The sequence below is a fragment of the Pogoniulus pusillus genome, chromosome 27, assembly GCF_015220805.1.
Source record: "Pogoniulus pusillus isolate bPogPus1 chromosome 27, bPogPus1.pri, whole genome shotgun sequence".
Lineage (NCBI taxonomy): Eukaryota > Metazoa > Chordata > Aves > Piciformes > Lybiidae > Pogoniulus > Pogoniulus pusillus.
The window spans coordinates 3,499,190-3,601,570 of record NC_087290.1 but is presented as its reverse complement, the minus strand read 5'-3'; the positions used below and the strand labels follow the sequence as shown (position 1 = coordinate 3,601,570).

The 102,381-nt window shown below is 53.9% G+C and overlaps 2 protein-coding genes across 2 annotated transcripts; both read left to right on the top strand.

Annotated features, from left to right (window-relative positions):
• Window positions 1-399: 399 nt before the first annotated feature.
• Window positions 400-92,670, top strand: RNF43 (ring finger protein 43). Its single transcript, XM_064166361.1, has 9 exons — window positions 400-636; window positions 70,427-70,549; window positions 75,223-75,297; window positions 77,103-77,234; window positions 77,754-77,855; window positions 79,322-79,477; window positions 80,011-80,113; window positions 80,523-82,052; window positions 91,536-92,670. Exons 1-9 carry the CDS (start codon window positions 400-402, stop codon window positions 91,577-91,579), a joined length of 2,502 nt encoding a protein of 833 aa, XP_064022431.1. The 3' UTR covers window positions 91,580-92,670.
• A 4,074-nt stretch (window positions 92,671-96,744) lies between these two features.
• SUPT4H1 (SPT4 homolog, DSIF elongation factor subunit) lies at window positions 96,745-99,953 on the top strand. Its single transcript, XM_064166374.1, has 5 exons — window positions 96,745-96,915; window positions 97,229-97,335; window positions 97,450-97,505; window positions 98,461-98,514; window positions 99,630-99,953. Exons 1-5 carry the CDS (start codon window positions 96,847-96,849, stop codon window positions 99,695-99,697), a joined length of 354 nt encoding a protein of 117 aa, XP_064022444.1. The 5' UTR covers window positions 96,745-96,846; the 3' UTR covers window positions 99,698-99,953.
• Window positions 99,954-102,381: the final 2,428 nt, after the last annotated feature.

Here is a 102,381-nt window from a genome sequence, read left to right as displayed (position 1 = left end):
AATGCTCCCCGGTGTTCCCGCATACCCGAACTGACTTCTGGCTTGCAACCTGTTTCGCTGATCTTTCCGGATTTATCTGCTGGAGGAGGGACTCGTAACTGAGGATATTTCTTTCTTCTCTCGGTTGTTTGTTTAAAATATGCCTTTGAGCTCCCGGCGGCCCTCGAGCACGTGGCACCGAGGAAGCGAACCGGCGATGGCGAGGAGCGGAGGCGCTGGGCGCTGAGCAGCGCTGGCGGCCGCCGAGCGCCTTTCCCTCGTCTCTCTCCCTGCTCCCCGTCGCTGGTACCGCTCGCTCCGAGCCCTGCCGAGCTTTGCCGCCGGCTGGAGCCCGCCGCGGGGTGAGGACGCGTTCCCGAGCGGTATGTGTGGCCGGAGCCCGCTGCTGCAGCTGGTAGCATGAGTGCTGGCCCCCAGCTGCAGCTGGCTGTCCTCTGGCCTTGGCTGCTCATGGCGACCCTGCAGGCAGGACTTGGCCATACGGGGCTGGTGCTGGCGGCGGCGGTCGAGTCGGAGAGGGCGGCGGCGCAGAAAGCCATCATTAGGGTCATCCCCCTCAAAGTGGAGCCCATCATATTGGAAGGGGAGTTCGCCAACGTCGCCGAGGTGACGCCGGCCGAAGGGAAGCTGCTGCAGGTAAGAGCAGCTCTGTTGGGTCCAGCTCCACCTGCCCTACCTTCTGCACCCGTCCTCTCCTTTCTCTCCTTGCTGCTTCAGCTGCCGGCGCAGTGCTTTTGGGTTTGATCTCCTGGCTGCAGATCTATAAGCAGAGCCAAGGAGGTGGTTTTTATGTCACCTGTCCGCCCGTGTGGGTCGTTCCTTTGTGTTCCTGACCCCTCGATCCCCCTCACGCCGTCCTGGGGCAGAAGGGAGAGGGCAGGCGCTTGAGTCTCCTCCACTCGGTCGCGATCCGGCGCTGTTGTTCGTGTTGAATTTCGGATGTGGTCGGTTGATCCCATGAAGATTAGCGCCTATCTTAATTGGTGTTGTAAAAGCTGAGTGTGTCGAGTCACATGCTGGGACGCCAAACATCTGACAAAGCCCAGGATTTCTTCATTTCTCTCTCTCTTTCTCGTGGTGAGGTCCGTGAAGCTTTGTACACGCTTCTGCTGACAGCTGGGGTTCTGTTCCAGCTGGAAAAAACCATCCACACTTCACCCCATCAGAACTCCTCACCCTCTTAGTTGTTGTCTTATGTGTTGCCTGCACCTGAAAGCTGAATTTTACCCATACAATGGTGTCCCCACCCATCTGTAAGTGAAATCAGTGCTGCCTTCTGACCTTCCCTAAAGAGAGAGCATTTGAACATCTTAACCGTGATGCTTCCAAGTGGCAGAACTTGAGCTATTTGGTGAACAGACCCAGGTTTTGAGCTGGGTTTCCTGAGCCCTGGTGCTTACTCTGTCGTTTGCTTTCTTGAAAGCACCAAACTGCCCAACTCACCTGCATTAATAGTCAATCTCCCAGTTCTGGATGGCTTTTTCCAAGCTTTGACTTTCTAAAGGTGGGCTGTTGTAAATGGGAATTAAATTGGTAGCTTGGAAATTGAAAGGAAAGCCATAAAACTAGGTGGGGGTTGGGCTCTGCTGCCAGGCAAGCAGCAACAGCCTCAAGTTGTGCCAGGGAAGGTCTAGGCTGGATGTTAGGAGGAAGTTGTTGGCAGAGAGAGTGATTGGCATTGGAATGGGCTGCCCAGGGAGGTGGTGGCATCGCCGTGCCTGGAGGTGTTGAAGCCAAGCCTGGCTGGGGCACTTAGTGCCATGGTCTGGTTGAGGCAAGAAGAGAGATTACTGCTTGGAGTTACCTTCTGAACATACATGGCATTGCCACTGGAAGAAGAAGATAAGGTGATGGTAACTGGGCTGTCAGGAGATGTGTGGTACAAATCCACAAGGACTGCTCTGTCTACTCCCTCTGTGTTAGGGAGGAGTTGTGGGCAGGGGATGAAGATGAGCCAGCATGTCCCCATGTGGCCAAGAAGTCCACCAGCATCCTGGCATGGATCAGCAGTAGTGTGGCCAGCAGGACCAGGACAGGGATTGTGCCCCTGTATTCAGCACAGTCAAGCAAAGCCTGGCTGAGGCACTTAGTGCCATGGTCTGGTTGGTTGGTTGGGGCTGGGTGCTAGGTTGGGCTGGCTGAGCTTGGAGCTCTCTTCCAACCTGCTTGATTCTACGAAAACGCTGTGAAGAGAAGAAAAAGAAGAGCTTGAGCCAGTTTTAGAACCTGGGCACCTGTTTGATGATGGAAATGGGCAGCTTGGGCCATTTCTCAAGCCTGGATTTCCACACCTCCTGAGCTGCTCAGAACCAAAGCTGTGCTGTAAAATTACATGACTAGGTTAAAAAGAAACCACCCAAACCCCTCAGACAAACGCACTGAAGGTCCTGTTCTGGCCTGAGGCAATGTCCAGGAAAGTCAATATTTATTCCTTCCAAAAAACTACAGTGGTGTTGCAACTGAGCACAAAGTATAGAGCATGGACCTCTGGGGAAGGGGAAGGTGATAACCTCTGCTGGGTGAGGTGTGGATGTCTTTAGACCCAGTGCAGCCATCAAAGTGGGGTTTGGATGTCGCCTGCTGTCACGGCAGCACAGAGGGGACGTTTTGACCACGAAGCCATGAGGAGTGTTGGGTTTACAGCTGGACTTCAGCCCTTCCAGATCATCTGGAACTGGACACAGTACTCAAGGTGTGGCCTGAGCAGTGCTGAGTACAGGGGAAGAATAACCTCCCTTGTCCTACTGGCCACACTGCACCTGAGCCAGCCCAGGATGCCACTGGCTCTCTTGGCCACCTGGGCACACTGCTGGCTCATCTTCAGCTTACTGTCTATCAGTACCCCCAGGTCCCTTTCCTCCTGGCTGCTCTCAGCCACTCTGGCCCCAGCCTGTAGTGCTGCTTGGGGTTGTTGTGGCCAAAGTGCAGAACCCTGCACTTGGCCTTGTTAAATCTCATCCCATTGGCCTCTGCCCACCCATGCAGCCTGTGCAGGTCCCTCTGCAGGGCTCTCCTACCTTCCAACAGCTCCACACCTGCTCCTAGCTTGGTGTCATCTGCAAACTTACTGATGCTGGGCTCAATCCCCTCATCCAGGTCATCAATAAAGATATTGAACAGGACTGGGCCCAGCACTGATCCCTGGGGAACACCACTAGTGACAGCTTCCAACTGGATGTGGCACCATTCACCACCACTCTCTGGGCTATGATTCTATGATCCTCAAAGTGGGGAGAGGGCTGGGGAACCTCTAATCTAATCTGTGCAGTTAGTGTACACAGATACTGACCTGCACTGTATATGTTTTGAGGCCTTGATTCTGCCCCTCTCTCTGTGGGTCCTGTTCCCCATCCCACTGAATCCAGCGTGGAAAATCATCCAGCTCTGCTTCCAGATGGCAGTGTTGGGCTCGGGGAGGGGGGGGGTCAGGCTGTGCCTTCTGCAGCAGGATGTTTGCCCGGTGCCAGGCGCTGTGCTCTGGGAAAGCTTAGTCAAGTGTCCCTGTGACCTCTGGTGTGTGTCTTACGGTGTAGTTTCCAGCTCTGCCACTACAGATTGAGACTGGGACTGCAAAATGCCATTTAGCATCGCATGGGTCCCAATCCTGCAATGTGTCCTTGCTTCTGGAATGGGAAAATGGGAAACAGCTGTGACTGCTAAGGTACAAAATGGGTAAGAAATGAATGGGAGGAACTCTTTTTAGTTTGCATTTAGACAGCTGCTTATTAAACACACCTGGATTAGGCTTTATTGGGCCATCTCCTTTTACATGTGGTTGCCAACATCCCAGGCCTGCTAAAATGTGTGGTCACCTGCTTAACTTTGGTGTCATTGGGGCTGTTGTTAAATAAGCCTGTTACATACCCTGCACAATTGGCCTTTATGTGTAATTTGCCCATGTAACATCATTATCTTTCCAGCTAATGAGTTGTCTTATGTTTTCCACCCCTTTTGGATAGCTCTTCTTGGTTGTGCCAGACCCTGTAAGGTGGAGCCAGCCCATGAAGGGATGGTCCCATCCTGTTCCCAAAGCAATTATCTCATGGTTCTGTGGTGTCAGAAGACTTCTTGTAAGGACAGGATGAGGGGTAATGGGTTTAAACTGGAAGAGGGAAGATATAGACTGGATGTTAGGAGGAAGTTCTTTACAGGGAAGGTGGTGAGACACTGGAATGGGTTGCCCAGGGAGGTTGTGGCTGCTTCCTTCCTGGAAGTGGATGTGAGGAAGTTCTTTCCAGTAAGGGTGGTGAGACACTGGCACAGGGTGAGGGTAGTGAGACACTGGCACAGGTTGAGGATGCTGAGACACTGGCACAGGTTGCCCAGGGAGGTTGTGGAGCACAGAATCACCCAATGTGATCAAAGATCACATTGGGTGATTCTGTGCTCCACAACCTCCCTGGAGGTGTTCAAGGCCAGGTTGGATGAGTCCTTGAGCAACCTGCTGTACTGGGTGGTGTCCCTGCCTTTGGTGGGGGGTTGTAGCTGGATGATCCTTGAGCTCCCTTCCAACCTAGACCATTCTATGATTCTATGAAGACTGCTTGAGGATAAGGGGTGCAGAGTTAGCCTTGTGCTCAGGTGAAGTTCTCTTTAACTTCCTATCTTCATAGTGTGCAGCTCAATATGCTGTTAGAAATGCTTTCTGAGCTGAGTATAGAAACCTCTGCACCTGAATGATGGAGCCTCACCAAATGCACTCCTACCAGAGCATGTTCTTGGTTTCACTTCTCCCTGCCATGTTCTCCAGGGTCACAGAAAGGAGTGGCCTTTGATCACAGTGTGTAGAAGCTAGCTTCAGAAATGTCTTCTTTACCTGTAATAAGACAACCCCAGTGTGGAATCCTCCTCGCACCTTGGCCCCATTCTTCTGGGCCATTCTTCTGGGACCCATTCATCTGGGAAATCTCTGGCTTTTGAGTTTTGCAGGTCACTGAATGGCAGTGGGTGAGGGGGTAGATGCCAGGCAGCTGCCCAGGATTTGCCTGCCATCCTCCCCTTTCACTTAAACCCAACCAGTGTTACCTCTGGCGCTCGGCACAATGCAGCATGATGCAAAGGGAGAGGAATTTCTCAAGTGGGCAGAGCCACTTAAGACTTTATAGGTCAAAAAACCAACACCTTAGACTTCTTACAGAAAGCATCTTCGAGCTTGTTCAGAGCTCCAGCTTGTCCATGGCTCTGAGCATTAGCTATTGCTCAACACAGCAGAAGCAGTGCTGTGAACTACTTAGCAGCGTCCAAATGGCTGGAGGAGCCTTTAGATCTGTTGAGCTTATTGCAGCAGCCTGTGAAAAACTCCCAGGGCAGACAGAAAATGGCCTTGTGTAAAGGATGGCAGAAGTAAAGCTTTTGCACAAGGAAGCTGGAAAGAGCATGGTTGGATCTTGCTGACCGTGAGCATGGCCTGCAAAGTTCAGCTCCTCTCCCCAGTCGCCTCTCAGTTCCCTTCCGTGTGATTGCTAACATCACTTCACAGCCTCTGATCCTGAGAGTTCTGCTCTTCTGTCAGCTGATTTGTTCATGAATCAGTCTTGGTTTCCTTCTTACCCATGCTTCAGTCTCCACTTGGTATGGAGAGAGTTGACAATGTTGTTTTGAAGATAGGGAAATAAGGAATGTCTTGGAAAGCAGAGAGCCACTGTAGAGAACTGAGAGAAGGAGATTTGGATGACAGCAGAATTCATGAGCAAATCTGCTTTTGGAAGGATAAAACCCAACCCCCAGCAACGTTTTAGTTGACAAATAGGTCAGCAGTTGCAGGTTGGTTTTGTGCACACAGAATGAGCACTGACAGCATCTTTTTATGGCATAGATTCATAGAGTGGTTTGGGTTGGAAAGGATGTTAAAGATCGTCCAGTTCCAACCCCCTGCCATGGGCAGGGACACCTTCCACTAGCCCAGGTTGCTCAAGGCTTGGTCCAACCTGGCTTTGAACACCTCTAGGGAAGAGGCATCCACACCCTCTCTGGGCAGCCTGTGCCAGTGTCTCACCACCCTCACTGTGTTTGAGTGTGTGTAGCCTCAGTGTGGTTTCCAAGAAGGAGGAGGATGCTGATGGGATGTGTGGATGGTTAGTCTCAAGATCTGGGTCTGCTATTTTGGGAATAATGGTCCAAAATGGGGAAAAATCCCCCACAATGATAGTTAAAAAGGGGAAGATGAAGTCAAACTACTGTGTTTACTGTGGAGAAGGCCAAGTAATCACATGCCCACGTGTAGAAATAACCATGTAGGTCTGTGGAGCAGTGGAACAGGCTCCCTCTGTAGCAGCCAAAAGCACACAGTCACTTTTCCCTACAGGAATTATTTTATCTCAGGTCTCACAATACTTTGGTTCATGTCCATCTATCTTAGCAGGTCATAGCTGATTGTAGGAGAAAGTCTACTTTCACTTGCCTGCTGACCACGTTGCTTTTCCTGCAGCTGGAAGTTAAAACAGTCCTTGAGAACAGTCTTGAGAACCTGGCCAGGCTGCATGGGTGGGCAGAGGCCACTGGGATCAGATTGAACAAGGCCAAGTGCAGGGTTCTACACTTTGGTCACAACTACCCCAAGCAGTGCTACAGGCTGGGGCCAGAGTGGCTGAGAGCAGCCAGGCAGAGAGGGCCCTGGAGGTGCTGGGAGAGAGGAGCTGAAGAGGAGGCAGCAGTGCCCAGGTGGGCAGCAGAGACAATGGCATCCTGGGCTGGCTCAGGAGCAGTGTGGGCAGCAGGACAAGGAAGGTTCTTGTGCCCCTGTGCTCAGCACTGCTCAGGCCACCCCTGGAGAACTGTGTCCAGTTCTGGGCTCCTCCATTGCAGAGAGCTGCTGAGGTGCTGGAAGGTGTTTGGAGAAGGGCAGCAAGGCTGGGGAGGGGCCTGGAGCACAGCCCTGTGAGGAGAGGCTGAGGGAGCTGGGGGGGTGCAGCCTGCAGCAGAGGAGACTCAGGGCAGAGCTCATTGCTGCCTGCAGCTGCCTGCAGGGAGGCTGTAGCCAGGTGGGGTTGTCAGGCAGCCAGGGACAGAAGAAGGGGACACAGCCTGTGTCAGGGCAGGTCTAGGCTGGATGTTGTTAGGAAGTTGTTGTCCATGAAGACTCTGTGCCCCTTTAGGCTCTTTACTTGACCTCTCCCCCAAGAAATAAATTATTTAAACCCCATGATTTTTAAAGTCAGCCTTCTCTTTAGGGTGACAATTAGGAGAGGGTCCCAAATCACCATTTTTCAGCTGCTGTGTTCAGTTCAGAGGCTGGCTGAGCTTGGAACTGTCTTCCAACCAGGTTGATTCTATGATTCCATGATCCTCCACCAACCCTACCTGCCTAACCTTTACTGACTCTGTTTGCACTCTCTGGCTCCTGGCACACCACCCATGCTGTCTGGATGGGGCACTACTACCTTTTTGATTCAACTCTGTGTGCTCCCCAGACTGCTTCGACTCCAAGCTGCATCTCTGTCCCATCGAGAGCCCTTCCTGAGGCTCTAAGAGTCCATCTGTCTCCCTGTTTCACTTCAGCACAACTTCCCACCCTAACAAGTTCTTTTTTTGGTCCTCAGACAGTGAGTTTCATTATGCTGCAGCCCATACAAAGTGACTCAATGACTGCCAGCTTTTGAGTCACTTCTTGCCCATTACTTAACACTAAGTCAAGACTCTCTCTCTCTGTGTACTCTAGTACGAGCTGTTCCAAGAGGCAGAAATTGCTGCTTTGAACCGACTCTCATTGTGCTATCTGACCAGTTTATTCACAGGTAATTTAAGTCCCCATTATCATTTGGTTAGACTTTCCCACTTCTTTGATCTCTGTCAACATCATGCACTCAACATCCTTTTGTTGATCCAGGAGCTAGTAGTATAGAAGACTATTAATCTATTTGCTTTCTGATGGGCTGGGAGTGGAACCCTCTATAAGCAGTTAAGTAGGTGATTGTAACTCTCCAGTGGCACTGGGAGATGCAGGGTGGCAAACACTCTCCATTTCCAGCCCCCCTCATGGTGGGTTCACAGGATGCCAGCTTGGAAGGGACCCCAAGGATCATCTGGTTCAACCTTTGCTGGAGCAATTTTAAGGGTTAATTAGCAGTGCTGCTATCAACAGGCTGGAGAACAGAAGGTTCAGGGGGGTCCTAATAGCAGCCTCACAGTACCTGCAGGGGCTACAAGGCTGCAGGGGTACTGTCTGCAAAGGCCAGCAGGGGTAGGATGAGGGGCAATGGTCTGAGAACAGAGGGGATTTAGACTGGATTCAAGCTTTGCACCATGAGGATGGTGGAAGACTGCAACAGGTTGTCCATGGGAGGTAGTTGAGATAGTCAAGGTCAGGCTCAACAAGGCTCTGAGCAACCTGCTCCAGTGGAGGATGTCCCTGGTGACCGCAGGGGGGTTGGACTGGAGGTCACTTCCAACCCAAAGCACTCCATGATTCTGAACACATTTCCGTTAGGTTTTCAGCCTCTGAACTCAACACAGCAGCTGAAAAATGGTGATTTAGGACCCTCCTCTAATTGTCACCCTAAAGAGAAGGCTGACTTTAAAAATCATGGGGTTTAAATAATTTGTTTCTTGAGGGAGAGGTCAAGTAAAGAGCCTAGAGGGGCACAGAGTCTTCAGGGAACTTGTCCTATGTTCACAGAATCAAAGAATCAGGTTGGAAGAGAGCTCCAAGCTCAGCCAGCCCAACCTAGCACCCAGCCCCAACCAACCAACCAGACCATGGCACTAAGTGCCCCAGCCAGGCTTGGCTTCAACACCTCCAGCCACAGCCACTCCACCACCTCCCTGGGCAGCCCATTCCAATGCCAATCACTCTCTCTGACAACAACTTCCACCTAACATCCAGCCTAGATCTGCCCTGGCACAGCTCCAGGCTGTGTCCCCTTCTTCTGTTGCTGCTTGCCTGGCAGCAGAGCCCAACCCCACCTTTTTTGGAGGATCATCCATCCCTTTTCTGGAAGACCTTCCATCCCTTTCTGGAGGATCATCCATCCCTTTTCTGGAAGACCTTCCATCCCTTTCTGGAGGACCTCCCATCCCTTCCTGGAGGACCTCCCATTCCTTCCTGGAGGACCTTCCATCCCTTCCTGGAGGACCTCCCATTCCTTTCTGGAGGATCTTCCATCCCTTTCTGGAGGCTCTTCCATCCCTTTTCTGGAGGCTCTTCCATCCCTTTTCTGGAGGCTCTACCATCCCTTTTCTGGAGGCTCTACCATCCCTTTTCTGGAGGATCATCCATCCCTTTCTGGAGGATCATCCATCCCTTTTCTGGAGGATCATCCATCCCTTTTCTGGAGGATCATCCATCCCTTTCTGGAGGATCATCCATCCCTTCTGGAAGACCTGCACAGTAGCATTTAGAGCTGTGTTTAGTGTTTTCTCTTTTTCTGATCTAGGAAACCTGCTCTCTGTTTAAGGAGGAGTTTGAAGATCCTTAAAGCTGAACCTCCCATCTCCCCAGTGCACCATCTGCTGCTGGTGGTTGGCCCAGTAGAGTTATTTGTGCCATGTCTAGGCATAGACCCACCCTGAACTGAAGGTTTTCAGTGCTGAAAAGGTCACAGGTCTGGAGGCCCAAGTAATTAAATGGAGCAGGCATAGAGAGGAGGAACAAACCCAACTGCCAGAGGGCAAAGATAGATGGTCAGAAGGCTAAATCAACAGGGCTGGGGTGAGTGACAGTCAAGAGAGGACTTCTAGCCAGGCACACCCATCCTGGAATATATCCAAGGAGCAAGTGGACATTTCCCAAAGATAAGCTGGCAGAGGGATGAGATTACAGGAGGAGGGAAACAGGCCTCAGTTGTTCCTGTTGGCTGTGGGCAGGCTGCATTTGGGGGTGAAATGGTTTGGAGCCATTGGAGGCTCTGCTGCTGTTCTGTGCCTCCACACCATGAGTGGTTTGGTCAGATTGTAGAGGAGCTGTTGGGAGTTGAGTGGGGTTGGGTTAATGACTGTTAAATGACAGCTTTCAGAGTGGTCCCAGGAATGCAGAGACCATAAACCTTGTACCATCCAAGAGAGCTCCTTCATGTTAGGCTTTCACTTTGGCTGCAGGTGGACCTGGGGTTTAGTGGATTGTAACTCTGGAATTTGCTGGGCATGGAGTTCTCAGACATAGATTCATAGAGTTAGAGAATGGTCTGGGATGGAAGGGACCTTAAAAGTCATCCAGTTCCAACCTCCTGCCTTGGGCAGGGACAGCTCCTGCTAGATCAGGTTGCTCAAGGCCTTACCCACCCTGGCCATAAACACCTCCAGGAAGGGACATCCACAACCTCCCTGGCAACCTGGAACCAGTCCATAGAACAGAGTCACAGAACCAGTCAGGGTTGGAAGGGAGCACAAGGAGCAGCCAGCTCCAAGCCCCCTGCCATGCCCAGGGACACCCTACCCTAGAGCAGGCTGCACACAGCCTCAGCCAGCCTGGCCTCAAACACCTCCAGCCATGGGGCCTCAACCACCTCCCTGGGCAACCCAGTCCAGCCTCTCACCACTCTCCTGCTCAACAACTTCCTCCTCACCTCCAGCCTCACTCTCCCCACCTCCACCTTTGCTCCATTCCCCCCACTCCTGCCACTCCCTCACACCCTCAAAAGTCCCTCCCCAGCTTTCTCGGAGCCCCCTTCATACCCTGGCAGGCCACAAGAAGGTCCCCTGGGAGCCTCCTCTGCTCCAGCCTGCACAGCCCCAACTCTTTCAGTCTGTGCTCACAGCAGAGCTGCTGCAGCCTCTGAGCATCCTCCTGGCCCTGCTCTGGACACTCTCCAGCATCTCCACAGCCCTCTTGTCCCAGGGGCTCCAGAGCTGGATGCAGTACTCCAGGTGGGGTCTCAGCAGAGCAGAGCACAGCAGAGGGGGAGAATCTCCTCCCTGGCCCTGCTGGCCACACTGCTGCTGCTGCAGCCCAGGCTCTGCTTGGCTTTCTGGGCTGCAAGTGCACACTGCTGGCTCCTGCTGAGCTTCTCCTCCAGCAGCAGCCCCAAGTCCCTCTGCTCAGGGCTGCTCTCCAGCCACTCACTGCCCAGCCTGCAGTTGTGCTTGGCATTGCCCTGACCCAGCTGCAGAACCTTGCACTTGGTCTTGTGAGGCAGGAGGACAGGGTAATAAAGCAGGCTTCAGTAATGTGGACAGCCCTGGTGGTATCTCCTGCCTTTGAGGTCTGTGGTGGTTATGTTATTGTTGTTATTTTTGCCAGTGCTGTTTGTTTTTCCCCTTCCTTTCAGCAGCTCTGCAGAAGAGGAAGCTTTGTGCTGCCTTTCATTTGCCCACACCACTTTCAGTCTGCATTAAGGAACCATAATCACATCTCATGCTTCAGAGCTTTGGGCGTGCTGCCAGCACGGGGCAGGCAGGAGTTGGCCAAGAGATGTCTTGAGACCTTTTCACCTTTTTTTTTCTCCCCCCTTCAAGAGGATCAGGGATTGGCCTCACCTCCAAACAAGGCATTAAGCCTCTTGGTCATTGTTCAAAGGTAGCAGAGAGGGTGTATTTTCTTTCAGATGTGCTGTGTAAGTTCCTCCTGTGCAGCTTGCCAGATCTAAGTGGAAGACTCTTTCTCCCTGCAGCCACCCCGCTCAAAGATCTGAAGTTTTGGGTGTGTATCCTCTCCCTCTGCAGCTTGAGACATGAATCATCTGCCTAGATCAACCCAGGGATTCTCACCTCATCACTTCCCTAACCCTAAAGGGGCTAGTTAAGGGCATTAGTGGCCCTTTGATCTCTCTTTTGTTCTCCATCCCAGTAATTTGGTCTCCAGTGATCAAAAGGGTTCATCTCATGTGTGCTGTAGGACAGTGGCAGAAATGTGATGGATTGGCAGACACAGAAATTCAGGCAGCTGAATTCATTCCTCTGGCCAGAGACTCTGTGGAACACGTTCTAAGGTTTTCACCCAGCTGAGCTGTGACATCTTCCTCTGGAATGTGAGCAAAGCACTTTGGGGAGTGCATTTACTGCTGTGTGAATTCTAGAGCAGAATTGCTTGCAAGGGCAGAATTTGGACTTTCTACTTCTGAAGTGCTTCAGCAGCTGATGTTTTGTGGGGGGTCACAGGTTCACAGCTTGTGTTGGGTTGGAAGGACAGACTGAAAGAGTTGGGGCTGTGCAGGCTGCAGCAGAGGAGGCTCCCAGGTGACCTTCCTGTGGCCTGCCAGCATCTGAAGGGGGCTCCAAAAAAGCTGAAGAGGGACATTTTAGGCTATGAGGGAGTGTCAGGAGTGGGGGGAATGGAGCAAAGGTGGAGGTGGGCAGAGTGAGGCTGGAGGTGAGGAGGAAGTTGTTGAGCAGGAGAGTGGTGAGAGGCTGGAATGGGTTGCCCAGGGAGGTGGTTGAGGCCCCATGGCTGGAGGTGTTTGAGGCCAGGCTGGCTGAGGCTGTGTGCAGCCTGCTCTAGGGTAGGGTGTCCCTGGGCATGGCAGGGGGGTTGGCACTGGCTGCTCCTTGTGCTCCCTTCCAACCCTGCCTGATTCTGTGATTCTAAGGGACCCTCCTAAGGGCATCTTGACCAGCTGTGCTGCAGTCAGCAGGGACATCTCCAACTAGATCAGGCTGCACAGGGCCACATCAAGTCTGAGCTTGAATGTCTGCAAGCATGGAGCCTCCACCACCTCCCTGGGCAACCTGTTCCAGTGTCTCACCACTTCCTCCTGATTTCCACCCTGAATCTCCCCTGCTCCCGTGTCAAACCATTGCCCCTCAGCCTTTCTAAACAGTCCCTCCTCAGCCTTCCTGTAGGTCCCCTTCAGATGTTGAAATGCAGCTCTAAAGTCTCCCTGGAGCCTTCTCTTCTCCAGGCTGCACAGCCCCAGTTCTTCCAGCCTTCATGGGAGAGGTGCTGCAGGCCTCTGATCACCTTTGCTTCGCTGGGGCTGCGTTCAGCAGCGCAGCGCTGCGGGAGCCATCCGCACCCTGCACAGGCTGGCAGGCACAGACCGTGGGGCTGGGGTGGGTCAGGCTAGGAGAGATGAGCAGCATTCCAGTCCTGCTATAGGCATGAAGCACTGCTCCTTAGAAAGGCCAATCATAGACCAGAGCAGGGGCAGTGAAGACACTGAGAAGGGATTTGAGGTGGTGGCTTTGTTGTAGAGTAGAAGAGACAACTCAGAGGATGTCAGGAGTTGGAAGAGACCTAAAGAGATCTGCCCCTCTGCCACAGCAGGACCACAGATCATAGAGGAACACATCCAGACAGGCCTGGAAAGGCTCCAGAGAAGGAGACTCCACAACCTCTCTGGGCAGCCTGTGCCAGGGCTCTGGGACCCTTCCAGCAAAGAAGTTCCCCCTTGTGCTGAGCTGGAACCTCTTTTGCTGCAGCTTCCATGCATTGCTGCTTGTCCTATCCCAGGGGACAGTGAGCAGAGCCTGTCCTGACCCCCAGCCCTCAGATGTTTAGAGACATTTATCAGATGTCCTCTCAGTCTTCGCCAGACTAAGCAGCCCCAAGATCTCAAGGACACCTAGGGAGGGAATGAAGAATGTTGGTTCTTCAGTTACAGAACCATAGAACCTCAGAATGCCAGGTTGGAAGGGACCCCAAGGATCATCTGATCCAACCTTTCTAGCTCATGGTGTAGCTGAAATGAGCTGGCTCAGCACCCTGCCAAACTGAGTCTTAAAGCTGTCCCACACAGGGGAATCCACTGCTTACCCTGGGAGATGATTCCAGTGTCTGTTCTCAGGGGGAAACATTTCCTTCTGGACTCCAATCAGAATCTCCTCAGCAGTGGTTTGTGCCCATTGCCCCTTGTCCTTTCCATGGGATTCCTTGGATAAAGGAAGGCTCCATCCTCCTGGGAGCCACCCTGTGTGTACTAGTCTATGGCAATAAGGTCTCCCCTAAGCCTTCTCTTCTCAAGGCTGAACAAACTCAGCTCTCTGAGCCTTTCCTCACGTGGGGTTGTTCACTGGTTGAATGTTGTGCAGGATCCTGCACAGAAATGTTGCTTTCAGCTTGTATAAATACAGAGAAGGTCTCTAAGGCTATGGAAGTCAAACAACAAAGTGTACTGCAGCATTTCCTCTTCACTTCCTGGAGGTGAGTTTGGATCAGAGGTTAATGCTTTGCAATTTGGTCTCTTCAGACCAAACTTCTATTTATGGCAACAGTTTTGTTCCAAAGTAAGTGGAACCTCACTAAGATCCCAAAGAGACAAAAGAGTTCCCCCTCTTCCACTTGTCATGCTCTGCCTCAGTTACTCATTTGGTCCTGGAGTGGTAGCTGCTTCTTTGCAGCCATGCTGTGGGGGCACTTTTGTTTTGGAATGTCAGGGCCAGAGGCTTATGTCCAAACATGTCCCTGAGGCCACAGAATGTCTCCATCCTCCCTATTACCCTCCTGTTCATCATCTCTCATTCATACAAGCATAAGATGCCCCAGGTCACATAGTTTCATTCAACTCTTTCTTTCTCCTCATCCTCAGAAATGTGTTTTATTTTTTATAGCATTTTCACAGCATCCCAGCATGGAAGGGTTGGAAGGGACCTCTGCACATCAGCTGTTCCAATCCTCTTGCTATAAGCAGGGGCACCCACAGCAGCTTGCCCAGGATCACAGTGTCAGGGTTGGAAGGGACCTCTGCACATCAGCTGCTCCAATGCTCATACTCTAAGCAGAGGCACCCACAGCAGGTTGCCCAGGATCACAGTGTCAGGGTTGGAAGGGACCTCTGCTGCACATCAGCTGCTCCAGTCCTCCTGCTATAAGTGGGGACAGCCACAACAGCTTGCCCAGGGTCACAATGTCCAGGAGGGTTTGGAACTTCTCCAAAGGAGACTCCACAGCCTCTCTGGGCAGCCTGCTCTTAGTGCTTTGCAACCATCAAAAGATTGCCAGCTTCCTTTTAGCTCAGAATGATGTTTGGTTTCTTAGTACTTCTCTGTATCTGCTCTTCTCAATCACTTCTCTTGCACAGACTTGTTTAGGCAATGGCCTGGTACCATTTGCCTCCAGCTCTTTGCTCTCCTCCATTCTGCTCTGTGATCATCTGGTCCTTCAGAACCCCTCTGGTCTCTGTTTTGTCTCTCAGGAGGAAGATTTGTGTTACAAAATCTGTTGTTTGTTAAGCTTGGTACAGAGTATAAAGCTGCAGGAGAGGTGCAGAGTGATGGCAGAACCCCAGTGCTTGTACAACACAGCTCCTGCAGGAGAGGTGCAGAGTGATGGCAGAACCCCAGTGCTTGTACAACACAGCTCCTGCAGGAGAGGTGCAGAGTGATGGCAGAACCCCAGTGCTTGTACAACACAGCTCCTGCACGGGAGGTGCAGAGTGATGGCTGAACCCCAGTGCTTGTACAACACAGCTCCTGCAGGAGAGGTGCAGACCTCTGGTGTGAGTGATGGCTGAACCCCAGTGCTTGTACAACACAGCTCCTGCAGGAGAGGTGCAGACCTCTGGAGTGAGTGATGGCTGAACCCCAGTGCTTGTACAACACAGCTCCTGCAGGAGAGGTGCAGAGTGATGGCAGAACCCCAGTGCTTGTACAACACAGCTCCTGCAGGAGAGGTGCAGAGTGATGGCAGAACCCCAGTGCTTGTACAACACAGCTCCTGCAGGAGAGAGTCAGAGTGATGGCAGAACCCCAGTGCTTGTACAACACAGCTCCTGCAGGAGAGAGTCAGAGTGATGGCAGAACCCCAGTGCTTGTACAACACAGCTGCAGGAGAGATTCAGAGTGATGGCTGAACCCCAGTGCTTGTACAACACAGCTCCTGCAGGAGAGGTGCAGACCTCTGGTGTGAGTGATGGCTGAACCCCAGTGCTTGTACAACACAGCTCCTGCAGGAGAGGTGCAGACCTCTGGTGTGAGTGATGGCTGAACCCCAGTGCTTGTACAAAACAGCTCCTGCAAACCTCATGTTAAAAGGAAAAAGCTCTTCAGATCCATTTGTGGAGATGCTTGGTTGTGAAATCACCACATGCTGCTTTTGACAGCTGAACCTAGTTGTGGTCTGAGTTGGTGCCAGTCCATGTCTTCATGCTCCATCCCTGACAGGAGAGGAGGAGGCTCCCAGGTGACCTTCTTGTGGCCTTCCAGGATCTGAAGGGGGCCTAAAAAAAGCTGGGGAGGGACTTTTGAAGCTGTCAGGGAGTGGCAGGAGTGGGGGGAATGGAGCAAAGGTGGAGGTGGGGAGAGTGAGGCTGGAGGTGAGGAGGAAGTTGTTGAGCAGGAGAGTGGTGAGAGGCTGGAATGGGTTGCCCAGGGAGGTGGTTGAGGCCCCATGGCTGGAGGTGTTTGAGGCCAGGCTGGCTGAGGCTGTGTGCAGCCTGCTCTAGGGTAGGGTGTCCCTGGGCATGGCAGGGGGTTGGCACTGGCTGCTCCTTGTGCTCCCTTCCAACCCTGCCTGATTCTATGATGAAATCCCAATATCCCCTAACACAAGACAGTATGGATGTGGTTATGATCACTGCTTCTCCTGCAGACCCTTCCAACCCTGACTGCTTCTATGATTCTACATCAGAAGCAGGGAGCTTGCCTGATGGTCTGTAGGTCCTGTAAAGACTTGAAGTCTAAAAGATGCACTCAGGGCAGCTAAACTCAGAGCAGAAAAATGAATGCAATTCTTTATTGGGCCTTGCTGTGTCTCAAGCTTGAGATGTCTGTAGATAAGGTGCTGATGGGGGCAGACAAAATGAACATTATCAGTCACTGGGACCAGATGGTATTCACCCAAGAGGTGTGGAGGATGAAAGTGTTGAACTATTAACTATGAAGCTGAGCTCTTGTTTAAGATCCCTGGAAGGCAGCTGATGTGTGCCAGTTTTGCTCTGGGCTGCAAGTCATGCACAGAAGGCCAGAGCAGTGTGCTGTGAAATCTGTGTGGAGTGAGTTGGTGGAAACCATAATTAAGAGTTTAATGAGTGGATGTGGATTGAGGGAGGCAAAGATAGATCAGTTCATAGAATCATGGAGTTGTTTTGGTTGGAAAAGCCCTTTAAGATCCTCCAATCCAACCATTCTCTGACTCTGCCAAGGCTGGGGCTAAACCATGGCCCTCAGCACCACATCTCTGCCTCTCTGAAACACCTCCAGGGATGGAGATTCAACCACCTCCCTGGGCAGCCTGTGCCAGCTTTGAGAAGTTTCTTCTGATGTCCAACCTAAACCTCCCCTGGGACAACTTGAGGCCATTTTCTCTCATCCTGTCAGCTGCTGTTAGGCAAAAGAGACCAACCCCCAGCTGCCTCCAGCCTCCTTCCTGGGAGTTGGAGAGAGCAGAAGGTCTCCCCTCAGCCTCCTCCAGGCTGAACACCCCAAGGTCCCTCAGCAGCCCCTCCCCAGCCCTGTTCTCCAGACCCTTCACCAGCTTCCTTGGCCTCCTCTGGACCTGCTCCAGCCTCTCAATGTCCTTCTTGGAATGAGGGCCCCAAAAGTGACCTCAGTCCTCAAGATGTAGCCTGACCAGTGCTGAATACCAGAGTACAATCCCTGCCCCACTCCTGCTGGCCACCCATCCATGCTGGGATGCTGGTGTGCAGGTGAACACAAGAAACACAAGGAAGAAATGCCATGCAGTGAGGGTGGCTGTGCTAGTTTGAAGCTAGCTGGAATGTTTTGGTGAGAAGAACTAGATGACAGGCTGTGAAAAGGAAACAGTGGTGATGTCTGCTGCACTCCTAGGCTTGCTGAGACAGATATGAACAAGAACATAGATAACGGAGTTGCTCTCTGGGCTTCTTGAGCTGAACTTCTCTCTCTAACCAGTCCACTTGGTGCCATGGTCTGGTTCATTGGCTAGGGCTGGGTGCTAGGTTGAGCTGGATGAGCTTGGAGGTCTCTTCCAACCTGGTTGATTCTGTGATTCTAGGAGCATCCTTCACCATCCATTATAGGCTTGGAGCTCAGCTCTTCACTTGCTCAGAGGGCACTGCCCAGTCCCTTGGGATCCATTATTGCAAATCCCCTCAGCTTGGTGCTCTTAACCAGCGTTTGATGCTTGGTCTTTGGCCTTCTTGGATGCACCATTTCTGTCCCCTCTTCACCCTCACCTGTGCCACTACCTGTGCTGTGCTGATGGGATAATGACCATTATAATTTCATCATCTATGCTCCCTGCCCCTGGCTGTTCTTTCATGCAGCAGTAGTCACCTAATGAAACAGCAGCCCAAACGTTGCTGCAGGTTCCTGTTTTTCAGAGCAGCTGCTCCTGCTCCTCAGGAAGCTTCAAATGACTCTCTGATGCTTACTTGTTCATCTTTGCATCCAGCCATGGGCTGCATCCAACTCACAGATGGAATCTGGAAGAGATAGAGGAGGAAACCTGGGATTCCTTGAGAAGCAGAACAGTAGCTCTAAGCCCAGTGAGAGCAGGGAGCCCCAGCTGCAGTAGGACCAGGCTGGCTCTGTCTCATGAACACAGGAGGAGATAGGGAAGTTTTGGTTGTAAACCTTCACTCCTGATTCAGTCATAGAATTACAGAATGGCTTTGGTTGGAAGGGACCTTAGAGATCATCTCCTCCAACCTCCCTGCCACAGGCAGAAGCACCTCTCAACTAGACTTGGTTGCTCAAGGCATGGTCCAGCCTGGCCTTGAACACCCCCAAGGAGAGGGCATCTGCAGCCACTGTGAGCAAACCATTCCAGAGTCTCACCACCCTTGTACTGAAGAGCTTTTTCCTAAGATCAAGCCTAACCCTGCTCTCCCTCAGCTTCAAACCATTCCCTCTTGCCCTGTCTCTGGACACCCTTAGGAAAAGTCCCTCTGCAGCCTTCCTGTAGGCTCCCTTCAGGTACTGGCAGGCAGCTCCGAGGTGCACACTGATGGGCAGTGATGTATCCACGACAGCAGTGCAGATGCCTGAGGAGCTGCTTCTGCCCATCTGAAGGATGTGTAACTTTCTTTGGCTTTATGGTCCTAAACTTCTGTGTGGAGCTTTGGTAGAAGAGTGTTGACCTCCATCCCAGCATGAGATCTTGAGCAGGGCTCTCACCATCCTGACAGTGTGATAAGGTGAGCCTTGTGGCAGCTTGTTCCATGTTCTCATGTCTTTAATGTGACTTTCCTGGTAGCAAGGCAGAGACAGAGAGTAAGAGACCCACTGCTAGCAAACCTCTGGTGTCTTCATTCCCCCCTCCCAGGTAAGGTTTCTCAGGGGCTTTCCTGAGGTCGTGTCTGAGTTTCACTGGAGCCAGAAAATTGCCCTTCTCCTCCCCACAGCAAAGGCTTGCTGGGCACAGTGGTATGTCTCCAAAGACATTTGATGGCAAGCAGAGCATCTCCTTCCTGCCTGCACACAGCCAAACCTGTCTGGTGGCCTCTGTTCATTTGTCTCATGGACAAGGAGATAAAGAGGTGCAGTGATATGGTAATTGCATAAGGCTGCATGGGGAGATGTGCTGATACTGCCTGGCTGCTCCTGCCCCCGGCCAGCAGCTGATTCTATCGCGGGGCAGGCAGTACAGGAGCCACTCCAGAGGATGGCTCCCTCCTGGACAACTGCAGGGCTGCTGTCTGGAGTTCCATTCAGCTGGAATACTGCATCCAGCTCTGGTGGCATGAGAAGGACACAAAGCTGTTGGAGTGAATCCAAGGGAGGCCACACAGATCATCACAGTATCACAGTATCACAGCATCACAGCATCATCAGGGTTGGAAGAGACCTCACAGATCATCAAGTCCAACCCTTTAGCACAGAGCTCAAGGCCAGACCATGGCACCAAGTGCCACGTCCAGTCCTGCCTTGAACAGCTCCAGGGACGGCAACTCCACCACCTCCCCGGGCAGCCCATTCCAGTGTCCAATGACTCTCTCAGGGAAGAACTTTCTCCTCACCTCGAGCCTAAATCTCCCCTGGCGCAGCCTGAGGCTGTGTCCTCTTGTTCTGGTGCTGGCCACCTGAGAGAAGAGAGCAACCTCCTCCTGGCCACAACCTCCCCTCAGGTAGTTGTAGACAGCAATAAGGTCTGCCCTGAGCCTCCTCTTCTCCAGGCTAACCAATCCCAGCTCCCTCAGCCTCTCCTCGTAGGGCTGTGCTCAAGGCCTCTCCCCAGCCTCGTTGCCCTTCTCTGGACACGCTCAAGCATCTCAATGTCCCTCCTAAACTGGGGGGCCCAGAACTGAACACAGCACTCAAGGTGTGGTCTAACCAGTGCAGAGTACAGGGGCAGAATGACCTCCCTGCTCCTGCTGGCCACACCATTCCTGATGCAGGCCAGGATGCCACTGGCTCTCTTGGCCACCTGGGCACACTGCTGGCTCATCCAAAGGCTGGAGCCTGTGAGGACAGGCTGAGGGAGCTGGGGTTGGTCAGCCTAGAGAGGACTGCAGAGGGACCTCAGAGCTGCCTGCCAGTACTTGAAGGGAGCCTATAGAAGGCTGCAGAGGGACTTTTCCTAAGGGTGTGGAGAGGCAGGGCAAGAGGGAATGGTTTGAAGCTGAGGGAGAGTAGGGTTAGACTGGAGCTGAGGAAGAAGTTCTGCAGTACAAGGGTGGTGAGACTCTGGAACAAGTTGCCTAGAGACATTATGAATGCCTCCTTCCTGGGGGTGTTCAAGGCCAGACTGGATGAGGCCTTGAGCAGCCAAATCTACCTGAGAGATGTCCCTGCCCATAGCAGGGAGGTTGGAGGAGATGATCTCTGAGGTCCCTTCCAACCTAAGCCGTGTTAGGATTCTGTGATCCTCTACAGCACTGCAGTTGCTTCCAGAAGTGATGCCAAATCAAGCAGGTTGTGATTTGCAGACTATGAAATCTTTGAGATGCTCCTCCCCACTTGTGGACAGAGGCAAGAAGAGAGGTTACTGCTTGGAGTTACCTTCTGAACATACATGGCATTGCCACTGGAAGAAGAAGATAAGGTGATGGTAATTGGGCTGTCAGGAGATGTGTGGTACAAATCCACAAGGACTGCTCTGTCTACTCCCTCTGTGTTAGGGAGGAGTTGTGGGCAGGGGATGAAGATGAGCCAGCATGTCCCCATGTGGCCAAGAAGTCCACCAGCATCCTGGCATGGATCAGCAGTAGTGTGGCCAGCAGGACCAGGACAGGGATTGTGCCCCTGTATTCAGCACAGTCAAGCAAAGCCTGGCTGAGGCACTTAGTGCCATGGTCTGGTTGGTTGGGCAGGGCTGGGTGCTAGGTTGGACTGGATGAGCTTGGAGCTCTCTTCCAACCTGCTTGATTCAATGATGAGGTTGCACCTTGAGTACTGAGGCCACTTTTGGGGCCCTCGCTTCCAGAAGGACATTGAGGGGCTGGAGCAAGTCCAGAGAAAGGGAATGATGCTGGTGAAGGGTCTAGAGAACAGGGCTGGGGAGGGGCTGCTGAGGGACCTTGGGGTGTTCAGCCTGGGGAAGAGGAGGCTGAGGGGAGACCTCATTGCTGGAAGGAGGCTGGAGCCAGCTGGAGGTTGGTCTCTTCTGCCAAGTAACAAGTGACAGGATGGGAGGAAATGACCTCAAGTTGCCCCAGGGGAGGTTTAGGTTGGACATCAGAAGAAACTTCTTCCCTGAAAGGGTTCTCAAAGGCTGGCACAGGCTGCCCAGGGAGGTGGTTGAATCCCCATCCCTGGAGGTGTTTCAGAGAGGCAGAGATGTGATGCTGAGGGCCATGGTTTAGCCCCAGCCTTGGCAGAGTCAGAGAATGGTTGGACTGGAGGATCTTAAAGGTCTTTTCCAACCAAACTGATTCTGGGGTTCCATGATGAAGAACAGATTCACTCTTACCATCCTGAGTACATCCACACTGGCAGCTGCTCTTCTGCCACAGCAATCATCTCAGCCTTGTGCCACGATTTCTGATGTGATGGGGGGGAGGGGGGGAGGGCAAAGGTGAAGTGAAACTGGTGGCATTTATGGGTGGACATCCTGCTTTGAGTAAACAGGGGTGAACTCTGCTGCTGTTGAGGAACCTGCTGTCCCCAGGATGGCAAACTTCCTTGTGTTCACTTAATTCTGTGTGCAAAGAGCTCAGCTTATAAACTCTGGTTAAACATCTGCCTGAAGATGGCTTTAAGGAAAGGGGCTGAAGAACTGGGAATGTTCTGTGAGTGTTCCTGTGCTGCTCTTAAAGTTTAGGCAGGGCTTGAGAAGTCCTGCAGAAGCCACCAGGTGAACGTTCAAGACCTTTGGGGGGCTCTGGGGGGGGATGGGTTTGTGTTAGCAGAGATTTGAAGGAGGTTTAAGATGATTTTGATGTTGAGTTGTAGCTTTTTTTTCGTGTCCTGAGGCAGATAGCAGAGTCTGGAGAGGTTAGGGACAGTCTGGCTGCCTCTTGGCTGTGCAGCCCAGTCTGTGGTTTGGCCATGTGTGGTGTTCCCTTTGAGCTGGTATGGTGATTCCTGTCACCTCCAGCCTCCTGAGTCTACACTGGAGACAGGCTGAGGGAATTGGGGCTGTTCAGCCTGGAAATCCCAGGCTGAGCAACCCACCCCTCATACCCAGCTCTGCTTATTCTTTGGGACCTACAGGAGGGCTGGGGAGGGACTGTTTAGAAGGGCCCATGGTGACAGGACGAGGGGCAGTGGTGTGAAACTGGAGTGGGGGAGCCTTGGGTGGACATCAGGAGGAAGTTCTGCACAGTGACTGTGGTGAAATACTGGAACAGGTTGCTCAGGGAGGTGGTTGAGGCCTGGAGACATTCAAGATCAGACTTGATGTGGCCCTGGGCAGCCTGATCTAGTTGAAGGTGTCTCTGCTGACCACAGGGGGGGTTTGGACAAGATGACCTTTGTGGGTCTCTTCCAACTCACTGCAATCTATGACTCTGAATCTGTAAAGTGTGCTCAGAGAATCACATCTGACCTTCTGACCACAATATGTCACTGGCACTCTGAGTTCATTTCTGTTTCATCATCCAGTTCCAACCCCTTGCCAGGGGCAGGGACACCTTCCACTAGCCCAGGTTGCTCAAGGTCTCGTTCAGCCTGGCCTTGAACACTTCCAGGGGTGAGATATCCACAGCCTCTTTGGGCAACCTGTTCCAGTATTTCCCCACCCTCACTGTCAAGAATTTCCTCCTAATCTCCAGTCTCAATCTGCCCTCTTCCAGCTCAAAGCCATTGTCCCTTGTCCTATTCTACCTGTGCTAGATTCTGTGATCCTGCTCTGGCAGTGGGGCTGGACTGGATCATGTCTTGAGATCCCTTCCAATGTCTCACATCCTATGATCCTGTCACTACAAGGATGTCCCTCTCCAGGGACATTTTATCCATTGCTCCCAATGTCCTTTGTTCCCAAGACATCAGAGCTGCTTCAAGCTTTGTTCTGGACATTATTATGGTGGTGGAGGACTTAGAATGATAGAATGATAGAATGAAGCAGGTTGGAAGAGACCTCCGAGCTCAGCCAGCCCAACCTAGCACCCAGCCCTGGCCAAGCACCCAGACCATGGCACTAAGTGCCCCAGCCAGGCTTGGCTTCAGCACCTCCAGCCACAGAGACTCCACCACCTCCCTGGGCAGCCCATTCCAATGCCAATCACTCTCTCTGCCAGCAACTTCCTCCTAACATCCAGCCTAGACCTGCCCTGGCACAGCTTCAGGCTGTGTCCCCTTCTTCTGCTGCTGGCTGCCTGGCAGCAGAGCCCAACCCCACCTGGCTACAGCCTCCCTGCAGGCAGCTGCAGGCAGCAATGAGCTCTGCCCTGAGCCTCCTCTGCTGCAGGCTGCACACCCCCAGCTCCCTCAGCCTCTCCTCACAGGGCTGTGCTCCAGGCCCCTCCCCAGCCTTGCTGCCCTTCTCCAAACACCTTCCAGCACCTCAACAGCTCTCTGCAATTGACCAGCCCAGAACTGGACACAGCACTGGAGGTGTGTCCTGAGCAGTGCTGAGCACAGGGGCAGAAGAACCTCCCTTGTCCTGCTGCCCACGCTCTTCCTGATACAACTTTGTGGTATCTACAGCAGGAAGCAATCCAAATTCTTATTTGATTGACTTTTCCAGTTAAGTAGCTCTTAATTGAAGTGATTAAACTGAAGTGATAAGAGCAGAGTGAAGAAGACAGAACCATGCTGGATGTCTTTCTGATTTATTCTTCTGTTAAGACAAAAACCATCTACTAGGAAACAAAGTTCACTTCAGCTGCTGGAAGTGCTGAGGCCCTGGCAGAGCATTGGTGGGGGGGAGTGAACTCTGAGTTTCAAAGTCATTTCTCTTTCATCTTTCAGTTTTGATTCTCAGTAGTTGTGTTTTGCCAGAGTTCAGAGGAGCTTCAGGGGCTCAGCTGCCTCTCAGATGCATTTCCAGGGAGAACAGAGCTGTCATTTCTGCTCAGGCTGCACCTGTAAGCTGATCCCTTTGGGTTTCTCTGGGTTTTGCTGGGTTGCCTTTGTTTTTTAACAGGGCAAACATCTCTCAGTGTTATTTCCTCTTGGTTTCTGTAGTTGCCTCCTCCAGTGACTGACTTCTTGTGCTCTTCTGTACTGCAAGATCTCAGTGCATAGAGCCCTCACGTGTAGAACGGTTTGGGTTGGAAGGGGCTGTAAAGATCATCTAGTTCCATCCCTACTACTGGACACCTCCTAGTAGTCCCTGCTGCTTCAGGTCCTGTCTAACTCTGTGTCCAGTTTTGGGCACCTCCTTGCAAAGTGAAAGATGTGGAGGTGCTGGAGCCAGTGCAGAGGAGGGCAAGGAAGCTGTGAAGGGCTGAAGAATAAATCTTATGAGGAGTGACTGAAGGAGCTGGGGATGGTTAGTTTAGAATCATAGAATCAACCTGGTTGGAAGAGAGCTCCAAGCTCAGCCAGCCCAACCTAGCACCCAGCCCCAACCAATCAACCAGACCATGGCACTAAGTAGCCCAGCCAGGCTTGGCTTCAACACCTGCAGCCACACAGACTCCACCACCTCCCTGGGCAGCCCATTCCAATGCCAATCACTCTCTCTGACAACAACTTCCTCCTAACATCCAGCCTAGACCTGCCCTGGCACAACTTGAGACTCTGTCCCCTTGTTCTGTTGGTGGTTGAAACAGGGGAAGCTGAGGAGAGACCTCATTGCTCTGAAAGGAGTTTGTGGAGAGGTTGGTGCTGGTCTCTTCTCACAGCTAAGCAGTGATAGAACAAGAGGGAATGGCCTCAAGCTGCCCCTAGGTAGGTTTAGACTGGATATCAGGAAAAGGATTTTCCCAGCAAAAGTTGTCAGGCATTGGAATGAGCTGCCCAGGGAGGTGGTGGAGTCACCAGCCCTGGATGTGTTTAAAGGTGGTTTGGATGTGGTGCTTGGGGCTCTGTTTTAAGGTGAACCTTGTAGAGTAGGGATGTCAGTTGGAGTTGGTGACCCTGAGGGGCTTTGCCAACCTGAATATTTCTGTGATTCTTTGAACAGGTCCAGGGTTGGAGCCTCCACAACATAATCTTATCATAGAATGATTTGGGTTGGAAGTGAGCTCCAAATGTCATCTAGTCCATTCCCCCTGCAGTCAGCAGGGACATCCTTCACTAAATCATGTTGCTTAGAGCACCGCTGAGCCTGACTTTGAGCATCTCCAGGAGTAGGAACTGAACTACCTCCCTGGGCAGCCCATCCCAGTGTTGCATGATGCAGAACTTGTTCCTAACATCCAACCTAAATCTTCTCTTCTCTACTTTCAAGCCCTTGCCCCTCTCATCTCAGTTCTTTCGTGACAAGCTCATCAGAGCATCAAATGGAAACCCAGCACTCCAACACGCCCCAGAGACACCCCCTGTGTGAACAGAGATGCCTGGAAACTCAGCATCATCAAAGGCTGAGCTGGGAACTGAGGCTCTTTCAGGGTTTTAAAGTTCTTTCACTGAAATTATTTAGCCCACCAAAAATTCCATCCAGGTGTTATAAACCTGCGTCCTGAAATTGTGCCAGGGAAGGGTTAGTTTGGAGAGCAGGAACTGCACAAGTGGTCAGGGATTGGAACAGGCTGCCCAGGGAGGTGGTGGAGTCATCCCTGGAGGTGTTCATGAAACCTGTGGACATGGCACTTGGGGCCATGGGTGGTGTTGAGTCGGTGCTTGGACTCAATGACCTTAGAGATCTTTTCCAACCAAAAGAATGATGTGATTCTGTGGAACCCACTCAGTGTTTGCCACTCCTGTGACTTGCTGCAGGGCATTGCAGAAAAAGAAATGGCTTTGGGTAGATCTCAGAATCACAGGATCACTGAATGTCAGGGGCTGGAAGGGACCTTCAGAGCTCAGGCAGTTCAACTCCCCTGCCAGAGTAGGATCACCCAGAACAGATCACACAGGAACACATCCAGGCATGTTTTGAATATCTCTAGAGAGGAAGACTCCACAGACCCCCTGGGCAGCCTGTGCCAGGCTCTGTCACCCTCACAGGGAAAAAATTTCTCCTCATGTTTCCATGGAACTTCCTCTGCCTCAGCTTCCACCACTGCCTCTTGTGCTGCCAGTGGGCATCCCCCAGCAGAGCCTGGCTCCAGCCTCCTGCCACTCACCTTTGCACCTTTATAACCATTGCTGTGGTCACCTCTCAGGCTCCTCTGCTCCCAGCAGCACAGCCCCAGCTCCCTCAGGGTCTCCTCCTAACAGAGCTGTTCCCTTCCCTTCAGCATCTTTGTGGCTCTGTGCTGGACTCTCTCAAGCAGTTCCCTGAGGTCTTTCTTGAACTAGGGGGGCCTAGAACTGGGCACAGTACTCCAGATGTGGCCTCAGCAGGGCAGAGTAAAGGGGCAGGAGAACCTCTCTCGACCCACTCAACACAGCCCTTCTAATACACCCCAGAATGGCACTGGCCCTCCTGGCCACCAGAGCATATTGGTGGCTCATGGTCAACCTCCCATCACCTGTCAGTCCCAGCCTGTACTGATCCCTGGGTTCGTTCCAACCGCACAGGACTCGATGACTTAAATACAATAATTGAAGTTCTACATGAAATAAACTAGGAAACAGTTTTGCCCCTTGGAGCCAGCTGCAATCTGCTCTCCTAAGATGACTTGAGCAAGCAGTCAGCAGTGTTCTGCATCTTCAGAGCTCCCTGAGCTGATGCTGTCTAACAAAAAGCTGCCTGGATGCCAACCACGGCCAGAAGCGAGGAGGTGGCTGCCTTGTAGCTGTAGGAATGTGATGTACTTTTGCCTGTTATCAAGTGGAAGGTCAGGATCAAATGAGAAAGCAAGGTTGGAAGTTCAGATGATTGAACAAAAGTCACATTGATAATGGCTTTTTCTCTTTCTCTTGCCTGCTGCTCCTGTTTCGCTCTTACTCGGACAGGATCTGGTCGCTGTTTACATGGGCACAGCACTGCCTGCAGCTGAGCTAATACAGATGATTGGCTTGCATCTGCATCCTTCTGTAGGGTATCCAGTGACCTCACCAGCCTGCTGGAAAGGGAAGTTAACCAGAATGAGCTAAACCAGCCTGAGGAAGGGCAGGGAAGGGGCTGCTGCACCTCTTCTGGGGCGTCCCACAGAGATACCAGTGATAGCCTCAGCATCGCTAAATGATAGAGTCACAGAATCAACCAGGTTGGAAGAGACCTCCAAGCTCATCCAGCCCAACCTAGCAGCCAGCTCTATCCAATCAACTACACCATAGAATCAGCCAGGTTGGAAGAGACCTCCAAGCTCATCCAGTCCAACCTAGCACCCAGCTCTATCCCATCAACTACACCATAGAATCAACCAGGTTGGAAGAGACCTCCAAGGTCGTCTAGTCCAACCTAGCACCCAGCTCTATCCAGTCAACTACACCATAGAATCAACCAGGTTGGAAGAGACCTCCAAGCTCATCCAGCCCAACCTAGCACCCAGCCCTCTCCAATCAACTACTGCCTGATTGGTTTCTTTCTTTGACATCAAAGCCTGGAACCAGATTTAAAGGAAGTATGAAAGCCTGAGACAAGAGTTTAATACTCTGTAGATACTTCTGCATTGTCTATGAGTAGTCCAGTCTGAGAAGACACTCACCTGGAGCACTGTGTCCAGTTCTGGAGCCCCTATTACAAGGATGTGGAGGTGCTGGAGTGTGTCCAGAGAAGGGCCCTGAGGATGATCAGAGGGCTGGAGCTGCCCTGCTATGGAGCCTTTCCAGGCCTGTCTGGATGTGTTCCTCTGTGATCTGTGTTAGATAGGATTGGCCTGCTCTGGCAGGGAGGTTGGACTGGATGATCTCTTCCAACCCCTGACATCCTGTGATCCTATGACAGGCTGAGAGAGTTGGGGCTGTTCAGTCTGGAGAAGTGAAGGCTCTGGGAAGACCTCTTGGTGGTCTTCCAGTATCTGAAGTGGGCTACAAAAAAGCTGGGGAGGGACTTTTTAGGACAATAGGTAGTGATAGAGCTGGGGGAAATGGAGCAAAGCTAGAAGTGGGTAGAATGAGGTTGGATGTTAGGAAGAAGATCTTCAGCATGAGAGTGGTGAGACACTGGAACAGGTTGCCCAGGGAGGTGGTGGAAGCTCCATCCCTGGAGGTCTTTCAGGCCAGGCTGTATGTGGCTGTGAGCAAGCTGATCTAGTGTGAGGTGTCCCTGCCCATGGCAGGGGAGTTGGAACTGGATGATCCTTAAGTTCTCTTCCAATCCAACCCAATCCATGATTCCATGATTTGGATTAGATTTCCTACTTAGGGTCAGGATTTTGGTGTAGAAGAGGCACTTGCTTTGCTGCTTTGAAAAGCATCATTGTCTTACCTTCACTGGAGAACTTGAAGGCAGAGATGTCTGTACCTGAAAGTGCAAGACAAGCTCTGCAGTGATGCTTTTGTCTTCAGGGAGTCCAGTCTCTACTATCAGGCATGGTCCCTCCTAAAGGGGGGCAGCTGTGGAGATGAGGATGCTGCTTCTATGGAGAGTCACTGGAAAGGACTGGGATTCCTTGGGGTCAACTGATCTAACCTATTGTGTGTGTCTGCCACAGGGCAGATGCACCACGAATTACAAGGGCAGAGTGTTTCGTGGGTTGCTCTCTAAAGGGAGGTGAGGCAGCCAGATCAGCATTTCCAGGGCTACATACATAGCTGTGTGTGGTGGAATCATGGAATCATATTGGTTGGAAAAGCCCTTTAAGATCTTCCAATTCAGTCATTCCCTAACTCTGGCAAGGCTGGTGCTAACCCATGGCCCTCAGCACCACATCTCTGCCTCTTTAAAACACCTCCAGGAATGAGGATTCAGCCACCACTGGTTGATGCCTGCCTTAGAATCAAAGAATCAAGCAGGTTGCAGGAGACCTCCAAGCTCACCCAGCCCAACCTAGCACCCAGCCCTGGCCAATCAACCAGACCATGGCCTTAAACACCTCCAGGGACGAGGCCTCAACCACCTCCCTGGGCAACCCAGTCCAGCCTCTCACCACTCTCCTGCTCAACAACTTCCTCCTCACCTCCAGCCTCACTCTCCCCACCTCCAGCTTAGCTCCATTCATCCCAGTCCTGGCACTCCCTCACAGCCTCAAAAGTCCTTCCCCAGCTTTTTTGTAGCCCACTTCAGATGCTGGCAGGCCACAAGAAGGTCACCTGGGAGCCTCCTCTGCTCCAGCCTGCACAGCCCCAACTCTTCCAGTCTGTGCTCACAGCAGAGCTGCTGCAGCCTCTCAGCATCCTCCTGGCCCTGCTCTGGACACTCTCCAGCATCTCCACAGCCCTCTTGAACCAGGGGCTCCAGAACTGGATGCAGTACTCCAGGTGGGGTCTCAGCAGAGCAGAGCAGAGCAGAGCAGAGCAGAGCAGAGCAGAGCAGAGCAGAGCAGAGGGGGAGAATCCCCTCCCTGGCCCTGCTGGACACACTTCTGCTGCTGCAGCCCAGGCTCTGCTTGACACTCTGGGCTGCAAGTGCACACTGCTGGCTCAGTCCTTGTGAAACCCTTTCCCAAACCTGCCCAACTCCCCAAAACTGCCCCAAATGCTGAACTTTATTTACGAGGTTCCTTTTCTGATGCTTTCACAAGCTACATGAGCTCACAGAGAAGTCAAGGGCAGGGTAAGTGGTGGGGACTGTGTGGCCAGGAGCGCGGGGAGAGGTTGGGGAGCAACTGGCATCCTGTTGCTCTTTAAACCAGATGCCAAGCAGCCTGAGATCCTCCATGCAAGTTTTCACCATCAGTTTGAGATTGGATAATTCCAACAAAATATATTTCCATGTGCAAATGTTGTCACCTCCTTAATTCTCCCCTTCTCCCAAGTAATTTATGAGCCTGCTGAAACGCTCTGCATGGGAACTTCCTGGCTCCCTCTGCCCTGAGCCATGAGGCCAACAATTCATTTGCCTTTTTGGTTTGGGGTTTTTTTTTTCCTTCTTTTGCAAATGTTTTCTGAGTGCATCTTTCATTCCCTGGGTTATTTGTTAGCCACAGAAACTCACTAATAGGCTTCCTGCTTCTGATGTGTTGAAAAAGGCTTTATTGTTTGTATGTGAGCCCCTAGCATGATTTTTCCACCAGTCTCCTTCACTTGCCAGTGTTGCAGCCTTTTCTGCTTGCCTTTGAATGCAAGTTCCACTGTTTAAAGGCTGCCTTTTCCTTCTGGGAGTCTCCTTTCCTTTATTGTTCACTGTTGGGGTTTTGGGGTTCAGCTCTGTGGGCCTTAGTTCTATGGTAAACCTACACTATGGTGTAGGTTTACTCTGAACCTCTAGCAGGAGATCTCTGAACGTTTTCTGCATGATAAATACCCTAGGAGACAGCAATCAGAGAGTCACAGAATGGTAGGGGCTGGAAAGGACCTTGAAAGATCATAGAAACATAGAATCAAGCAGGTTGGAAGAGAGCTCCAAGCTCAGCCAGCCCAACCTAGTACCCAGCCCTGCCCAACCAACCAGACCATGGCACTAAGTGCCCCAGCCAGGCTTGGCTGCAACACCTCCAGGGATGGCAAAACCACCACCTCCCTGGGCAGCCCATTCCAATGCCAATCACTCTCTCTGCCAACTACTTGCTCCTAACATCCAGCCTAGACCTGCCCTGGCACAGCTCCAGGCTGTGTCCCCTTGTTCTGTGGGTGTCTGGCAGCAGAGCCCAACCCCACCTGGCTACAGCCTCCCTTCAGGTACTTGTAGACAGCAATGAGGTCTGCCCTGATCCTCCTCTGCTGCAGGCTGCACCCCCCCAGCTCCCTCAGCCTCTCCTCACAGGGCTGTGCTCCAGGTCCCTCCCCAGCCTTGCTGCCCTTCTCCAAACACCTTCCAGCACCTCAGCATCTCTCTGCAATGGAGGAGCCCAGAACTGGACACAGCACTCAAGGGGTGTCCTGAGCAGTGCTGAGCACAGGGGCAGAAGAACCTCCCTTGTCCTGCTGCCCACACTGCTCCTGAGCCAGCCCAGGATGCCACTGGCACTGCTGCCTCCTCTGCAGCTCCTCTCTCCCAGCACCCCCAGCTCCCTCTCTGCCTGGCTGCTCTCAGCCACTAAATTATCTAAATCATCTAGTCTGTTCTCCCCTGCCAGAGCAGGACCCTGGCAGATCACCCTGGGACACCATATCACAGAATCAAAGAGGTTGTCAGAGACCTGCCCCTTTTCTGCCCTTCCCACCCCATTTTGCCCCTTTTCCAAACTCAGAGCACCTGGGCTCTGTTGCAGTCTCCTTCCACTGCAGGTGTGGTCAATTTGCTCTATCTGCCCACTCCCCTATTTAATCCTCCCCAGGAAAGGCAGGAACCTCAAACCATGCCCAGTTGGGCAGAGGGATCCTTCTCCCATCATCACTGGTGAGTCCCTGTGGTGCACACTGGGTGACTGGGAGTGGGACAAAGGCCGGGGGGCCTGGTGGCCCCCCGGTTAGGTAGGAAGAGGTTTGATGGTCACTCCAGGAGGCAGCTGTGCCCTAGGCTATGCCAAAAGCAATGAGAGCAGCAGGACAGAGAGGGGAGTCTGCCCCTCTGCTCTGCTGAGAGCCCACCTGGAGCACTGTGTCCAGTTGTGATACCTCTGGAGTAGGTCCAGGGGCCACAAAGACATACTGGTGGTCTGGGTTGAGTCGTAGGTGCCCCCTCCATGGAGGGCTTCAGGGCCAGGTTGCTCAGAAGGCTGCAGCACCTCCCCCATGGGGACAGGCTGAGTTCAGCCTAGAGAGGAGAAGGCTCCCGGGAGAACCTAAGCAGCCTTCCAGCACCTGAAGAGGGCCACAGGAAAGCCAGGAAGGGACTTCTGGCAAGGGCTTGTCATGATAGGATGAAGAGCAATGGATTGAAGCCTGAGGAGGGGAGATTGAGGCTGGAGATTGGGAAGAAATTCCTGACAGTGAGGGTGGGGAGGCACTGGAACAGGTTGCCCCAGCGAGGTGCTAGATGCCCTCTGCCTGGAGATGCTCAGTGCCAGGCTGGCTGAGGCCTCGAGCACCCTGGGCTGGTGGGAGGTATCCCTGCCCATGGCAGGATGGGGGTGAATCTGGGCAGACTTTAAGGTCCCTTCCAACCCATTCTATGAACACACAAATCACCTAGAAGCATTTTACCTTCTCATTTGCTTTCTGAAGTGTTCTTCTCACCCCTCTCCTTATTCCTTGTTTCTGGTTTGAGGATTTTCTTTTACTTATTTAGTTTTCCTTTCCTTTCCTACACGTGGGGGAATTGGAGGCTCTGATGGTCCCTATTCCAGAACAAACTTGTGTACCCTGCAGGATTATTTGTGCTTCAGGGGATTCTCCTAATGGCTCCATAAAGAAATCCATGTAGAGCCCTAAAGCTGTCTTGGTCAGACCTCAACACAGCATGTGCTCTGTCTGTCTGGTGGTGATAATTTCACCCCTGAATTCTCTCTGCTTTTCCACTTCTGTAACCTCCCTCACTTCCTTCAGCCTTTCCTGCTCTCTGGCATCACAGAGTCACAGATTGCAGTGGGTTGCAAGGGACTCCCAAAGACCTGGGCTGCAGCAGGAGAAGTGTGGCCAGCAGGTTGAGGGAGGTGATTGTCCCCCTCTGCTCGACTCTGCTGAGACCCCACCTGGAGCACTGCATCCAGTTCTGGAGTGCCTGGTGCAGGAAAGATCTGGAGGTACTGGAGTGTGTCCAGAGAAGGGCCCTGAGGATGATCAGAGGGCTGGAGCTGCCCTGCTATGGAGCCTTTCCAGGCCTGTCTGGATGTGTTCCTCTGTGATCTGTGTTAGATAGGCTTGTCCTGCTCTGGCAGGGAGGTTGGACTGGATGATCTCTTTGGGTCCCTTCCAACCCCTAACATCCTGTGATCCTATGACAGGCTGAGAGAGTTGGGTCTGTTCAGTCTGGAGAAGTGAAGGCTCTGAGAAGACCTCTTGGTGGCCTTCCAGTATCTGAAGTGGGCTACAAAAAAGCTGGGGAGGGACTTTTTAGGACAATAGGTAGTGATAGAGCTGGGGGAAATGGAGCAAAGCTAGAAGTGGGTAGAATGAGGTTGGATGTTAGGAAGAAGTTCTTCAGCATGAGAGTGGTGAGGCACTGGAACAGGTTGCCCATTGCCCAAGGGAAGTGGTGGAAGCCTCATTCCTGGAGGTCTTTATGGCCAGGCTGGATGTGAGCAAGCTGATCTAGTGTGAGGTGTCCCTGCCTATGGCAGGGGGGTTGGAGCTGCATGGTCTTTGAGGTCCCTTCAAGCCCTGACAATTCTGTGATTGCCCAGCCCCCCTGCAGTCAGCAGGGACACCTCACACTAGATCAGAGTGCCCAGTGCCACATCAAGCCTGATCACCACGGGCAGGTGGGCACTTGGTAGCTCCAATGCTTTATTGTTTCCACACAGTCATGGAATTCCAGCCTGCCTGAAGATCTTTGCAACTATTCCATACAGTCAACTGCATGATTCCTATAGCTCTGTTACTGCAGCAGCTCTCTAGAATTCACAGAATCACAGCTTGGAAGGGACCCCAAGGATCATCTGGTCCAGCCTCACCTTGAATTTCCCAGCTGTTGGCTGAAGTGAAGGGTCTCATTTACAAGCAGACCTTTTGGTCTACCCAGCTTAACTTCAGGCTTGGCTTCTGTGTTGTGCAAGCTAGACAGATATCCCCACCCCCAGATATCAGCTCCTCTCTATCTAGCTGGGTAGCTGTATCCACACAGCTCTGTGTATATGTACACACACATCTGAGAGACCTCTGCTGAGGCACACAGCGTTCGTGCCTGGTGGAGAGCAGTGCAACATCCTCGGTTTTCAGCTGCAGGAATGAAGAGACAGAGTTGATCTATTGGAGGTGTTTAAGGCCAGGCTGGATGAGGCTCTGGCCAGCCTGATCTAGGGGTAGAGTGCCCCTGCCCATGGCAGGGGATTTGGAACTGGCTGATCCTTGTGGTCCCTTCCAACGCTGACTGATTCTATATTCATAGAATCAAGCAGGTTGGAAGAGACCTCCAAGATCATCCAGTCCAGCCTAGCACCCAGCCCTGGCCAATCAACCAGACCATGGCACTAAGTGCCCCAGCCAGGCTTGGCTTCAACACCTCCAGCCACACAGACTCCACCACCTCCCTGGGCAGCCCATTCCAATGCCAATCACTCTCTCTGACAACAACTTCCTCCTCACATCCAGCCTAGACCTGCCCTGGCACAGCTTGAGGCTGTGTCCCCTTCTTCTGCTGCTGGCTGCCTGGCAGCAGAGCCCAACCCCACCTGGCTACAGCCTCCCTGCAGGTAGTTGTGGCCAGCAGTGAGCTCTGCCCTGAGCCTCCTCTGCTGCAGGCTGCACACCCCCAGCTCCCTCAGCCTCTCCTCACAGGGTTTGTGCTGGAGCTAATTCTTGCAATATCCTGCACCAAAAAGCAGGGATTAAAAGACAGATTTTTGTATCCCTCTTCCAGTGTGTGACATAGCACAGGCCTGTGGGGGGTCTGCAGGAGCAGCGAGGGGTGTCGGTGGGGCAGGGGAGCAGCGAGGGGGGTCGGTGGGGCAGGGGAGCGGCGAGGGGGGTCGGTGGAGAGGGAGAGCAGCGAGGGGGGTCGGTGGGGCAGGGGGAGCAGCGAGGGGTGTCGGTGGGGCAGGGGGAGCAGCGAGGGGGGTCGGTGGGGCAGGGGGAGCAGCGAGGGGGGTCGGTGGGGCAGGGGGAGCAGCGAGGGGTGTCGGTGGGGCAGGGAGAGCAGCGAGGGGTGTCGGTGGGGCGAGGGAGCAGCGAGGGGTGTCGGTGGGGCAGGGGGAGCAGCGAGGGGGGTCGGTGGAGAGGGAGAGCAGCGAGGGGTGTCGGTGGGGCAGGGGGAGCAGCGAGGGGTGTCGGTGGGGCAGGGGGAGCAGCGAGGGGGGTCGGTGGGGCAGGGGGAGCAGCGAGGGGGGTCGGTGGGGCAGGGGGAGCAGCGAGGGGGGTCGGTGGGGCAGGGGGAGCAGCCAGGGGGGTCGGTGGGGCAGGGGGAGCAGCCAGGGGTGTCGGTGGGGCAGGGGGAGCAGCCAGGGGTGTCGGTGGGGCAGGGGGAGCAGCCAGGGGTGTCGGTGGGGCAGGGGGAGCAGCGAGGGGTGTCAGTGGAGAGGGGGAGCAGCTCTGGCTCTGCCTTGCCTCTGGACGTGCAGTGAATTGGAAACTGCTCACTTGGGTCCCTAGCCCAGAGCGAGGCAGAGGCAGAGCTGGAGCCGGGTGCAGACGCAGGCCCCCATCGGACGTCTGCAGCACTTAATCTCTGCGAACGTTAATAAAAGTCTTAGGCAGGCAACATGTTTCCTCTTGTTTTGTTATGGTTGAATTTCATATGCAGACAGCATGCCATGAACCTCATTTTCCCTTGCCATCCCTTCACACCAGCAGCAGCTTTCCCGAGCCTCAGGCACCGCAAGCTCTGACTCATTTACTTAATATTCCTCTAATGAAACTGCCCAGAGCTCTGGACCCATTCTCCTCCAAAACAATCTTTCTCCTCCCTTTTTTTTTCTCCACACCCTGTGCTTTCTTCTCTGCTCCTGCCACATTCCTAATCAGGCTTGAGCTGCCTCTCTTACTGCTGCCCCTTCCCTGCCCGGTCCCCTCCGCCTCCTGCCAGCCCAGCCGTGGTGAATGGGCTGCAAGGACCAGGCTGGAAGGCAAGGCAAGGCAAGGCTGGTGGTGTGAGATGGCAGTGGAGGCACCACGCAGCCTTTGTAGTGAAGCCAAGAGGGTGGGAAAGAAGCAGGAGCGTTTCTCCAGCTGTGGTGTGATGAGGGAGGTGGCCATCGTGGTCTCCTCCCCACCTTGGCTTTGGAGCAGGGTAGCTTGAATCACAGAATCATTTTGCTTGGAAGAAACCTTTCAGACGGAGTCCAAGCATTAACCCAGCACTGCCAGGTCACACTGAACTGTGGCCCTCAGCACCACATCTACACAGCTTTAAAAACCCCCTGCAGGGGTGGGAACTCCACCACTGCCCTGGGCAGCCTTTTCACAGTACCACCAAGGTTGGAAGAGACCTCATAGATCATCCAGTCCAACCCTTCACCACAGAGCTCAAGGCCAGACCATGGCACCAAGTGCCACGTCCAGTCCTGCCTTGAACAGCTCCAGGGACGGCGACTCCACCACCTCCCCGGGCAGCCCATTCCAGTGCCCAATGACTCTCTCAGGGAAGAACTTTCTCCTCACCTCCAGCCTAAATCTCCCCTGGCACAGCCTGAGGCTGTGTCCTCTCATTCTGGTGCTGGCCACCTGAGAGAAGAGAGCAACCTCCTCCTGGCCACAACCACCCTTCAGGTAGTTGTGGACTTTTCCAGGCTGGACAGCCCTTTTGAGGAAGAAATTGTTCCTTGTGTCCAACTTAACTTCTTCCCTGGTGCAGTTTGAGACTGTTTCCTCTTCTCACAGGATTCCTTAGATTGGAAAAGGCCTTCAAGCTCATCAAGTCCAATCATTAGTTTCATACTGACAAGCCCTTGACTAAACCAAATCCCTCAGCACAACATCTGATCACTGTGAATCGCTATGGTCAAGTCACAAATTCAACCAGACTGGGAAAGACCTTTGAGATCATCACATCCAACCTCTTACCCAAGTCTTGCCTCTGCCTTTCCACGTCTGAAACACTACACCTTTATTCATAAGCACATGTTTGGAGTCCAATCCTCTGACCCTCATGGTCTCAGTATCACTACCAGCAGCAGTGCTAATTTATGAGCATCCTCTGCCAGAGGACAGCAGGGACTGTGGCAGGGCAGATGGGATGAGCACAGTGTTCCTTATGGAAAAGAGGGGAATGGCAGGAAAGGCTGTAACTGGCCTATAGGGAGTTCCTGCTCCTCCTGGGCCTGTTGGTAGTGCCTCAGTGGGCTGAGGAGTATTGGGATGAGCATAGCCCCAGTCCAGGAGGCTGCCACCAGAAATACTCAGCGAGCAGCTGTGCTAAGTCCTGCCCAGCATTGCTGAACACTACATTGCCTCCTGAATCCATAGGTGACAGGGAGGTGAGCAGCTGTGCTGAGTCTTGCCCAGCATTGCTGAACACCACATTGCCTCCTGAATACATAGGTGACAGGGAGGTGAGCAGCTGTGCTAAGTCCTGCCCAGCATTGCTGAACACCACATTGCCTCCTGAATCCATAGGTGACAGGGAGGTGAAGGGAACTGTTCAGCACATGATCACCCCTGCTGGGGTCCAAAAATGGGGAGTTTCAGCTCCTGCCCCAGCCCCACTGGCTTTGGCTTCTCTGTGCTCAGAGGCTGGTACTGAACAATGTGAGCAGCAGAAGACCTGGGATGACTCAAGGATCTTGGAGGTCTTTCCCAGCCTTACCAATTCAGTGGTTGGACATGATGGTCTTAGAGGTCTTTTCCACTCAAAACAATTCTGTGATGCTCTGTGTTTATATATTACATCTGTATTATGGTATTAGCTAGGGGGACTTCATGAGAGACTGCAAAACTTGATAGGGAAGCTGTGTGGTGGGGGTGGAGGGAGAATGGAAACACAGTTAGGAGCAACCAGCACACCCGTGGGTTCTCCTGGATGTAGTGGTGCTGGAATGGGTTTGGCCCTAACTGGGCTGCCCAGGCCAGTCTGGCTGTGTGGAGAGATTCATGGATTCATAGACTGGTTTAGGTTGGGAAGGACCTTAAAGATCACCCAGATCCAACCTTCCTGCTATGGGCAGGGACATGTCCCACTAGCCTAAGGGGCTCAAGGCCTCATCCATGCTGGCCTTGAACACTTCCAGGGAGGGAGCATCCACAACACCCCTGGGCAGCCTGTGCCAGTGTCTCCCCACCCTCACTGTGAAGAACTTCTTCCCAATCCCCAGCCTCAGTGTGCCCAGGTGGGCAGTCATGGATTACTCAGTGGCATCTGCAGAGTCACAGCATCACAGTATCATCAGGGTTGGAAGAGACCTCACAGATCATCAAGTCCAACTCATCCCAGGCTTGCTGCTAAGGGGCATGGTGATTTGGTGGGGTTTATAGGTGGGTAGGTATCCCTGGCCAGGCTTCGTGGTCGGTGGGTGGAGGATTTCTTCCTCCTGAGCAGCTGCAAGAGGATGCAGAGGTAGGCTCTGAGCGGCAGAAGGGTTTATTTTTGGCTGGCAGGGGAGGCTGCTTGGAGAATTTGGGTTGGGAGCTGCTGGGTTTGCCTCAGGGGAAGGGGATTAAGGAGGGGAGGAGAAGTGGATCTGCCCAGGGGCAGACGCGGGAGCTGCGAAGCCGTTTTAAGGTGCAGAGGAGGTAGAGGCTGTTGGCGAAGCTCAGCCTGCGCTGGCAGGGCAGGGGCTGGTGCGCGGCGGTGTCGGCGCTGCACACACAAAGCTCTCCTGGGCTGGCTGCTCCTGCAGCCTGTACAGACAGGCCTGAGCTCCTCAAAGATGAGGGATCGGATTCTTGCCCTCCGGGGCTTTCCAGCCAGCTCGCAGTTCAGAGGAGCCCTTTCTTTCTCCTGCTGTTCACGCCCTGCAAAGAATTTTCTATCAACAAAAGAAATTGTTTTATAATGGCCTGGATGTTCAGCCCTGCTCCTGGGCTGCCAGAGGGGCTCGGAAGGACCGAGCTGGGGAAGCAGAGGATGGCAGCATAGCCCCGCTGGGATGGGGCAGAGGAATTTTGGGGAGCATTCCAGAGTCTTGGGTGCAGCTCTGGAATCAGATGAAATGGCAGAGAAGGAACAGTCCCTAGAAAGAAAGGGTTGAGTGATCCCTGCTACTTGCTCTGGTAGACACAGCCTCAAGCTGTGCCAGGGCAGGTCTAGGCTGGATGTTGTTAGGAAGTTGTTGGCAGAGAGAGTGATTGGCATTGGAATGGGCTGCCCAGGGAGGTGGTGGAGTCTGTGTGGCTGGAGGTGTTGAAGCCAAGCCTGGCTGGGGCACTGAGTGGCATGGTCTGGTTGGTTGGGCAGGGCTGGGTGCTAGGTTGGACTGGCTGAGCTTGGAGCTCTCTTCCAACCTGCTTGGTTCTATGATTCTATTTCTACAGCTTCTGTGGCTGGACTCTGATGCCTCTGATGGGTGCTTGATCACGTGAATCATAGAATGTCAGGGGCTGGAAGGGACCTCCAAAGCTGATCCAGTCCAACCCTCCTGCCAGAGCAGGATCACCCAGAGCAGATCACACAGGAACGTATCCAGGTGGTTCTTGAGTATCTCCAGAGAGGGCAACTCCACAGCCCCCCTGGGCAGCCTGTGCCAGTGCTCTGTCACCCTCACAGGGAAAAAGTTCTTCCTCAGGTTCACATGGGACCTCCTGTGCCTCAACTTCCACCCATGGCCCCTTGTCCTGTCACTGGGCATCACCGAGAAGAGGCTGGCTCCCGCCTCCTGGCACTCACCTCTTACATATTCATAAGCATTAAAGAAGATCCTTGGAATGTTGACTATAGCTCAGCCTGCAGCTCAGAGTCAACGGGACCCTGTCAAACTCAGAAGGGTTCTCTTTGACTCCTTTTGGTCATCATGCCAGGGAAACACCAGTGTAGTTGAACCCTACTTGAGGGCAGCCCTCTAATGATGCTTCTCTTCTGTGCAGAGGTGTAGAAGTGAGGTGTTGGGAGTCCCTGGGGACATCTCAACAACAGGAAGGAAAGCAAGAAGCTTTCTCCTCAAAAGGAGAACACACACTGTGGGGTTTGCAGTGTCTGCTTGTCAGAGCTGCAGCACCTAGATGTGGGTAACCAACAGGTTTGGGGTTGTCCCAACCAGTGGAAGTACTGGAGGGTGCTCATGGCACAGAGCTGGCCCTGCAGCTGGGAAGGACAAGCACCATTCCTGTCCCCAGGGGTGTCTAACAGGTGTAGGCAGCATGCAGGCTGTCCCAGCTCTGAGGCACAGGTGCCACCAGCATCTCCTGGAGCAGTTCTCCATCAGCCATCACTGGTACAAGTGCTTTATAGTGGGAGATGGAACCACAGAATGGTAGGAGTTGGAAGGGACCTCCAGAGATCGTCGAGTCCAACCTGCCTGACAAAGCAAGGGCAGGTCACACAGGAATGCATCCAGATGGATCTTGAAAGTGTCCAGAGAAAGAGATTCCACAGCCTCTCTGGGCAGCCTGCTCCAGAGTTCCAGCACTCTCACAGCAAGAAAGCTTCTCCTCATGTTGAGGTGGAACCTCCTGTGTTCCAGCTTGTACTTGTTGTTCCTTGTCTTATGACTGGGCACCACCACAAAGAGCCTGGCACCTTCATTCTGACACCCACTCCTCAGGTATTTATAGATACTGAGCAGATCCCCTCTCAGCCTTCTCCTCTCCAAGGCTAAGCAGCCCCAGGGCTCTCTCAGTCTTCCTTCATATGAGAGATGTTGAAGTCCCCCAGTCATCCTCATAGCTCTCCACTGGACTTTCTCTAGCAGATCTCTGTCTCTTCTTGAGGAGAGTCCAAAGCTGGACACAATATTCTAGGTGTGGTCTCACCAGGGCAGAGCAGAGAATCAGGAGGGCCTCCCTAGACCTGCTGGACACCATATCCTGATGCACCCCAGGATGACATTGGCTCTCTTGGCCACAAGGTCCCATTGCTGTCTCATGGAGGTCTTAGAGAACTTGCTGGTTTTAGGACAGAGATCCTCTGCAGCTCCTCTCCAGTGATGGAAATGTGAAATGCTTCCACATTCCATTTCCACTCTTCCTGTGTACATCACAGCGTTGTGTGGCCCAGGGCTCACAGCCCTACCTTGAAGCCAAGTAACTGTTGTTCATTCCTTTGCCCTTCCAGGCTGTGGTCACAGATTTCAGCCTCTGCAAGCAAAGACTTCTCAAAGCTCAGGGAAAGCTGAAGTTCAGCCAGCACCACTGCACTTTCAGGATGAAGATGGGGCAGAGTGGTGGGCAAGTTGCTAAAGAACATCATCCAGAGGAAGAGCCTCCAGCTGGAGGCACAGCTTCCACTCTTAGCACACATGGAGTGGGGGGAGACTGACAAGCTCAGGTGGCAATAACCCTAATCTGAGTTAACCTGACACAGGCTTTTGTGAAGCAACTGTTCATGGCATCACAGGCTGGGTTGGGGTGGAAGGGTCCTTAAAGATCATCTAGTTCCAACCTCCCTGCCCCAAACTGGCAATTCCTGCTTCAGAACTTATGCTTTGACTCAGAACTGTTGCTTCCCTTTGCAGGACAAATGACCCTGCTTGGGTCTGTGGGGGTGGAAATTGTGCCAGGAGGTTTAGGTTGGCTATGAGGAAAAATTTCTTCCCCGCAAGAGTGATCAGGCATTGGAACAGGCTGCTCAGGGAGGTGGTGGAGTCCTCATCCCTGGAGGTGCTCAAGGAATGCGTGGCTGTGGCACTTGGGGGCATGGTTTAGTGGCCAGGGTGGTGTTAGGTTGATCTTAGAGGTCTGTGATTCTCTGGAGTCAGTGTTTATTAGAGGCTGGTGACAGCGTGGGCTGAGGAGCTGGCCTCAGCTCCCTGGGCTGGTGATCTTGGCCTCTGTGAGGCTGGGGAGCTTGGAAAGGATTTATTTTACTTTGGCTTACAAAAGAAGGTTTGGAAATGTCAAAGTTGAAAGTGCTTTTCCTTAGCAAAACCCCCCAAAATCCACCACCAAGGCAAACAGAACTGCCTGGGCACACTACCCTTTGCTTGGGCACACTACCCTTTGCTTGGGCACACTACCCTTTGCTTGGGCACACACCCCTCTGCCTGGCCACACTACCCTCTGCCTGGGCGCACACCCCTCTGCCTGGGCACACACCTCTCTGCCTGGGTGCAGAACCCTCTGCCTGGGCACACAACCCTCTACTTGGGCTCACACCCCCTCTGCCTGGGCGCACACCCCTCTGCCTGGGCACACACCCCTCTGCCTGGGCACACACCCCTCTGCCTGGGCACACACAACCCTCTGCCTGGGCACACACAACCCTCTGCCTGGGCACACACCCCTGTGCCTCGGCACACACACCCCTCTGCCTGGGCGCACACCCCTCTGCCTGGGCGCAGAACCCTCTGCTTGGGTGCAGAACCCTCTACTTGGGCGCACACCCCTCGGCCTGGGCACGCACAGCCCTCTGCCTGGGCACACACCCCTGTGCCTCGGCACACACCCCCTGTGCCTGGGCGCAGAACCCTCTGCCTGGGCACACAACCCTCTACTTGGGCTCACAACCCTCTGCCTGGGCACACAACCCTCTGCTTGGGCTCACACCCCTCTGCCTGACCACACAACCCTCTACTTGGGCGCACAACCCTCTGTGCAGCTGGGCTGACTCCATAGCCTTTTGTAGGAGAGTTTTAGGGCTTCAAAGGCAGCCCCAGCCTGGCCAGGAGCACAGCCTGACCAACGCAGCTCAGCCTTTGAGCTGTCTGTGTCGGATTTGTTTGCTTAGTTAATTTTGAAATGCCCACAGCCCCCAGAATCAGAGGAGTTGTCACATCACGGTGCTCTGGAAGTGTCCTTTGGTGTTTGATTTACACTACACCAGCTAAGTAGCAACGGGGTCAGTGGCCAGCTGGCCACCGAAGCAGGAAACTGAATGAGGAGGAGCATAAATAGTGTTTGATGGAGCTGGAAGCTGTGAGGATGGATCAGCCTCCAGAATATTAACCACCAGGAGGGCTCTCGCTGGTTGCTCAGCTGCCTGCCAGCAGCGATGGCCGTGGGAGCAACCAGCACATGGATTCCTATCCCGCTCCCAGCATGGACAAGTGTCCCTGCAGGAGCAGGAGCATTGTGTTGCCCACTAAGAAGCTGGGTTTTGCCAGGGCTGGAAGCAGTGATTGATACAAGTCGGGCAGCAGCGGCGTCCCTGCAGGTTCCCAAAGAATGAGAACCAGCCATCCATGGACAGATCTCTGGGAGAAGCAGCAGCATTGGGGAATTCCCCAGCCTCCTCTCTGCTAGCAGAAGTGATTGATGAGAGCTGGGAGGTTGCAGGCATGGTCAGTGAGCAGTGCTGGCTGGGCTGTCAGCTTGCCCATGCCATGAGGGGGGCTGGTGATTAACGGCGCTGTCACTTGGGGTGGGCCAGAAGAGCCACGGCTGCTTTGCAGACATAAGGACTTGATCACAGACACAGGGGAAAGCCCTGGCCAAGAAGAGTGGGAAGGAGGAAGGCAGGGGGGAGGTCTTCATGGCAGTTGGCTTCAGCAAGGAAGCCTTCCAGGATCTGAAGGGGCCTACGGGAAGGCTGGGGAGGGACTATTGACAAGGTCTTGTAATGACAGGAGGAGGAGGAATGGGTTTGAACTGGCAGAGGGGAGATTGAAAGTGGATGTGAGGAAGTTCTTTCCAGTGAGGGTGGTGAGACACTGGCACAGGTTGAGGGTGGTGAGACACTGGCACAGGTTGAGGGTGATGAGACACTGGCACAGGTTGCCCAGGGAGGTTGTGGAGCACAGAATCACCCAATGTGATCGAAGATCACATTGGGTGATTCTGTGCTCCACAACCTCCCTGGAGGTGTTCAAGGCCAGGTTGGATGAGTCCTTGAGTGGCCTGTTCTAGTGGGAGGTGTCCCTGCCTATGGCAGGGGGTTGGAACTGGCTGAGCTTTGAGGTCCCTTCCAACCTAAACCATTCTTCGATTTCCAGACTTTAATTTGAAATTAGAGGGGGATTTGAATGCTCCTCCAGGAAAGAAGCTGAAGGTGATCAGCTTCTGGAGAGCACAGCCCTATGAGGAGAGGCTGAGGGAGCTGGAGTTGTTTAGCCTGGAGAAGAGGAGGCTCAGGGCAGAGCTCATTGCTGCCTGCAGCTGCCTGCAGGGAGGCTGTAGCCAGGTGGGGTTGGGCTCTGCTGCCAGGCAAGCAGCAACAGAAGAAGGGGACACAGCCTCAAGCTGTGCCAGGGCAGGTCTAGGCTGGATGTTAGGAGGAAGTTGTTGTCAGAGAGAGTGATTTGCATTGGAATGGGCTGCCCAGGGAGGTGGTGGAGTCTGTGTGGCTGGAGGTGTTGAAGCCAAGGCTGGCTGGGGCACTTAGTGCCATGGTCTGGTTGGTTGGTTGGGGCTGGGTGCTAGGTTGGACTGGCTGAGCTTGGAGCTCTCTTCCAACCTGGTGGATTCTATGACTCTGTGGAGCAGCTGAGGTGATCTGCTTTCTGCATCACCACACTGTGGTCTGTAGAAGGTAAAAGCTCTCTCTGGAGTTCAGAAAGAACAGATTAATTCTGGCCCTTTCCCTAGCATCCCACTCATCCACCTTCCCAGCACCTCCATGGGCTCCCTAAGACTTTGTGGTCAGCAAAATTTCCTTCTCTGGAGGCTTTCAAAACCCGCTTGGACACGTTCCTGTGTGGCCTGCCTTAGGTGAACCTGCTTTGGCAAGGGGTTGGACTAAAAGATCTCCAGAGGTGCCTTCCAACCCCTACAATGCTGTGGTTCTGTGCAAGGTGCCACCCCCCACTCCCTCACAGCAGTTTGTCCACATTGACCTCGGTGGTTTCCTGCCAAAAATACCTGGGAACAACAATGACTTGTTAATGATTTATCCCGAGGTTCTCAAGTGCTGCACTGATTCCTTGTACAACAGAAACCAGAAAACAGTGCTCTGCAGGCTTTAAGGTTGTGGCCACAAAGGCTTTTTGTCCTTCCAGAGTGAACAGTGATGTGGGTTGCAGGAGGAAAGCAAGGGCTGGGCTGGGCGCTGGGCAGTGTTGCTGCTCATTGTTCGGGCTAACGTTAGGGAGTGCTGCTGGGAAAATCAACTGGATTGTGCTGGGGGAGATGGGAACTGAGCTGGAACGAAGGCTTGTCCCTTCCAACAAAGTGTGGGCAGCAGGGTGAGGGAAGTGGTCTTGGCCCTCTGCTCTGCACTGCTGAGACCCCACCTGGAGCACTGCGTCCAGTTCTGGAGCCCCTGGGACAAGAGGGCTGTGGAAGGTGTCCAGAGCAGGGCCACGAGGATGCTCAGAGGGCTGCAGCTGCTCTGCTATGGGGAGAGACTGAGGGAGTTGGGGCTGTTCAGTCTGGAGAGGAGAAGGCTCTGAGGTGACCTTATTGTGGCCTTTCAGTATCTCAAGGGGGCTACAAGAAAGCTGGGGAGGGACTTTTTAGGCTGTCAGGGAGTGATAGGACTGCAGAGAATGGAGCAAAGCTGGAAATGGGGAGATTCAGACTGGATGTTAGGAAGAAGTTGTTCAGCATGAGGGTGGTGAGAGGCTGGAATGGGTTGCCCAGGGAGGTGGTGGAAGCCCCATCCCTGGAGGTGTTTATGACCAGGCTGGATGAGGCTCTGGCCAGCTTGATCTAGTGTGAAGTGTCCCTGCCCATGGCAGGAGGGTTGGTACAGATGATCCTCCTGATCCCTTCCAATCCTGACTGATTCTATGATTCCAGAGCCTGCAGACAGTCATGGCCAGAGACTTGAGCAGTTTGTGCTTGGTCAGGGCATTGCCAGTGAGGCACAGCTGTATGGAGAGCCTGGTGTCTGCAGCGGGCATGGCTGTGGGCATGGGAGCTGTGAGAACAAGTTTGTTCGTGGACTCACAGAATGGGTTGGGTTGGAAGAGACCTTAAAGATCATCCAGTTCCAACCAACCTGCCATGGGCAGGGACATCTCTCGCTAGCCTGGATTCCCAAGGCTCCATCAGCCTGGCCTTGAACACCTCCAGGGAGGGGGCATCCACAACCTCCCTGGGCAGCCTGTTCCAGTGTCTCCCCACCCTCACTCTAATGAGTTTCTTCATAACCTCCAGTCTCAATCTCTCCTCTCCCAGCTCCAGCCGTTGTTCCTTGCCCTGTCTCTACAAGCCCTTGTCAAAAGTCCCTCCCTTGCTCTCCTGAAGCTCCCTTAAGGTACTAGAGGGCTGCTCTCAGGTCTCCCTTGAGCCTCAACTCTCTCAGCCTGTCCCCATAGGGGAGGTTCTCCAGCCCACTGATCACCTTTGTGGCCTGCTCTGGACCCTCTCCAGCAGTTCTGTGCTTCCCTGGGAGATGGGCACCTGCCACAGACCATCAGGGCAGAAGTGTGGAGTCTTGTGGCAGGAAGGGCTGAGACACCACACTGAAAGCTGTTCTGTGTGCCTCCAGTGTGGCTGTGCAACAAAGCTTAGACTCCCTGCCTAGGTGAGGGAGAGCACAGCAAGAGGAAGTTCTTCACAGAGAGAGTGATTGGCATTGGAATGGGCTGCCCAGGGAGGTGGTGGAGGCACCATCCCTGGAGGTGTTCAAGAGAGGACTGGATGGGGCACTTGGTGCCTTGGTCTGGTTGACTGGATAGGGCTGGTTGCTAGGTTGGACTGGATGATCTTGGAGGTCTCTTCCAACCTGGTTGATTCTGTGATTCTAAGATGAAAAGCAGCAGATAGAAAGGGAGAATCTGGGATTGCAGCAACCACCTCCACCCTCAGATCCAGGAGAAAAGGCAACCAGGCCTAGGTAGCTAAAGCTACCTACCAGGCCTGAGGCATCTCAAGGTGCAGCTGGTTGATGTTACACAGTGTAGTGTAGCTTTAGCACCGAGCAGCCCTATCAGAAGCTCTAGAGGGTGGTGGAGTCGTTTCTCCAGTTGGCCTTCTCTGGCAGGTACCAGCACCATTGTTCAGAGTAAAGCAGGAAAAGGGCAAGTTTGGCAAATCAGGCTGGCAGCTCTGTCCATTCTGTCTCCTGATCTGCAACAACCAGGGATGAGGGAGACCTCCCTCCTGTGAGCAGGGGGGTTTTGCTCCTTTCTGAACTCCTGTTAGTCCTAACTCCTGTGACTCCAGCTCTCCTTCTTATCCCAGCACCCATCCTGCTCACAGGATCATAGGATTTTAGTTGTTGGAAGTGACCTCTGGAGATCTTTGAGTCCAACCTCCCTGCCAGAAGAGGACCACAGAGTCTATTGCAGGTTGCACAGGAACGCATCCAGACAGGGCTCCAGAGTCTCCAGAGGAGACTCCACAACCTCTCTGAGGAGCCTGTCCCAGTGCTCTGTGACCCTTGCAGTAAAGAAGTTTTCATGGATGTGTTTCCTCTCGAGGAGATGCTGAGGGTTGGATCCTGCACTGAAAATGTCACAACTAACCTGCTTGCCGTGATTGACATCAGGGGCCTGCGAATGGCTCCCTCCCCATTCTGCAGAGCAAAAGAAGCTGTTAAAGCTCAGCCAGCCCACCTCTGGTGGAATTATTGAGTGGCCTCCAGTAAAGCCAGTGGTTAAGTAGTCCTCTCCTGGGTCACATTCCATCGAGCAGGGAAATTATTTCACTTTCAGTCCTGTTTGTCCTTGATGGCTGCTTGGTGCTGCTCTGAACACTGCAGCAGAGGTGGCTGAAAACAGAAAGGCATTCACCTTTTTGGCCTCAGCCTCTTGAGTGCTGGGCTGAGAGCTGTGTCATCCACATCCCTAAGAACCTCTGCGTGGTGGAGGTGATGCTGGAGCCTTTAGAGGCTCCCAACAGGCTGAAACTAAGGAGGAGATTTTTATGCTTACCTGTTCCCAGCTCCTTTCAGCGTGCTAGATCTTTGAGCATCTGTAGTCTCTCCCCTGGCTGGAGTCCTTACAATGCAGGCAAGGATGGTAATGCTCAAACAGCAGGAGGAACTTCTTTAAGGGTGACAGGAGCAGGCTGTCCTTAGAGGTGGTGGAGTCTCCATCTCTGAAGACATTCAACCCCCACCTGGATGTGTTCCTCTGTGACCTTCTCTAGGTGAACCTGCCTTGGTAGGGGGATTGGACTGGGTGATCTCCAGAGATCCCTTCCAACCCCTACCACTCTGTGATTCTGTATCAAAGGTGCATCTGAGAGAGGAGGGAAAGTCTCCTGTGAGAATAACTTCAGGGAAAAAAGAAGTAGTTACTGAATGACTTCAGTAACTGGAGTTGGACTTGATCTCTGGAGGTCCCTTCCAACCTACGACTTAGCTGAAATCCTTTCTGGAGTTCATTTGCAGAGGACATTGTGGAAGAAGGTATCAGTGACCCCAGAGGGAATGTTTGTGAGGTCCTTCAGGCTGTCAGCTGCCTTGTTCTGGGTCTGTCTTCCAGATCAGTAGCTCCAGTAATACTGGAAAGCTGCACAAAGGGGAAGAGCACTCTGAGTGGTCTCTGCTGGCTTGTGAGAGCTGGCTCACAGCGTTATGTCCATTTGGGGGCTGAACCTGTGCCCCTGTGCTGAAATTCACATTTCTGCCCAGCATCATCTGAAGACAGATGGTGAAATGAATTTTCAAGCCTTTCCAGCTTCACTGCTTGAACTGATTCAGCCTGGCACGACCATGTGTTGTGTGCCCTCCAAAAGAGCACCTGTCTGTGTGCATTGGAAGGGGAAGGCTGCAAAGGAGCCAGAACTGGGACCCAGGCACCCCATCTTTCCTGCCTTCTCTAGCAGCTGATGAGCTCAGCATCCCCAGAAGCCCGGAGCTGCATTCTTGGCATTCCTGCAGCTCCTTAGATGTCAGTGATGTCATCGATAGCAGGCAGGGAATTGCGGATCCCAGAGGGCCTGAACTCATGTCTTAGCAAGTAAGCGTGGGAGGAAGCCACTTCTGTAGTGCACTGCACGGTGCTAGCAAGTGTTCTGGAGTCAAATCACAGCAGAGCCCTTGGCATCTGCAGGGGTGGCTCCTGGCACCACCAGAGGAGAGAGAGCTGTGTCCTTCACCGGGCACTGGCAGCTCTGTGAACAAGCCCTACCTCTGAGCAATGAAACAATGGGAAGCCAGGATGCTGTGTGATCAAAGCAGCAAGTAATTGATTCCCTCAGCTCTTCCATTCTTGCTCTTATTCCTGAGGCCTGCTGACATACCTCATACTTCAAGCACACAGTTGGCACCGTGTGAAGGCATCAACCCTGGGTTGGAAAACAGCCCTTGGAAGTTCCCAGCTCTTCAGCCTGGGAGAGAGACACTTTGACCAAAAGGTTGTGCAGGACAAAATGGTTCATTTTGGAGTGAAAGCAGCAACATTTTCCCATAGGTTCATAGAAACAGAATCAAGCAGGTTGGAAGAGAGCTCCAAGCTCAGCCAGCCCAACCTAGCACCCAGCCCTAGACAATCAACCAGACCATGGCACTAAGTGCCTCAGCCAGGCTTGGCTGCAACACCTCCAGCCACACAGACTCCACCACCTCCCTGGGCAGCCCATTCCAATGCCAGTCACTCTCTCTGACAACAACTTCCTAACAACATCCAGCCTAGACCTGCCTTGGCACAGCTTGAGGCTGTGTCCCCTTCTTCTGGTGCTGCTTGCCTGGCAGCAGAGCCCAACCCCACCTGGCTACAGCCTCCCTGCAGGCAGCTGTAGCCAGCAATGAGCTCTGCCCTGAGCCTCCTCTGCTGCAGGCTGCACACCCCCAGCTCCCTCAGCCTCTCCTCACAGGGCTGTGCTCCAGGCCCCTCCCCAGCCTTGCTGCCCTTCTCCAAACACCTTCCAGCACCTCAACATCTCTCTTGAGAGATTGTCATGCTTTTATTATTATTATAATATTGTCATGCTGTTATTATTTGGCCTTTTCTACAAAGAGCTTTGGATGATGGCATAGAGTAGTGGTGGAATTGCAAGCTCTAGGCAAGGAATTGCTGATCTCAGAGATCCCTTCCAACCTCACCAGTTCTGTGGCTCTATGAGGGTATGGCAGCACTGCTGCAGCCTCCTGCCAGGCATGGATGCAATGTGTCCTGCTGCTGCTGCTGCAGCTGTGAGTTTTAAACCCCAAGCTGGCCTGAAGCAGAGGATTTTTCATCAGTGGTCTGCAGATGTTCTAGGGAACAGCATTAAGCAGCATTTCACAGCCTCAGGTTTGCTGATGAGGGAGACTGATGGTCCATGAGCCATGTTTCTAGCTGGATTGGAGCTGCAGTTCTACAGCCTGAAGTTTGGTGGTCAGGGGAAGTGGTGGTCCATGAGCCATGTTTCTATCTGAGATGAAGTTGCAGTTCTACAGCCTGAAGTTTGGTGGTCAAGGGAAGTGGTGGTCCATGAGCCATGTTTCTATCTGAGATGAAGTTGCAGTTCTACAGCCTGAAGTTTGGTGGTCAGGGGAAGTGGTGGTCCATGAGCCATGTTTCTAGCTGGATTGGAGCTGCAGTTCTACAGCCTGAAGTTTGGTGGTCAGGGGAAGTGGTGGTCCATGAGCCATGTTTCTATCTGAGATGAAGTTGCAGTTCTACAGCCTGAAGTTTGGTGGTCAGGGGAAGTGGTGGTCCATGAGCCATGTTTCTAGCTGGATTGGAGCTGCAGTTCTACAGCCTGAAGTTTGGTGGTCAGGGGAAGTGGTGGTCCATGAGCCATGTTTCTATCTGAGATGAAGTTGCAGTTCTACAGCCTGAAGTTTGGTGGTCAGGGGAAGTGGTGGTCCATGAGCCATGTTTCTAGCTGGATTGGAGCTGCAGTTCTACAGCCTGAAGTTTGGTGGTCAGGGGAAGTGGTGGTCCATGAGCCATGTTTCTATCTGAGATGGAGCATTTATTGTCACATATTTAGTTGTTGTGTTTAGGAAGTTGCCTCTGATGGAAGCTTCCAGGAGCAGCAGACTGTGCAGAAATGGGCTCCTGCTCTGGCTGAGCTTCTCCAGGTCCCCGTGGGTGCAGCAGAGCTGCAGCCATCCTCTGCTGCGTTATTTCCTGCCTCAGAAGCAGCTTGCTCTGGAGCCTCGGCACCGTTTGAATGTGGCTCTGTGTTACTCAGCTGTCATGAGAGCAGCTTGCCAGCCCCTGAGTTCATCCTTTCGTTTCAACAGCATTTCCAGCCTCGGTGCAGTTTGCCTCAGAGAGCTGGGACTTGTTTTCTAACCCCAATCTAGCCAGACCTTATACCTACACCTGCATTTTTCCAGCTACAAATAACAATGGAAGTGATTTTATCTAATCTCCCACCACCTGGTTTGTTCTTATCCACACTCTTAGGCATGAGGGTGTTGAAAACACTTTTGGCAGGAGTAGCTTTAAGCTGTGTAACCACCAACACTCACCCAACCACCCAGGCTACGTGGAAAGAGCGAAGTATGGGTGGCAGCAACCTCGTGCAGGGAGGGAAACCTCCAGCCAGGCTTCCTGGGCTGTGTGGTGTCCTCTAACAAGGTTTGGAAGCCAGCATGGGCAAAGCCCTGTGTGATGGCCTGCAAGGAATCACAGGAACATGCAGGTGGGCAAAGCCCCTCAGGAGCACCAAGTCCAACCTAGAACCCTACTCTGCAGGATTCACCTTAAACCACAGCCCCAAGCACCACATCCAAACCACCCTGAAACACAGCCAGGCTGGGTGACTCCTACACCTCCCTGGGCAGCTCATTCCAGTCCCTGACCACTCTCTCCAGGAAAAGCTTTGTCCTAATGTCCAATCTAACCCTCCCCAGGCTCAGCTTGAGGCCATTCCCCCTTGTTCTGTCTCCATTGACCTGTGAGCAGAGCCCAGCAGCAGCCTCTGCACAATGTCCCTTCAGGTAGCTGCAGACAGCAATGAGGTCTACCCTCAGCCTGCTCTGTTTCACACTACCCATCCCCAGCTCCCTCAGTCCCTCCTCATCAGATTGATTCTCCAGGCCCTTCACCAGCCTCGTTACCCTCCTCTGGACCTACTCCAGCATGGAAGAGCCCACCCCACATTGGTTGGGCACTGGAACAGGTTGCCCAGGCCAGTGGTAGAGTCATCACCATCCCTGGAGGTGTTTAAGAAACCTGTGGCTGTGGCACCTGGGGATGTGGTTTAGTGGCCAGGATGGTGCTGGGTTGGTGGTTGGACCAGATGATCCTAGAGGGCTTTTCATGGATTCACAGAATGGCTTATGCTGGAAGGGACCTCAAAGCTCATCCAGCTCCAACCCTCTGCCATGGGCAGGGACACCTCCCACTAGAACAGGTCACTCAAGGCCTCATCCAACCTGGCTTGGAACACCTCCAGGGAGGTTGTGGAGCACAGAAGCACCCAATGTGATCAAAGATCACATTGGGTGCTTCTGTGCTCCACAACCTCCCTGGGCAAGCTGTGCCAGTGTCTCCCCACCCTCAACCTGTTCCAGTGCCTCCCCACCCTCACTGTCAGGAGTTTCTTCCTAATCTCCAGCCTCAATCTCCCTTCCTCAGGCTTCAATCCATTGCTCTTCATCCTATCATGACAAGCCCTTGCCAGAAGTCCCTTCCTAGCTTTCCTGTGGCCCTCTTCAGGTGCTGGAAGGCTGCTTAGGTTCTCCCTGGAGCCTTCTCCTCTCTAGGCTGAACTCAGCCTGTCCCCATGGGGGAGGTGCTGCAGCCTTCTGAGCAACCTGGCCCTGAAGCCCTCCATGGAGGGGGCACCTACGACTCAACCCAGACCACCTGTATGTCTTTGTGATTCTGTGACCCAGCCTCAGGCTGTGCCAGGGGAAATTTAGGCTGGAGGTGAGGAGAAAGTTCTTCCCTGAGAGAGTCATTGGACACTGGAATGGGCTGCCCGGGGAGGTGGTGGAGTCGCCGTCCCTGGAGCTGTTCAAGGCAGGACTGGACGTGGCACTTGGTGCCATGGTCTGGCCTTGAGCTCTGTGCTAAAGGGTTGGACTTGATGCTCTGTGAGGTCTCTTCCAACCTTGGTGATAGTGGGATGCTGTGATACAAACCCTATGAGGAGAGGCTGAGGGAGCTGGGGGTGTGCAGCCTGCAGCAGAGGAGGCTCAGGGCAGAGCTCACTGCTGCCTGCAGCTGCCTGCAGGGAGGCTGTAGCCAGGTGGGGTTGGGCTCTGCTGCCAGGCAGCCAGGGACAGAACAAGGGGACACAGCCTGGAGCTGTGCCAGGGCAGGTCTAGGCTGGATGTGAGGAGGAAGTTGTTGGCAGAGAGAGTGATTGGCATTGGAATGGGCTGCCCGGGGAGGTGGTGGAGTCGCCGTCCCTGGAGCTGTTCAAGGCAGGACTGGACGTGGCACTTGGTGCCATGGTCTGGCCTTGAGCTCTGTGCTAAAGGGTTGGACTTGATGATCTGTGAGGTCTCTTCCAGCCCTGATGATACTGTGATGCTGTGACCCACGGGGCAGGAAGGGCTGGAGGAGCCTTTGTGCTGCCCCCCACACGTCTCCCCGCTGGCTGTCCCGCCCCGGGGCTGCTCGGTGCCGTTTCCCGCCCGGCTCCGCGGACGCAGCGCCCAAGGCCCCTGCTGTGGGCCGGCATGGCGGCGCTGCGCTTTGGAAGGACTCCAGGCCAGCAGTGAAGGGCTCTTTGATAATATCTGACGGGCGGGTAAGAATTTTGGGCAGCGGCCAAGGTACACAGTGCCTGTAATCGTTAACTCGGTCTGTAAACAGTTCAAACGGCACTGAAGAGGCCGTCAGTTATTAGAGGAGGGAGAAGCCTTTCATCTGCCCGCGCAGGAGCAGCCCTGCAGTGCCGGGGCCCTGCTGAGCCGACTGGAGCTGCAGGTCTGCGAGGCAGAGCTCGGGCACACAATGAGCTCCTGACCTTCAAACCTTCAAACCTTCCGTGCTGAGGCAATAACTAAATCATTGCTTTCCTTTTGTTCTGCACCTGGCCGAGGTGGTGGAGCCCAGGGAGAGTCAGAGCGGGGAGGGGGGGAGGGGATCAGGCGATGTTTCTTCCCACCCCCGCCGCCGCCGCCGCCGCCAGGCTCTCTCTGGGCAGCCTGTTCCAGGGCTTCGGCAGCCTCAAAGCAGAAGGAAAAGGGTTTTTTCCTCAGGTTCAAGTGAGTGGTTTGGGTGGGATGGGACCTTTACAGCTCATCTATGTTGTAGTCTGCAGGGTGAGCTCCAGCTCGGGCAGGTTGCTGAGAGCCCTGAACAGCCTGACCTGGAGTGGCTCCCCGGCTGCAGCATCTCCCACCTCTCTGGGCAGCCTGTTCCAGGGCTCCAGCAGCCTCAAAGCAGAAGGAAAAGGTTTTTTTTCCTCCAGTTCAAGTGAGTGGTTTGGGTGGGATGGGACCTTTGCAGCTCATCTATGTTGTAGTCTGCAGGGTGAGCTCCAGCTCGGGCAGGCTGCTGAGAGCCCCGAGCAGCCTGACCTGGAATGGTTCCCCGGCTGCAGCATCTCCCACCTCTCTGGGCAGCCTGTTCCAGGGCTCCGGCAGCCTCAAAGCAGAAGGAAAAGTTCTTTTCCTCCAGTTCAAGTGAGTGGTTTGGGTGGTATGAGACCTTTACAGCTCATCTATGTTGTAGTCTGCAGGGTGAGCTCCAGCTCAGGCAGGTTGCTGAGAGCCCTGAACAGCCTGACCTGGAGTGGTTCCCCGGCTGCAGCATCTCCCACCTTTCCGGGCAGCCTGAGCCAGGGCCCCACCACCCTCAGTGCCAGGCATTTCTGCCTTCTCTAGTCTCAGCCTCCCTCTTTTCATTCAGATCCATCACACCCTGTCCTGTCACAACAAGCCCTGCTCACAAGCCTGTCCCCAGCTCTCTGGGAGCAGCACAGGCTGGGAGGGCTCAGCAGAGTGACTTCAGCCCATGCCCAGCTTCTGCCTGCAGCTTTTCCCTGGTGAGCGTGGGGTTGGCAGCAATCATGCCCAGTGCCCATCTTTCACACCTGAGCAGATGCAGGGAGGGGATTCTGCCCCTTTGCTCTGCCGAGACCCCTCCTGCAGTGCTGGGGCCAGTGCTGGAGGCTTCAGCACAGACAGGGACCTGTTGGAGCAGGGCCAGAGGAGGCCACAGCAGTGCTGGCAGGGCTGGAAGGGCTCTGCTGTGAGGCCAGGCTGAGATAATTGGGATTGTTCAGCCTGGAGACGAGATGGCTCTGAGAGACCTTCTGGTGGCCTTTCTGGACTTAAAGGGACTGAGCAGAAAACTGGAGACAGACTTTTGAGCAGGGGCTGTTGTGATGGGACAAGGGGGGATGGTTTGAGCCAGAAGACAGGAATTCAGACTGGAGAGAAGGGAGAAATGTTTGACAACTGTGGGTGGGGAGACCCTGGGCTAGGTTGCCCAGAGAGGTGGTACATTTCCCATCCCTGGAACCATTGCAGATCAGGTTGTCTGGGGCTCTGAGCACCCTGCTCTAGTTGCAGATGTCCCTGCTGACTGCAAAGGGTTGGAGTAGATGACCTTTAAAGGTCCCTTCCAGCCTAAACCACTCACTTGAACTTAAAGAAAAGCTTCTTTACTGTGAGGGTGCTGGAGCCCTGGAGCAGGCTGTGGAATCTTCTCTGGAGACTTTCAAGATCTACTTGGGTGTGTTCCTGTGCAACCTGATCTAGATGACCCTGCTTTAGCAGGGGGCTTGGACTCCAGGATCTCCAGAGATCCCTCTGGATTCTCTGATGTGATTCTTTGAGGCTTCCCTGTGCCATTGCTGGCTTCTCCAGTAATGGCCACAATGGTGCTTTAAGTTCATGTCAGAGCCTTGCGATGGTGGAGACCACACTGCTGCTGAGCTTCATCTTCAGGAGGGTCCTAAGGGGTCCTCCAGTCCACCCCAGCCTTGGCAGAGCTCTACAGTCTCCTTGCAGGTGCAGTTCTGCATTCTTGCAGATGCTCCCCTGTGAATCTTTGCTCTTCTAGATGTTCTCTCCTTCCTAGAAGAGCGAGAATGCTCTGCTGGCTTCTACTTTCGCAGCTTTAGCTTTGAAACCCACTGCAGAAACTCGCTGCAGAATGCAGCAGAATACTCCAGTCCCTGCAGTAAAGTGTTCTGGGTTTGAGTGACTCTCTGTGTCTGGCCCATCCCTGCAAAGCTGCTTTTAGGGTTCAAGCTATATAAAGTTGCTTGACATTTGCATTGTTGAAGACCTCATTTGTCTGTGCCATCCTTAAGCCGGTGCCAAGTGACAATACAGCTTTGTGCTTTGAGTGGTAGGAAGGATGGACGCTACCAGGCTGCACAGCTTGGGTTTGCTTGGAGCTGTTGCTTGTGGGGCAAAGCTTGTGTGAGGTCTGTGGAGCAGTTGTAACCTCCAAACCACTGTCAGCACAGGGCAGAAGGTCACTGGCTAAGTGGGCCCTCAAGTGTGGAGATTGCCAGCGGTGTTGTTCCCCAGAGCGGGGAGAAGTTGAGCCCTCTGAGGTGTATGAGGTGAGCAGGTCAACGTCGTTGGATGCTCCTCATTTGGTTTTGAATCCAGACAGCTTGCAGCATGCTTGAGGGCAGCAGGAGTGTGAGCTGTGTGAGCTCTGTGAGTTGTTCTCCCAGTGCCTTGGGTCAGCTCGCCTTTGCTTTCATGGAGTGGTGTGAGTCAGGGCACTCCAGACACATCCCCTTGCCTTTGATATTGCAGAACGGATGTCTGGACCAGAGAGAGAATGTGTAAGCAGACATCATGGTGAAAGCTGGCCAGAAATGTCTGTGCTGGCTCACACTGTCATCAGGGTGTCTGCGCTGGAAGAAGTGGCTCTTGCTTCCCATCCGTTGGGCCTCTCCGTCCATAGGAGAGCAGACTTCAGCAGAGCTGTCAGTAGGACGTTGAGGTGTGCAGCAAGAGTCTTCCCCAGCATCATGGCCATGCTTATGCATTTAGAGGAAGAAGATGCAGACTTTGTGACTCACCTAAAGTATTGAATCCTGCCCCTGTGATCGCCAGAGAAACCTCTCTCTCTCGGATCAGCTTCGTGAGATGCAGCTATCGATTCACAGGTTGCATCTGGTAGGAAGGGGCCCTCAAATGTCAGCTTGGCTGACCCCCCCTGCAGTCAGCAGGGATACCTCCAGCTAGATCAGGCTGCACAGGGCCACATTGAGTCTGCTCTTGAGTGTCTCCAGGCATGAGACCTCCACCACCTCCCCAGGCAACCTGTTCCAGTGTTTCACCACTTCCATTGTGCAGAACTTCCTCCTGATGTCCAACTTAAATCTTTCCTTCTTCAGTTTCAGATCATTCCCTTTGTCCTATCCCTGTCCAAGCCCTTTTAAACAGTACTCCCCTTAGCCTTCCTGTAGGTCCCTTTCACATACTGAAATGTAGCTCTAAGGTCTCCCTGGAGTTCTCCCTTCTCCAGACTGAACAGCCACAATCCTTTCGGCCTGTCTTCATCGCAGGGATGCTGCAGCCCTCTGATCATCTTTGTGGCCCGTGGTGGCTCCAGACTAGGGACTGAGTTTGTTGTATCAAACCCTTGGACACTGCTGACCCTTGAGACAGGCCAAAAATAGCAAAGCTCCTGAGCTCCCCTAAGGCAGCAAGCATGGAAGCATGGCCCTGGCAGCTTGCAGGTCCTTTGTCTCCTCTCCCACCTCTTGCCACTCCTCCAGGGGATGCGGAGGGTTGCCAGAGGTGCTCGCAGGTCGAGGTAGGAGCTGAGTCTCTCTAAGAATAATGTGTTTGTTATCAGTGCCCTGTTTGTCTGTGACTCACACGTGGGGAAGGTGTGTTTGCTGTTACAACAGCTCTTGAAACTTTATGCAGGGAAGTGAAAAAGCCCCAGATCCTGATGGCTGAGCCTCGTGCCTGGGGGTCGTGGAAGCTGCACTTTTTTACCTTGGCCACTTTGTAACTCTCTGCCATTCTCTTCCAAACAGCCATTTGCAGCTTCTTTGTAGTTAGCATCACTTTATCTCTCTGTCCCATCCCTCTTCATTCTCTCATGTCGGTCCAGCAGCAGCCTACAGTGCTCTGCAGCTCTGCTCTGGCCTCCTGGCAACATCTCCTTTAGCTTTGGTAGCATCCCCTCACTCCTGCTGCTGTGGCTGTGAGCAGAGTGACAGCTACACAGTGCAGTGATCATAGAATCACTAAGGTTGAAGAAACCCTTTAAGATCATCGAGTCCAACCATAACCCAGCTACCATGACCACTAAACTATATCCTGATGCAGCTTCTTGAACACCTCTAGGGATGCTGACTCCACTACCTCCCTGGGCAGCCTGTTCCAATCCTTGACTGCTATTTCTATAAAGACATTTTTCCTACTATCCAACCTAAACCTCCCCTGGCACAGCTTGAGGTCATCTTGTCTCATCCTATCGCTGGATACTTGGGAGAAGAGGCCAACACCAGGCTCACTCCAGCCTCCTTTCAGGTAGCTGTAGAGATCTTGCTGTAAGAAGGATCTCTGTTGAGCTGATAGAGCTGAAGGTCTGAGGTAACTGGGAAGAGCCTCTCATGTGCAAGAAGAGAGACTTCTGGGCAGGGTGAGTGGTGGAGGAGAGCACGGGAGGAGGATCTGATGGTGAGTGTCCTGGCAGGGCAGTGCAGCTGGCAGGATTCATGGGGCTTGCCCTGCACTGTGGGAGCACAGCGCTGCTCTGCATTGCACACTGAGCCAGCTGAGGGCCATTGGTGCTTTGGAGACACAAGTGACTGAGAAGAGCAAGGAGACACTTTCCAGCCTGGCCAAGGTTTCCCAGTGGCCATGTTCTGACAGTTTTGAGCCATGGCAGGTGCACATCTGGCATTCAGAGCTGGTACATTTGTCCTGCCCCTTTCTGCAGCAGTTCTGTCACAGGTTCCCCATCTCCTGATAGACCCCAGCAGAGGATCTTGACCAAGAATTCTCACAGCAAGGTTGGTGTTGGCAGCAGAGTTGAGGAGGGAGGTAACAGTGCTTCCACTTCATGTTTTTGACGCCTGTGAAGGGATAGAATAATTTTTACGAAGGTCAGGGCCTCACTGACAGGCTTCCTGCAGGGTGCAGTGTGTGGATCAAGACCTTGCTCTCTGTGGCTATAGAAATAGCCTCAAGAGCTCCTGTGACAGTGATATGGCACAACAGGAGGTCACTGGGGAGTGGGCATCTGTGTCCAGTTCCCAACTCCTCAGTTCAAGAGAGACAGGAAACTACTGGAGAGTCCGGTGGAGGCTACAGAGATGCTGTGGACCTGAAGCAGCTCCATGAGGAGCAAAGGCTAAGAGCCCTGGGGCTGTTGAACCTGAAGAAGAGCAGCCCCAAAGGGGATCTGAGCAATGCTCAGCAAGAGCTAAAGGAGCTGTGAGGGTCAAGAGGCTGAGGGCAGACTCTTGTCAGTGGTGCCCAGAGACAGCACAAGGGGCAGTGGGCACAAACTGGAACCACAGAGGTTCCACATAAACACGAGACAAAAGCTTTTAGTTGTGAGGGTGCTGCAGGCCTGGAGCAGGCTGCCCAGAGAGGCTGTGTGGAGAGCTTCCAAAGACCCCATGGCACTGTGATTCTGGGCAACCTGCTGCAGATGCCCCTGCTTGAGCAGGGTGTTTGGACTGGGTGATTTCCATAGGTCTCTTCCAATCACTAGCATGCTGGGATCTTGGGATTCCAGGATCCTGCAACAAAAAGCAATGGCCATGCTCTGGCACCAGACTTGGTGGTGTTAATGGTTGGATTGGATGATCTTAAAGGTCTTTTCCAGCCCAAACAATTCTGTGATTCTGTGACTGCGTGCTCATTGTGTGCTGGGCTGGGGGAAGCTCTCCCTGCTCCCTGACACTGACCACCAATCTCAGCTTTATTCTGTTACTTGGTTTCTATCCCAGATCTCTGTGGGGAATCCACCTTTTCCAGCAGGAAAGGGAGCACGCAGCCTGTGGTGATGCCCAGTGAGCACCCACAATGGTGCATCAAGCCTGGGGCAGAACCTCCACGGCTGCAGTTCCCCTGCCCAACCCCAATCTGTGCAGGGAAAGGGCAAATCTGTTCCTCTTTGGCCACAACAACCCCAAGCAGCACTACAGGCTGGGGGCAGAGTGGCTGAGAGCAGCCAGGCAGAGAGAGACCTGGGGGTGATGGGAGAGAGGAGCTGAAGCTGAGGCAGCAGTGCCCAGGTGGGCAGCAGAGCCAATGGCATCCTGGGCTGGCTCAGGAGCAGTGTGGGCAGCAGGACAAGGGAGGTTCTTGTGCCCCTGTGCTCAGCACTGCTCAGGCCACAGCTTGAGTGCTGTGTCCAGTTCTGGGCTCCTCCATTCAAGAGAGATGCTGAGGTGCTAGAAGGTGTTTGGAGCAGGGCAGCAAGGCTGGGGAGGGGCCTGGAGCACAGCCCTGTGAGGAGAGGCTGAGGGAGCTGGGGGTGTGCAGCCTGCAGCAGAGGAGGCTCAGGGCAGAGCTCATTGCTGTCTGCAGCTGCCTGCAGGGAGGCTGTAGCCAGGTGGGGTTGGGCTCTGCTGCCAGGCAGCCAGGGACAGAAGAAGGGGACACAGCCTGGAGCTGTGCCAGGGCAGGTCTAGGCTGGATGTTTGGCGGAAGTTGTTGTCAGAGAGAGTGATTGGCATTGGAATGGGCTGCCAGGGAGATGGTGGAGTTGCCATCCCTGGAGATGTTTAAGCCTGTCTGGGGCACTTAGTGCCATGGTCTGGTTGGTTGGCCAGGGCTGGGTGCTAGGTTGGACTGGATGAGCTTGGAGGTCTCTTCCAAACTACTTGATTCTGTGATTCTCTGCAGCAGCCTGGCCACTAGCAGGCTGGGCTCAGAGACAGCCTGGTCTTTTCCAGCTCCTTTGCTCCCTGGGCTCTCCCTGTTTCTCATGACTCTCTCATACCTCATCTCCAGGAAGCTGAAAAATCCTTATTCATCTCTCTCCTTGCACAGAAACAGTGCCCTCTGTTTAAGATGGAGAGAGCAGGACTTGTAATATTCAAGTTGTTGACACACTGCAGCTTTATCTGGTAGATTTTCTTTCCTTTTTTTTTTTGCCTCCCTCTTTAATTTTTCCGGTAGTGCCTTAACAGTCTGTTTACCTTGTGACTGCTCTGGGTGATTCAACAACTGTTTCCATAAAACTCCTCACCCTGCCTCCAAGATCTTGCCTGGTTCTTAACAGCTAACCTGAAGTTCACCCCTGTCTAAATTAAACGGTGGTGATTTTACATGGGTGGGTTTTTTTTTCCCCTCCTTTTCATATTTTGTGTTCAGTTTTGGGCACCTCGTTACAGGAGGGATGTGGAGGTGCTGGAGTCAGTGCAGAGGAGGGCAGGGAAGCTGTGAAGGGCCTGGAGAATAAATGGGTGTTATGAGGTAGTTCTTCACAGAGAGAGTGATTGGCATTGGAATGGGCTGCCCAGGGAGGTGGTGGAGTCACCATCCCTGGAGGTGTTCGAGAAGGGAGTGGATGGGGCACATGGTGCCATGGTCTGGTTGACTGCACAGGTCTGGGTGCTGGGTTGGACTGGATGATCTTGGAGGTCTCTTCCAGCCTGGCTGATTCAATGATTTCCACATGAGAGTTCAATATGGTGTAGCTGGTATGGTGTAATGCACTTAAGCTTGATGCAAAGCTTAGCAGTATTAATCTTACTTTGGTGAGACTCTTATTTAATGAATAAACATCCAGTTAGGTTCTCTATAAGCACTACCTATTTTATGTCTGCAAGGCCAGGTCACCTTTATATGTCTTAATGACCTAAGCAAAAGAACAACTGTCATACCAGTAAGCAAGGTAGAACATAGCAAAAAGAGTAGGAAATATCACAGTATCACAGTATCACAGTATCACAGTATCATCAGAGTTGGAAGAGACCTCACAGATCATCAAGTCCAACCCTTTACCACAGAGCTCAAGGCCAGACCATGGCACCAAGTGCCACGTCCAGTCCTGCCTTGAACAGCTCCAGGGACGGCGACTCCACCACCTCCCCAGGCAGCCCATTCCAGTGTCCAATGACTCTCTCAGGGAAGAACTTTCTCCTCACCTCCAGCCTAAATTTGTTTCTCTTTTAAGCTAATAACAGGCACAACATTATCTAGCAAATACCTTTCAGTACACTTCAGTGTTTCTTAGTACCATGGTCTGGTTGACTGGATAGGGCTGGGTGATAGGTTGGACTGGATGATCTTGGAGGTCTCTTCCAACCTGGTTGATTCTATGATTCTATGATTCTAAATCTTATGGAGGGCAACTGAAGGAGCTTGGGGATGGTTAGTGTGAAACAGCAGGCTGAGGAGAGACTTCATTCAGCCACTCTACCTGAAAGGAGGTTGTGGAGAGGTTGGTGCTGGTCTCTTCTCACAGCTAAATAGTGGTACAAGAGGGAATGGCCTCAAGCTGCCACTGGGTAGGTTTAGACTGGATATTAGGATTTTTTCTTTCCCCAGCAAGAGTGGTCAGGGATTGGAATGAGCTGCCCAGGATGGTGCTGGAGTCACCAACCCTGCAAGTGTCTGGATGTGGTGCTTGGGGATATGGTTTAGGGTACACTTTGTAGAGTAGGGATGATGGTTGGATTTGGTGATCCTGAGGGGCTTTTCCAACTGGAATGTTTCTGTGATTCTGTGATTTGCATTATAAAGAGATTCTTGACAGTGAGGGTGGGAAGACACTGGCAGAGGTTGCCCAGGGAGGTTGTGGATACCCCCTCCTTGGAGGTATTCAAAGCCCAGGCTGGATGAAGCCTTGAGCAACCTGGGCTGGTCGAAGGTGTCCCTGCCCATGGAAGGTTGGTTGGAACTGAATGGTCTTTAAGGTCCTTTCCTACCCAAACCATTCTGTGACTTTATTATTAAACACCTTGGCCACTTCACCAGGCCTCCCATTTCGCAAGCCCTTTGTGACTGTTTGGACAACCCAGTTTGCTTCTGAGACCATCCCAGTGAGTTCACTTCATTGTAGAGCCTGACCTGGATTTTTTGTCCTCCTTAGTTCTGAAGACCGAATCACAGAATTTTTTGGCTGGCAAAGCCCTTTGAGCTTACCCAATCCAACCATTCCCTAACTCTGCCAGGGCTGGGGCTAACCCATGGTCCTCAGCACCTCATCTCTGCCTATTTGAAACACCTTCAGGGATGGGGATTTAGACACCTCCCTGGGCAGCCTGTGCCAGTCTTTGAGAACCCTTTCAGTGAAGAAGTCTCTTCTGATGTCCAACCTAAACCTCCCCTGGTGCAGCTTGAGGCCTGTCTCACTCTTCTCCTGTCACTTGTTCCTTGAGAGAAGAGACCAACCCCCACCCAGGTCCATCCAGGTCTCCCCTCAGCCTTCTTTTTTCCACACTAAACAACCCCAGCTCTGTTAGCAGCTCCTCACCAGCTCTGTTCTCCAGACCCTTCACCAGCTTCATTGCCCTTCTCTAGGCACACTCCATCACCTCAACATCTTTATTGTAGTGAGGACCCCAAAACTGACCCCAGTGTTTGAGGTGTGGCTCCACCAGTGCCCAGTATAGTTTGACAATCCCTGCCCTGCTCCTGCTGCCAACACCACTGCTGATCCAAGCCAGGATACTGGTGACCTTCTTGGCCACCTGGGCACACTGCTGGCTCATCTTCAGTCACTGTTCAGCAGCAGGCCCAGGTCCTTTTTCACCATGCAGCTTTCCAGCCACTCTGCCTCAAGCCTGGAGCACCCCTGGGATTGTTGTGACTGTACTGCAGGGCCTGGAACTTGGCTTTGTTGAATCTCTTACAGTTGGCTTCAGCCCATTAATCCAGCCTGGGTAGGTCACTCTGTAGAGCTTGGTGTCAGAGATGACCCTGGCTAGCACTGCATGACATTCTGTCACCCTCCTCAGCCTTGACCTTGGAGGAGAAGAGGAGATGCCAGCATATGGGCTTGTCTGAACTGCCTCTATTCCCACACTTGCTGACGGCTTTGAGGAGAACCCCTGGAAGGGTCTGTGAAGCTTCCCTCTCCTTTTCCTCAGTGCCACTAGTTCTTCCCTTCTTGTCCTCATGCCACTCAGGGTTATTCATAGAATCAGCCAGGTTGGAAGAGAGCTCCAAGCTCATCCAGCCCAACCTAGCATCCAGCCCTGGTCAACCCATCAGACCATGGCACTAAGTGCCCCAGCCAGGCTTGGCTGCAACACCTCCAGGCATGGCAACTCCACCACCTCCCTGGGCAGCCCATTCCAATGCCAATCACTCTCTCTGCCAGGAACTTCCTAACAACATCCAGCCTAGACCTGCACTGGCACAGCTTGAGACTGTGTCCCCTTCTTCTGGTGCTGGCTGCCTGGCAGCAGAGCCCAACCCCACCTGGCTACAGCCTCCCTGCAGGCAGCTGCAGACAGCAATGAGCTCTGCCCTGAGCCTCCTCTGCTGCAGGCTGCACCCCCCCAGCTCCCTCAGCCTCTCCTCACAGGGCTGTGCTCCAGGCCCCTCCCCAGCCTTGCTGCCCTTCTCCAAACACCTTCCAGCACCAAAACATCTCTCTTGAATGGAGGAGCCCAGAACTGGACACAGCACTGCAGGGGTGTCCTGAGCAGTGCTGAGCACAGGGGCACAAGAACCTCCCTTGTCCTGCTGCCCACACTGCTCCTGAGCCAGCCCAGGATGCCCTTGGCTCTGCTGCCCACCTGGGCACACTGCTGCCTCCTCTTCAGCTGCTCTCTCCCAGCACCCCCAGCTCCCTCTCTGCCTGGCTGCTCTCAGCCACTCTGCCCCCAGCCTGTAGTGCTGCCTGGGGTTGTTGTGGCCAAAGGGTAGAACCTTACATCCCCAGCACTGCTCTCAGTGTCTTCACGTTCAGCTCCCTGTTTGTTCTCCTCAGTTTCTCTGCTGGTGTGGTCAGCAGAGCAGTGAGTTACACATTGGTGTCAGCAGTTCACAGTTCAGGCCATGATTTCTCTAGAGCTCTTTGGTGAACAGTCCCTTGTCCTGTTCTCTTCCTCTCTTTTCCATGGCAACCTTACTGGTTGGTTATAAAATTTTTACTGCCACTTCAAACCACATAAATCCTTTTGCCTCATTCATCTCCCATGAAGGAATGGTGTGAAATGGTCTGGGTTCCCTTACAGAGAAAACTGAGGCTGCCAGGGACTTTGTTTCTCTGTGTCCTTTCTCAGCTCCTGTGCCTAAAGACTCTTTTGTGAACAGAAGGGGGAACTGAAATGTTGCAGTGATTCTTGTGGGGGGAATAAAGAAGTGAATAATTCCTTTTCTGTGCATTAACAGGCTTAGGCTACAGCAAACCGATTCAGATGAGGCATGTTCCTGAGGCACTTCCTCAGGGTGACCCTGCTTTAGCAGAGGGGTTGGACTAGATGGTTGTCAGGGGGTCCCTTTCAACCTCTGCCATGCTGGGATTCTGTTCATAGAATCATAGAATTATTTGGGTTGGAATGGCCCTTAGAGAATTAGTTTCAACCCCTTGCCGTGGGCAGGGACACCTTCCCCTAGCCCAGGTTGTTCAAGACCCCTTCCAGGCTGGCTTTGAACACCTCCAGGGGGGCAGCATCCACAGCTTCCCTGGGCATCCTGTTCCAGTGTCTCACCACCCTCACTGTGAATAATTTCTTCCTCATATCCAGACTAAATCTGCCCTCAAGCTTCAATCCATTCCCCTCATCCTTGTGAAGACTCTTCCCAGCTTTCTTGTGGGCTCCCTTCAGGTCTTTAGCAGTGTTGAGCAGAAGGCAGCTCTGTAGTGGGTGAGGAGTGTCCCTTTTTGAAGGTCTCAGAAACAGGTTGAGCAAGTGTCTCTGAGGAATGCTTTAGGTCTGGCTGATCCTGCCTTGGGGCAGCAAAGTGGGTAGATGACCTCTCAGGGTCATCTTGATTTTTCTGCTGTTTTATAAATGAAGCCCCCAAGTGAGAGCTAAGCACCTCTCCATGCCTGCCTTTCCCCAGCACCTTTCCATGTCCCCTGTGTTTCTGCAGGGGAGCTCCTGTGCATGGTGGGAGGGAGGGACAGCTCAGTGTGAAGGTAGCAGAGATAAAGTTGGAAAGGTGGCAGTGTTTTAGGAGAGGTGGTGTGAAGGGAAATGTAGAAAAGAAAGAATCATAGAATCAGTCAGGGTTGGAAGGGACCACAAGGATCCATCTAGTTCCAACCCCTCTGCCATGGGCGAGGACACCTCACACTATGTCAGGCTGGCCACAGCCTCATCCAGCCTGACCTTAAACATCTCCAGGGATGAGGTTTCCACCACCTCCCTGGGCAACCCCTTCCAAGGTCTCACCACCCTCATGCTTCATAACATCCAGTCTGAATCTCCCCATTTCCAGCTTTGTTCCATTCCCCCCAGTTCTGTCACTACCTGACAGCCTAAAAAGTCCCTCCCCAGCTTTCTTGTGGGTCCCCTTAAGATACTGAAAGAGAAGGCACAGGGTGAGGAAACAGGTGACAAAAGAAGTGGTAGCAAGGACACAGGGATGTGAAGGAGCACTGTGTGCTGCTGAATGGAGGGATGTAGTGACAGGGACGGATGGAGTGACACAGACAGTGAGCTTGCAGGCCTGGCTGACTGTCAGGGCCAGGGCCAAGGTATGAGCAGGGCTAAATCACCCAACAGCAAGTCCAGAGCATCCTTCAAGCAGGGAAGGCCCAGCTGGAGCAGCACTGTGGGATCCAGCATAACACCAGTAAAGACCCTTCTGCTGGCTGGGAGCTCCTGGCAGCAGGGAGTCGTGGTTCAGAACCATGGGGGGATTTAGGCAACGTCCACAAGAGCTCTTTAATTCCTGATATGAACACACCTCTGCTCTCCAGGGACTGGATTTTGCCTAGCCTTTGTCTACCAGAGGCTTTCTGTGACAAGAAATGGCTTCTTGGTTGTGGCAATTGCTGCTGCTGCTGAGGTGCCCAGCCCAGCACAGTGGCTGCAGGGACCCTTCACTCTTGCCATCAGTGAGCCTGTCTGCAGCTGTGGGTCTGGTTTCAGAGGGAGTCAGAGATCTTGATAGGATGAGGGGCAGTGGGCATAAACTGGAGCACAGGAGGAAAAAAACTTTACTCTGAGGGTACTGGAGCCCTGGAGCAGGCTGCCCAGAGAGATTTTGGAATCTCCTTCTCTGGACACTTTCAAGACCCATCTGGATGTGTTCCTGTGTGACCTGCCCTACGTGACCCTGCTTTGGCAGGGGGTTGGACTCAGTGATCTCTGGAGATCCCTTCCAACCTCAGCCATTCTGTGATGCTGTGATTCTGTGATTATGTGGTTCAGTTAGGACCCTGACCCTGCAGCCAGGGCCACCTCCTGGGGCATGAGTCCTCTGCTCTAAGGAATCCCATAACATTTGGGTTTCTGCATCACTCTTGGGTTACTTTTCAAGTCTCCTCTTGCCCGTGGGCAGGGTCTGCAGCCGTGACCGCCTGCTCGCAACACGAGGGGCAGGGGCAGTGGGAGTGCCAAGGAATGCTGTTATGGGATGTGGATGGTAAGAGCCAGGTCCTGCTGCTTTGCTGCTGCTTGAGGAGTTGCCTGTGTAGCACCAAATGGGAAGGGAAGGTGGCAGGGAAGAGAGGGGTGAGGTGGTCTGGGGCAGAGATGAGTGGAGCGAGTCACTTGGGCAGGCAGCACATGTGTCCCCTGCACGAAGAACAGTCCTGAAGCTGGCGAATGCAGCTGGGCTCTCAGCCTCCAGGGGTGACAAGTGTCTGGAGGAGGGACTTGTCATGCAATAAGGAGGGGGGGTCACCAGTCTGCCTCAGCTCCACGGGCAGCTGCCCACGTGAGGAAGTGGTTCAGCTGGCAGGGATCCTGCGTGGTTGTTGCTTTCCTGGTGCCGTCCTGGCTGCCTGCCCTGCCCTTTGTGGGCGCAGTTGTGTCCTGGCAAAGGGCCCTTGCTTGGCCAGGGAGGGTGGGTGGCCCAGAGGGAAAGAGGAAAAGGCCACAGCACCCAGTCTTGTTAGAAGGGCAAAGGGAAGGATTTTTTGGTGAATTCATCAGCAAGTCTTCTGCAGCTGAATTCCCCTGGAGGACAGCTGCCAGCAGGTTAGACACGCTCCTGGGCTCAGCTGGAGCTGCAGCACTTGGCTCCTTGCTCTTATTCCCAGTCTTTGCCATTAGTGCTGCAGCAATGCTTGTCAGGGACTTACAGAACGTTAGGGCTTGAAAAGGACCTCAGAAGATCATCCAGACCAGAGCAGAATCACCTGGAGTAGGTCACACAGGAACACATGTCCCCAGAGAAGGAGGCTCCACAATCTCTCTGGGCAGCCCATCTTGGGGAGGCAGCTCTGTAGAGGAACATCACAGCGCCCCAAGCCACTGCCACCTGGGATCAGACACAGCTGCAAGCCAAGGGAAATTTAGGCTGGAGGTGAGGAGAAAGTTCTTCCCTGAGAGAGTCATTGGACACTGGAATGGGCTGCCCGGGGAGGTGGTGGAGTCGCCGTCCCTGGAGCTGTTCAAGGCAGGACTGGACGTGGCACTTGGTGCCATGGTCTGGCCTTGAGCTCTGTGGTAAAAGGTTGGACTTGATGATCTGTGAGGTCTCTTCCAGCCTTGGTGATACTGTGTGATACTGTGACAGTGCTGGAGCTGTGACTTCTTCCCCGGCAGGGGTGGCCTGGGCTGCTGCAGGCTCAGGCAGCAGCCAGGCAGAGGCTGTCTGGCGCTGGCTATCTGTGGGTGATTGCATTTCCTGTTTGGTGTTTTGCTGTGGTTGTTACAACGATCGATTAGCGCTGGAGAGCTGAGGGCAAAGGGAATAAAAGCAGTGACATGGCTGGGGAGAGCCAGGAGGATCTGGGACACTTCCTTGCTGTGGTGGTGGACTGTTGGTGGCCTCCTCTGAACACTCCCCGAGGTGTATCAGGAATTGCTGCCCTGGGTGCCTGAATGTCTGGAGTTTGTGAAGCTTGGCTTGGTGCTTTGTGCACTCTTGCTAAGCGACTGAAGTCTGAATTATACACTCCTTTGACATTTTCCTTCTGCTCTCACTATGGATCACAGAATCATAGAACTGTTTGGGTTGGAAAACCCTTCTAAGATCTCCCAAGTCCAACCAACACCACCGTGGCCGTTAAGCCATGTCCCAAAGTGCCATGTGCATACATTTCTGGAGCACCTCCAAGGCTGGTGACACCACCACTTCCCTGGGCAGCCTGTTCCAATGCAGGGAAGAAATTTGTCCTCTTATCCAAGCTAAACCTCCCCTGGCACAATTTCAGACCATTTCCTTTGGGTCTGTTAGAGGGAAAGGGCCCAAGAGAAAGATGGATGAGGAACTGCCAAGGGCACACAGCAGTTCTCCAGTGCTCAGCTACCCCTGTGCAGGATCTTGAGGTGTAGCAGGTTATGTCTTAACACATCCTCATGCTGCCAACTCTTCCACCTCGCTCTCCAAGCTCCTGGATGTTAGGTGAGGCTCTGGGGTTTGAGTTCTTTATGCCCTTAGGTGTTACCTAGCTCCAAACCCGAGGCAGTTTACAAATGGCCGTGGTGGGAGTTGGTGATTTTATTTCAACTCGTACCGTTTGAACCCTCGTTGATGGTTTTGTAGCACCTGGTCTTGTTCCAGAGCCCAGCACTGCAGCGTCCGGTGGGACGCAGCCAGGACAGGAGCGGCCCCGGAGCGGCTCCCCCGCGGCCGGGCTCAGCCCGCAGCGGGGCCGGGAGGGGCAGGACTCGGCCAAGAGCCCCACCAAGTGGTGACAGCTCCTGCTGCAGCCTCGGGGGCTTGCTCGGACCTCTGGGGTGAACCCGGCACCTCTTGGCCCCGCGATCGGTGGGGCTTGGCCGAGGTGCTTGGGAGATGCAGGGCAGGATGCTCCAACCTGCAGCTGGACCAGCTCCCAGCCCCAGCCAACTTCAGCGCCCTCCGCCCCAGCCTCTCTGGCCACAGTGGCTCCAACAGACAGAGCTCTCCTCTGCAGGAGGGCTAAGGAGGGGATTTGGCATTTCTAAGCGAGTAGGAGTGCTGCTTGTCTCCATCAGCTTTTGAAAGCTTCCATACATCAGCTGCATCTGAGCAAACTGCCCTCACGCCCTCACCACTGGCAGTGAGAAGTGGGCATGGTGCATCTCCTGAGGGACCTGACTGAAGCCAGCCCAGGAGAGTTGTACTCCTTGAAGGACCTGGAGCTGTTTGGCTTGGAGAAGAGCAGGCTGAGATGGGATCTTCTCAATGCTTATCTGTGTACCCAGACCTGGTGACTCAACCCCATCCTATCTCAGCTCCCAGCTGCCAGCAGCTTGGCATAAGCTGATGAACACTTTCTCAGGAATCACTGAGATCTTTCATCTCCCTTCTCATTCCTGGTCCTTCTCTGCCTGCTTTCAGTTTTTCATTCCTTGCTTTGGCTTCCCCTCTGTCAATGTATCATAAAGTTGTGGAGTTTGGTTGCCAAGAAACAAGAAGTGCTGAATCCTTGAGGGCACCAGAGGATTGTTTTTGTTGTGGTCCTTTTGCCTTGCCCAGAGCATTGGCAGGGAGCAGTCTGGCTGCAGACAGAGTGCTGCAGCCCAGTGAGGCTGGCAGGCCTTGCAGCAGCAGGATCTGTGCTGTTGGGATGCTGTGCCCCAGAAGCCAGGGGCTGTGGCCTCACAGGTGGCTCTGGCTTTGCTTATCATAGAATCATTGAATGGTTTGGGTTGAAAGAGACCTTAAAGATCATCCACCAAGGGCAGGGATGCCTTTCACTAGACCAGGTCCATGCTTGTGACTGGGACCAAGTCAGACCTGAGTGCAACCACCTGCAGAGTAGCAGCTCCACCTTTCTCTGGGATATTTTCCTGATGGACTAAAACTTAGTCACTGATGTGTGCCCTGTGGTGTTCAGAGTCTCTCTGGATGCAGCAGTGCTGGTGGTGCCCACAGCAGGAGTGTCCTACAGCCTCTGGACAAGTTCTTATGGACTTGAGCCATCCTTTGCAGTGCTGAGCCCCAAGATCTGAGTTTCCCTTTGCTTTTGTCCTGCAGTCCCACCCACTGTCCCTGTGCAACACCAGTGAGGATGAGCACACTGAGTCGGGCTTCATCACCATCGTCAAGCTGGAACAGCCAGACCGGGACCCCAACCCCTGCCTGTCACTGGCTAACAAGGTAGGTGCAGAAATGTCCCCACTGGCACCAACCCATGGTGCAGGGAAGAGAGAGCAGAAGGAGGAAGCAAGGTAGGAAAGAGCTGTTAGACAGTAGAGAAATGGATGAGGATAGAGCAGGGTCCTCTGGGGGAGATGCTGTGCCAGTCACCCCCAGTACCCATCTCTCTGTATGCTTTGGGACCTGCAGGAAGGCTGGAGGGGAGCTGTTTTAGAGGGGCCTGTAGCAATAGGACGAGAGGCAATGCTTTGAAACTGGAGCAGGGGAGATTTAGGTTGGACATCAGGAAGAAGTTCTGCACAGTGAGGGTGGTGAAACACTGGAACAGGTTTCCCAGGGATGTGGTTGAGGCTCCATCCACGGAGATCAGTCTTGATGTGGCCCTATGCAACCTGATCTAGTTGGAGGTGTCCCTGCTGACTGCAGGGGTGTTGGACAGGATGACCTTTGAGGGTCCCTTCCAATCCAGTTCAATCTGTGAATCTGTGTGAAGTTTTCCCCAGCCTGACTTGGACAGCTCAGACCTTTCCCAGTATCCCGCTCAGCCTCAGGCCCCTCCTGTCTTGCACCCTCCCTTTGCCTGCTGACCTACTGAGGGGTTTTGTGTTTCCCTGTGTCCTCTGTCCTCTAGGAGAATGTGGACACAGAAAACACCTTCTGTGGCCCTGTCTTTAGAAATAACAACACTGTGCTACTTCACTGGATAAGGCATGTGAAGAACCAGCTCTGAGCAACCCAGACAGATGAAGTGGTAGTGGGGCATGACTCTGTGACAGTGTGGGCCACCATGCACACACCTCACAGGGATGGGAGATCTCTGAGGCCTTCAGATGAAGCCTCCTCCTGTGAAAGAGCTACCTTAGTGAATAGCAGTTGCTGTGTCAAAAGCTGAGGTCACTGATACAGTTCCCTGGTAATAAGGAAGTCAGGTAGGAACGAGGGTCAGCCTGAGCCTTAACATCTTTGTGTCTCTGATAAAACTATGTGGATAAGGCCAACCTCAGCTTCTCCTTCAGTGGTTCACTGAGTCCTTTTATTGTCTCTGTACCAAATGTTGTGCTGTTTCCCACGAGCACTGTGTTGATATGAAACAAAACAACTTGTTTAGCTCTTCCTGGCTTTATCTGCATTCATGTTCAGGTGGTGCCACCTCTCTTGTCTGCTTTCTGCTGGCAGTGACGTGCTGGAATGGGGACAGGGTCCTTTTTTGTCCTCCTTGCAGCTTGGATGAAGAAGGCAAGAAAGACTTTTGCCAAGCAGTTGTTCCTGCACAGCAGGTTGTTTTTCACAGAGATGATCTTTCAAGGTCTCTTCCAACCCCTAACATTCTGTGATTCTGTGACATCAAAAGCAAGGGAAGGGATGTGAGGCTTTGATGGATTTACCACCTCTGGGCTGGTTCACCTCATCTGCATGGGCAGCCAGGCAGCAACACCTGTCCCTTTCTGGACCAAAGTGGAAGCCTGAGGTTGGTTTGTTGCTGCTCTGGAGCTGATGCAGCTGTTAGCAGAAGCCAATGTGCTGGAGCTCTTGACCTGCTAGCATCTACCCCACATCTGGGTGATGTCCTGGTCCCACCTGTCAGTGTTAGTGAGTCTAAGGGTTTCCAGTGCAGCTTGGGCTAGTCCTGAGACTGAAGGCTCTGCAGGTGACCCAGGGACCATGGCTGAGTGCTCCAACTCTCCTGTGTCCACCCAGACATGACCTGATATGACCTCACAGTGGTCTGAGGTTGGTGGCAGCAATAGGTGTTTGGGTCAGTGCAGCTACTGTGGAGGATCTCAAACAGGAGGAAGGAGCAGCTTCAAAGACTCATCTTCCATGTCAGAACTTACAAGGTTTAAAAGCCATTTCACTGGTTTTGTCCTTCATCTTTGAGTCTCTGATCACAGTGTTGGAACTGCCAGTCTGGTACTGAAGAAGGCCTGTGTGGGGAGGGCAAGACATAGTGCATTGCTACACTGTGGTCATCCTCACTAACCTTGATCCCTTCTCCAAGACCACTGACCCCTCCAAAGCCCTCATGACTTGTTAAAGTGCCATCTCTCTGGCCTTTACTCACCATTGCTTTGTCACCACAGCCAAAGCCAACCCTGGGCTTTGAATCACAGAATCATTTAGGTTGGAAGGGACCTCTGAAGGTCATTAGTTCAACCCCACTGCAGTCAGCAGGGACATCTTCAGCTAGAGCAGGTTGCTCAGAGTCCTGTCCAAGCTGACCTGGAATGGTTCCAGGGATGGGGCATCTCCCGCTGTGAGTATGCTGGGGCAACCTGAGATCCAACAGAACATGCCATCAGTTGCCATCCTGTCTGCTGGAAGTTCTGCTCCAAGATCTCACCCAGGGAGGCTAACAGCTTTTCTTCCCAAGCCAGGACTACTTTAGCCATGAAATACAGGCAGAGGGTCCTTAAGCTGGCCACATCCATGGGCCCTGCCTTGTACCTTGATTCCTTCATCCCCCTGCAATTGCTGTCTGGCTGCTTTTCCAGAAGCCTCTGCCAAGCTCCTTCCCTCTAACATCATACAGATCTCTTCCTCAAAATCCCTAGACAAGTTCTCTTCAGGGATGTAGCTGTGGGATGTGGCTGGTGCTTGCTGGAGCCTTGTTTTCCTGGCATGTGTTCCCTGTGGTAGAGCTTTGCATGTTGAACTGCAGTGCTCTATCAATGCTGATAAAAATAGCCATGTGCAAAGTGTTATCATAACCTCTGCTTCAGCTGTCAGGCAGCCAAGAGGTGCACACAGACAGCCTTGGCCAGGATAACTCCACCAGCCACCTACCCAGCACTTTTCTGCTTCTCCTCTTAAATTCTAGCCCTGCTTCAGCATCCAGAGCTAAAACCAGTAGGGAAAGTGTTTGGTCTGTGAGGGGAGAGGAGGACATAGAGAATAGCTCTGGAATCAATTTTAAATGATTTCTTTTTCATTCTGATGCATCACTTGTCCTCCTCTTTTTTTTTGTGTGTGTGTTCTTGTTTTCTGGGTCAACCACTGATTGCAAGCCTGCTTGACAGGCTGCTGAACCTTCCTAAATCATCCTTGGAAATGCATTTTTGCACCAGAAGTGTTTCAGTCCTTAAAGGAGGAGGTGAACTGTGCTGTGTGGCTGAGGAGATCCCACACCAAGACAGCACTGCTCAGGAAATGGTGGCAGGTTGTAAATAGCTTGAGCCAAAGCTGTGTCTTTTGCTGCAAGGGTCAGAAGGATGTTGGGAAGAGTCACCTGTCCAGTCTCAGCTCTTTGTTTCTCCACCATCAGTGTCTTTATCAGGGTTAAATCTTCATAGAGCTGCTCGTTGTTCATCAAAACTTGCCTAGCTCCAACGGGTAAAAATCACTACCTGAAAGTCTTGTTTCTTCTTTGGTGCTGGCAAACACTGAGGCTGCTTTGATCCCAGGCAGGACCCCAGTCTGAGCCCTGCCCCGAGCTTCTGATCTCACTTTTGCAGCTTCTCCATCTGGTATCCTAAACCTGAGTGTCAAATCCTATCAGCAACTCACAGTCTTCAAGCCCTGCCTCTGTGGTCTTCCCAACCAGCACAAGCACAAGCAGGACCTCTGTTCATGTCCTCATACCTGTCCCCTGACCCACCTCTGTCACCCAGCTTCTCCCTGATGAGGTGCATAGAGGTGACCAGCACCTGGGCTACTGCTCCCAGGGATGGGACCCTGAGCGAGGTCTGGAGCCGAACCTGTTCTGCCGCTGCTGGCTGTGCTGGGAATGCCCCTTCCCAGGGCTCAGCCGGCGCCTGCCTTTGATGGTGCAGCTGGGAAGCAGCAGCTCTGACCTCTGCCCCCCGAGCTGGGGTTGGCAGCGCTGTGGGCAAACTGCTGCAGCCGCTGCGGCAGCTCCCTGTTTGCGCAGGACGCGCAGATCAAAGGGCTCCGCATGAGTAAGAGTGGCCCAGCCCTGCACTTTGTTCACCTTCTCGTCTCCCTTTCACAACAACCTGCCTCTGCCTGCCTGGAGGGCTCCAAGGGCTTGGTGGGAGGACGTGGGTGACCCCACAAGGTCCTCCAGGCAGTGTGCTTTGCCCTCAGCAGGGTGGCATCCTTACTGGTTTGGGTGGGTCTCAAGCTGTCCTCCTTGGTGGGCTGCAAAACACTGTCCTGCTCCTAATCCTAGGCCAGCCCTGCAGTCCAGGCACCACCTGAGCTTCTCCCTGATGAGCAAGGGGAACGAGGACCAGGGAGAATGAAGTGTATGGGACACCACCCAGCTGGTGCAGGCACAGTGAGAAGTGGAGACCTGCAGAGGTTTCTGCTCTCCTGGGATAGAGGAGGGTTGTGTAGCAGTCAGCAGGGCTAAGAGGGCTGCGGATCCCTGCCCAGCAGCTCCAGCTCTGAAGCAAGGGGGCACATGGCACAGAGAGCTGGGGAGTTTGGTGGCTAGGCTTATAAGTCACTGTGACTGCAAGGCCATGAACTAATTTACCTCCCCAGCTCCAGGGAGAAAGCAGCCCTGAAGAGCAGAGCTCCCCGTGGTGGCATGCTCCAGCAAAGAGCAGGCACCGCGGCTCAGCGCCAGGGCAGAAACCAAGGTGTCACCTCTTCTCTCAAACAGCAGATGCTTCTCCTCCTCTCTTCAGGATGGCAGATACATATCCCAATGGCAGATGTCAGTTCAGAGGTACAAAATGTCCACTGAAGCTTCTGTTCTTTCTGGGCAGGCAAAGCTGGCTGGGGAGCGTGGAGCCCGTGCCATCCTTTTTGACATTACCGACGATGAAAGTGCTGCTGACCAGGTACAGGCCTCACTGGTGTTATCAGCTAAACCACAGTGCCCCTGTCCCCTCCCAAAACATGCCCAGCTGAGAACCCAACGTGCACTGGGAAGTCTCAGGAGGGTGCTGCAGGCTGGCTGTGAAAGTTGGCTTTGTCCCAGCTCATCCATACACCGAGAAGGGCTTTTCCCTTTTGCTCTTCCATGGTGTGGCCAGGTCTCTACTCAGCACAAGCAGGACAGCAGCTTGGGAACAGCAGCTTGCTGCTCTTCAAGGGGATTGTCTACTCAGCTGAGTTTGTCTTCCTGGGACACTTGCTGGGAAGTCCCAGCTTTCCCCATCCCATCTCAGCCCTGCTGTACCTCGAAGGAAAGATGGTTTATTGAGTTTGCAAGCCAAAGTCACAGCCACTCTGCTGTGCTAGTGGTGATGCTGCTGCAAATACAGCATTGGTTTAGAGATTTAGAAGGATAGAGTGTAATGGGTTGGAAAAGACCTTTAAGAGCATGGAGATGTTCCAGCAACACTGCTGTCATCTCTGGAAAGGAATTTGGTTCTCCATCACAATAATCAAGGGATAACGGAAAGTATCCAGCATCATGAAGAGGGCAGACAGGGGAGCTGGTGCCTGAGTTTATCAGAACTGGGCTGACTCCTGCTTGCTGGATTCATCTCTCATGGTTCTTGCATATGTTTGTAACTCAATTTCCGATGCCAGAGAAATGCAGCAGTGAGCACAGGCTCATGAGGTGATGTTGAGGTGGCTCAGTGAAGGTATTAGAAGTCATTGGCAGGTCAGATGACCACTCTGATTCAGATCAGTCTGGAGAAGACAGCACAGTTGGACACTTTCTGAGCCAGCCTGTGGTGGAAAACTGCCAGGATGACCAGAAACAAACAGAATGTCCAGTGGCTGATGGGAGAGAAGAGAAAAGAAGGGAAGGGAAGGGAAGGGAAGGGAAGGGAAGGGAAGGGAAGGGAAGGGAAGGGAAGGGAGAAGAGAGAAGAGAGAAGAGAGAAGAGAGGAGAGGAGAGGAGAGGAGAGGAGAGGAGAGGAGAGGAGAGGAGAGGAGAGGAGAGGAGAGGAGAGGAGAGGAGAGGAGAGGAGAGGAGAGGAGAGGAGAGGAGAGGAGAGGAGAGGAGAGGAGAGGAGAGGAGAGGAGAGGAGAGGAGAGGAGAGGAGAGGAGAGGAGAGGAGAGGAGAGGAGAGGAGAGGAGAGGAGAGGAGAGGAGAGGAGAGGAGAGAGAAGAGAAGAGAAGAGAAGAGAAGAGAAGAGAAGAGAAGAGAAGAGAAGAGAAGAGAAGAGAAGAGAAGAGAAGAGAAGAGAAGAGAAGAGAAGAGAAGAGAAGAGAAGAGAAGAGAAGAGAAGAGAAGAGAAGAGAAGAGAAGAGAAGAGAAGAGAAGAGAAGAGAAGAGAAGAGAAGAGAAGAGAAGAGAAGAGAAGAGAAGAGAAGAGGAGAAGAGTGTTTCTGCAGCACAGGCAGCACTCATCTGTGTTGTTGGCAGTTAACCACCTTGAAGAGGAAAGACCAAGAGCTCTTGCACAGGGGCTTTGAACAGGAGCAGAAAACATGCTGAGCAGTGTCCAGTTGTGCATGAGGAGGCACCATCAGAGGAAATGAAGAAAGCCATGCTGAAGAGTTGTAAAGGAGGAAGCACTTCCATCTGATTTCATCATAGAGGGATAGTGCAAGTCTGGGGGAGCAGTCAGTCTCTGAAGTGTGTGCAAGAAGCACTGGGAGGAAGCAGAGGTGCTTGGGGAGGACTGGGACAGGCTTTGTTTCAGGCTGTTGTGGACCATCTCTCCCTGTTTGTTTCTTTGCAGCTGAGAAAGCCCAGAGGTTTGAGTCAGCCTGTGGTTCTGATCCGGGGCCACGACGCTGAGCTGCTCATGGGCGTCGTGAACAAGAACAGAGAGGCCCACGTGAAGATAGAGGTCAAGGAGCCACCTGCTTGGGTGAGAGACACAGCATTCCCTCTGCCTTCTCTGTCCTCCCTCCCAGGAGCAGATGGTTTGCTTTCCTCCTCAGGGAAGGAGATCTGGGGAAATCCTGCAATTTTCTGAAGGATGCCTCCAGACAATCCTCCATCCTCCTCCCTTGGGAGGAGCTGCTTCTCTGCAGCACTCAGATAATGTGCTGCAAGCAAAGGCTCAGGAGCACTTTCAGCTTATTGAGTTGCTTTTGCTTAAACATCACAAGTGAGGCAAGGGCATTCCTTGTCTCTCCAAGTGAGACCAAGCCTTGATTTTCTCACCTTTTACTACCTCAGAGCATGACTTCTGAGCAGTTGAGACTCCATTCCTGCTGAAGTGTGCAGGAAAGACTGAGCCTTGTTCCTGTAAGAAGCAAGGAAGTGGAGCATGGCCAAGGATCTTGTTGGCTGATGGTCAGGAAGAGATGGAGGTTCCCCTGCCTAGCCTCTAATTCCCTCCCCATGCACTCTAGAGTAATTTCTTGCCTGTTTTTCCCAACAGCCAGACTATGATGTGTGGATTCTCCTCACGGTGGTCAGCACTGTGGTCGTCATCATCTTGATCTTTGTTGTCCGCACAAGGTGCCAACTGAACAGGACTCAGGTAGGAATCCAATGGAGCAGATGTGTCTGAGCAAACAGGAGAGCAGGAGAGGCAGGAACAGACACAGTCTGGGAGGGGAAATCTGCCTCTGTGTGAATGGAAGATGTGACCACCTGAGGCAGGAGCAGTCCAGGGATGAGTGGAGTGATTCCAAGATGGGCTGGCAGCATCCCCTGTGAAGTGGCATTGCTGTTTTGGCATCCCACCAGCACTGCAGCTTGCAGTCCCAGCACCTTCCAGAGCTTATGCCAGCACCCAAAGCTGCAGAGCTGTGCCACAGGCTCTTGGGTTTAGAATTGTTGAATCAGTCAGGCTGGAAGGGACCACAAGGATCATCTAGCTCCAAGCCCCCTGCCATGCCCAGGGACACCCTACCTTAGAGCAGGCTGCACACAGCCTCATCCAGCCTGGCCTCAAACACCTCCAGCCATGGGGCCTCAACCATCTCCCTGGGCAACCTGTTCCAGCCTCTCACCACTCCTTCTCATGTCTAAGCTGAACCTACCCATCTCCAGCTTTGCTCCATTCCCTCCAGTGCTGTCACTCCCTAGTAGCCTGAAAAGTCCCTCCCCAGCTTTTTTGTAGCCCCCTTCAGATCCTGGCAGGCCACAAGAAGGTCACCTGGGAGCCTCCTCTTCTGCAGACTGCACAGCCCCAACTCTTTCAGTCTGTGCTCACAGCAGAGCTGCTGCAGCCCTCTCAGCATCCTCCTGGCCCTGCTCTGGGGCATCTCCACATCCTTCTTGTAATAGAGGCTGCAGAAGTAGATGCAGTACTCCAGGTGGGGTCTCAGCAGAGCATAGTAGAGGGGGAGAATCACCTCCCTGGCCCTGCTGGCCACACTTCTGCTGCAGCCCAGGCTCTGGTTGGCCCTCCAGCCCACTGCTGGCTCCTGTTGAGCTTCTGGTCCAGCAGCACCCCTGAGTCTCTCTCCTCAGGGCTCTGCAGTGAGAGAGAGTAGATCAGATGTTTTTAATTGAAATTAACAAATTAAATAATCACAGAATGGGCTGGGTTGCAAGGGACCTCCAAAGGTCATCCAGTCCAACTCCACTGCAGTCAGCAGGGATGTCCTCAACTAGATGAGGTTGCCCAGAGCCCTGCTGAGCCTCAACTTTGATTATCTCCTTATCTCCAGTGATGGGGCCTCAACCACCTCCCTGGGCAACCCGTTGCAGAGTCAGATGTATTTCCAGATTTGAGAATGCCCCCTTTGTCCTATAGAGGGACAAGCCTTTGAGGTTCAAAGCTTCATCACTGCTGAGTGATTCTGAATGTCCAGTGCCAGATGTCTCCTGCTGGTGACAAATCCTACTCTGGCTAAGTCATGTTAGACAAAAACTCACCTCTTGAAATGAGTACTGCCCCCAGTTTCCTGGCAGTCCCACTCTGAAAATGGAAGGGCAATGAAAAGTATGGCATGGTCAGGCTGAGCCTCTCCTTGACGCCTCCTTCCTCCCTGGCAGGACTCCCTGCAGCAGCAGACCCTGCAGGCCATCGGGCAGCTGGCCACACGCAGGTACCAGGCAAGGTGCCGGCAGGTGTCACGGTGGGACTCAGCCAGCAGCTGCAGCTCTGCCCCTGTCTGTGCCATCTGCCTGGAGGAGTTCAGCGACGGCCAGGTAAGCTGTGGGCACGGCTCCTGGGTAGCCACAGCTCCAGGTTAGCCACAGCTCCAGGTTAACCATGGCTCTGGGAGCTGTGGTAGGAGCTGGGCAGTCTAGCAGGGGTGGGAGACCCTTGGGATGTTCAGCAGTGACAGAGTTCTCCTGCCCCTTGGCCAAAAAAGGACCTGCTCCTGCTGAAGCCACTTGCCTGCAGGTTCAGGGTCTCCAGCTGCCACTGGAGGGTAAAACACCCATAAGACATCCATGTCAAACCAACAGACCAAAAGTGGAGTTTGCTTCTCCCAAGCCCTCAGCCTGAAGCTCCCTTGATCCCAAGGGCTAGCACCTCTCTGGATGTTCACACCCCACTGCTGCACACCGTGTGCAGAACCAGAGCTGCCAGGTTGCTGCACAGCCTCCTCCATGCAGATCTGGGCTGCAGATCACTTTCCATCCTACAAGGCTTGCTTCCATCAACAACAAGCCACCCAGGACTGAGGTCATGGTTTTTCTTGCTTACACTGCTCCTCTTCTCTCCACCTCTCTAGGAACTGAGGATCATCTCATGCTCCCATGAGTTTCACCGAGATTGTGTTGACCCCTGGCTTCAGCAACACCACACATGTCCACTCTGCATGTTCAATATTCTTGGTAGGGCTCAGAGAGGACATTTCCTGGCCAGGGGTGGGGTTGGGTGCAGGGGCTGTACCCAGGAGGTCTTCAGGCGATGGACACAGTGAGTGCATCAGCAGAAGCAGGTGTCTCTGGCTGGGGGAGGCAGTGTGTGCATGGTGAGGGGTTACTCTGTGTGTGCATTGAGGTGCTGGGCTTGGGCTGGGACCTGCACCAAGAGGAGAGGTTTGCAGGTGGGAAGGGGAGGTAGGCTCTGAGGGTCAGGGCAGCAGGGGAGGTGCTGAGTGTGCAGGGATAGTTTGGTGGTGGCAGTGAGGAGTTGCAGGGCACAGGTGAGACGTGGTGGTGCAGTGCAAGCTTGCCAGCGCTGGGGCTACTGCAGCTCGGCTGTGGGATGTGTGCTGGATGCTCCCTTCTCTGTCTACAGCCAGAGACTCGGTGGACCAGGCCACGGCTGCTGATTCCAGGCTGGCCCCTCGGGACATGGAGCCTGGACGGCGACTCCACCTTTTCCGCCAGCACCCGGGCCATGCCCTCTACCACCTCCCACACCCCTATCCTCAGAGGAACCTCAGGAGCTTTGCCCCGGAGCCAGCCCACGGCAATCCCTTCTTCCACTCTCCCGAGCTCTCCCAGCTGGATTTTGGCACCATCCACTACATGCCCTACAGGCCAGCCCCCTCCCTGCTCGCCTGTGGCCACCCGTCCCCGCTGGCCCCGGGCTTGTTGGGCCAGCAGCATCCCAGCCCCTCGGCGTGTGGGCAGACGTTGCCACCCCACAGGACTTGTTCTCTCCAGCCCCAGCCCCCCTGCCTGGGGCTGAAGGCAGCCCTGGCACAGAAGCAGCACCGTGGCCCCGCCCTGCGCCGGGGGGTCGGCCACGGGCACCAGCACAACAGCAGCGGCTCCGGGGAGAGCTACCTGACGGACCACAGCGGGTACCTGGCCGACGGGCCCGGCAGCGACTCCAGCTCGGGGCCCTGCCACGGCTCCTCCAGTGACTCCATGCTGAACTGCACGGACGTCAGCCTGCAGGGCATCCACGGCAGCTGCTCCACCTTCCGCAGCTCCCTCAGCAGCGACTACGACCCCTTCGTGTACTGCAGCTCCGAGGGGCCCACCGTGGACAACGGCCAGGAGCAGCCCCGGGCGCCCAGGGAGACGCGGCCCAAGTCCTTGGACCTCATGATGGTGCCTGGGGCTGCTGCTCCAGCCAAGCCCCAAGTGCTCAGCCACGTCCACTACCACCACCACCAGCACCATCACTACAGAAGAGACGTGGAGTGTCCACCCGGGAGGGCTGGGCAGGGCCCCGGGCAGCGCAGGTCCCGGTACTCTGGGGCCAGGGTTGGCTTCCACGGCGCTCGGACACAGAAGAAGGCTGAGAAAAGCCACCAGTGTCAGCATCCTCAGGAGAGCAGCCCTGTGCTGCAGGAGGCAGCTCCAGCAGGGCAGCCAGCCTGTGCCCCGCAAGGCCGGGAGCCCCTCCACGCCCCCTCTGCTTCTCCAAACAGGCTGGACTTTGGCGTAGATGCCAGCAGACAGTTGGGAGCAGCTGGCACATCCCCTGTCCCTCTGCCCCCAAGACACAGCTTACAGAGCCGTCACCACCGAAGGAAAAGAAAGTGTCCTCTGGAGCCTGACCCTGCTCCCCTGCCCGGGGACTCAGCCTCGCCTAAGGCCTGCGATGCTCACCCTCCTCACGGGCATGCTGCTGGCTGCCGCTGCTCTCCCGAAGCCCAGCCCCTGCTCCCGGGCGCTGCCCTGCCCTGCGCCTCGGGCTCTCGGCCGCTCTGGCAGTGCTTGGTGCCCCAGTCCGGCTCAGAGCTGAACAGCCTGGAGGGATTGCCAGGCCGGGGGGCAAACCGCACGGCTCCTGCTGATTTCTCAGGGACAGGCACCCCCAGACACAGTCTGAGTCTCCACCTTCACTGCCCATCCCAGCAGGGAGGTCAGGGTAAGTCTGGCGTTTGCCTCTTCTCGCAGCAAGCAGGTGAATGAGGGTGGTTTGCTGAAGGTCCTCTGGCTGCCATAACCCTTGGTACCTTCAGAGTGGGCACTCCTGCAGCACCACTGACTGCAGAAGCGTTTCAGAGCTCACCTGTCTGGAGATGATGGTCTGAACGATTAGCAGGTCTTGTGAGGGGTGCACCAAACCCTGCAGCCTTGTCCCAAAAGATGAGAAATGAGGTGGCTGGTTTTAACTAAACATCTGTAGCAGCTGGAACATCTCCCAAAGGATGGGATAGGGCCACGTATCTCAGTGTCCCTACATCAGTCTGGATGTCACTCTTGGTAAGGCTAACTGGGCTCTAGCTGGGGTAGCCAACCCTGATAAGGAAGGAAGTGTGCATGGCTGGTGGTAGGAGGAGAAGAGATTGAATGAGTCCACAGATCTGCACATCCCTCACTTCTCACCTGCCTCTGTTCCATGGGAGTTGCTTGGCTTAGTGTCTCTTGGAAGTGAGAGGTCCTTCAGGTTGGGCCTTCTGCAGCCTAACTGCTGCGCATCTCTCGCTGGGAGAAGGAAAATGTGCTTGAGAAAAGGCTGTTGGAGAGGACCTGAGTTGGTTCAGCTCCTTCAGGCTCCTCAGAAGACAGCAGCCTGCGAGTCAGCATACAGGTGCTGGCTGCCAGCAGAGCCTGGCTCCCTTCCTCACCCTGCCACTGACTCACTGCAGCTCCTCGGGCAAATCCTTTTGATTTAGGTACCAAATCCAGATCCAGCTGCCTAATTTCTGTTAAAAGCCTGGCCTTAAACTCGTGACTCACCGTGCCCATTGTGCAGGGGAGATAATAACTTCCTCCCCATGCTCGTCTATCCTGCCCCACGCCACACCCAGGCTCCCGGTGCTGGAGTGCCTGGTGAGGAGGCAGCGGGGAAGGGGGAGAGGCCGGATGGGGCACGGAGCTGGCTGCCCGCGGCGCTGCAGGCTCCCAGACTCCCAGGAACACATTTTTTTTTCCCAGGCACAGGAGTGCCTGACGCTGCAGATAGGTGATGGGGAAGGCTCCTCACAGGGCCCGCAGGGATGCTGCTGTGTGCAGAGATGAATAGGCTGCAGCATGGAGACGTCTCTCTGGCTTGCAGGTAGCGCTGAGTGCCGATGTGTCTTGAGTTAGAGGTGCTGGTGGGAAGTGATACTGCCAGGACACAGCACTCCCAGCATCACAGCAAGGGACTTCCACATGCAGAGAGCCCTCCTGGCACGAGAGCAGGCTGCTCAGGAGTTGCCTTGGGCTCCCATTTCAAACTGCAACCAGGAGGACTTCTGAAGCCACCAGAACAGGAGTCTGTTTATCACAGGCTGGGTGCTGCAATGCCCAGGGCACAGGTCTGTGCTGTGATGTCTCTTGTAGATGGTTTCAGTGGCTCTGATCCATGTCTGCTATCAGGAGATGGAGTGATGGGGGAAGGCTCTCTGACACCCAGAGCCAGGGCCAGCATGCTTTGCCAAGCAGAAACACCCTTCCTCCCCTCTTAGCAGCCTTTCCCAGGAGCTAGAAGGCTTGGGGTGTTGAAAGCAGTGTGACTCTGTGTCTTTGTGACTTCAGTAGCTTCTGCAGATCAGCCAGAGTCAGAATCTCCCTGTAAGGCTGAGAAAACACATAGAAAGGAAAGGGTTAACTTCGTCATCAACTGAGAACAGTTGAAGAGAGCTGGAGCTCAGGCAGGGCTGAGGCAGAAAAGCCATCAAGCTGAAAACATAGCGGCTGACATAACACAACCTCTGAGTTCCAACCACATTGGTTCTTTGTCTTAGAAAAGGGACTGGGCATAAAGCAGTAGAGAACAAGTGAAAGGAGGAAAGAACAAGCTCCAACAGACAGTCCCATGCAAGCAGGACACAGAAAATAGCCAAGCAGACCAGGGGGGAAATGCTTACGTGCCTCTAGAGAAATGTCATAGGGCTAAAAATAAAAGGGGAGTAATGAGAAAGCCTGGCTTGAAATTAAAGTTTGGACAGAAACTTCTCAAAAACCCAGTTTTAAAAAACCCCAAGCAGCAGGAGCCTGTAATTCTCAGGTGAAATTACAGAGAGGAGAAGAGTTTGTCTCTTCTGCTGGCGTGGGAGGGACACTCTGCATGGAGGAGAGCATCCAGTCCCATGACAAGGAGCTCCAAAATCCCCAGCTGCAGCTAAGCAGCAGCAGTGTGGTGGTAGGGTTACAGTGCACTGCATCAGCCCAGGCTGCCAGAAGAGCAGGGCCTTGGGAATCTTCAACGATTAGGAAAAGGAGCAGTCAAAAGAAGCAGCTGCTGTGGGGTTTGCTGGAAGCTCTAGAAAAGAGCTGGCCAAGCAGCAGAGCAGAGAGAGCAGGCAGGAGTTTGTCTCGAGCTGAGGTGTGAGTGGATAAAGAAAGCAGAAGGGAGATGGAGGTGAAGTGCAGAGCCATGGCAAGGTGGGCCAGGGAAGGACTTAGAATCATAGAATCAGCCTGGTTGGAAGAGAGCTCCAATCTCATGCAGTCCAACCTAGCACCCAGCCCTGCCCAACCAACCAGACCATGGCACTAAGTGCCCCAGCCAGGCTTGGCTTCAACACCTCCAGCCACAGAGACTCCACCACCTCCCTGGGCAGCCCATTCCAATGCCAATCACTCTCTCTGACAACAACTTCCTAACAACATCCAGCCTAGACCTGCCCTGGCACAGCTCCAGGCTGTGTCCCCTTCTTCTGGTGCTGGCTGCCTGGCAGCAGAGCCCAACCCCACCTGGCTACAGCCTCCCTGCAGGCAGCTGCAGACAGCAATGAGCTCTGCCCTGAGCCTCCTCTGCTGCAGGCTGCACACCCCCAGCTCCCTCAGCCTCTCCTCACAGGGCTGTGCTCCAGACCCCTCCCAGCCTTGCTGCCCTTCTCCAAACACCTTCCAGCACCTCAACATCTTTCTGCAATTGACCAGCCCAGAACTGGACACAGCACTAGAGGTGTGGCCTGAGTAGTGCTGAGCACAGGGGCACAAGAACCTCCCTTGTCCTGCTGCCCACACTGCTCCTGAGCCACCCAGGATGCCATTGGCTCTGCTGCACACCTGGGCACACTGCTGCCTCCTCTTTGGCTGCTCTCTGCCAGCACCCCCAGCTCCCTCTCTGCCTGGCTGCTCTCAGCCACTCTGGCCCCAGCCTGTAGTGCTGCTTGGGGTTGTTGTGGCCAAAGTGTAGAACCCTGCACTTGACCTTGTTCAGTCTCATCCCATTGGCCTCTGCCCACTCACTCTATTCACTTCTATGAACAAAATGTGGAAAAGAAAGAGGCCCTTCATGGAAACCTCCTCAACTCCTTCAGAAGGCTGCCAGGGCCTCTGCAGGTCCAGTGAGTCATGCAAGTCTAAGAGGGATAGAACTGTTGAGGATGGAAGAGACCTTTGAGACCATCAAGTCCAACCCCTCTTCCAGAGCTCATAATCCTACTACTGCTGCTAAGCAGTAGGATGCACCACATCCATGCATCTTTTAAACACCTCCAGAGCAGCCTGTTCCAATGCCTGAGAACATCTTCTGGGAAGAAGTTTTTCCTAATATCCAACCTGAACCTCTCCTGGCACAACTTGAGGCCATTTCCCCTTGTCCCATCACCTGTTGCATGTGAGAAGAGACCAACCCTCACCTGGCTCCAGTCTTCTCTAAGGCAGTTGCGGAGGGTGGTGAGGTCTCCCCTCTCAGCCTTATCTTCTGAAGGCTAAAATGTTAAGGGTTGTAACTGCAGAGCAGAAAATCAAACTGAATGCATTGCCCTTAGTGATCAGTGTGGAAGTGCTGGAGGAGGTTCTTACCCTGGCATAGCTCAGTTAAGGGCACAGGGTAGAGGAGCCCTCATAAATCATCAGTCTAAGTGTTTGGAAAACACAGCAGCAAAGTGGCAAGTAGCAAACTGCCAGGGTCACAGATTCTTCACCTGCACATTGTGCAAGGGCTCAAGCATCAAATTGCTACATCCTGAAGGTGGACTTAGATCTGTTACCTGTACCTAGAGCCCAAAGGAAGAGCTGAGGGCAATATAACCTCGAAGCAGCTGAAGCCATAGAAGGCTGTGCCTGACTTTTCCTGCCAAGCAAAGTGTTCAACATTCAAATGCAGGGTCTGACTGGTAGGTGCATGGCTAAACCTGAAAGCAGTGGATGAGGCCACACAGCTTGTGTGGAGAGAGCTAACACCTTGCAGCTCTCAAGGGATGAAAGGGAAGAGGGCTCTCAGGGGTGAGCAGTTCACTCCCAAATAGGAGACAAAGTTCTGCTCTGCCATAATGGAGGAAAGTTACTCAAGAGAAGGAGAGTGGAGTTCTTTAGCTCTCTGCACCTTCTGACTAGCTCAGAAATATCCTGGACAGGGAGAGGAGGTAGCAAAGTTGATGAAAGACTAACTCCTTCAGGGCTGCCAGCTTTAAAACTGGTTGCAGAGGGCTCTCCAGTCGCTGAGGTAGAGGGCAGTAGAGTGGTGAGTGGAGTCACACACACAGAATGTTCGGGGTTGAAAGGGACCTCAGAAGATCACCCAGACCAAGCCCCCTGCCAGAGCAGGGTCACCCAGGGCAGGTCATACAGGAACACATCCAGGTGGGGTTTGAATGTCTCCAGAGAAGGAGACTCCACAACCTCTCTGGGCTCCAGGGCTGTCACCCTCACAGCAGAAAAGCTTTTCCTTGTGTTCCTGTGACACCTCCTCTGCTCCAGATGTTGCCTACTGCCCCTTGTCCTATCATTGGACATCCCTGAGCAGAGCCTGGCTCCATCCTCCTAATGCATCTCTGTCTCATCTTTATCAACATGAATGAGGTCATCTCTCAGGCTCCTCCAGTCCCATGTAAGTGGCACAAAATATCCCTTCAGAGTGAAATTCAGCTGTTAGGAGCTGGCAGGGAGCAAACATGGCACAAGCAGAAAGTGCCATCGTGCAGCTGCTTGAGCCTGTGGTGCTTTCACGGCTGGCACCCAGCACTGGTCACACCCTGGCTGCTCAAGAAAGGCTATGGCAGCCTGGGAGGAGTGCAGAAGGGGACTGAGTGCAATCACAGCAAGGGGTTGTCTGGGCAAGCAGAAAGGGTTTTGAGAGCTCCTTGTGGGAAAAAAAAGGATGGTCTGAAATGAATATGATATGAAAGGGGATATGAAATCAGGAGAGTAGGGGAGAAGGCAGGCAAGAGAGGTGCTTTGTAACACAAAAAAAGTGGTGGTATCAGATGGGAAGCAGAAGCTTTAAACCACCCAATAAGGTAGCAGAGGGTGTGGAGAGAAACTGGTACTCCTTGCCAAGAGGATGTAGGCACCAGGAGTCAAATGGGCTGCAGAGTCCTAGATCAAGAGCAATCACATGCAGAGATGCAAATACCCTCTCTGCCTCAGGAAGTCCCTAAACCAGGGTTTCCAGAAGCTGCTGGTGCTCCTGTGGGATGCAGCACCCTCCAGGTGTGTGCTCACCTCACCCAGCTGCCAGGAGAGGCTGGATCTTGGGCCAAAGCCCCTGGAGAAACTCCACTTGTGCAGGCAGTGCCATGTGCTGGCACGGCAGGGAATAATGCTGCCCGCAGCCATCACCAGGGCACCGCAGAGGATCCCACAGAGCACTGCCTCATCTTGGAGGTGATGCCACTTGCCTGAGCACCTCCACCAGCTTTTCATGGTGGGGTTTGCATAAAGCTACAGCCCTGCCTTCCTTGCCTGGGAGACTCTACCTGGGGGTTGTTTCACTGAAGAGTCAGTCCTCAAGCGATGCTGAGTGGATCCTTTTAAGAGAAGTCAGACAACTGGCTGGGAATTACAGCTGGATGGCTTCCTAAAGCACCCCAGCACACAGGGATCTGCTCCCAGAGCAGCCAGATTACCCCCAGCACAGGCTGCTGAAATCTCTTCATTTCCCACTCTGGGCAATCTCGCCTCCTGCAGCGTGCTGTCAGCATCCTCCCCCTCCCCAGCATCTCCTGCTCATCCTCTTAGCCATTCCCTTTCATGTCACATCTTTGATCTTTTACTAGGGAGTGGGAAAGGGATTAGAAGGCAGCAAAAGACCACAGTTAAAACCTGATAGCCAAAGAAGGAGATTTCTGGTGGATCACCAAGGTCATTGCCCTGCAAGGATCTCGAGGCCCAGTTCAGCAGCTGAGGCTCTACCACCTCTCCCAGTTCAAGACCTTTTTAAAGCTTTCTTCTAGCAGGGGACACTCACACAGGCTGTAATAATGTTCTTAGAGACTCAGCATCTGACTGACCACAGAGTGGCCTAAACTGTCTCTTCTGTGCAGCACAGGGACTGGGGAGCATGAGAAGCAGTTGGCAATGGTTTATCCAGCACACAAGTGCCAGGATGCACTCAAAACTCTGTCTCCTGGTGCTCTGGCCATGCCTGCACACACAGGTCTGTGCTAACACTGTGTCTGTACCTTCATTTCCCCCACTGATCAGTGATGTTTTCAAAGCAGAGTCTCACTCCTTAGTTTTCTTCCCATGTAGTTGATTTTCAGAGGTCCTGTTCCTGCAGCTGGTGCTAGGCAACAAACAGGAACTTGCTGTGGCTGCCCTGAAAGGTTGTTCTGAATTGCTCCAGATGAATGTGAGGCTACAGAGCTGCTGAGGGGACTGGGGACATCTCTCTTATGAGGAAAGGTTGAGAGAATTGGGGCTTTTTAGTCTGGAAAAGATCAGACTTGAGGGGAGGATCTCGTCAGTGCTGATCAATACTTAAAGGCTGGGAGTCAGGAGGGATGGGACCAGGCTTTTGTCAGTGGGGCCCAGTGACAGGACAGGGGGCACAGCACAAGCCTGAACATAAGAATTTCCATCTAAACATGTGGAGGAACTTCTTTAAAGGAACAGGCTTTGATGTCATATCTTTGATCTGTACTAGAGAGGAGGGAAAGGGAAAGAGACTTCCCAGAGAGGTGGTGGTGGAGTCTCCATCGCTGGAGACATTCAAAACCCACCTGGATGTGAACCTTCCTGGGCAGAGGGCTGGACTGGATGATCTGCAGAGATCCCTTCCAACCCCTCTGTAATATCTGATTCCTTTGGATCTCAGGAACGTGGAGGAGCAGGGAGACATTAAAACCAGTGCACAGATGCCCTTGCTGGGCTCTGCTGGCCCTAACCCCTAACATCCTAGCATCCATCTAGGGAAGGGGTCATGGTGTGTGTGTGTGTGAGCATTCAGTCACTTAGGGAGAAAGGGACATTCTGAAGCAGTGACTCAGGGTGCACCATTTCTAGGCAGTTCCCATGCTGAATGACTCCAGGTTAGCTGCTCAGCACCTACCTGTCAGCAACTGAGCAGGGGAAGGGGCTGGTGAGGAGCCTGAGCTGCAGGCCTTGCTGGCTGGCATCCCGTGATGGATTGGCATTTGTGGCCAACCACCAGTCAGTGAGTTTGGCTTATTCAGGACTCATAGAACCATAGAATCATCACAGAATCAAGCAGGTTGGAAGAGAGCTCCAAGCTCAGCCAGTCCAACCTAGCACCCAGCCCTATCCAGTAATCTAGACCATGGCACTAAGTGCCTCATCCAGGCTTTTCTTGCAAACACCTCCAGCCACAGAGACTCCACCACCTCCCTGGGCAGCCCATTCCAATGCCAATCACTCTCTCTGACAACAACTTCCTAACAACATCCAGCCTTGACCTGCCCTGGCACAACTTGAGGCTGTGTCCCCTTCTTCTGGTGCTGCTTGCCTGGCAGCAGAGCCCAACCCCACCTGGCTACAGCCTCCCTGCAGGGAGCTGCAGGCAGCAATGAGCTCTGCCCTGAGCCTCCTCTTCTGCAGGCTGCACACCCCCAGCTCCCTCAGCCTCTCCTCAGAGGGCTGTGCTCCAGGCCCCTCCCCAGCCTTGCTGCCCTGCTCTGGACACCTTCCAGCACCTCAACATCTTTCTGCAATTGACCAGCCCAGAACTGGACACAGCACTGGAGGTGTGTCCTGAGCAGTGCTGAGCACAGGGGCACAAGAACCTCCCTTGTCCTGCTGCCCACACTGCTCCTGAGCCAGCCCAGGATGCCATTGGCTCTGCTGCCCACCTGGGCACTGCTGCCTCCTCTTCAGCTCCTCTCTCCCAGCTCCCTCTCTGCCTGGCTGCTCTCAGCCACTCTGTTCCCAGCCTGTAGTGCTGCTTGGGGTTGTTGTGGCCAAAGTGTAGAACCCTGCACTTGGCCTTGTTCAGTCTCATCCCCTTGGCCTCTGCCCACCCATGCAGCCTGGCTGGGTCAGAAGCAATTTGTGCAACCTGCTGAACACCCTGACCCACATGAGCCAACCCTTTTGTGCACTCACACTTCACCTGCAGCCTGCTTTTGTGGGCTGGAGCTTCTGTTGCTGCTGTCCCCTGTCCCTGGAAGGTGCTGCAGTGGCACCCTGTGAAGATCAGTCTCTGTTATTTGCTGTAGCTAGGAATTTTCAATCGGTTGTAGAGCTTCTCCTCAAAGAGCAAACATCAAAGAGCCTCAGAAGCAAACATCTAGGAGCAACAGGAACCCTGGGGTGCACCATGCCCTTAGCCTGTACCTTCTGAAATATTTAGAGCAGCTTGATGTCTTAGCTTTACCTTTTATTCTGCTGTAGCTTAGAGGAGAGGTGACCAGAAAAGTCCCTTCAAAATATCAGGAGGAACTTCACAGCACAGTGGGGTTGGAAGGGATGTCTGTAGATCAACCACTTCAAACCCCCTCTTAAAGCAGGGGCACCCACAGCAGCTTGGCCAGGATCACAATGCTCAGGTGGCTTTGGAAGCTCTCCACACAAGGACACTCCACAACCTCTCTGGGCAGCCTGCTCCAGCACCCTCACACCAAACAAGTTTCTCCTTCTGCTCAGATGGAACCTCCTGGGCTCCACTTTGTGCCCCTTGTTGCCCCTTGCCCTGTCGCTGGGCACCACTGACAAGAGTCTGACCACATCCTCTTGCTCCCCACAGCTCCTTTGGCTCTTGCTGAGCATTGCTCAGATGCCCTTTGAGGCTGCTCTCCTGCAGGCTCTCAGCCCCAGGGCTCTCAGCCTTTGCTCCAGGACCCTCAGCATCTCTGTGGCCTCCACTGGACTCTCTCCCTGTCTCTCCTGAACTGGGGAGCCCAGAACTGGACCTAGCACTCCAGCTATGGGCTGATGAGGGCAGAGCAGAGGCAGAGAAAAGCCTTCCTTGCCCTGCTGGCCACACTCTTCTGAATGCCCCTAGGCCACCATTTGCCTTCTTGCCCACAGGGCCACACTGCTGGCTCATTGTCCACCAGCACCCTCAGCTCCTTCTACTCAGAGCTGCAGGTACTTGTTCTGGTGCAGGAGGTTGCTCCTGGCCAGGGGCAGGACTCTACATTTGCCCTTGTGGAGGCTCTCCCCTGGTGGCTTTGGCTGTGCCATGTTTGTTTGCCTGCGTGGCAGGGCCGAGGCTGCAGCAGCTGCAGAGCCTGGGGGTGCTGAGCTGCGTGTGGCTGACACTCTGCTTTGTCCTTTGCTCTGAATGCAGGCTCTGAAGAGGAGGTGCAGGCTGTCCATGAACACTCAGTTTAAGAAGACCCTGGCCTCTTTGCTTACAGGAGAGCTGGGGTGGACAAAGCTGGTCAGTGTCCCAGCCCCAGAGGAGCTCACATCTGCACGGGCAAGGCGGAACAACCAACCCCGACCTGCACGGCTCAGCCCGAGGCGCAGACTGCAGATCAGCACTGTGACACTTGTGGTCTCCTCACAAAGGCAGAGCTGTGTTCTCCAGGTCCTCTTCTCCTTGGGAGGCACAGGCAGCCCATCTCCATCCAGTGGCACCTGCGTGGGCTGGCTCGCTCAGGGCCCGGCCTCGGGAGTCGCCAGCCGGAGAGCTCGCGGAGTGAGTGCAAGCTGCTATTTTGGCATGGTCATGCCACAGAAGGTTTTGCTAAACACTTCAGAAATAAACAAACCTTCGAGACCAAAAGCTGCAGAAATTACTTTCTGTGGCCTGGTAGCTCCTGACTTCATTTCCTCACTTAGGTCAAAAGCCAGACTCCTTCATTTAACTTTTCCACTCTTATTTCAGACGCAGGAACAAGCTGTTCTCCAGCTCACCACTCACAGGTCTGCCCTGCAAGGTGCTCCTTCCAGGCTTCATTGGAAACCAACAGCTGTCACCACTTTTGATCACTTCCTTCTCCCTCAGCTGATGCCATCCCAGCCGTTTGCTGCATTTTGCCAAGCAGCAGGAGAGGTGAAGACCCCAGGACACCGTCGGCATCTCTGGGAAGGAGCTGGGTCAGACTCTTTCCATTGCAAAGAATCCACCCTCTCATCTGGCATTGTCTCTCATCCTCTTAACTCCTCCACCTACCCTCAAAATAGGTGTGATGGTCAGCCCTGGGAAGAACAACTCCTTTGTTGAGTGTGTTTCAAACCTGAGATGTTTCCCCTTCACAGGAGTCATGGAAAATCCTTGCGCTCCTGTGGCTCCTGCTTCTCTCCTTCCTCTTGTTGCCCCAAGACACAGCAAAAATACCCAGCAAAAGCATCCATGATAACTGCAGAGCAGAGACCCATCCCTCACCCAGCCTGCTCTTCCTCTTTGTGAGACACCTGAAGTGATTCTGCAAAGGAGCTGTTGAGAATGTTCTGCCTTTTTCAGCAGCTTGATGATGGAGAGAGAAAACTTGAGAAATTGCTAAGCTCTTGGATCATTCCTTTGGGGTTTTTTTCCTTCCCCTCCCACTTGTGGGTTGGGTTGGGGTATTTTTGAGTGTCATTCATTTGTGTTTCACAGAATCACAGAAACGTGGAGGTTGGCAAAGCCCCTCAGGATCACCAAGTCCAACCTAAAACCTTACTCTACAAGATTCATCTTAAACCATATCCAAACGACCCTTAAACACATCCAGGTGACTCCACCACCTCCCTGGGCAGCTCATTCCAGTCCCTGACCACTCTCTCTGTGAAAAACTTTCTCCTAATGGCCAATGTAAACCTCCTCAGGCTCATCTTGAGGCCATTCCCCCTATGTTCTGTCTCCAGTGACCTGTGAGAAGAGCCCAGCAGCAGCCTCTCCACAACATCCCTTCAGGTAGTTGTAGGCAGAATGTTTGCTACATCTCCTAATTTTTGGACATTCAAGTCAAAATAAAAGCTGCCCAATTCCAAACCTACAGCACCCAAACAATTTCCATAGCAGGGAATCAAAGTTCACAGCCCTGAGTGATGGATCAGGCCAAAGCATGAGCCAGGGTCCCACATGAAGTGCATATTTCTATGGCACCAAGTGCTGAGGGTACAACACTGGAGCTGAAGGTACCTCCTGGTGCAGAGACAATCTTCCCCCACCTGCTCAGTGCTCACTAAGCTTTCTGTGCCTTCACTGGCAGCAGCAGCTTCCCCAGCTCATGACAGCATACTGGGTGTGTAGTCCCAGGTCAGGATAATCCTGCCTCTGCCTTCCTTTGTTGGTGAGGAAAGCTTTTCACAGGGTTTGCTGCCCTTAATCTTTGGGAAAGGCATCTTTGTGCAGCTGCTGACCAGTCACTGACATTCAGGTGATGGGTCTGAAGTCAGCCAATGGCTGCTTGAAACTAAATACTATTTCTTTGCTAGTGCTCATTTCTTGTCTCCTGTGCCCAAGCCACTGCAGGACCCTTTAGTCTAGAGATGGATTTCTTTCATCAAAGAACCCAGCAGAATTACACTTTAACCTCTGCAGGCTCTTCCTGCTTGTCCTACAGAGCAAGCAGAAGATACAAGCTCAGGTATTTTCTCCCTGGCAAGGAAGTCAGTCTTAAACTAGAGGGGGGAGAAAAAACCCAAAGCAGGAGCAAGTCTAGATTCAATTCCTGTTCAACTTCTTGTGCACGTGGTCCACGACTTAAGCAGCTCCCTACATTCTTGACCATCCTGGAGGGTTCAGATGGCTTTACAGAGAAGAGGCTCATGAAGTCTGGGGGTTCCTGCTAGTTTCTTTAGGAGTCAGGAAGGCTGAGAGCCTGCAGGCTTGCATTTCACTGCCTCAAAGGAATGAGCATCTAGTTCAGAGTCTAGAAGTCCTCCTCTCTTTTTCTCCCTACCCTTGAAAAAAGCCAAGGAGGACACTGAATCCACAGCAAGCCCCAAGCTTCTTGGAGAAAGTGGTCAGCACTACCACCCCCTTTCCACTCCCCACTGCAGTATTACCAGACTGTGCAGGGCAGTGCCTGCTTTAAAGTGTTTTCCTTCCTTGATGTTATGCTGCTGCTCCTTTTCACCCCCAAATGGCCATCCTAGATGCTCCCCCTCCCCTCTCCAGAGCTGGATGAGAGTGTGCAGCTCTGCCTTGTGGTGTTCTCAGGTGGGAGGAGAGGGAGGAAGTCTCCAGGAAGGTGGGTTTTAAGGTCCTCTTCAGTCGTTGGACTCCCATCCTTGATACCAGCAAGAGAAGAAGGAGAAAATGAGGAACAGCTCCTCTCAGTTCCTGCACCTCCCCTTTTCTGGGCAATGCTTTTGAGCTCTCAGTACCTTTGGGCTCTTTACCCAATTTCTGCAGCATCACTGCATTGAAGTGGAGCTGATTTGCTTTCGTTGTGTCCAAAGCCCTCTCTGAAAACTGATGGAAGCCAGAGCACGTTGAACTCTCTCTTACCCAAAACCAAAGCTCCAGCCCTTCCCCAGGAACCACCACCTTCCCCAGGCCCTCCCACCTCACTGAGATGAGCCAGGCTGGCTGAACCTCCACCCCTCCTGCACAGAACCTCTGCTCTCCTTTCCAGCACGTTCAGATCCTTTGGAAATGTGAATATAGCTTCGTTCTCCTGTTGTTGGTTTTCAGTTTGCTTTTGTTTTGGTTGGTTTGGTTTTTTTTTCCCCTGCTGAGTCTGTTGTGGCTCCTGGGGCTTGGGAATAAATTATGAGACACACAACCTCCCCCTTAAACCCTCCCCCAGAAAAAAAAGAAAGAAAGGAAAAAAAAAGAAGGTTTTATATATATGCAAGACTGTGTATTTATGTCCAATAGAAACAGACAAAAACAGATGTGTGAATATGCTGATGTGCTCAGAAATATATTTATTTACTAATATATTTATCCATGGACTCAGTCTGCTCGCCTGCTTTTGTTCTTTGGACCCAGCCTGATAGCAAGGCTGGGCTGCCAAAGCCTTCTCTGACCAGGGCCACCCGAATACAAAACACCTGCATGGTGACAGCAGCCCCAGCCTTGTTGGGAGGGGCTCAAAAGGAGCCTGGCTGCATCTTGGGCAGAGTGAAGGCAAACTGCAGCCTGCTGCAGGGGAGCTGGAGAAGAGCCTTTGAGTGATGGAAAGCTGAAAGGTCTTTACTAAGGGAAAAAAACACTTCTCAGGCTGCCTCTGGGATTCTGTGAGCCACGGCAAAACCAGGAGAAGGTAATCTGTGAGTGTGCATTTCCCAGGAAAGGGTGGACCAGGTGATCTCTGAGGTGCTGGCTGTTACAGGGGTACACAGCTCTCTCTGGTCAGAATTCCACAGGAGCTTGCATCCATGGCACAGCAATGTGGCCTGGGGGCCAAGAGGGCAATGGGGTCCTGGGGGGCATTAAGCAGAGTGCGTCCAGCAGATCAAGGGAGGTTCTCCTCTCCCTCTGCTCTGCCCTGCTGAGACCTCATCTTGAGTACTGCCTTCAGTTCTGGGCTCCCCAGTTGAAGAGGGACAGAGATCTGCTGGAGAGGGAGCAGTGGAGGGCTAGGAGGATGATGAGGGGACAGGAGGGCATGGCTGAGGAGGAGAGGCTGAGGGACCTGGGGCTGCTTAGTCTGGAGAAGAGAAGACTGAGAGGGGATTGAATCAATGTTTGTAAGTATCTGAGGGCTGGGGGTCAGGAGGGGGGGACAGGCTCTGCTCACTGCTGCCTGGGATAGGACAAGCAGCAATGGATGGAAGCTGCAGCACAGGAGGTTCCAGCTCAACACAAGGGGGAACTTCTTTGCTGTAAGGGTCCCAGAGCCCTGGCACAGGCTGCCCAGAGAGGTTGTGGAGTCTCCTGTGGAGCCATTCCAGGCCTGTCTGGATGTGTTCCTGTGTGCCCTGAGCTGGATTGTGTGGTCCTGCTCTGGCAGGGGGTTGGACTCGCTGATCTCCTCGGGTCCCTCCCAGCCCCTGACACCCTCTCAGCCTGCGATTCCATTTCCATTGTTTATCACACAGCGTTCGCACATGACCGACCGATTCCCAGCCTGTGCCGCGGACCAGCCGGGCTCCGGGGCCGCCGCTGCCCATCCCCGGAGCTCCGGGACCCGTCCCGCCCCTGCCCATCACCGCAGCTCCGGGACCCGCCCCGCCGCTGCCCATCACCGCAGCTGTCCCCGCCCCGCCTCTGCCCATCACCGCAGCTGTCCCCGCCCCGCCTCTGCCCATCACCGCAGCTGTCCCCGCCCCGCCCCTGCCCATCACCGCAGCTGTCCCCGCCCCGCCTCTGCCCATCACCGCAGCTGTCCCCGCCCCGCCTCTGCCCATCACCGCAGCTGTCCCCGCCCCGCCCCTGCCCATCACCGCAGCTCCGGGACCCGCCCCGCCTCTGCCCATCACCGCAGCTGTCCCCGCCCCGCCTCTGCTCATCACCGCAGCTGTCCCCGCCCCGCCTCTGCCCATCACCGCAGCTCCGGGACCCGCCCCGCCGCTGCCCATCACCGCAGCTCCGGGACCCGCCCCGCCGCTGCCCATCACCGCAGCTGTCCCCGCCCCGCCGCTGTCCCCGCCCCGGCTCGCTGCTGCCCCCGCACGGACACGGGCGCGAAGTGGCGGCGAGAGGGACTCGGTCTCCGCCGCTGCCCGGCCCCGCTCTGCGCCTGCGCGGCGGCAGCGCGAGTGGCGGCGGCGGCGGGATGGCGCTGGAGACGGTGCCCAAGGACCTGCGGCACCTCCGCGCTTGCCTGCTCTGCTCCCTCGTCAAGGTAAAAGCGGCCCCGGAGCGGCTGCCCGCCTGGCCCCGGCCCGCCCGGCGCGGCCCAAACCTCCACCCGCCGGCTCGGAGCTTCCCCGCCGCGGCCTGGGCCTTCCCCCGCACGGCTCCAGCCCTCCGGCCGCGGCCTGGACGTTCTCCCGCCTGGCTCCGGCGTTCCTGCCCTGGCCCGGGCTTTGCCCCCCCTTCCCAGGGCTCCCTGCCATCCCCTGCCCGGCATCCCTGCTCCCTCCGGCTGCCGCGGGCCTGCCTGGGGCCCGATCCCTCCCTCCCCAGCCCCGCGCCGACGCCTCTGTCCCCCGCAGACCATCGACCAGTTCGAGTACGACGGCTGCGACAACTGCGATGCCTACCTGCAGATGAAGGGCAACCGGGAGATGGTCTATGACTGCACCAGCTCCTCCTTCGACGGGTGAGCGGTGGGGCCCGGGTCGGGCTGCCTTCGCTGGGCTGCCGGGGCTGGCTTTGGTGGCACCGCGGTGGCACCACCGAGCCGTGCCCTCCCTCACTCCCGTCCCTCCCGCAGCATCATCGCCATGATGAGCCCTGAGGACAGCTGGGTCTCCAAGTGGCAGCGGATCAGTGAGTGGGGCTTTTCCCGGGCTTTGTCCCGGTGGTTCGGGAGCTGGCCAACTCTCTCGCCCGCTAAAGCCCTTCTCTGGGGCACTGGGAGTTACTGCTGGGGCTGCAGAGGGGGTCTCTGCCCCTGGGGTTGGGGGGTTCTGTTCCCTGTGGTGGGCTTTCTCCTCCCAAGGTGTGTGTGGGAGTTTCTCTTGCCAGGGTTGGGGCAGAGAGGGGGCAGCTATCACAGTATCCCAGCATCACAGTATCCCAGCATCACAGTATCCCAGTATCATCAGGGTTGGAAGAGACCTCACAGATCATCAAGTCCAACCCTTTAGCACAGAGCTCAAGGCCAGACCATGGCACCAAGTGCCACGTCCAATCCTGCCTTGAACAGCTCCAGGGACGGCGACTCCACCACCTCCCCGGGCAGCCCATTCCAGTGTCCAATGACTCTCTCAGGGAAGAACTTTCTCCTCACCTCCAGTCTAAATCTCCCCTGGCACAGCCTGAGGCTGTGTCCTCTCGTTCTGGTGCTGGCCACCTGAGAGAAGAGAGCAACCTCCTCCTGGCCACAACCTCCCCTCAGGTAGTTGCAGACAGCAATGAGGTCTGCCCTGAGCCTCCTCTTCTCCAGGCTAACCAATCCCAGCTCCCTCAGCCTCTCCTCGTAGGGCTGTGCTCAAGGCCTCTCCCAAGCCTCGTTGCCCTTCTCTGGACACGCTCAAGCATCTCAATGTCCCTCCTAAACTGGGGGGCCCAGAACTGAACACAGCACTCAAGGTGTGGTCTAACCAGTGCAGAGTACAGGGGCAGAATGACCTCCCTGCTCCTGCTGGCCACACCATTCCTGATGCAGGCCAGGATGCCACTGGCTCTCTTGGCCACCTGGGCAAGCTGTGCAGGCAGAGGCTGGCAGGGAGCCTTGACCACCCCTGTGCTGCCAGGTGACTTGGTGTTTTGTCTCCCCCAGGTAACTTCAAGCCAGGTGTCTATGCGGTGTCTGTGACCGGCCGCCTGCCCCAAGGTAACCCTCCCAGCTTGTGCTGCACAGGTGGCAGCTGAGGGCTCCTGCCCCTCGGGTGTTGGCACCATGGGATGGCGAGCAGAGCACGCACCGTGTGGGTGAAGGGGTCAGCAAGGGGGCTGCAGGGAGGAGCTGCTGAACAGGAGAGGGGTCTGGGGTCCTGCAGCAGGTGTTTCTGCCTGCAGCCATTTCAGCCAGGAGCTGGCGTTGGAGATGCTGCTGGCTAAAGCCTGCGGGAGCAGGCAGGCTGTCAGAGGGGTGAACGGGGGTTAAAGGGTGGGTCCAGGAAGAGGGCAGATTTCAGACTGCTCAGCTACAGAGAAACACACAAGTTCACAGGGAATTCTTTTGGTTGGAAAAGACCTCCGAGATTGAGTCCAAGCATTGACCCAGCACCACCATGGCCATCAAACCACGTCCCCAGGGGCCATGTCCATGTGATTTGTTGGAACATCTCTAGGGACAGTGCCTCCACCACCTCCCTGGGCAGCCTGCTCCAGTGCCTGACCACTCTTGCAGAAAGAAATTCTCCCAAGTATCCAATCTAAACTTCCCCTGGCACAGTTTCAGGCCACTGAGTGTGCTCAGGGAACACTCTTCAGCAGTTCTAAGTAAATCACAGACGTGTTTGGGTTGGAAAAGCCCTTCTAAGGTCATCCACTCCAACCACCCTGTAACTCTGCCAGGTCTGGTGCTAAACCATGGTCCTCAGCACCACATCTCTGCCTCTTTGGAACTCCTCCAGGGATGGGGACTCTGCCACTGCCTCTCCAGGGCTTGACAACATTTTTGGGGAAGAGATTGTTCCTAACATGCAACCTAAACCTCTCCTGACACAACTTGAGATCCTTTCCTCTCTTCCTGTCACATTCTCTGGCAGAGGAGCTCAACCCTCACTTTGCTCCAGCCTCATTTTGGGGAGTCATGGAGAGCAATGAGATCTCCCCTCAGCCTCCTCCAGGCTGAACAAGCCCAGTTCCCTCTGCTCCTCACCAGACCTGTTCTCCAGAAGGTGTTTGCCCAGTTCTTGACCTCCCTCCAGTGAGGGCTCCATGACGAGAACCACCAGGTGCCTTCAGGGAGAGTGCTGAGATGTGTTTGTCTCCTTGCTGCAGGCATCGTGCGGGAGCTGAAGAGCCGAGGTGTGGCCTACAAGTCCCGAGACACAGCCATAAAGACCTGAGGGGCTGGCAGAGGCACTGCTCCAAAACCTGTCGGCTTTAGCAGTGGGGGAGGGAGCCCGGACTGGGAGGGAGCTTGCTGCCTCCTCTGGACTCTACCCGCATGGACCATGGACATTCTTCTGAGCCTTGCCAAGGGGGAGGCTGTGAGTAGGTCTGGAGAGGGGTGTTTGGTGGTGGCACACAGGGCTTGGTGTGGAACAGAAGTGAACTGGGCTCTGGCTGTGTAAATATCTCAATAAACATCCTGCCTGCTCAGAGCTGAGTCCAGCTGTCTGCTTGGGGACTGTTCACCCACTGCAGGGAGCTGGGGGTTCACACCAGCCTGCCAGAGGGCTGGAGCCTACAGTCACCATCTTTTGTGCCATGGACCACATCCTTGCCTTGAGAGGGACACTCTGCCCTGCACTGGGCAGCCCTGCACTGCAGGATCAAGCACACCTGTGGTTTGTGCCTCGCAGATGGCAGCTGGATGCACCAAGGTAAGATGATGATTTCATGTGGAGGTCACAGTGCCCTGGGCCTGCAGGGTCACAGAATCATGGACTCCTAGAGTGGTTTGGGTGGGAAAGGACCTTTAAAGGTTATCTAGTCCAACCCCACTGCAGTCAGCAGGGACATGTGCAAGGAGCAGGTTGTCCTGGATGAGCAATGTGGAACCATGCTTGAAGGACCTTCAGCTGCCTGCTGCTGGCCTCCAGGGCAGGCAAAGCAAACCTGCTGCTGGTGTGGCTGGGGGGCAGCACTGGGTCTTGCAGAGGGCAGGGACCGAGAGCAAGGGTGGAAGCACCTACCCAGATTTGTATGTGCAGAGGACTGGCTCAGTGTCAGCTTGGGTGGTGTCTACACTGCCCAGGCTCCAGAGAGATCTGGTCTCAGCTGGATTCAGCTGAATTTGTCTCACTCCAGTTCAGCAGCAGCCACAGACCACAAGGGTGGCTTGGCCAGGGGCAGTCCTAGATCAGCAGCTCAGTGAAATAAACGTTTGAAGCCTCTCTGAGCTAATCCTGTGGCTGGAGAGCTCCATTTTTGTGCTGTAGACACAAGTGCAGTGCAAACCCAAAAGCAATTGAAAGGGACATTTGATCTGGGACAAGAGCATCAGCAGCAAGGGAGACTGGAGCTGCTCTCTGAAGTGCTGCACTCACTCTCTAAAGCTGGCTCCCTAAAAGGGGCCCAAGCACCCCAAATCAGCCAGAGCATGGCCTCCTGCAGGGTCTTGGAGCAGCTTTGTGGCTGGAGAAGACTGCTGTGAGCCCAGGGGCTGCAGCGTTGGTGGGGACAAAGCACTGCAGGGGAAGACCTCTTCAGCCATGGCTCTCTTTGGAGCTTGCAGATGTGGGGTTGAGTCCAGACCATTTGCTTGGTGCAGACCAGGATGAAGTGAAGGTGGTGGGCTCTGGGCAGATCCTTCCAGATACAGGAGGCCTCTCATGGGAAGAGCTGAGAGTGTGCTTCAGACTCTGGTCTGGGGGTCAGAGCCTCCTCCTGGGTCAGTTCATGTCCTTGGACACAGAAGTGAGCTCACCATGAGGTTCACACATCACTGCTGGATGGTTCAAAGCACTTTGAGCTACCTGATGATGACTTTCCTCCAGGCTTGCTTGGCTGCAGAGACTGGGCAGGAGGTGTAGCTTGGAAATGCTCAGTAGGGTCATGTCTGTGGGAGAGGTGGGACTGTCCTGGCAGCCCAGGGCATGACTCCACAGGATGCTCAGGTTTAGGCATTTTGGGTGTCGAGCTCTGGGCCCTAAAGCCACCTTGATAATGGTGGTCAAGGATATGGTCTAGTAATGGCCTTGGTAGAGTCAGATAGTGGTTGGACTTGATGATCTTAAAGGTCTTTTCCAACCATGGTGATAATGTGAGAGAGAGAGGTGTGGGGTGAGCTGGGGTCCTCCTGGGGTGTGTTGGTACTTGGGGTAGGTTCATCCCCTGCAGAGTGATCCATGGGAGGCTGGTGAGAGCTGACAAGGTTCAAAATGAGCAGGGTCAAGGAGGATGAGGTGGTCTCCTTCTCCTGAGCCTTTCAAGGCCTGTCTGGATGTGCCCCTCTGTGACCTGAGCAAGATTGTGTGGTCCTGCTCTGGCAGGGGGGGGTTGGACTCGCTGATCTCCTCGGGTCCCTTCCAACCCCTGACACCCTGTGAGCTTGTGTGCTGGCCCTGGGCCCCTCCTGGGCTTCTTTTGCTTCTCCTGCAGGGGACTTTGGATTACTCAAAAATAAGTGTAGTGAGTTGAGGAACTTCCCTCCCTCCTCCTCCTCCTCCCCAACCCCCAACTGAAATTTACCAGACCAGCTGAGAAGCAAACAGGGACAAATTGTTTGTACTTTGGCTTTTCATCCCTCTTAGCCAACCAATGAATGATGCAGACTTTCTCTTACTTTGGTTCTACAACGATGATCTCACTTCCCTCACTAGGCTATGCCAACAAGCCTTAAACCAGCACTGCTGGGCAGCTCCTCCTTCCAGCCGGAGGGAGATGCGTCTGGGCAGTGAGGTTTTGGCTCTAGAAAGGCTGGCAGGGTGTTGGGGATGATGAAGCAGCTGCCCTCGGGGCCGTCGGGTGCCACCGCGGGGTGGCAGCAGGGCCGTGCGGAGCGGGGCTGGAGCTGCTGCTGCGCTGGGCTGAGGCTGCTGGGGATGGACCTGAGCACAGACGCCTGGAGCAGGGCTCCGTCTGC

Coding starts and splice junctions, on each gene's coding strand:
- SUPT4H1 (XM_064166374.1), top strand. CDS start 96,847: ATGGCGCTGGAGACGGTGCCCAAGGACCTGCGGCACCTCCGCGCTTGC. Junction 96,916..97,228: donor TGCTCTGCTCCCTCGTCAAG/GTAAAAGCGGCC, acceptor TGTCCCCCGCAG/ACCATCGACCAGTTCGAGTA. Junction 97,506..98,460: donor CTCCAAGTGGCAGCGGATCA/GTGAGTGGGGCT, acceptor TGTCTCCCCCAG/GTAACTTCAAGCCAGGTGTC.
- RNF43 (XM_064166361.1), top strand. CDS start 400: ATGAGTGCTGGCCCCCAGCTGCAGCTGGCTGTCCTCTGGCCTTGGCTG. Junction 637..70,426: donor CCGAAGGGAAGCTGCTGCAG/GTAAGAGCAGCT, acceptor TTTGTCCTGCAG/TCCCACCCACTGTCCCTGTG. Junction 77,856..79,321: donor GCCAACTGAACAGGACTCAG/GTAGGAATCCAA, acceptor CCTCCCTGGCAG/GACTCCCTGCAGCAGCAGAC.